The 121,896-nt window shown below is 36.2% G+C and overlaps 18 protein-coding genes and 1 long non-coding RNA gene across 27 annotated transcripts; 13 read left to right on the forward strand and 6 right to left on the reverse strand.

Annotated features, from left to right (window-relative positions):
* Positions 1 to 3,159: 3,159 nt before the first annotated feature.
* On the forward strand, positions 3,160 to 7,854 carry LOC119994978 (calcium-dependent protein kinase 7-like). Its single transcript, XM_038841317.1, has 8 exons — positions 3,160 to 4,110; positions 4,701 to 4,824; positions 4,971 to 5,114; positions 5,870 to 6,022; positions 6,153 to 6,268; positions 6,458 to 6,625; positions 6,956 to 7,192; positions 7,384 to 7,854. The coding sequence occupies exons 1-8, from the start codon at positions 3,607 to 3,609 to the stop codon at positions 7,525 to 7,527; spliced, it is 1,590 nt and encodes a 529-aa protein (XP_038697245.1). The 5' UTR covers positions 3,160 to 3,606; the 3' UTR covers positions 7,528 to 7,854.
* Positions 7,855 to 11,935: 4,081 nt separating this feature from the next.
* LOC119995374 lies at positions 11,936 to 12,560 on the forward strand. The gene is made up of 2 exons (XR_005467668.1): positions 11,936 to 12,031; positions 12,197 to 12,560. It is a non-coding gene; the product is annotated as an uncharacterized LOC119995374 (long non-coding RNA).
* Positions 12,561 to 17,911: 5,351 nt separating this feature from the next.
* On the forward strand, positions 17,912 to 24,602 carry LOC119991819 (probable galactinol--sucrose galactosyltransferase 2). Of its 3 annotated transcripts, none has more exons than XM_038838311.1 (14): positions 17,912 to 18,082; positions 19,484 to 19,691; positions 20,191 to 20,438; positions 20,780 to 20,870; positions 20,991 to 21,039; positions 21,141 to 21,232; positions 21,364 to 21,471; positions 21,833 to 21,955; positions 22,170 to 22,722; positions 22,875 to 22,942; positions 23,073 to 23,207; positions 23,316 to 23,533; positions 23,770 to 23,858; positions 23,958 to 24,602. In XM_038838311.1, exons 2-14 carry the CDS (start codon positions 19,501 to 19,503, stop codon positions 24,315 to 24,317), a joined length of 2,325 nt encoding a protein of 774 aa, XP_038694239.1. In that variant the 5' UTR covers positions 17,912 to 18,082; positions 19,484 to 19,500; the 3' UTR covers positions 24,318 to 24,602. The 3 variants fall into 3 exon arrangements, with proteins under 3 accessions (XP_038694239.1, XP_038694232.1, XP_038694246.1); XM_038838304.1 differs by lacking the exon at positions 17,912 to 18,082 and adding an exon at positions 19,067 to 19,256; XM_038838318.1 differs by lacking the exon at positions 17,912 to 18,082 and adding an exon at positions 19,275 to 19,387.
* Positions 24,603 to 26,325: 1,723 nt separating this feature from the next.
* On the forward strand, positions 26,326 to 29,245 carry LOC119991841 (polygalacturonase-like). Its single transcript, XM_038838331.1, has 8 exons — positions 26,326 to 27,137; positions 27,422 to 27,547; positions 27,660 to 27,827; positions 27,951 to 27,971; positions 28,061 to 28,268; positions 28,338 to 28,419; positions 28,515 to 28,740; positions 28,836 to 29,245. The coding sequence occupies exons 1-8, from the start codon at positions 26,802 to 26,804 to the stop codon at positions 29,052 to 29,054; spliced, it is 1,386 nt and encodes a 461-aa protein (XP_038694259.1). The 5' UTR covers positions 26,326 to 26,801; the 3' UTR covers positions 29,055 to 29,245.
* A 16,908-nt stretch (positions 29,246 to 46,153) lies between these two features.
* On the forward strand, positions 46,154 to 48,663 carry LOC119995349 (polygalacturonase-like). The gene is made up of 8 exons (XM_038841823.1): positions 46,154 to 46,552; positions 46,849 to 46,974; positions 47,078 to 47,245; positions 47,370 to 47,390; positions 47,480 to 47,687; positions 47,767 to 47,848; positions 47,944 to 48,169; positions 48,264 to 48,663. The coding sequence occupies exons 1-8, from the start codon at positions 46,220 to 46,222 to the stop codon at positions 48,480 to 48,482; spliced, it is 1,383 nt and encodes a 460-aa protein (XP_038697751.1). The 5' UTR covers positions 46,154 to 46,219; the 3' UTR covers positions 48,483 to 48,663.
* A 410-nt stretch (positions 48,664 to 49,073) lies between these two features.
* LOC119995695 lies at positions 49,074 to 49,709 on the forward strand. The gene has a single exon (XM_038842199.1). The coding sequence runs from the start codon at positions 49,211 to 49,213 to the stop codon at positions 49,520 to 49,522; it is 312 nt and encodes a 103-aa protein (XP_038698127.1). The 5' UTR covers positions 49,074 to 49,210; the 3' UTR covers positions 49,523 to 49,709.
* Positions 49,710 to 50,416: 707 nt separating this feature from the next.
* LOC119987060 (zinc finger AN1 and C2H2 domain-containing stress-associated protein 11-like) lies at positions 50,417 to 52,429 on the forward strand. The gene is made up of 2 exons (XM_038831791.1): positions 50,417 to 50,670; positions 51,386 to 52,429. Exons 1-2 carry the CDS (start codon positions 50,572 to 50,574, stop codon positions 52,145 to 52,147), a joined length of 861 nt encoding a protein of 286 aa, XP_038687719.1. The 5' UTR covers positions 50,417 to 50,571; the 3' UTR covers positions 52,148 to 52,429.
* A 1,233-nt stretch (positions 52,430 to 53,662) lies between these two features.
* On the forward strand, positions 53,663 to 55,708 carry LOC119988701. Of its 2 annotated transcripts, none has more exons than XM_038833843.1 (3): positions 53,663 to 53,745; positions 55,045 to 55,142; positions 55,245 to 55,670. In XM_038833843.1, exons 2-3 carry the CDS (start codon positions 55,052 to 55,054, stop codon positions 55,388 to 55,390), a joined length of 237 nt encoding a protein of 78 aa, XP_038689771.1. In that variant the 5' UTR covers positions 53,663 to 53,745; positions 55,045 to 55,051; the 3' UTR covers positions 55,391 to 55,670. The 2 variants fall into 2 exon arrangements, with proteins under 2 accessions (XP_038689771.1, XP_038689781.1); XM_038833853.1 differs by having other exon boundaries at positions 53,730 to 53,754; positions 55,245 to 55,708.
* A 954-nt stretch (positions 55,709 to 56,662) lies between these two features.
* Positions 56,663 to 58,114, reverse strand: LOC119995609 (NAC transcription factor 32-like). Its single transcript, XM_038842120.1, has 5 exons — positions 58,034 to 58,114; positions 57,738 to 57,816; positions 56,988 to 57,145; positions 56,853 to 56,882; positions 56,663 to 56,740 (listed from the first exon to the last, which is right to left on the reverse strand). The coding sequence occupies exons 1-5, from the start codon at positions 58,112 to 58,114 to the stop codon at positions 56,663 to 56,665; spliced, it is 426 nt and encodes a 141-aa protein (XP_038698048.1).
* A 1,596-nt stretch (positions 58,115 to 59,710) lies between these two features.
* LOC119986429 lies at positions 59,711 to 61,580 on the forward strand. The gene is made up of 3 exons (XM_038830991.1): positions 59,711 to 59,869; positions 60,042 to 60,542; positions 60,927 to 61,580. The coding sequence occupies exons 1-3, from the start codon at positions 59,782 to 59,784 to the stop codon at positions 61,445 to 61,447; spliced, it is 1,110 nt and encodes a 369-aa protein (XP_038686919.1). The 5' UTR covers positions 59,711 to 59,781; the 3' UTR covers positions 61,448 to 61,580.
* A 577-nt stretch (positions 61,581 to 62,157) lies between these two features.
* LOC119991175 (insulin-degrading enzyme-like 1, peroxisomal) lies at positions 62,158 to 75,557 on the forward strand. Of its 2 annotated transcripts, XM_038837423.1 has the most exons (27): positions 62,158 to 62,383; positions 62,502 to 62,577; positions 62,856 to 62,923; positions 63,328 to 63,419; positions 63,505 to 63,578; positions 63,670 to 63,713; positions 64,504 to 64,555; positions 64,885 to 65,007; positions 65,093 to 65,205; positions 65,360 to 65,522; positions 66,737 to 66,829; positions 67,398 to 67,483; positions 68,147 to 68,233; positions 69,052 to 69,155; positions 70,169 to 70,271; positions 70,435 to 70,530; positions 70,616 to 70,805; positions 70,888 to 70,949; positions 71,488 to 71,592; positions 72,482 to 72,683; positions 72,886 to 73,094; positions 73,327 to 73,451; positions 73,544 to 73,595; positions 73,664 to 73,750; positions 74,744 to 74,866; positions 75,076 to 75,333; positions 75,388 to 75,557. In XM_038837423.1, the coding sequence occupies exons 1-26, from the start codon at positions 62,264 to 62,266 to the stop codon at positions 75,331 to 75,333; spliced, it is 2,907 nt and encodes a 968-aa protein (XP_038693351.1). In that variant the 5' UTR covers positions 62,158 to 62,263; the 3' UTR covers positions 75,388 to 75,557. The 2 variants fall into 2 exon arrangements, with proteins under 2 accessions (XP_038693351.1, XP_038693358.1); XM_038837430.1 differs by lacking the exons at positions 62,158 to 62,383; positions 63,328 to 63,419 and having other exon boundaries at positions 62,533 to 62,577; positions 63,457 to 63,578; positions 75,076 to 75,557.
* A 2,786-nt stretch (positions 75,558 to 78,343) lies between these two features.
* On the reverse strand, positions 78,344 to 79,310 carry LOC119991189. The gene is made up of 2 exons (XM_038837441.1): positions 78,990 to 79,310; positions 78,344 to 78,844 (listed from the first exon to the last, which is right to left on the reverse strand). Exons 1-2 carry the CDS (start codon positions 79,265 to 79,267, stop codon positions 78,745 to 78,747), a joined length of 378 nt encoding a protein of 125 aa, XP_038693369.1. The 5' UTR covers positions 79,268 to 79,310; the 3' UTR covers positions 78,344 to 78,744.
* Positions 79,311 to 80,855: 1,545 nt separating this feature from the next.
* On the reverse strand, positions 80,856 to 85,199 carry LOC119993993 (probable glycosyltransferase STELLO2). Its single transcript, XM_038841196.1, has 3 exons — positions 83,176 to 85,199; positions 81,787 to 81,913; positions 80,856 to 81,648 (listed from the first exon to the last, which is right to left on the reverse strand). The coding sequence occupies exons 1-3, from the start codon at positions 84,891 to 84,893 to the stop codon at positions 81,175 to 81,177; spliced, it is 2,319 nt and encodes a 772-aa protein (XP_038697124.1). The 5' UTR covers positions 84,894 to 85,199; the 3' UTR covers positions 80,856 to 81,174.
* A 625-nt stretch (positions 85,200 to 85,824) lies between these two features.
* Positions 85,825 to 90,076, reverse strand: LOC119995108 (exosome complex component RRP43-like). Of its 4 annotated transcripts, none has more exons than XM_038841491.1 (10): positions 89,881 to 89,960; positions 89,468 to 89,649; positions 89,326 to 89,375; positions 89,150 to 89,219; positions 88,942 to 89,047; positions 87,918 to 87,984; positions 87,554 to 87,629; positions 87,042 to 87,340; positions 86,368 to 86,495; positions 85,825 to 86,277 (listed from the first exon to the last, which is right to left on the reverse strand). In XM_038841491.1, the coding sequence occupies exons 1-9, from the start codon at positions 89,898 to 89,900 to the stop codon at positions 86,412 to 86,414; spliced, it is 954 nt and encodes a 317-aa protein (XP_038697419.1). In that variant the 5' UTR covers positions 89,901 to 89,960; the 3' UTR covers positions 85,825 to 86,277; positions 86,368 to 86,411. The 4 variants fall into 4 exon arrangements, with proteins under 4 accessions (XP_038697419.1, XP_038697420.1, XP_038697423.1 ...); XM_038841492.1 differs by having other exon boundaries at positions 85,825 to 86,283; XM_038841495.1 differs by lacking the exon at positions 89,881 to 89,960 and adding an exon at positions 89,985 to 90,076 and having other exon boundaries at positions 85,825 to 86,495; positions 89,468 to 89,644.
* A 121-nt stretch (positions 90,077 to 90,197) lies between these two features.
* On the forward strand, positions 90,198 to 93,939 carry LOC119985208 (cytoplasmic tRNA 2-thiolation protein 2). Its single transcript, XM_038829432.1, has 7 exons — positions 90,198 to 90,594; positions 91,004 to 91,352; positions 91,439 to 91,525; positions 91,820 to 91,941; positions 92,173 to 92,251; positions 92,599 to 92,993; positions 93,504 to 93,939. Exons 1-7 carry the CDS (start codon positions 90,281 to 90,283, stop codon positions 93,550 to 93,552), a joined length of 1,395 nt encoding a protein of 464 aa, XP_038685360.1. The 5' UTR covers positions 90,198 to 90,280; the 3' UTR covers positions 93,553 to 93,939.
* Positions 93,940 to 94,164: 225 nt separating this feature from the next.
* On the reverse strand, positions 94,165 to 97,187 carry LOC119995700 (protein N-terminal glutamine amidohydrolase). Its single transcript, XM_038842205.1, has 6 exons — positions 97,055 to 97,187; positions 96,291 to 96,396; positions 95,616 to 95,693; positions 95,325 to 95,455; positions 95,095 to 95,219; positions 94,165 to 94,453 (listed from the first exon to the last, which is right to left on the reverse strand). Exons 1-6 carry the CDS (start codon positions 97,123 to 97,125, stop codon positions 94,296 to 94,298), a joined length of 669 nt encoding a protein of 222 aa, XP_038698133.1. The 5' UTR covers positions 97,126 to 97,187; the 3' UTR covers positions 94,165 to 94,295.
* A 95-nt stretch (positions 97,188 to 97,282) lies between these two features.
* On the forward strand, positions 97,283 to 98,214 carry LOC119995699 (tRNA-uridine aminocarboxypropyltransferase 2). The gene has a single exon (XM_038842204.1). The coding sequence runs from the start codon at positions 97,315 to 97,317 to the stop codon at positions 98,101 to 98,103; it is 789 nt and encodes a 262-aa protein (XP_038698132.1). The 5' UTR covers positions 97,283 to 97,314; the 3' UTR covers positions 98,104 to 98,214.
* Positions 98,215 to 100,460: 2,246 nt separating this feature from the next.
* On the forward strand, positions 100,461 to 113,192 carry LOC119992564 (villin-3-like). 2 transcript variants are annotated; one of them, XM_038839326.1, is made up of 24 exons: positions 100,461 to 100,781; positions 102,819 to 102,965; positions 103,134 to 103,233; positions 103,811 to 103,879; positions 103,997 to 104,233; positions 104,353 to 104,530; positions 104,782 to 104,914; positions 105,207 to 105,366; positions 105,460 to 105,610; positions 105,681 to 105,781; positions 105,890 to 106,048; positions 107,171 to 107,239; positions 107,307 to 107,375; positions 107,499 to 107,636; positions 108,621 to 108,749; positions 109,084 to 109,231; positions 109,365 to 109,375; positions 109,451 to 109,591; positions 109,668 to 109,793; positions 110,015 to 110,077; positions 111,010 to 111,111; positions 111,937 to 112,177; positions 112,354 to 112,589; positions 112,725 to 113,192. In XM_038839326.1, exons 2-24 carry the CDS (start codon positions 102,910 to 102,912, stop codon positions 112,836 to 112,838), a joined length of 2,931 nt encoding a protein of 976 aa, XP_038695254.1. In that variant the 5' UTR covers positions 100,461 to 100,781; positions 102,819 to 102,909; the 3' UTR covers positions 112,839 to 113,192. The 2 variants fall into 2 exon arrangements, with proteins under 2 accessions (XP_038695254.1, XP_038695264.1); XM_038839336.1 differs by lacking the exon at positions 100,461 to 100,781 and adding an exon at positions 101,097 to 101,880.
* Positions 113,193 to 117,479: 4,287 nt separating this feature from the next.
* Positions 117,480 to 119,018, reverse strand: LOC119988060. The gene has a single exon (XM_038832965.1). It carries the CDS (start codon positions 118,933 to 118,935, stop codon positions 117,514 to 117,516), a length of 1,422 nt encoding a protein of 473 aa, XP_038688893.1. The 5' UTR covers positions 118,936 to 119,018; the 3' UTR covers positions 117,480 to 117,513.
* Positions 119,019 to 121,896: the final 2,878 nt, after the last annotated feature.

Below are 121,896 nucleotides of genomic sequence, written 5' to 3' on the forward strand. Positions count from 1 at the left end.
AACCACGCATTGCGAATTTACCAAAAAAGCCCTTATTTTATTTTTGTTGACAATATTGTACATATATTTTATCTTCTTTTTTTCCCCAATAATGAACTTCTTCCTTGTGAGGCCCTATTTTGGGGTTAGGTTTTAATACACATGTACTCTCTAGTGACCCTTTTAGTATGAATAATATCTTGATTTAAGGGTTTCATTAGAATGGACTTGTATAGATCTTTTTAATTTATCAATGCTAAAAAATTTAAAATTCATAATGTGATATGGTATAAGATGACCTAATTTTGAAAAGGAAGATGACCAATCAACCTCCTTATGACCATTTCAATATCCATTACGAGTTGATCATTCTGAGATTATTTCACTAATTTATTTAACGTGTTAATGAAAAAATGTACATGCGAATAGCGAGTTGTAAGAAAGAAGCAACCACTTGAGTGATATTTCTAGTGGTGAATCTCTTTAGGGCCAAACCATATGGACTCGAAATGTCATGAGTTCTATTCCTACTAGGAGGCCATGCGTTATGCTTTGACCAAACTTTCTATGTCCTCAGGTGGAAAACTTTTGTGCGCACGGATCTGACCGTTTAGGTTTAGGTCTATATTAATATCTAGATGAAAATTTTATACAGTGTCATTATCGGTTAAAAAAAAGTTGTAAGCAGTACAATTTGAGGTATTTATGCGGAAAAATGAAAAATCATAAAATAGAGGGCCAAATGGTAAATGTGAAAATAAGCCTAAAATAGAGGGACATTTTTGAATGTGAGAAATTTTACAATTTTTTTTCAGGGAGAAGTATGAAAATGACCCCTGTATTTTGCTTTTTGGTTCAAAAAAGCCCCTCAACTTTGTTTTGGATCAAAAAAACCCTCGTACTTACAAGAAACTAAAATGTTAGGCCTTCTGTTAATATTCTGTTAAAATCTGCTTATTTGACATTTAAGTGATTTTTTCTTTATTTTTCAACTAATGACGTGGCGTACATGTGGACTTAACGTATTAGATGTTGACATGTGTCATTTTTAAAAAGTAATTCACGTGTTGTTGTCTATGAATCACAAGTTGTATTAAGTGCAAAAATAACTCAATTAAGCCCCTGTACTATTGGGAAAGGGACTTTAAGACCCTTTACTTCATATAAATAGCTCAATTTAGCCCTTTTTAAAGATAACAATGATAACAACTACTTTTAACATACATACAATCCATTATCTAAACTAATTCCAAATGAAGCAAATAGGTCTAATTCAACATAGAAAGATCAAATACAAAGACAAATATGTCTATTACAACATAAACAAATCCAACATAAAGATGGATATGTCTATTACAACATTAACAAACGTAAAATGTTTGATTCAACAAAACAAACACAAATAGGATCCAATACTAATTCATCCCATATTGTAACATGCAGAATCCAATCCAATGCTAATTCAATCCCCCTGATCCCTCATCTCTTGATGTGTTGGTCTTCTTTTTGTTGTTTTGACTATCACGGTCAATAACCCTTGCCATGCTTGTTCCAGGCTACAATACCAGTGATAAGAAAGAAGATTTAGAGAAGATAATGTATACACAAATATAAGGGTAATATTTTGCAACTTACATTCAGTATCGAACGAGGCAAATATCTCTTTTTTGTTCACAACTGTGCTCAATGATGTATGTTTTCACCTGAAAACTACCAATATCTCTATTGTACGAGGCAAATATTATCCATGGACAGTCAGAAGATCCCTTACATTTAGCTCTACACCTATTAGGCTCATTCTTGGTAAACCTTATATCATGCCTAGTTAGTATTGCATAACTGTTAACAGCATCTTTAAATTCATCATTACTATCGAACAACATACTCAACTCAAATATAGGTATACCTTTTTGCTTTTTGAATGAAGGAAATCTGCTTTTTCTCCTAACAACATCATCCCTCACTTCAGGATCCTCATCCGTGCTATCAATGTAGCTGTCAGGATCAAATGAATCAATGTAACACTCTGTTTCCTATTAGACTCATCACCTCCAACATCAGCATTTTCACCTCCAACAACTCCCTGATTGTCACTAGAATCTTCATCATTCCTACCTAAAGTTTCTCCCTGATTGTCACCAGCATCTTGTTCATTGTCACTATCATTCAGCAAAGCAACACCTCTCCAACCCCTCCTATACACCTTAATTTTTTCTCGTGCAGCAATCACTTCTTCATCATCTTCAGATGATGAGTCCTCTGGTAGAAACTCTTCTTCTATGTCTTCACTACCAACCTCATTATCAGAACTGGTATATAGTCCTGCAACAATTGAATTCGAAATCCCTATGAAAATCACTACCATAACATCACATTGGTTAAACCTAAATTCGAAAGTTACAAAATAACCCACCTCAATCTGGGTTAGACGATGTCGATTAGCTCAAATCTTCACCATTTTGTTCGCTTGTACAGAATCTGCACATATAATTCAAAAACAAAGTTAATGATTGAAGAAAACCCTAAAACAGTAACAAATTGAATCCATCCCCAAATTCGAAGCTCTCAACAAAATCGAAACCCTAAATCCAAATACTAGTAACAAATTGAAACCCTAAACAAATTGTAGCCCCAAATTCGTTTGTCACAAACTTATCAAATTGTAAACCCAGAATCGCTACCCAAGATCGAAGTTGAAAATCAAAGAGGTGGAACACACCCGAGATCCAGATCGCGCACCTATGTTCTTCAGAGATAGCTCCACAATCGCAACTTCGATTTTTTCGTCTCTCCGTCTTAGGTTTTCTTTGAAGCCGAGAAGATGGTATATTCATAGGTGACCCGTCATTTGCAATTGTTTTTTTTAATGCCATGTCATTAGTTGAAAAATAAAGAAAAAATCACTTAAATGCTAAATAAGCATATTTTAACAGAATCTTAACAGAAGGGTTAACGTTTTCGTTTCTTGTAAGTACGAGGGCTTTTTTGATCCAAAACAAAGTTGAGAGGCTTTTTTGAACCAAAAAACAAAGCACATGGGTCATTTTCATACTTCTCCCTTTTTTGTCATAATGATAATAAAAATGACTTTTGTTTTGCATATTTTAGGGAAAAAAAAAAAACGAAATTAGAGTTTCCTTTCTCTTTTCTTTTCCTCTCTCTTTCTCTCTCTAGGGAGGGAAGAAGATAGTGAGAGGAAAAAGAAAATCTGTAGAGAGAGGAAATGTGGGGGAGGGGGTTAGGAGGAGATGTTTGACCTTCTCATCTCTTTCTGTCTCTCTTACTGAATTTTCTTCTTATTCGATTTGAATCAAAATCCATTAAATACTTATTCAAATGTATTAAATGCCCTATTCATCTTCGTTCCTCCGATATATACCGAATTTCTTCTGCATCTGCACCCAGAAATCTTATTTCCTCCCAAATTTTCTGTTTAATCCCATCATACGGGAACCTGAATCTGGATTCCTGATTTGTTTTTCCTGCAAAATTAAGACGATTCGTTTCGTTTATTGGATTGGATATCGGAATTTGATCGGTCAGGCCACCTGGTTCATACTTTGTCAACAAATTCAGCTAAGAAACGACATCAAAGCCTCTCAGGAATCTGGAACTCTGTCCTGAGTCATGGGAAACTGCTGTGCGACGCCACAGACCGACGATTACGAGACCAAGAAGAGAGGAAAGAAGAAGAATCCGTTTTCCCTTCACCATGGAAACAATGACGCCGACGGAGGGTTCAAGCTTGTCGTGCTCAAGGAGCCTACGGGCTTTGAAATCGAGAAGAGGTACCAGCTGGGCCGAGAGCTTGGGAGGGGAGAATTTGGTGTTACGTACCTCTGTACGGACAAGGAGACCGGTGAGAAATTCGCTTGCAAAACGATATCGAAGAAGAAGCTGAGGTCGGCGGTGGATATTGAGGACGTGAGAAGAGAAGTGGAGATCATGAAGCACTTGCCTGAGCACCCGAACATAGTCTCCCTGAAGGATACTTACGAGGACGACCACGCGGTGCATTTGGTGATGGAGCTTTGTGAAGGAGGAGAGCTCTTCGATAGGATCGTCTCTAGAGGGCATTACACAGAGCGTGCGGCGGCTGCCGTTGCTAAGACGATTGTGGAGGTGGTTCAGGTGTGACTCTTTCTGGTCTGTGATTGGCTTTTGTCTATGGGTGTGACCTGAATTTATGTGGGTGTTTGTTTAAATATATAGAACTGAATCAAAGTGATTTGAGTTTGATGGCTTTTTATATGCTATATTGAATAAGACAAATTTTGTTGCTTAAATATTGGTTTATATGATTTGCGCGTATTCTACTCTTTTCAAGATATTTGCTCATTTTGTCCCTCTCACTTGTCCTCCATGCTCTGAGTAGCCTGCAAATTGTATTTTATGTTGATTCATTTGCATTTTTTTGTTCCAGTGTAGATATCGGCTTCTGTGTTACATTATTAAGGTCTGAGCTTTAGTCCTCTCTATGCCTGTTTTGCTGTTTTCTCGCAGTTGTTGAGGAATGATATTTCGCAACGGATGAAAGAACTTACTTTGAATGTAGTTTTCACTGGCAGCGCAAGAACGCTAGATTCTAAGTCTAAGCTATACATGTTTTTTATATGTTACTTATCTTATGCTTTGCAGTTTCTCAATACTACAGTCTCACGTTTTCTTTCCCTGTTTACTTTGTCTTTAACTTGCTAGTTGCATGATTTGTGCTGTTGCAGAGTTGTCACCAGCATGGAGTGATACACCGAGATCTCAAACCTGAGAACTTTTTATTTGCCAACAAGAAAGAGACTGCATTGTTGAAGGCAATTGACTTTGGGCTATCAGTGTTTTTTAGACCTGGTATTGTCTATTTACTTTTTTGTTGTTGCTGTAATTAGTTTCCTGTTTTCTCTAATTCGTACAAATCAATGAATTGAACTTTTTTTTGAATTGTTGATAAGGATCAAAAAATGAATGAATGAATTGAACTTTGATTATATTCTCAGGTGAGACATTCAATGAGATAGTTGGCAGTCCATACTACATGGCTCCTGAGGTGCTAAAAAGGAATTATGGCCCAGAAGTTGATGTCTGGAGTGCTGGTGTCATCCTGTACATCTTACTTTGTGGCGTCCCACCGTTTTGGGCAGGTTGGATTTTTTTAGGCTTATATTTTGGTTCTACTTTTTCATTATACAGAAAATGTAAGTCGAATAGGATTGTTACTCACTTTGCATTCGGTCTCGGTAGATTCGAGTGTCAAAGCCATGGATTCAAATTTAAATCATTCATATACATAAGATAAAGTATCTTAAGTGTGTATTTAAGAATTGAGGAGGAAGTGCAGGCCAAACATTAGGGTTCAGTGGCATAGTGCCCTAAAATTAAATAGTTTCCCCCGAACATGCTTTTTTATTTATTTTTTATGTCAGTCTGATAAGTAGATTGCCCTGTTGCACTTGGCGCTCTTTGAATTTAGCACTTACAAGGTTACTGGCAAGATATAAGGAGGAAGACATAACTGCAAAAGTTCATGTGAGTAGTGACTAAGAACCAATGAATAGAATTATGGTTTTCTTTCTTTTGCTTTTGTTTTTTTTTTTCTTTTCCTCAACCTCAATGCCTACCAGAATTCTGCACATTATGGTGGGTAATGTAGCATGCAAATGAATTTGTGTTTGGATTAGTAGTATCATCAAATTTAAAGTTTTCCCATGTCATTCTATTGTACAAGTATTAAGCAATTGAATTATGTTCCATCTTCGTTTTCAGCAATTGAATTATATTCTATCTTCTGTTAGTTGCTTGGAGTCCTTTCCTTTTATCACCCATATTTAATATGTACGTCTACATTTATTTTCTACCCTATTTAAACTTTTCCTTGCGAAATGTCTTCTACTTTCAGAAACTGAGCAAGGAGTTGCACAAGCAATTATTCGATCTGTTATAGACTTCAAGAGGGAACCCTGGCCTAAAGTTTCTGAGAATGCCAAAGACCTTGTGAGGAAGATGCTAGATCCTGATCCAAAGCATCGGCTTACAGCACAGCAAGTGCTAGGTAAAAGTTCAGTTCTTGTAAAATGCATACATTCTATATTCATCAAAGTAGTGTATCATTTTGCTTTCCTTCATTCAGAATTTTTTTATCATCAAAGGATAGCATTTGATAGTTCGTTCTTTGAATGCAGAACATCCTTGGTTAGTGAATGCTAAGAAGGCTCCCAATGTTTCCTTAGGTGAGGCTGTGAGAGCAAGGCTCAAGCAATTCTCTGTAATGAACAAACTCAAGAAAAGAGCCCTGAAGGTAATGTCTCACACTCCTCGGATAGAATAAAAAGGTTAAATTCTGTTGATGAGTTTTTCTTTTCCGGTCTAGGAAACTTTATGCAAGGCTGTCTGTTGTCTTGTTGAGTTGTTGTGCATGTGATACTGTCTTGTTCACAGCACCTTTTTTCATGGAGTAAATTTGGTTTTGGGAAATTCCATACTGCAGGTGATAGCTGAGCATTTGTCAGTGGAGGAAATTGCTGACGTAAAGGAGGGATTTGATGTGATGGATGTCAATAAAAGTGGCAAGATCAACATTGACGATCTTAGAGTTGGTTTGCACAAACTTGGTCACCAGATGAATCATACAGATCTTCAAACACTAATGGAAGCTGTGAGTACTGGTGCTAATTTGTGATTGAAAGAATTAGAACCCTGAACTTCTGGAACACTCTGTAAATCCCCAATTAAGCACCGCAAATCATACCTTTCATAAGCCCTCTTGACTTTTGATGAGTTACGTCTATTCTTCCCAGAAAATGTTCTGTCTTGACCGATTAGCAGTTGAAAAATGAGTTGTCGCCACCCTACTGCTAACCGTGAAGTCGAGAACAACAATAGCCTTTGCCCCTGATTTGCGAGCCCTCAAAATGAGCTGCCATGTTTGATTTGGTTTTGCAATCATAAATCTTTAGGAGATGAATTGATTTGAATTTTTTTACAGGCTGATGTAGATCGTGATGGATACCTGAACTACAGTGAATTTGCAACTATTTCTATTCACCTAAAGAGAGTGGGTGATGATGAGCACCTTCAAAAAGCCTTCGAATTCTTTGATCAAAACCAAAGTGAGTACATTGAGCATGAGGAGTTAAGGGATGCTTTAGCTGACGAATTACATTCACATTCAAATGGCGAAGAAGTCATTAATGGAATCATGCATGAGGTAGACACAGACAAGGTCAGTCATGGTTTTATTGGTAATTATGTTTGCAATTCTTTCTCTACTTTATTTCTGTCACTTGTCAGTATGCTCATTTTCATGAACATATTTTCAAGGGCATTGGAATTTGGAAGTTGATTTTGGGAGTTTGTGATATAGTTTGTTTGCATAATTGGAATTTACCCTCAAAAATTTATGTTAACTTGCAGGATGGACGGATTAGTTACGAGGAGTTTGCAGCAATGATGAAAGCGGGTACAGATTGGAGAAAAGCATCCAGGCAGTACTCTCGAGAACGGTTCAATAGTCTGAGTCTGAACTTGATGAAAGATGGATCGCTGAAATTGATCTAGGGTAGGTAACCAAACAAGTTTACTTGTGTAAAAATGAAAATCGACGAAATGTTACTGTTGGGTTTCAGAATTCTTTTCCTTTCATTACATCTGTTAAAATCTTCTTTAGTCTATACTTGGGGAGCTATGAAAAGGTAAATAGAATTTGGGCACAGGCACTTGATATCTTTGTGAATGGCAATATATCTTTGGTTGATTGACTAGAGCTGTGTTGGAGAAGAGAAGGAAAGGCTTTGTTGTTAAAGGTTGGAAGTAATTTTGTGATTGTAAATAGTGTAACATTGGCATATGCTATTTTACAAGTCATAGTGGATTTCTGCTTAAAAATTCCAGAACTTGTTTTATATTTTCTTCTAGTATTGCTCTTTGATTGTAGTCAAAATGGTGGACAACATATGATGAGACAGGAGGAAATTGACCCTCCACAACCCCCCAAAAAAAAAGATGCTTGAAGGAGTCTTGTAACTAGGGTTGATATTTGGGCCTGACTTTGTAGATATCACGAGGCCTAGTAGACTGATGAGAGCCATTCTTTGTGAAGGTTGGCCCATATCTTAAATCCAGCCCAGAAGGAGGAGGAGAAAAACTAACATAAAAAGAAATGAAAATCCGGGAAAAGGGTCAAATATGGGCCTGTTAATTGGATGGACTTCAAGGTAGGTTGTCATATCCTGAAGCCCATTAACTGATTATGCTCATCAGACCTTAATCATTTATAATAGTAATACGACGTCATTGTTTTCAATCGTATTCTTTTTTTCTTGGTGAAAAAAGGAAAATGAAAAAACATTAAGATTGGGCCCCACGAATTAGATCCACAAGACTCTATAGTTGTGAAGTGCATTTATTTGGGCCAAGTGTCCTGCTAATGTGGCGTACACATACAATTTGCAGGTACCTACCACTGTTAGTCTTTAACATCATCACCATCACTAGTTCCGGCAAAATTCTATCCGACCCGGATCACCGAATTTGTTCGACTCGGATGAAATTAAATTTGAACATAAGTTATATGTTTGAAATTTGAGTCCAAACACAAATTGTTTGTCCGATTTAAAATCAGGTACAAATCTAAATACATATATCTTATCCGATTTACTTGTCCGGACCCTAACCCTGATTAGGTTATCGTCCGATTTACTTGTCTACATTTAAACTAATCTGGGATTGTTCAATTAAGCACGTCCAAATTTCAATTCAAGAGTTAAGGTTCGGACTTGTAAATATTTCGTGAACATGTGTTGTTATCCTACCTCAAACCGATTTTTTTTCCACCCCTAACCATCACCATCAAATTGTCATGATTCATGAATGTTACGTTTTTCTAATACATTCGTTGGATGTTTAGCAAAGAACAAGGACCGGACACATGGTGCGTATTGATTGGGTATAAGGGGCTGAAGTCGGTCCCATCGACCCCAACAAAGTTTGGAGCGATCTATTGATGGGTGACCGTTGGATCTTCTCGAGATCAATCATTTTATGATCATATACACCATGCAAAATCCGTGGAAGAGAGGGCACGTGTTCATCGTCAAGTTGCACATAATATTTATGATGTATGTATTTGTCTATTTGACAGGGACAATAATGGATTTCAACATGAATGAAACTCTTATTGGTCATTCATTGTGATCAAGAGTGAACCATTGACGGACCGACCTTCCGAATCCATATTGCTTGGTCCGAGAGATTTACCACTAGAATATCATTAAGTGATTCGAAATAATTAAGACTAAGTTTGCGTATCTCTTACTCGTGAACTTTAACCAATCCAGAATTATGGCACATTGTGTTTGTGATCAATTAACCCTAGAACAAGTGGAATTGATTGCAACAAGACATGAGCACTCAAATGCAATTATTGACATAGAATTTAATTAGTTGCATCAATTCTAGATTCTGGTCGTGATTGTGATGACACCCATCAACTTGCAATATCTTCTTATACCCATTCAATCTAGCTCCTCACCCAAAATATATAAATGCCTCATATATATATATGCTCAATTAATTTATTATATGCATAGAATTGGCCTACATAAAACTTATTTATATTCTTTTTGGACCCTAGATATTTCATGCCTCATCTTGCAATCATGCATGAGAGCCTCCCTTTTGGTTTTGATTCAACACAAATCAATTTTTAAAAAATTAATAGATCTAAGTGTTGTCATTGTGTATCATGATTAATTGTTTTCATTATTTATGATGTATTATTGCGAACATTTCCTACAAGATAAGTATAAACTAGAGAGAGAATTATCAAAATATCTAACCTATTGAAAACGGTCCAACGCATATATCTTTTACAAGCATGACAAAAGAGTTTTGGTGGTCGTCGACACATCTTATGCATTATTGTCTTATGACTTCAAATAATACAATGTTGCCCATTGTATTGCAAAATTTGCTCTCAGTTGCTCTAATCCATGTATATGAATTGCGTCATATAATTAAGACATATTTGCTTCATAAGGTTATATTAACAAATTATTTGTGAAATGATTCTTAATAATATGCAGTTTTTCCTCTTGCAAAAAAAAAAAAAAAAGAACTCATGAGTTGAAACCTTTTACCATTATTACTTTGTATGAAGATTCTCAAACAAATTGATTTAACCCTTAATAGCATTAGCCCAAGTGGTGAAATCATAGCAAAATTGAATCTCTTTATTTTTATTACTTTATTACATACTTATTTATTTATTTTCAAATACTTAGAGTTGATGAGTGGCTGTGATTTGTCCAAATATCTTTCTTTAATACGTGGCAGTTCACAATGAAGCTCTAGATCCTCTGTTTTTGACCAGCCACGTGGCATATACCCAGTGATTAAGAGAAAAATAGCTTTTGTGGTCCCTACCAATTTTACGATGAGCCGAATTGATATCAAGAACCTGGCCAAGGGGCTGACTAGGATTTATCGTGATGTGGCCAAGTGGATCGTTATTTTAAATGCTTTATTAATATTATCTTAATTCAGCACTGGTTCCGCCCCTGGTAGCGTGAAATTACCGAGAAAACATTCGATAGAGGTGTTAAGTTTGTCCAAACCCAATCTAAACTTGAGATGTAAAAAAAAAAAAAAAAACAGAGAATATCAAATATTTGTGGGTTAAAAATATGAAATGACACTCAAATAGTTGTCCCAAAAATAATTTTGGAATGTTAATCAATATATATATATATATATATATATTCTATTTGAGATGTTAATTTAAAATGGGGTCTTATTAACTGAAAAAAGCATATATGCTTAAAAAAAGTACCTCAAAATTATACCTTTTGTCCCTCAATTATACACTAGGTTTCATTTTCGTCCTTAAACTATTTTTTCGGTCACTTTCGTCCCTCACCTATCCGATCGTACCCCATTTGTCCCTAAAATATCTCTGACGAAGGGAAAATATGATTTGACATTCCAGGTAGCTTAATTTGGATATTTGGACTGTTGCGTCAGCGTCCACATAGGAGAGAGATTAGTTATCTTTCATGTGTATTAAATTTCAAATACCCTAATCTCGCAAAAAAAAGAAGAGAATATCAAATATTTGAGGGTTAAAAATATGAAATGGCACTCAAATAGTTGTCCCAAAAATAATTTTGGAATGTTAATCAAAATATTACTTATATATATATTCTATTTGAGATGTTAATTTAAAATGGGGTTTTATAAACCTAAAAAAGCATATATGCTTAAAAAAAGGTACCCGTAAAATTATACATTTTGTCCTTCAACTATACATCAAGTTTCATTTTCGTCCTTAAACTACTTTTTGGGTCACTTTCTTCCCTCACGTATCTGATTGTACCCTGTTTGTCCCTAAAATATCTTTGGTGAAGGGAAAATATGATTTGGCATTCCAGGTGGCTTAATTTGGATATTTGGACTGTTGAGTCAGCGTCCACGTAAGAGAGAGATTAGTTATCTTCCATGTGTATTAAATTTCAAATACCCTAATCTCGCAAAAAAAAGAAGAGAACATCAAATATTTGAGGGTTAAAAATATGAAATGGCACTCAAATAGTTGTCCCAAAAATAATTTTGGAATGTTAATCAAAATATTACTTATATATATATATATATATTCTATTTGAGATGTTAATTTAAAATGGGGTTTTATAAACCTAAAAAGCATATATGCTTAAAAAAAGGTACCCGTAAAATTATACATTTTGTCCTTCAACTATATATCAGTCATCAAGTTTCATTTTCGTCCTTAAACTACTTTTTGGGTCACTTTCTTCCCTCACATATCTGATTGTACTCTGTTTGTCCCTAAAATATCTTTGGTGAAGGGAAAATATGATTTGGCATTCCAGGTGGCTTAATTTGGATATTTGGACTGTTGAGTCAACATCCACGTAGGAGAGAGATTAGTTATCTTCCAGTCTTCCACGTGTATTAAATTTCAAATACCCTAATCTCCCAAATCTTACATTAACAAACCCTAATCTCAGCTTTAGAAAGCCTCCACCAGCTCCATCGGGTCGATTGAAAGGTTTGGACAAGTATCTCCTTTCGTTCTTCTTCTCCTATTCTGTGCGATGTAATGAAATTATATACGATTTCCACTTTTTCGATTTCCTTTTTTATTCAATTTCTTCCATTTTTCTTCTTCGATTTCTCCAATTTGGCCCTTTTTTTCCACTTCGATGAGGTGCAGAAAGTGTGGCCTTGAGGGGCATAATGGCAGGACTTGTGTAAGACATGCTGCAGACGCCACTACTGAACCAATGAGTGCTCAACTACTACTAACATAATACCTGAGGTTGTTGGTGGAGCTTTGAGGTCTATAGGTGCTGTTGCAGGGGTTAGGTCAAATGTTAGAGGAACAACGTCAATGAACAAAGAGTGAAGATGCAGGTGTAGTAGTTGAGGGCTGTTGGATGACTTAAGTGGTTGCTTTTGTATTCTTAGTGAGTTTTTGTTGATGTATGCTTAATGATCTGGGATCGTGCTTCTGCTGAAGACTGTTTTAATGATTTGAGACTGTTATGTTTGATGTAATTCAATGATGTATTGTGTAATTTGTTGTTTTTGGTTCTTATATGAACAGAATTATCTGATTTTGCATTAGTTCGGGTACAAAATGATGTACATTATGATAGTTTAGGGGACATGTCGTTACAATTTTGCTTATTTGTTCATGTAAGATATCTCCGGCGTGTCACATAGGAGACATGTAGGATTTGACTATTGACTTTGTCACGTTACGGACAAACAGAGTACATTCTGATAGGTGAGAGACGAAAGTGATCAAAAAAATAGTTTAAGAGCAAAAGTGAAACCTGGTATATATTTGAGGGACAAAAAATATAGTTTTGCCAAAAAAGTACTAATATATACACTACTTCAAATCAGGGGCGGAGATAGAAGGGTAAAGTGGGGTCAAGTGACCCCACTCAATTTTTTAAAAAAAAATTAATATATGTAATACTGTAATTTCTTTGTTATTTGTCAAATTGTAATATGTTTGTTTTTATGACTATAACTATTTGGGTTACTTTAACTAATTTTATTTTGTCCGCTTAATATGTTATTTTGGTATGTAATTGTTTATCATTATAGAAAATAGAAAGTGTGACCCACAATGCAAAAGCAGTCAAAATCTAACCATCAGCAGTACTAGTGGAGGTGCAGAAAGCTAGAAAGTTGATGTCCAATTGTCCAAAGCAGTTGTTCTTTTCTCCTAGATAGGGACAATATTAATGACTAATTAATTAACCATGAACACCTAATAGGAGCCATTCCTTTTAAGCATCAACATCATCATTGTATGATCAATTAATTAATTAATCCTCAAAACCATTGGTTATAGTATAATCCACAGCTGCCCCATCCCTTCTTTTGAAAGCTTTTACCACTTTCATTTTTTATTTTTTGGTTTGGATTTCTTATCAGTTATCACCCTCAACGGTTGCCATTGCTAGTGCCAGGTTATTCTACGTACAGTACGCTTAAACTACTTTCAATGGTGGATCCCGCAGCTTGGAAAATTTAGTTATAACAAATAATTTTTTTTAATCTTTCATTTTTTTATACTCTCCATCTAAATTGATCAAAGACAATAATGTCTAAACCTACACTATAGAGACAGCAAAACTAGACCTAATGGCCGATTATATAGCCTTTTATTTATTTTTTATATCAAAGTACCATTTCCTTTCCTTTATGATTTTTATAAAATATTTTTTTTTATGATCGAGAATAACGTCTTTGTTATTTCGACGTTCGATATAAAATCTTAAAAGATAAGTTTATATAGTATGTACTTTTTTTAAAAAAAAAATCATCCAACTAATGGTGCCAATATTGAAGTCAACAATGGGCAATAAATTAAATGAAAGCCTACAAGTATTGTATAAAATATTGGGACTTTCAAAAAAATGTCAGTTGAGCCCCTAATCTTTTTTCAGACCAATCAAGCCCCTTGACTTAAAGCAATGTCCACTTAGCTCTCAGACCATTTTGTCGTTAAAATAGTCTGATGTGGACACCATTTTCTGAGATGTATTTATTTTGTTAAAAATTAGAAATATTTATAATTACTGACATGACAAATTATAAAATAAAATAAAAACAAAAAAACCCTAAACCTATCTCTCTTTCCTTCTCCATCCTCTTGCCGCCGTCAATCCCAAAACCTCCTCTAAAACAAGCATCTGCCCAGATCTGAAAAAATGGTCGAGATCTAGCGTGTGCAAATACTCTTATACCTTCGAGATTGAGCCTGTGGCGCGTCTTTATAAGGTGGACACTGTCTTTGAAGGACTCTCTGAGCGGATTGAATACTAAATATATGGAGTCCATTCTCTCACTTCTCTTTCTTATCTGAAATTTTGAACCTATTTTGAGTTTTTTAGTTTATCTATGATTTGGAATGGAAGAAAATGGCTCAGGTTTGAAAAATGGGAATGAAAAAATGCTAATCTGAAAGATTTTGAGTTTGCTCTCAAACCATTTGAACCTATTTAGAGTTTGCTCTCAAAGTAATGGTAATTCCCAGAAACCAAATGTTAGGATTTGCTGAGGCAGTGCGGGAAAGGTTGAGAAAGTAAGAAAAAATGGTCGCTGGAGATTGAGGTCACCGGAGATGGAGGTTGCCAGAGAGGGAAAAGGTTCGAATGATGTCAATTTTGATGAAAGTTTCTTTTTTAATTATTTAAAAATAATGACATGTCAACATTTCATTGATCAATGCCACGTGTTTGTCACGTCAAATTACACATCAGCAATTAATGGTAACGCCAGCACCATTAAGACGAAAAAGAGAGCAAATGACTAGTTTGGATCATTGTTTTAAGTTGAGGGGTTTGATTAGTTCGAAAAAAAGATTAGGGGTCCAATTGATATTTTTTTAAAGTTCAAGGGCTTCCCTGATAGTTATCCCAATATTGAAGGTATTTATCCCAACATTGAAGCATGCGTGATAATATTTGTCATTGTACACAGAAAATATCGACAATTCAGAAAATATCAACCGTCAATTCAGTGCATGGTCTTCAACCGTCAAATTTTTGTCTCCAGAGAAAATATCAATGGTTACTGTTGATGGGTGCCCGGGACCTGCTGTAATTTTATTACAACAGGTCCACCTGTAATGTATTTTATAGATAGCAAAAAATTTTATTTTTATTTTTAAAAACCATAAATATGTAGTATTTTTCATAACGAATCTAACGGTATATTTTTTGTTTGAAACAAAAATCAAATTTATCGTGATCAAAACATTGAATATTTTGAGTTTATATCCGATGGTATAGAATTGTTGTGTGTTTTTCATGTTGAATTTTATTTTTGTTTTTAACAAAAAATATATCGTTGTGTTCGTTACGATGAACACTACATATTTATGATTTTTAAAAATAAAAATAAACATTTTTAATATCAAAAAAGTATATTATAGTGGGTTGCTGTAATAAAATTACAGCAGACCCCGGGCTTCCACTGTTGATATTGACAACAGTTTTTAAGCTTATAGTTTTCACAAGACAGAGCAAAACGACTAGAAGTCAGCAACTTTTTCATGTGAAACGCGAATTTCTATCTGACCTCCAGCTGCCGAGGAGATGTCTTACAGTCAGATCCGACGTGGATGGGACCCACACGTGCTTGAGATTAAGTAAGACCGAAACGTTTACTTCACCCTCTCTAATCCCATACGCTATTACCTCTAATCCCATACGCTATTACCTCACCACCTCATCACCTACCATTGGTGGCCACGCCCAGATAAGCAAGTCGACGCGTGGCGAATACGACCTTCCTCGTAAGACCTTTCTCGTTTTGTCCAGATAAGCAAGTCGACGCGTGGCAAATACGACCACGCAAACTTATTATCGATTTCTCTTGGCGGTTCTGACGTGGAACCTCGTATGTGTTGAGCTGTGAGTGGGCCACGCCTTTGTTAAATCATGGACCTAGACCTAAATTTGGATCCTAATTTGTCGTTTACATCCATGATTGACATTTTAATTTTAATTGTTTTTTAAAATATCATTGAGAAATGTGTTTCATATTATAATCAAATTTTGGACAGACATATGTCTAACTCAGTCGTTTATCAATCGAGTCACATCTCGTTGATAGTTTTAATTTTAAGTTAAACAATGACAAAGATATACACAATAAATGCCTCTATGTAGGGGTGGATCTAGAAAATGAATTTAGGGTGAGCTTGGTTAGTTGGGATGTAGGAATTTATAAGAAGAAAGCTGAAGGTTGACGGGGGTTCTGGGGCAGCGCCTTTGAATTTTTTTTAGAACATATACTGAAAAGTGACTGTAGATAAGCAAATATCTATGTAATTATTACATTAAGTAAATATTTATATAGTCATTAAATTACACATCAAAATCTATATATTGAACAATGATCGGGAATAAAGAATCGTTTAAATTGTGCTAGATGATTTTTCATTGAGTGGAAATCTTTTATCATGTACGAATGTGTAGCAATCAATATTTGTTCTCTTGGATGAGTGTACATGTATCAATCAATAATTATTAAATTAACCATACATATATATAGTTATTAAATAAATTTAAATAAGTGAATTTAATTTAAGATTTGGGTATTTAGAAGCATATATGGTAATTTTTTCTCAAAATTTGAGCCTTAGCTGCATTCGCCCCTGCCTCTATGTTACTTATATAATTCTGTTTTTATGTATAAATAAATAAAATTAACCAAGGGGTGTCTTCTTAATTTTGATTAATTGTCCAACGTATTGTCAATTATTTCTTGTAACCTAAAGTAACATAAGAATCAATTCACATTTTTTGCTACAATATTCCAAATACACAAGTGTACATATATTCGTGGGCATATCGACGTGCGTCGAATTCCATTTCAATTTTCATACCACATTGATCTATTTATTTATAAGAGCAAGCGACTATAGGATATGTCGAACATAACTTCATCAACTAATATTGAAAAAAATTATCTATAATTATTTTTTCTAAAAGAGCTACGAATATTGTGCTTTGATAAAAAATGGGTTTCATAGTGTCGATGCAAAAGTCTAACCTAAACATTAGCGTTTGAGATCCAAACTGTGACATAAATAACGAATCTCAAAACTTACAGTATGCAAAAATCTGTCTGACATAAATGTTAACATTTGAGATCTAGATTGTGACATAAATAACGAATTTCAAAACTTGCAGGAACAAAGAAAGACGTGTTAATATCGTGTTAATCACAAAGAGGCACGTTGTAATGGAATATTGAATAATTTTGGTGGAGGAAGGAGTATCTTTTCCTATAATCAAAAGAATCATATTCCATAGCAACCCCAAGTGCTGGTTCTTATCAAAATAATTAGCATTACCTTTTGCTTGTAGGCTAAACATTGCTTGATTAGATTTGATAATAATGTTAATATATAAACGATTAAGATTCATTTCTCTCATCAACTTAATTTACTTATTAGCAACTTAAGATATTAGCCAAGAAGAATGATGTTTTACATGGTGTTAGAGTTAATTTAATTATAGATTTAGAGACCCAAGATAATTATATGATAATTAATCTATATTACATAAAATGGTCACTATTTTTTTTTTCTATAAACAAAATGGTCACTAATTTACATGCTTTTCCAAACAAGGCACTACTTTGCATGCCTGCTCAAGTGGGAGCACGACATGATTTTCTTTTGCTTACCCTCTTGTGCACGTGGACACTGTTTACCTAAAAACAAAAATATCTCCAATTATTTTAATCACGATAATAATTATAATGATTTCCGAGAACTCTCTAAACTTCTCAATTACGATATGTACACGTGGCAAGATCGTGGAATGATCTTGTCCTTCGACTTGTTCGACCTTTAACGCCCAACAGGGTATATAAACCCTTCGGGCTCTTCCTACTAGCCTCACGATCCATTGTTTCCTGCGTTAAGCGTAGTCACATCATTCCCTTCTGAACGAAGTAATTGTGTTCTCCTCTGAGTGATTTCGCTTTTCTTTGATTTTATCGAGCTCTTTCCTTCTTCATTAAGGCTTCGAAGTATATTCTCTCGGCGGCAAGGCTTGTACTGGTGAGTTTTTGGTGTGGCGGTTCTGTGCTTAAGCTTTTTTGTTGTTGCCGTTCATTTTTACGAGAGAATTGTCAAGGATTCTTGTTGCCGACGAGATACGGAGATACCGTTGCGGTTGTTAAAATTTACTAAATTGTTCAAACTTCTTATTGAGGAGTGAGGACGACATGCATGACTAATGTTCTGATTTTTCTTCAGATCAGCTTGTTTTGAGTTCCAGGAAAGATTATACCATTATTAACTTCAGATCGGAGATATCTTCTCCATTTCAAGCTTGAATTTAACCAGTTCCAGCATATTTAGCCTTTTAAACTTCAGATCGCTGTTCGGTTTTGTTTTAGTTAGTTCTGAGTTCCAACTCGCAGTATTGATCGTGTTTTCCGCAAAGTCTTAATCGTTAAATAGAAAGTTTTCTGAAAGCCTTTTCTCGTCGTGTACCTTCTTTTTGTTGCTGTCGTTGGAGTCAGTTTTACCTTTCTCTTTTCATTTTTCATTTTTGAAGAAAATCAAATTTCCTATTTCCTTTAATTTTTCGTTACGAATCTCCAGAGTCGAGACAGAAAAATTTGCTTTCGTAAGTTATAAGCCGAAAGGCGCAGCACAAGGGGTCCCCTGCACACTTTCATGTGTTGTTTTGGCAACTCTCCGAATCCGAGGCCACCATGATGAGCTGGAATACAGCAGTATTTTTCACGCGGTTTCGTAAAGGCTTGATCATGTATCGTTAGAGTTGGATACAATTACAAAGAGAAATAAAAGGCGGAAGAAACATAAATAAAAAAAGGAAGTTAGCGATGGCGACATTCTGTGTTGTCGCGAAAATTGCGAGAGAGCATCGAACCGCATTTTTGTTTTTTGTTTTTTCAAAAATGATTTTTTTTTTGCAAGTTTTATTTTCTTATTATGTTTTATTTTATTGGACCATCTGACGACGTTTTCTCGTTAACAGATTATTTATTGGGCGTCTTCATAGAAACTGAAAAAATACCTTCCGAATCATTTTTTGTGGTCTTTCCCTTCCTTTTTTTTTAAAATTCGGTTGGGTGAGAACTGAGAATGCTAAGGATTGCATCAGTACAGCAATTCAGGTGGATTATTACTCCTTGTTCGTGGAAACCACGGGGCAGTCACCCTAATGCACGCTTAAGCTTTCCGAGAAACCGAAAACCCTTAGGTTCCTAAACCAAATTCCTTTCCCCAAATTTTTTTTTCTTTTTTGGACAATTTTTGAGCATTTTATGTGATGATGAATGGAGGGCTTTTGTTCCCTGAATGTCGATTTCTTTGGTTTTATTGGATTCTGAGGTGAATTTCATTTTTTTGGCTGTTGCGCATGTTATCTGTTCGATAGTTAAATTTTCAAGGTACTGATGTTTGTTCTCCTTCTTGTTGTGGGGGCAGTAATCAGGTGCTCGACAATGACCGTCCCACCGAAAATCTCTATCAACGATGGGAAGCTGGTGGTTCACGGCAAGACCATCCTCACTGGAGTGCCAGACAATATTGTCTTGACCCCAGGGTCAGGGGCAGGGCTTGTTCCTGGTGCATTCATTGGTGCTACTGCATCTCACAGCAAAAGTTTCCACGTCTTTCCGATGGGTGTTTTAGAGTAAGCACCAACTCCTTGTTCTTATAATTTTGGTGGTTACTGAGAAGGTTTTGTTTCATAGGATCAGAAACAACTTATATTTGCCTTCCAGTCAACAATGAGCACTTATATTATCAAATATGTGACCATATTACAGCATGTTATTTTAGATGAGTCATATAGCACAATAGTACAAAAGCACGATTATTTTCATCAAACTCTCTTCCGGCTAGCCCCCACCTGTGAAACTTGACTTTGATATTTTCTCTCGTCATTGTTTAATTATTGAGGTTACCACTAGAATATACTGTTATTGTATTTAATTAATGAATTTTATGTTCTCTGTGGGGCTGTGCATCAAGTAAGCGAATAGATTCATATAGTGATCCAACTGTTTCTTGATTCAATTTTGTTATCTAGTCGAGTTTACCCACCTCCTATCCAGTTTATGTATGTACTTCAATGAGGTAGTAGATGTGCTAAAGTTTCCACAGATTCTCACTTCGGTTTTTGGTTGCAGGGATCTCCGTTTCATATGCTGCTTCCGGTTCAAATTATGGTGGATGACACAGAGAATGGGAAAATGTGGAAAAGATGTTCCTCTGGAGACTCAATTCATGCTCATTGAGAGCAAGAATGGAGGCGAAGGAGTCGACCAAGATGATTCCCAGACTATTTACACAGTTGTACTTCCTCTCCTTGAGGGCCAGTTTCGTGCTGCTCTGCAAGGCAACGAGAAGAATGGGTTAGAGATTTGCATGGAGAGTGGTGAGTAGGTTATGGTCATCCATAAAAGTGTCTGGTGTTGGTTAACACACCATCGGTTCATTTCTTTGCCATATCTTCTGTTAATTCAGTCCCATTATCTTCTGTTAATTCAGTCCCATCCCGCTGGCCATTAATGAAGGAGGCTAACCATCTGAAATTTTGGGGTGGAGCTGTTATTAATGCGAATACCATCAGGGCTGGAGAAATCAATCAATTACTTCCCCATACCAACAAATAGAACCTAAAGGATTTCATGGCATATGGGGAAGAAAAAAGTAGGAAAGGGTCGAGTTCAAAAACCGATACGACATTTGTTTTTGGTGTATGATTCGGTTTTGCAGGAGATAATGCTGTTGAAACAAATCAAGGCCTCTACCTTGTCTACATGCATGCTGGGCCCAACCCCTTTGAAGTCATCAACCAGGCAGTCAAGTAAGTCTTCAACAATTTGAGTACACCCTCTTTGCCTTCCAGCTGTTATAGTAATCTCATTTTTTATAATTCATATGTATAAAAAATCTTTGAAATATCTAACCCCTATATGCAAAACAGGGCTGTTGAAAAACATATGCAAACTTTTCTTCATCGTGAGAAGAAGAAGGTGAAGAAACATCTATTTTATCTTTGGCATTTTATTTTTTATTATTTCCTGGTTTTCCTTTTGCGCGGGTCTTATTTTTCTGTCTTATTGGGTTTGTATAGTTGCCTTCTTTCCTTGATTGGTTTGGCTGGTGCACATGGGATGCTTTCTACACAGATGTCACAGCCAAGGGTGTTGAAGACGGCCTTGCAAGGTAATTAAGAATTGCAGCTGATGGTGGTCTAGCTCTTTAAATACATGGGGATTAAATTTAAAATTTAGGAGTTGTAGCTATATTATGATAGGGATGGAATGACTGAACAGCTCTTTCTTATATAATTTCAGCTTATCGAAGGGAGGAACTCCTCCACGATTTTTGATCATAGATGATGGTTGGCAACAAATTGAAAAGAAAGAGAAGGAAGCTGAATGTGTTGTACAAGAAGGAGCACAGTAAGATTTTTCGATCTTGTTTTATTTCATTTGCACAGCCATAGACTTGCTACATATCTCATGGCTTAACCATCTCTTTGCGTTTAAATTTGGAAATTATTGGGAGAGCTCCATTCACTTAAATGTTCTAGAAGCATAAGAGCAAATATTCATTTCAGCAATTAACAATCAATCTTTGATTTATCATCATTTTATGGCTGCTTTCTTGAGCTTGTATATGCTATCTAAACTCATCGAACTGTACAATCATAAATGGATATGCAAAAAAAAAAAAAAAAACTGATACGGAGAAAACAAAGTTGCTGTAGCCTTCTTAATGAGATAGTTACTGGCTGATAGTTTCACAAATAATGCCTGGCAGGTTTGCAAGTCGGCTTACTGGGATCAAAGAGAATTCCAAATTCCAGAAGAATGGACAAAACAATGAGCAGAGCTCAGGACTGAAGCATGTTGTGGAGGATGCAAAGCAACGTCACAATGTGAAGTAAGTAATCTAGGTCTTCTGTAAATTTTTGCTTCTCTGCCACTAGTACTTTATTTTCATATAGATTGTCTCATACAACTTGAAAGCTGTCTACATTGCTCACTCGGTTGGAAAGTGGTGAAGATCATAGTAGGATTCCAAGAAAGAGGCCTTGAAATTTTGTTGTTACGAGAGATGAGTTGCTCATATAATTTCAATATCTTCTGTCATGCAGAAATGTGTATGTATGGCATGCTCTGGCTGGCTACTGGGGAGGTGTAAAACCTGCAGCTGCTGGCATGGAGCATTATGACACGGCATTGGCATACCCAGTCTCATCCCCTGGTGTGCTAGGCAACCAACCAGACATTGTAATGGATAGCCTAGCTGTTCATGGGCTTGGTTTGGTTCATCCAAGGAAAGTTTTTAACTTCTACAATGAGCTCCATTCATACTTGGCATCCTGTGGAGTAGATGGAGTAAAAGTTGATGTCCAGAACATCATTGAGACTCTTGGTGCTGGTCACGGTGGAAGAGTGTCTCTCACACGTGCTTACATGCAAGGTCTGGAAGCTTCAATTGCACGCAACTTCTCCGACAATGGCTGTATTTCTTGCATGTGTCATAACACCGATGGAATCTATAGTGCCAAGCAAACGGCTGTAGTGAGAGCCTCTGATGATTATTATCCTCGAGACCCTGCTTCCCACACCATTCACATTTCCTCTGTGGCTTATAATACTCTCTTCCTTGGAGAATTTATGCAACCTGACTGGGATATGTTCCATGTGAGTGAAAATGAACAAATTACGCCATATACTTAATTTTGTGTGCTAACCATTATATTTTAGCACGGTCCATTAATTGATCGTTTCCTGCTAGAGTTAAATTTGATTGAAGTTAAATGACTTCGCTCACATTATTTTTTCCCTATTTCCAGAGTTTGCATCCAGCTGCTGATTATCATGCTGCAGCTCGTGCTATTGGTGGGTGTCCAATCTACGTGAGGTAAATATGCTGAGGCTGGTTTCCGTTTTTTATCCTCTGATGTCATTGTTGCCAATACTAATGCTAAGGACGTGAAAATGCAGCTAAAGAGTTCTAATTGGTATGTGTGTCCTTTTGTTTTTCTATGCAGTGATAAGCCTGGCAACCACAACTTCGAACTTTTGAAGAAGATAGTCCTTCCTGATGGAACAGTTCTTCGTGCCCAATTACCTGGCAGACCCACTCGTGATTGTCTCTTTGCTGATCCTGCTAGAGATGGGACCAGGTTGATAATTTTTTGCTGTTCCCCTCCATGTTAAAGGAAACCTGTTTATGTGACATGACTTATCTGATTTTTGCTTGTTTTATCCTTCCGAATCTTTATACTTTGCAGCTTGCTGAAGCTGTGGAATGCAAACAAGTGCAGTGGTGTTGTTGGGGTTTTCAACTGTCAAGGTGCTGGTTGGTGCAAGGTCGAGAAGAAGATCCGCATTCATGATACATCTCCTGGTACTCTGACAGGTTCTGTCCGTGCCACTGATGTTGATGTCATTGCTCAACTTGCTGGTGCTGATTGGGAAGGGCAGACAATAGTCTATGCTTACAGATCGGGTAATTCTATTATTTCATGTTACAACTACATGAAAGTCGGTCAAAATGCCTGTCTACATGTGAGGGCAAGGCTTAATCAACTACTTGGTAACTTAAGTTAGAAACTATACTCTGTTACTACTCTGATAAAGGTGGATGTTTCTTATATTTAGTGGAATCATTTTTTTTCTTCTTTGTTTCAATTTTGGGAAATTTGGAATGTGCTCGACAGTTTCAATGTCTTCTTTGAATTTCAGGAGAGGTGATTCAGCTGCCAAAAGGCTCTTCGGTGCCCGTAACACTTAAGGTTCTGGAGTATGAACTCTTCCATTTTTGCCCAGTCAAGGTGAGTTGCTCTCAAGTTCATTTGTTATCCTAAAAAATTCTGTATGCCAAATATGGTTTTTTTTTTTTTTGCTAATTGATTTATTTCTTGCTTGTGTAGGACATCACTGCGAACATTTCCTTTGCACCAATAGGCCTGCTTGATATGTTCAACTCTGGTGGTGCTGTGGATCAGTTTGACATTCATATAGCTGAAAAGAAACCAGAGCTCTTTGACGGTGAAGTCTCATCTGAGATGACAATTCCACTGAGTGAGGGGCGTTCACCCACAGCGACAATTGCACTCAAGGTCCGGGGTTGTGGACGCTTTGGTGCTTACTCTTCTCAACGTCCACTGAAATGCAGTGTACGTGATGTTGAAACCGAGTTCAGCTATGACCCTGCAACTGGGTTACTGTCCCTCACTCTTCCAATGCCAGAGGAGGAGATGTACAGATGGCCTGTTGAGATCCAAGTTTAAACTGTCCAGATTGTGATATTAGATAATGCTAATCGAGAGTGGGTAGGGGGTATTGTCCCCTTGGGCGGGATGACACCAAGTGATGGTCTTTATATATTCCAAGATAGAAGTGAGGGAGTCTCACATTTGAGAGTCGGATGCTTAACCTCTGCCGCTGCGGTTTTCTGCTTTTCTCAGTAATAACTAATAACAATGCCCTCTCTGAATTTGTATTTCCTGGTTCTTATGTAAAAATTGCAGTAATAAAAATGGCCTTTTTAAAGTCCAAGATAAGTTCTTTTCTCTTGTTTCTGCTTGAACTGGTGACGCGGCGTTTAGGTGATGGTTTAGTTTTAGCAGCACTGAAGCTTCATCAATTCTATACATGGAGAACCAATACTGGATTTTATTTGAACCGAAGGGCCCGAACCCTTCTCTCTTCTATGCGTGCGGCCCAATAATTTTCCTGCCAAGTCTTTGAGCACTCGATGGCTTGATGGGCTTTGACTGTTATGGATCTTTGCTTCAATTAGTAACATGCATGGGCTATGAAGATTGGGCCTATAAGAGGCCCCATAACTCTCTTTTTTCTGAGGCCCATAACTCTTTGTTTCTTTAGCTACCAAACTTGACCAAATCCAACATAATGCAGCCATTCAAGTCTTAAACATTTATAGTATCTCTTGCTCTTTTACTGATCTGAATTCCGAGTCTGACCAGATTTTGGCCATACTGTTTTATTTTTGACCACAAAAGATAAATTGACAATCGTCATCACAAGACACAAAAGCACCACGTGTCAACTTACAGAGGGGTACCAAACTACCAAGTTGTGTACAATCAAGGAACACCCTTTCCAGGGGAGGAGGAGGAGCTCCAAAGTCTTTGGATTAAGATAATCATAGATAACACCCCATAATCATATGACATAATGAGAGGGAAGGAGAGACATAATCCAATGAGTGCACCATGTAAACTCTTTGCATTTTCATCATTAATTCTAACATTGCCAAACTAACATTTGGAGATCTAATCAAAGTCAAAGATAATTAATGTCTCCTACCCTACACAAAAAAAATACTATAATAGCCGTTAATTATTACAACATTAAGTTAAGCCACCTATGCTACTTATCTTGAACAAATTCCTGAAGAATGGTAAGAAACTAATGTTTTCCTCAAAAAGGGAAATTTAAATTAAATTATTTGCATATGGTTTGAATGGATAAATACTGATCTATTCTTTGCGTGACCTCTTAGCTATTTTCAAGGAATCAAGATCCAGAGTATTCATAACAACTATTAATTATAAAATAATCTTCTCATATCCCACGTGTGGAAATTCCAAGGACACGTGTGCTTCGAATATGTCAATATGAAATGTGGCTTATATATATATATACACACACACATATACATGGGATGGCCCTTCGTGTTTTGTTGATTACATATGCATTAGTGTGCATTAAAAAATCTTAGCGAAAGATAATTTTCATTGATGAAAATATGCTACAATTTGCTGATAAATTCTCTTTCCACTACAGAGTGAATTTCCACTGAGTAATTATGTAATCGAACTCTTAAATCACGTAAGTTCCTTGATAAATAAACGGGCGAGAGTGTAAACTACAATTCCATATGTACATATTCAGAAAACTATATATATATTTTTTATTACATATATTGATCATACCCTCATAAAGTGGAGAGAGAGGGGGAAACTATAACATTCCATGTGTTTTGAATCATGCACTTTTGTTGCATGAGTTAGGACAAAAAATAAATAATTAAATATAGGAATTCGGATAGTGTTCCAGAAAATAAATATTTTGTGGTGACTTATAAGAATTTAATACTTTTGAAAAGAAAAAAAAAACCTTTTTATTTGCTTTTCCTGCATTGCAACAAGAAGCTGTTGGTTACTGCTAATTCTGTGAATCCAACAATAATAAAAAAAAAATATTTTAATTATATATATATATATAATTTGTGATTAAAATCTCGAACGCCAAACGATGTCTTGTGTTCATGATGGGAACTGATATATCCATATTTTACATGTTCTATACCTTATCTATACTAGCTTTTGATTGAATTAAGCATGATATTAACAAACTGAAACCATATAGTATTTTGAAAGAACGTTTATTGTGCTAGATTTTTTTAAAAAGTGCATGTAGGCACATATATATTTATACGCTTACGTGTGTGTATCTGTGTATGCATGAAAGAGGGGAGTTTGTATATACACATATGCATGCGTGTATGGAGCAAAAGTCATAGATAGAGAGGAGCTAAAGAGATCATTTCGTCCGAGTCTCTGGTATCTTTCCAAAACCATACCTATAAGAGGTCATGTATTAGGACACCTAAGCTCATCAACCTCTCTATAAATAACCATTCACACACCCCCAACTTTTTCCATCTCTCAATCCACACCCAACTAACCAAACCAAACCAAACCAAACCAATCCCAAGTTTTAAATTCATTGATTCCTTTACACAAATGGCTTCACAACATCAAATGTTCCTTGTCTTTTTACTGATCTCCATGCCCTTCATTTCATGTCACAATGACTTACAAGAAGACAATATCATCCATCATCATGAATATTACATTAATGGTAATATAATTGATGATTATGATGATGAAGTCTCTGGCTTATATGGTGGTGGTTCTTCTTCTTCTTCTCAAGCTGCTTATCCTTCCTTTTTTAACTCCATTTTTGATGATCAAGTTTCAAGCTTTAAGAGGTTTGACAAACTGGGTGGTTCTCTAAGAACTAGTGTCAATGTTGATGGCTTTGGAGCTAAGGGTGACGGAAAAACTGATGATACCCAGGTATTACTTTAATAAAAAACCCTTCTCAATTATCAATATATTAGCATGCATTCATGATTTGTAATTGGATCAACCGAGATGGTTAACGCATATACTCGATTTGATGGTACCTAAGTTCGAATCCCCTGTCCCGCTTACTTAAAAAAAAGAAGAAGTGCATTAGTGTTAGTATAATCGCACCCAAATATTTTATATATACACAATTAAGTACAAAAAAAAATTCAATTAGTAGTCTTGATGTTAGGATTAACTGAATTTTTTTTTGATTATGTTGGTGAATTCAGGCATTTGTGAATGCTTGGAAAGCAGCTTGTTCATCAAAAGCAGCCATTCTTGTGGTGCCCAAGAAGACATATAGGCTTAGGCCCATCACATTCTCTGGCCCATGCCAATCTGATGTTACATTTCAGGTGAGCTCACACTACTCTTATATTTATACATGACTTTTTTTTTCTGAAAAGAATAATTATTAATAATGTATTAAATATTCTTTTTTATTTATTTATTAATGTTGCTGTTCAGATATATGGGACCATAGAAGCTTCTGATAACAGAGGAGACTATAAGGAAAACCCAAGACACTGGCTTGTCTTTGATAGTGTTGAGAATTTACTTGTTCAAGGAGGTGGAACAATCAATGGCAATGGCAAGATATGGTGGCAAAATTCCTGCAAAATCAACAAATCTCTTGTAATTATTACTCTAAATAAATCTTTTTTCTTCCACATTTCTTCTTCCTTTAATTTGTACACTTATGGAGACTGACAATGATTAATGTTCTTTTCTGCCTCTTCTTCTTGATTAATTTGCCAGCCTTGCAAGGATGCTCCGACGGTACGTTAATTTTGCATTTATTTGGATTAATTGTTTGTAATTTTCAATCATATGTATGATCTATAATCAATGTGTGTTGTTTGTTGTAGGCTTTCACATTCTACAAATGCAATAACTTGATGGTGAAGAGCCTGAAAATCCAGGATGCTCAACAAATCCATGTCTCTTTCCAAGGTTGCATCAATGTCCAAGCTTCAAATCTTGTTGTAACTGCACCTAAAGAAAGCCCCAATACTGATGGAATCCATGTCACTGAGACCCAGAACATCCAGATCACAAGCTCTGTCATAGGAACAGGTATATACATACACACATACTCATAGATATCTATGTAATTACTCTGTTTAATGTGATTGTTCTTTATAGGTGATGATTGTATATCCATTGCCAGTGGGTCCCAAAATGTGTTAGCTCAGGACATCACCTGTGGACCAGGTCATGGAATCAGGTACCCAATAATTAATTCTACAAGTGCTAATCTATATATATATATAGAGACACACACATCAGTATGTGATGGTGAATTGGTGATGAATTTGACAGCATTGGAAGCTTAGGGTCTGGGAGTTCAAAAGCGTATGTTTCAGGAGTGACAGTGATTGGAGCTACGTTTTCTGGCACCACCAATGGAGTCAGAATCAAGACATGGCAGGGAGGGTCTGGAAGTGCAAGCAACATTAAGTTCAAAAACATTTCAATGTACAATGTCACCAACCCAATCATAATTGACCAAAACTACTGTGACCAACACAAACCTTGCAAACAACAGGTACCCATAAACTATATATACATTCATAATTATCTATCAATTGAGCCCAGTTTTGACTTGGGTAATGAAAGTTTTGCTATTCATGATTGTTGCAGAAATCAGCAGTACAAATTAAGAATGTGATGTACCAGAACATTAAAGGGACTAGTGCTTCTGATGTGGCAATCAATTTTGACTGCAGCAAGAGCTTTCCATGTCAAGGGATTGTGTTGGAAGATATAAGCTTAGTAAGGCAAGGAGGGAAAGCAGCAGAAGCTGTATGCAACAATGTTAACTTGGTTGAATATGGAGTGGTGTCCCCACAATGCCCTTGAAAGTATACAAAGAACATGACTACCAGTTGCAGATACAGAACTACAGGAGATTAGACAATTCTTATTTGTTAATTGGTGTATATATATATACACATACAACGAAGAGTTGCATTTGTAAGAAAATAAGGTTGTATGATCAGTCAGTGTATAAAAAAGAACTTTCATGTGAATATATATATGTGAAGGGGTCAATTCTATCTTCCTGTTTGTGCTGTTCAGGAGGTGCAAGGACTTTGGTCTTCAAAAGGGTCACTGTTAAAAGGTGTTCATCTTTTACCTGAATATGCACACAAGTTGACTGACAAAATGCCCAATTGAAACAGAGACCTGAAATATATTCTCACATATATATATCTAAGACAAAGATACTGTCAAATGACAATGGACAATGCTTGGTCATTGGGGGAGGCCGGAGGGAGGGTCACATGTGTTCAAAGACCCACATATGATTTTTCAATAAGGACGAACTTGGGGAGAGGGAAAGGAGATCAATAGATTTTCCAAACTTGAAAATGAGTAATCTTTGGACTTCAAATATGTGTTTAAATATTAGACACATCAAAAGTCACACCAAACTTAAACTAGAAAATCCAAAGTAGAAAAAGAGAAGCAATCAAGCAAAAGAAGATGCAGAGTGCTTAAAGCAACCAAAAAAAAAAAAAAAGAGTAGTAGTCTCTCCTCAAAACTGTCTCTCTTAACCCATATTTTTGTTTCTTACCAATACCAACACCATCAGCATCATCTCATTCAAAGCTATAGGTCTCTTGTTTATGGTGAGCATGGAGAGCTGGTGGCTAAATGATGAATCCCCAAGTCAATATTATTCACACAGATCCATTGAAACCCTTGTGGTGGTGCTTGCTGTGATCACAATAGTAGGTGTTGTTGCAGGAATCATTGCTCGCTTGTGTGGAGGAAGACATTTTGGTGGCAGTGGAGAGCATGACATTGAAGGAGTTTTATATGATACATTTAAGGAAGCGTGCAACGCAATGGGTTTAATGAGCGATGATCGTGAATCGCATATGGCAATGGATGAGGCAGCGCAATGGGCTACGTCAAATGAGCTTAGAAACTTGTTTGTCACACTGCTATTGCTCTGTGAAGTGGCTGATATAAACAAATTGTTCACAACACAGCTGACTAATTTACAAGGACATTATTTACAATATCCAAAAAAGACTGGGCATTACTGACCTAGTCCTCACACCTGAAGAGATAAAAAAACCAGGTGCTGGTCGAGCTGCAGACAATTCTTCAAAGAAATGTTGCATGCCTATCTGACTATAGCCGCACCTCTATCTCTACGTTGGACATGTCCATACCATCTTAACCGATTTTCTCGTAACTTATCTTCAATAGGTGCTACTCCTACCTTAGATCTAATTATCTCATTTCTTATCCTATCTTTCTTAGTGTGACCACACATCCAACGAAACATTCACATTCCTGCTATATGCATTTTTTGGATATGTTGTCTCTTAATAGCCCAACACTCGGAACCATACATCATTGTAGGGCGAATAGTTGACCTATAGAATTTTCCCTTCAACTTTAAGGGAATTCTCCGGTCGCATAACACGCCGGATGCACTCTTCCACTTATTCCACCCGTTTTTAATCCTATTAACTATATCATCACCTATGTCACCATCTTCTTAGAAAATCGATCCAAGATATTTAAAATCCTTATTTTTTTGTTACTTCTTTCCCATCTAGTTTAATTGTTTATTCGTTCGCTTGCTTACCCTTACTAAACTTACATTTCATATATTCTATTTTAGTTCTACTTAGTTTAAATCCTTTAGACTCCAATGCTTGCCTTCATATTTCAAGTTTTGAGTTAACTCTTGATATTGTCTCATCAACTAGAAGTCTAGAACTATATCATCCGCAAACAACATATACCAAGATATCTCACCTTGGATATGCCATGTGAATTCATCCATCACTATAACGAACAGGAATGGACTTAGTGTCGACCCCCGATATAATCCTATCGTGATGGGAAACTCCCCTATAACTCCTCCAATAGTCCTAACACAAGTTACGGCTCCTTCATACATATCCTTAATCATAGTAATATAACTAGTCGGGACTCCTCTCTTCTCTAAAATCCATCACATTAATTCCCTATACATCCTATCATATGCCTTCTCCAAATCTACAAATACTAAATGGAGGTATTTTTCCTTTTGTCTATATGTTTCTACAGGCCCCCTAGTAGAGATTTTGCCACTACAGTGTTTGAAAATTATGGAGAATACGCTGTTGTCAGATTTGCAAGTGGGATAGCGTGGATGCAAAATCATGTGCAGCATTGCAAGAATATGGGTCATCATCATCTAATGCTTGTGAATAAGGCTTGGCTACAAAAACCATGCTTTTAGAGTCACCTCTGATAATGCCCCATATATTCAATGCTTTCTTTAAAATTTATGGGTCTTTCGGACAATATAAATGCTATTCATTGTACCTATGCTTGATGGACTTCGTGGTCTCATATGTGTTGAGTTAGGTATGTATGTGGTTCTCATTTGTCTATGATTGATTGTTGCCCTTGCTTTCTCTAATAAAATTCCTTTCCGAAGTTGCCAATTCTTGCTTCTTACTTTGGTCTTACAACAGGAATGCTACCCTAGGAGGCAACAAGGATCCACCAACGTACCAACTTCCAAGAGACAACAACCTGTAGGAACTCCAAAAGGAAAAGGAATATCATTATCAATCACGAAAAGTGAATAAATGACTTCAATACGTTTAATATCTTTTGCATTGTGTACATAACATTGTCCTCACATAGCCATAAAGGGCACTTTGACGGATCGAGTTTAACACAAGAGGGGGGGTGAATTGTGTCCCCAAATTCCAATTGGAATCCCTTTTTCAATTTAAACAAATTAATGACAATTAACAAAGAAACCTCCACTAATGCAATTATCAACCTCAAGAAAATTATCAACACACAAGGGCAGAAAATCAGTTTTAATGCATGGTCTTGCAATGACCAAAATAGTTTAGGAAACAATTAAACACTTAGTCAATCAACATGCAAACAATGCAATGAACAAAAATTGACACAACGATTTATAGTAGTTCGGAGACCCTTCTCCTACGTCTACTACCTAGGTTCACCAACCTAGGATTTTCAACCTCCACTAAGGATGTGGTTTTCTCAAGAGCTCCACAAAACTCACAAGGGTTTTTAGGTCACCCTTGAAACTGAAGATTTCAAGACAATCTTCAAACTTTACAACCAAGGGTTTCTAAGAACTCCCTCAAACTTCAATGTTTGTAATATGCCCTAACAAAGGGACTTTCTCAATGGGTTTTTTTAGCCAAGGTTCTCACAACTAGCACTAAGCTATTTAAGTGAAGAACTTTCAATAACAACAATCACACACTCACGGGTAGGATTTTCAAGTAGGTAAGGTGAGGTGATTTTGGGAGAAATAACACCTTGAGCTTAAGTGAAAGCACCCTCTCTTTGCAGCAGCAAAATGGTGAGAAGGCCTTGAGTAGTGGCTCAAGAAGAAGCTGAGATTTTAGTAGACAATGGATGCTTGAATGTTTGAAAGCTTTGAACAAAGTTCTCTCTTGATTGCAAATGCTTCTCCAAGTTGTATGAAAGGGAAGATCCTCTTTTAAAGGCAATTCTCTCCTATGCTTGCAGCCATTGGATCAAACTTCAAGAGTTGATCTCTACCATCCATTGCAGCTCCTAATCTTGGTCATTGATGATTTGAGCAAACAAATCTCCACCATAGAGCATATAGACGTTGCACATGCTCCTTTTTTTAAGTCAAAAATTGCAAGCAAGAAAGTTGTCTTATGCACAACCATTTGATCAATGTATGTCTTCAAATCTTGACCATTCAAACTCTCTTTAATTCTCAACCATGGATGTAGATTGTACTATGTCATCTTGTCCCTTCATTTTGAATCAAAAACTTCAAAAGTGATCCCTTAGTCAAGGATCTTGTTTGATTGCACCAACATAACTTTCTTGGTAGCACATGTCTTGAGTGAAAATGTCAAGGATCTTGTTTGATTGCACCAACATAACTTTCTTGGTAGCACATGTCTTGAGTGAAAATGTCAAGGATCTTGTTTGATTGCACCAACCTAACTTTCTTGGTAGCACATGTCTTGAGTGAAAATGTCAAGGATCTTGTTTGATTGCACCAACATAACTTTCTTGGTAGCACATGTCTTGAGTGAAAATGTCAAACAAGAATATATCACTAATGATAGAGAGGACAAGGTTTGTCTCATATGATTGAAAAGAGTTGTATCTCCATGAAGACCACAACCAATAGCCTCAATGTTTGATTCATTCAACTTGATTAAGTGCCTTAGTGGAAAGTTGGCAAATATAGGATTTTTCATAGTTTCCTAGAGCTCCAAGCTCATTCTTAGAAACTGGACTTCGACCACTCTTGAACATACTGAATTCTGAGCCATATGAGACCACAATGATGATTAACCTACAAGGAAATAGGAGGTAGAACTCCCCAATTGCATGTAAGCTCAAAGAGCTTCATATAGAGCGCATAGGTTAATTATATTAGAAAAACAACCCAGAAAATTCATATTACTGAATGATAAATCATTTTATATGTATTAGAATGTCCATGTAAAATTTCATAACAATCGGAAATCGTTTGGTCACTCAACCAAGCAATTTGATCACTAATAGTGAAACCGATAAATTTTAAGTGTAAATTCAAAGTCATTTTGCAAACTCAGTGTAAATGGCCTTTTCTCTTGAACTTTACTAAATAAAATATGTTCATAGTGATGAAACTAAGATGCACACGAAATTTCATTTAAATCGGAGTTCATTTGGTTCACCACGTTCACAAAGAACACATATGCACAAAATTAGGTAAAACCTAGTTTTGGCGGAATTTAAGCATATGACCAAATATATATGTGATGCACTTAATTTCTCATGATTATAGTCCTAGAACATATATTAAACCTTCATGTATATGTGATTCAAGTTTCAAGTCATTTGGACCTAAGTAGGTTAAGATATGATAATTGGAAAATTGATGCTCTAACTTAGTCCATGTATGTTTGTTTTCAAAACTTAATTTCCAGCACTATCTCAAAAATATATAGTCATTTAAATTCAATTCATATAAATCAAATATTGCTTTAATGTTTCATTATGATTTATAAATGATTTAATATCATCAAAATTAGACATATAGGACCATAGGTCCAACAATCTCCCCCTTTTTGATGATTACAAAACATGCATGATATAAATGTCTATTTGATTGTAATTGAATTTAATATCAATTCAAAGTGCATTAAAAAGTTTAATGATATCAATTTAAAACAATTTTGAAACTCATATACAACTTTAGTTAAGTAAGCTTAGCTCCCCCTTACTTTAACATCTATTCTCTCCCAATCATGGCATATACACTCCCCCTTAAGTTATGCCTATATATGCATTTTGGCAAATGATTTTAATGCAATTTATCATCATGTCTCTCCCCCTTTTTGTAATAAATCAAAAAGTGGAGAACTAAGGGGTTGATGCAAGTTTTGTAAAAGATTTATAAGCATTTTTGAGATTTTATCACAAAAGTGATTTAAGACCATAAACATGCTTCAAATAATATCAAAACTAGTTCTCATCAACAAATGGCAACAGACCAATTGAACTAATAGAACCTAAGTGACCCAATTTGGAGCCTATCACACTAAGTGACCCATGGCCTCCTAATGACACTAGGTTACTCCCCCTTCAATCATGCATACCAATTTATATATTTAGCTTATAAGCACATATCACCAAGAAAATATAATAAGCATTCAAGTAATATGCACTCAAGGTGCTTCACACAAACCCAATGCATTTCTTAGTTTTATGAATCTATCCTTAGCTAAAGGCTTAGTGAACAAATCGGCAATATTATGTTCCCCTTCTACATGTTCAAGCACAATGTTCTTTTTAGCAACATGATCTCTAATGAAATGATGTCTAATGTCTATATGCTTAGCTTTACCATGATATCTAGGATTCTTAGACAAATGTATGGCACTTATGTTATCACAAAGAATTGGAATGTTTGAAAATTCCATATTAAAATCAAGCATTTGTTGTTTAATCCAAAGCAATTGGCAAGTACAACTACCAATAGCCATATATTCGGCTTCGGTAGTGCTCAAAGCAACACATGTTTGCTTCTTGGAGAACCAAGATATGAGCATATTTCCTAGGTATTGACAAGTACCACTAGTACTTTTCCTATTTATTTTGCAACCCGCAAAGTCGGCATCTACAAATGAATGCAAGTCAAATGAAGATTTCTTATCATACCACAACCCTAGGGAAGGTGTGTCTTTTAAGTACCTAAGAATCTTCTTTATGGCCATGAGATGTGTTTGCTTAGGATTAGATTGAAATCTTGCACACATGCAAACACTAAACATAATATCGGGCCTAGATGCGGTCAAGTAAAGTAAACTACCAATCATTGACCTATATCTCTTTTGATCAACATCATTACCATCTAGGTCGGGTTCTAATTTGGTTCCCACTCCCATAGGTGTGGATGAACCTTTAGAAATATCCATGCCAAACCTTTTTAATATCTCATTTGTATACTTAGTTTGACTAATGTGAGTGCCAAGTGGGGTTTGTTTAATTTGTAAACCTAGAAAGTAAGTCAACTCACCCATCATACTCATTTCAAATTCATTCTTCATGCATAATGCAAAATCTTCACACATAGATTCTAATGTAGCACCAAACACAATATCATCAACATATATTTGCACAATTAGCATATCAAGACCTTTGTATTTAATAAACAAAGTATCATCAATACTACCACATTGAAAACCATTTTCAAGCAAGAACTTAGACAATCTTTCATACCAAGCTCTAGGAGCTTGTTTTAAACCATATAAAGCCTTGTCTAGTTTGTAAACATGGTTTGGAAATTTCTTACTTTCAAATCCGGGAGGTTGTTTAACATAAACTTCCTCATTTATCACACCATTTAAAAATGCACTTTTCACATCCATTTGAAAAAGTTTGATATTTTTGTAACATGCAAATGCAAGCAATAATCTAATAGCCTCTAACCTTGCAACCGGTGCAAAGGTTTCATCAAAGTCAATGCCCTCTTCTTGGCAATATCCTTGGGCCACTAATCTAGCTTTGTTCCTAGTTACATTACCATTTTCATCCATCTTATTCCTATAGACCCATTTTGTTCCTATAATGGTGTGGTCTTTAGGTTTAGGACAAAGAGTCCAAACCTTACTTCTCTCAAATTGTTCTAACTCCTCTTGCATGGCATACACCCAATCATCATCATGCAAAGCATCACGTACATTTTTAGGCTCTACTAAAGAAAGCATGGCAAAAGAGTTTAAAGGATTAGAATTGACCGTAGAGTCCCTTTTGGCTCTTAGTTGCCTTCCTTGATGCAAGTCTCCAATAATTAGTTCTTTTGGATGTGACTTCATCACCTTGTATTTGTGAACACCCGGTTGTTCCATAGCATTTTCAGCTTCTTTTGGTTCTTCATTTCCCTCGAGTTCACCTTCACTTTCTTCATTTGGTGGTGTTTCTTCATTTGAGATATTAATCTCCCTTAAGTTCTCCACCAAAGGGACATCATCTTCATCTTCTTCTAGCAATTGTACTCCATGTGTACCTTCATTTTTGTGCTTCAAAGGATGTTCCAAATCTGAAAATTTATTTTCTACACGCACATTTGGAGCAAGTGTGGTCATATCATCGAATTTAACATTTACACTTTCTTCCACAATTTTAGTTCTAGAGTTAAATACTCTATATGCTTTAGATGATGATGAATATCCTAAAAATATTCCAATGTCACTCTTTGCATCAAATTTATCCAAATTGTCTTTGGTATTTAAAATAAAACATTTAGCACCAAAAACCTTAAAGTAATCTACTTTAGGTTTCTTGCCATACAAGAGTTCATAAGGAGTTTTCTTTAATCCTTTTCTAATGCTAAGTCTATTACTCACATAACATGCATTACTAGTAGCTTCGGCCCAAAAATATTTAGGAAGATTATATTCTAGAAGCATGGTTCTTCCTAGTTCTTGTAAAGTTCTATTCTTCCTTTCTACAACCCCATTTTGTTGAGGTGTCCTAGGAGCACTAAACTCATGTTTAATACCAAAAGAAGCACACAAAGAATCAAAATTAGCATTTTCAAATTCACCTCCATGGTCACTTCTAATTTTTGAAACCTTTAAGTTATGCTCATTTTGCAATCTCCTAAGTAAGTTTTCAAAAGCATGCAATGCATCACTTTTATGCACAAGAAACAAACACCATGTAAATCTAGTATAATCATCCACAATAACAAATGCATAGTATTTTCCACCTAGACTCCTAACTCTACTAGGACCAAATAAATCCATATGTAACAATTCTAGAGGCCTAGAAGTACTAATATCAAGTTTAGGCTTAAAAGACTCTTTAGTTTGTTTACCCCTAACACAAACATCACAAACATGTTCAACATTGAAATTTAACTTAGGCAATCCTCTAATAAGTTCATTGGCACACAACTTTTTCAATGTAGACATTCCGATATGACCTAATCTTCTATGCCAATGCAAAGCATCATCATTCTTAGCAAGCAAGCAAGATATTTTAGAATTTTTCATAGCATCAAAATGCATTACATACATATCACCACTTCTACTTCCTAATTTCACAACATTACCATAAACATCAAACACATAACATTTATCATTTTTGAAAAGAATATCAAAGCCTTTATCGGCTAAATGACTAACACTCAATAAATTAAAAGATAAATTTTCAACCAATCTTACTTCACTAAGGGAGAAAGAAGAGTTACCTATGGATCCCAAGCCTAGGATCTTACCTTTGACCTTGTCTCCAAAGGTCACAAATCCTCCATTCTTCTTTGCTTCAAAGGATGTGAATAATGAAGCATCTCCCGTCATGTGTCTAGAACAACCACTATCCAAATACCATTTGCATGATTCGGATTTGGATTTTAAGCACACCTAGATAAACACATGTTTAATATACCTTAGGTATCCAAACTTTGGATCCTTTGGGGTTAGTAGCAATAAAGGCATATGCATCAATTTTGAAAGTTCTCATCACATATGCTTTCTTTTCAAAGTCATTCAACCCTTTAGGCACCCAAACCTTCTTCACATAAACTTTCCTCTTCCTAGGTGTAGTTCCCTTAGGAGCATTAGCCTTACCCTTGGGGTAGGTTCCATTTTTGTTCACGTTGACCGTGACCTCCTTAGCCTCTAGGGTGTCCTTAAGTTTCATAGGATCATATCCTAATCCACTCTTGTCAAGATAATGTCTTTGAGATGCAAGAAGTTCATCCAATTTAGAAGAACTCATAGAAAATTTTGAAAATTGTTTTTCAAGCATATTGTATTTCTCATTGGCCATATCAAGCTCTTTTTGTAGAGAAGAAGAGTTAGGCATAATAATGCACTCATGATCATCCCATGTATCCAACTCACCTTCTAGCTCATGAATCCTAGCATGCAAAGCATCTAAGTCATGTGAATTGCTAGATGATGCAATGTTACTAGAATTAACACATGTTTTCAATTGTTTTTTTAAATCCTCATTTTCTTGAACTAATGCATCAAGTGAAAAATATACATCATCATATTTAGATTTCAAATCACAACACTCATTTAGATGCATTTTTTCTACTTTAGAAAGTCTACTAACTTCTTTCTTAGTATGCTTGTGTTTATGCATTAATTTCTCATAAGCAATATAAAGTTCATCATAAACACAAGAGAGCTCATCATAAGAAGGTTTAGAAGATGTTACCATCTCATCCGAATTTGATGAGGACACTTCCTCTTCCTCATTTGCCATGAGACACAAGTTGGCTTGGAGTTCCTCTTCACTATCACTTGAAGATGATGATGAAGAATCATCCCAAGTGGCCTTGAATGCCTTCTTCTCCTTCTTCCCTTTGTCCTTCTTCTTCTCTTTCTCTCTATATTCCTTATGCTTCTTCTTTTGAAGCTTAGGGCAATCGGCCATAAAGTGACCTACTTTGCCACACTTAAAGCAAGTACTCTTTTCTTTCTCTATCTCCTCTCTCTTTTCTTTAAAAGCCTTTCTATTCTTGAATCCTCCACGTTTGTTCATCTTCAAGAACTTCTTGAAATGCTTAGCTAATAGGGCTGCCCCTATTTCACTATCATCATCACTAGAATCCGAACTAGTGTCACTATTGATCCTAAGAGCTAAGCCATTTTTCTTAGGTGGTGCATCTTCCTCATCTAATCTTGACATCTCCAACTCATGTGTCATTAGACTTCCTATTAATTCCTCTATCTTAAGCTTCCTAAGATCTTTAGCCTCTTTAATGGCTACTACCTTATCTTTCCAAATCCTAGGTAAACTCCTAAGGATCTTTTGGACCTTATCAACTTCCTCATATGGTTTGTTCAAAGCTTCTAATTCATTACATATGCAAGTAAGTCTAGAAAACATCTCCCTAATGCTCTCACCCTTCTTCATTCTAAAGGTCTCAAACTCGGTGACTAGCATGTTTATCTTAGAGTCCTTCACTTGACTTGTTCCTTCATGCTTCAACTCTAACATATCCCAAATCTCCTTTGCACTCTTACATTGAGCTATGTAATCAAATTCACTCCTAATAAGTGCAATGTGCAAAGTGTTGATTGCCTTATTATTTAGGCTAAGTAATCTCTTATCTTCCTTAGTAAACTCACTCTTTTCCTTATCTACCATCTCATCACCCAAAAGTTTCCTAGGAACATAAGGACCATTCTCTACAACTTCCCACAAATCATAATCAATGGAATTTATAAAAATTTTCATCCTATTTTTCCAAAAACCGTATTGCAAGCCATTGAAAAATGGTGGTCTATTCATGGATAGGCCTTCGGCCTCACCATAAGAATTAATATTTGCCATAAATATGCCAAATAGGATATAACTCCTAGTTTTAGCTAACCTGCTCCGATACCAATTGACGGATCGAGTTTAACACAAGAGGGGGGGTGAATTGTGTCCCCAAATTCCAATTGGAATCCCTTTTTCAATTTAAACAAATTAATGACAATTAACAAAGAAACCTCCACTAATGCAATTATCAACCTCAAGAAAATTATCAACACACAAGGGCAGAAAATCAGTTTTAATGCATGGTCTTGCAATGACCAAAATAGTTTAGGAAACAATTAAACACTTAGTCAATCAACATGCAAACAATGCAATGAACAAAAATTGACACAACGATTTATAGTAGTTCGGAGACCCTTCTCCTACGTCTACTACCTAGGTTCACCAACCTAGGATTTTCAACCTCCACTAAGGATGTGGTTTTCTCAAGAGCTCCACAAAACTCACAAGGGTTTTTAGGTCACCCTTGAAACTGAAGATTTCAAGACAATCTTCAAACTTTACAACCAAGGGTTTCTAAGAACTCCCTCAAACTTCAATGTTTGTAATATGCCCTAACAAAGGGACTTTCTCAATGGGTTTTTTTAGCCAAGGTTCTCACAACTAGCACTAAGCTATTTAAGTGAAGAACTTTCAATAACAACAATCACACACTCACGGGTAGGATTTTCAAGTAGGTAAGGTGAGGTGATTTTGGGAGAAATAACACCTTGAGCTTAAGTGAAAGCACCCTCTCTTTGCAGCAGCAAAATGGTGAGAAGGCCTTGAGTAGTGGCTCAAGAAGAAGCTGAGATTTTAGTAGACAATGGATGCTTGAATGTTTGAAAGCTTTGAACAAAGTTCTCTCTTGATTGCAAATGCTTCTCCAAGTTGTATGAAAGGGAAGATCCTCTTTTAAAGGCAATTCTCTCCTATGCTTGCAGCCATTGGATCAAACTTCAAGAGTTGATCTCTACCATCCATTGCAGCTCCTAATCTTGGTCATTGATGATTTGAGCAAACAAATCTCCACCATAGAGCATATAGACGTTGCACATGCTCCTTTTTTTAAGTCAAAAATTGCAAGCAAGAAAGTTGTCTTATGCACAACCATTTGATCAATGTATGTCTTCAAATCTTGACCATTCAAACTCTCTTTAATTCTCAACCATGGATGTAGATTGTACTATGTCATCTTGTCCCTTCATTTTGAATCAAAAACTTCAAAAGTGATCCCTTAGTCAAGGATCTTGTTTGATTGCACCAACATAACTTTCTTGGTAGCACATGTCTTGAGTGAAAATGTCAAGGATCTTGTTTGATTGCACCAACATAACTTTCTTGGTAGCACATGTCTTGAGTGAAAATGTCAAGGATCTTGTTTGATTGCACCAACCTAACTTTCTTGGTAGCACATGTCTTGAGTGAAAATGTCAAGGATCTTGTTTGATTGCACCAACATAACTTTCTTGGTAGCACATGTCTTGAGTGAAAATGTCAAACAAGAATATATCACTAATGATAGAGAGGACAAGGTTTGTCTCATATGATTGAAAAGAGTTGTATCTCCATGAAGACCACAACCAATAGCCTCAATGTTTGATTCATTCAACTTGATTAAGTGCCTTAGTGGAAAGTTGGCAAATATAGGATTTTTCATAGTTTCCTAGAGCTCCAAGCTCATTCTTAGAAACTGGACTTCGACCACTCTTGAACATACTGAATTCTGAGCCATATGAGACCACAATGATGATTAACCTACAAGGAAATAGGAGGTAGAACTCCCCAATTGCATGTAAGCTCAAAGAGCTTCATATAGAGCGCATAGGTTAATTATATTAGAAAAACAACCCAGAAAATTCATATTACTGAATGATAAATCATTTTATATGTATTAGAATGTCCATGTAAAATTTCATAACAATCGGAAATCGTTTGGTCACTCAACCAAGCAATTTGATCACTAATAGTGAAACCGATAAATTTTAAGTGTAAATTCAAAGTCATTTTGCAAACTCAGTGTAAATGGCCTTTTCTCTTGAACTTTACTAAATAAAATATGTTCATAGTGATGAAACTAAGATGCACACGAAATTTCATTTAAATCGGAGTTCATTTGGTTCACCACGTTCACAAAGAACACATATGCACAAAATTAGGTAAAACCTAGTTTTGGCGGAATTTAAGCATATGACCAAATATATATGTGATGCACTTAATTTCTCATGATTATAGTCCTAGAACATATATTAAACCTTCATGTATATGTGATTCAAGTTTCAAGTCATTTGGACCTAAGTAGGTTAAGATATGATAATTGGAAAATTGATGCTCTAACTTAGTCCATGTATGTTTGTTTTCAAAACTTAATTTCCAGCACTATCTCAAAAATATATAGTCATTTAAATTCAATTCATATAAATCAAATATTGCTTTAATGTTTCATTATGATTTATAAATGATTTAATATCATCAAAATTAGACATATAGGACCATAGGTCCAACACACTTTTCCATCGTCTCGCTATAAACTTGAAAAAAGATTGGTACGTAGTTTATGTATGAATTAGTTAACTTTTATCATTTCAAGACGTGGTCTGATGAAACACACAGTCGCAGTCATGTAAACATATCGCCCCGCGGCAACGCGCGGGCATGTCATTAGTATTGTTTTATTTTTGACCACAAAAGATAAATTGAGAATCATCATGAAAAGACACAGAATAACCACGTGTGAACTTACAGAGGGGTACCAAGTTGTGTACAATCAAGAAACACCCTTCCAGTGGAGGAGGAGGAGGAGGAGCTCCAAAGTCTTTGGATTAAGATAATCATAGATAACACCCCATAATGATATGACATAAGAGGGAAGGAGAGACATAATCCAATGAGTGCACCATGTAAACTCTTTGCATTTTCATCGTTAATTCTAACATTGCCAAACTAACATTTGGAAATCTAATCAAAGTCGAAGAGAATTAATGTCTCCTACCCTACAAAAAAAAAAAAAAACACTATAATAGCTGTTATTACAACATTAAGTTAAGCTGCCTATGCTACTTATTTTGAACAAATTCCTGAAGAATGGTAAGAAACTAATGTTTTCCACAAAGGGGGAAATTTAAATTAAATTGTGTGCATATTTGTTTGAATGGATAAATACTGATCTTTACGTTACCACTTAGCCATTCAAGGAATCAAGATCCAGAGTATCCATAACAACTAAATTATAAAATAATATTCTGATATCCCACGTGTGGAAATTCCGAGGGCACGTATGCATGCTTGGAATATGTGAATATGAAATGCGGCTTTATATATATATATATATACAAAAATTCTTGGGAAAATTAAAGATAAGTTTCTCATTGGAAAGTTTTGTTGTAATAAGGACACTTTTAAAAGTCTTATTTTATAAAGTCCATATAGTTTGAACTAATATTCCAAGAAGGACAAAATCAAAATATATGATTTTATTGTCTAAAATACCCTTATCTTCATCCTCAAACATGACACATGCCTCCTGCACATGATTCATCTTGGACTTTTGCTGGAAGCTTTGTCTTCGTTGTCGGAAGCTTCTTCTCCACCTCTCGTGGCTTATTCAAGTGTCCTATGACATTTTTTAGTGATTTTTCAACTGGATTTTTGTTGTGTTCGAACTAAATCTACTCATACTCACCACGAGACTTGTAGATCTTGTTGTTTTCCTTCTATCTGTCATCACATCATTATTTTCGACAGTTTCTATGGTAATTTTCGTGGTTTTTTGGTTATGATGTGAGATCTATAGACTACAGGTGATATGTTATCCGTTTCGATTAATTTGATATATGTTATAATATTATCTGTTTTGTTAAAATGTTAGCTGTCCTTAATGAAATGTTATTTGTTTAAAGTTCCAAAATGACCAAAACCAATAACGTATCAGAACATATCCAAAACATATATAATATCTGCATATTCATATTCGATTTTAGAAGAATATTGACAAATATAAAACATATATAATATTGACAGATACAAAACATATATAATATCATATACGAAACATATATAATATCTGCAAATTCAGATCCGATTTCAAATGCAAAAAAAAAAGTTCGAAAAAGCAATAAAACCTCAAATGTGATGCGCCTTGGTCTGTGGAGTTAATTGGAGTTGTTGATGGTCATCGACATTGGCCATATTGGTCAGATCTAACTATTTTTCAAACGATGACCGTAATTTCACGAAGCTTTTTCTGTGACTCAAGTGATTTTTTACTGTTGGTGATGATTGGGCTTTGATCGGGCTGACCTAGAGCTTCATTTCAATAGTTCGTTTGTCAAAAATGATGGTCGGATGACCAACTTCCAATATGGTGACGCAAGGAAGAAGAAAGAGGAAGAAAAAGAAAGGAGGAGGAAGAAGAAGAAGAAGAAGGAGGAGGAGGGAGGGTATTTTGATAAGTTGTTAAGCTTTGTCCTTTTTTTTTATTGTCCTTATTGGAATATAACTTTTAAGTTTTGTCCTTATGGATAAAAACCCCAAAATTCTTCTATATGCACGCACTTAAAATACGCACAATTTTTTAAGGGTGTGGATGAATGAAATGATAAGTGGAATTAACTGTTTTAGGTCCTACATGTTTCAAATCAATGATGAAAAGATAAATGTGTATTTTAAATGTGTAATTTAGGTGTGCATAGGAATATATATATATATGCATGTGAAGGCCCTTAATGTTTTGTTAATTATATGCATTAGTGTGCATTAAAGAATCTTAGTGAAAGATAATTTTCATTGATGAAAATATGTTACAATTTGCAGATAAATTCCCTCTCCACTAGAGAGTGAATTTCCACTTAGTAATCATGTATCCAAACTCTTAAACCACGTAAGTTACTTGATAAACAAACTAGAGTGTAAGCTACAATGACATATGTACAGATTTAGAAAACTATATATATATGGTATCGTCCAATAATGTTTGGCGATGTCCGTTTTAGTGTTTGTGTTTTTCTTAATTTATTCTAGTTTTTTTAATCCTCTAGATTGTATTGCATCTTTATGGTGGGTTCGAATGCCTACGGACCTCAGGTCTATGACCTTTACAAAAAGACTATATATATATATTGTTTAATTACATATTTTTAGCATACCTTCATAAAGTGGAGAGAGAGGGGAAACTATAACACTCCATGTGTCTGAATCATGCACTTTTGTTACATGAGTTAGGACAAAAAAGAAATAATTAAATATAAGAATTCGGAGTTAGGACAAAAAAGAAATAATTAAATATAAGAATTCGGATAGTGTTTTCAAGATAAAACAAATATTTTGTGGTGACTTATAAGTAATACTTTTGAAAAAAAACACCTTTTTATTTGCTTTTTCTGCAATGCAACAAGAAGCTGTTGGTTACTGCTAATTCTGTGTATCCAACAATAATTAAAAAAAATCTATTTTAATTATATCTAAAAAATTTGTGATTAAAATCTCGTACGCCAAACGATGTCTTATGTTCATGATGGGAGCTGATAGATCCATATAGTTTACATGTTTTATGCCTTATCTATACTAGCTTTTGATTGAATTAAGCATGATATTAAATATATATTATTAAAACTTTGGGGCCCACATTTTATTTTATGTAAAAAGTAAAAGATATAATGATGACTGTGGGACCATAATAAACAAATGAAAGAAAAAATATATTGAGCGTTAGCATCAAAAAAAACTTCAATGTGAAGCTTTTTTTATGCTAGTGGATGACAACGGATCCGTTAAGCACATTGTGTTGTTTGATAGAGCATCAGTCAATAGCGTTCCGCTCAGCGGAAACGTTGTGAAAAATGCTCTATCAAACAGGCAGATAGTTTTTTGAAAGAATGTTTATTGTGCTAGATTTTTAAAAAAAGTGCATGTAGGCACATTTATATTTATACGCTTACGTTTATGTATCTGTGTATGCAATGAAAGAGGGGAGTTTGTATATACACATATGCATGCGTGTATGGAGCAAAAGTCAGAGAGGAGCTAAAAGAGATGATTTCGTCTGAGTCTCTGGTATCTTTCCAAAACCATACCTATAACAGGTCATGTATTAGGACACCTAAGCTCATCAACCTCTCTATAAATAACCATTCACACACCCCCAACTATTTCTATCTCTTAATCCACACCCAACTAACCAAACCAAACCAAACCCAAGTTTTAATTCATTGATTCCTTTACACAAATGGCTTCACAACATCCAATATTATTCCTTGTCTTTTTACTGATTTCCATGCCCTTCATTTCATGTCACAATGTTTTACAAGAAGACAATATCATCCATCATCATGAATATTACATTAATGGTAATATAATTGATGATTTTGATGACGAAGTCTCTGGCTTATATGGTGGTGGTTCTTCTTCTCAAGCTGCTTATCCTTCCTATTTTAGCTCCATTTTTGATGATCAAGTTTCAAGCTTTAAGAGGTTTGACAAACTGGGTTGTCCTCTAAGAGCTTGTGTCGATGTTGATGGCTTTGGAGCTAAGGGTGATGGAAAAACTGATGATACCCAGGTACTACTTTTATTAAAAAAAAAAAAAACCTTCTTAATTATCAATATATTAGCATGCATGATTTCTGATTGAATCCGCCGAGGTGTTTAAGAGATATACTCGATGTAGTGGTACCTAAGTTCGAATCTCTTGTCCCGTTTATTTACCCAAAAAAAGAGATGCATTAGCGTTAGTATGATCGCATCCAAATATTATATATATATATATACACAATTAATTACAAAAAAAATTCAATTAGTATTCTTGATGTTAGGATTAACTGAATTTTTTTTGATTATATATGTTGGTGAATTCAGGCATTTGTGAAGGCGTGGAAAGCAGTTTGTTCATCAAAAGCAGCTATTCTTGTGGTGCCCGAGAAGACATATAGGCTTAGGCCCATCACATTCTCTGGCCCATGCCAATCTGATGTTATACTTCAGGTGAGCTCACACTAAAAGATATATACATGATTTTTTTTTCAAAAGAATAATTTATTAATAATGTATTAAATATTCCTTTTTTTTTATTAATGTTACTGTTCAGGTATATGGGACCATAGAAGCTTCTGATAACAGAGGAGACTATACGGAAGACCCAAGACACTGGCTTGTGTTTGATAGTGTTGAGAATTTACTTGTTCAAGGTGGTGGAACAATCAATGGCAATGGCAATATATGGTGGCAAAATTCCTGCAAAATCAACAAATCTCTTGTAATTATTACTCTAAATAAAGCTTTTTTCTTCCACATTTCTTCTTCCTTTAATTTGTACACTTACAGAGACTGACAATGATTAATGTTCTCTTCTGCCTCTTCTTCTTGATTAATTTTGACAGCCTTGCAAGGATGCTCCGACGGTACGTTAATTTAGCATTTATTTGGATTAATTGTTTGTAATTTTCAATCATATGTATGATCTATAATCAATGTGTGTTGTTTGTTGTAGGCTCTCACATTCCACAAATGCAAGAACTTGATGGTGAGGAGCCTGAAAATCCAGGATGCTCAACAAATCCATGTCTCTTTCCAAGGTAGCATCAATGTCCAAGCTTCAAATCTTTTTGTAACTGCACCTAAAGAAAGCCCCAATACTGATGGAATCCATGTCACTGAGACCCAGAACATCCAGATCACAAGCTCTGTCATAGGAACAGGTATATACATACACACATACTCACATATATGTATATATATCTATGTAATTACTCTGTTTAATGTGATTGTTCTTTATAGGTGATGATTGTATATCCATTGCTAATGGGTCCCAAAATGTGTTAGCTCAGGACATCACCTGTGGACCAGGTCATGGAATCAGGTACCCAATAATTAATTCTACAAGTGCTAATCTATATATATATATATAGACACACACATCAGTATGTGATGGTGAATTGGTGATGAATTTGACAGCATTGGAAGCTTAGGGTCTGGGAGTTCAGAAGCGTATGTTTCAGGCGTAACAGTGATTGGAGCTAAGTTTTCTGGCACCACCAATGGAGTCAGGATCAAGACATGGCAGGGAGGCTCTGGAAGTGCAAGCAACATCGAGTTTAAAAACATTTCAATGTACAATGTCACCAACCCAATCATAATTGACCAAAACTACTGTGCCCAACACAAACCTTGCAAACAACAGGTACCCACAACTATATATACATTCATAATTATTTATCAATTGAGCCCACTTTTGATTTGGGTAATGAAAGGCTTGCTATTCATGGTTGTTGCAGAAATCAGCAGTACAAATTGAGAATGTGATGTACCAGAACATTAAAGGGACTAGTGCTTCTGATGTGGCAATCAATTTTGACTGCAGCGAGAGCTTTCCATGTCAAGGGATTGTGTTGGAAGATATAAGCTTAGTAAGGCAAGGAGGGAAAGCAGCAGAAGCTGTATGCAACAATGTTAACTTGGCTGAATTTGGAGTGGTGTCCCCACAATGCCCTTGAAAGTATACAAAGAACATGACTACCAGTTGCAGATACATAACTACAGAAGAGATTAGACAATTATTATTTGTTAATTGGTGTATATATATACACACATACAACGAAGGGTTGCATTTGTAAGAAAACAAGGTTGTATGATCAGGCAATATATAAAAAAGATTTGAATAAAACTTTCATGTGAATATATATATGTGAAGGGGTCAATTCTATCTTCCTGTTTGTGCTGTTCAGGAGGTGCAAGGACTTTGGCCTTCAAAAGGGTCACTGTTAAAAGGTGTTCATCTTTTACCTGGATATGCACCCAAGTTGACTGACAAATTGCCCCACTGACAATGGACAATGCTTGGTCATTGGGGGAGGCCGGAGGGAGGGTCACATGTGTTCAAAGACCCGCATATGATTTTTCAATAAGGACAAACTTGGGGAGAGGGAAAGGAAATCAATAGATTTTCCAAACTTGAAAATGAGTAATCTTTGGACTTCAAATATGTGTTTAAATATTAGACACCTCAAAAGTCACACCAAACTTAAACTAGAAAATCCAAAGTAGAAAAAGAGAGAAGCAATCAAACAAAAGAAGATGCAGAGTGCTTAAAGCTACCCAAAAAAAAAAGAGTAGTAGTCTCTCCTCAAAACTCTGTCTCTCTTAACCCATATTTTTGTTTCTTACCAATACCAATACCAATACCATCATCATCATCTCATTCAAAACTATAGGTCTCTTGTTTATGGTGAGCATGGAGAGGAGGAGGCTAAATGATGAGTCCCCAAGTCAGTATTATTCACACAGATCCATTGAAACCCTTGTGGTGGTGCTTGCTGTGATCACAATAGTAGGTGTTGTTGCAGGAATCATTGCTCGCTTGTGTGGAGGAAGGCATTTTGGTGGCAGTGGAGAGCATGACATTGAAGGTTGGATTGAGAGGAAGTGCAGGAGCTGTATTGATAGTGGAGTCCCAGCTGCACCACCTCCTCCTCCTCCTCCCCCTGAAGAAACAAAACCAGCAGCAGCAGCAGCTACAGAGGAGGCAAAGAAGTGAAAGAACAACAGAATTAAAAAGATCTCTTATTGTATTAGCAATTCTGCATAAGATTATACTGTTTAGTTTTAGCTTGCATATTGTACAATATTAATTCTTTGGGTTATGTTGTACTACTTCTTTGCTTCTTGAGATTTATATGGGTTTGTAGACATTTTCTTGGTTACCAATCAAAACCTAGACCCTTCTCCTTCTTCTTCTTCTGCTTCTTCAGAGCTCGATTATTCATTTTGGGTTTTGATAAATCAATCTTTGAGTTTAAATCAAATATTTTACAGCTTTAATTTATGCATTTAAAATGTGATTAAAAAAAAAATCATCTCCTCTGGAGTGGCTAGAGGCAGTGACAGAACATCATCATTGTTGTTCAAAAAGCATTGTTTTAGAGCCGTTAAGGGGGGTAAAGGCAAGAACGAAGCTTTTATGGAATCCAACAATCGCCTTTTCAAAAGGCTTTGGGTTCTTCAGTTCTTGGTTCTTACTTTCGCTGCATTTTTGTTTTCTTAAGGTTTTAGAAAACTAGGGAGTTAAAACGGATGTTGTGAAGGAAAGAAAAGCTTGTGACCGTTGGTGCTTTCCTCAGTAAAAAATGGGACCCATCGGCAGCATTGGTGGTGGGTCCTAACTCCTACGTTTTTTATGAAACTTTTATATGTGCTTGCCTCACACGTGTTACTTGTCAACTATTAGGCGGGCCCACAAGAAGGCTGGGCCGAACCTGTACCTGGAAACATAAGAGCTAGCCCAAGTTCAATTCTCAATCAAACGCGGCCCACAATCAGCCAAACAAACGTGCAATTAATGGCAAAACCCGACATACGTCACATACCAAACGAAAGTGCGTGGATACGAGATGGCCCGACCCATAGAATTAACAATCGGGATCCTTCTTCGTTATTTCAAAAATCAAGACAAACTAGAGAACGAGAGAAGACTTCCACTTCCCATTCATTCACCGACGACTTCGGATTCCGCGGTTTCTCTCTCGTTCTCCGCCCTTTTTTCGGGATTTGAGTTTTTTTTCGGAGGATTCGGGATTCAAATTCCAGATGGGAACACCCCAATTCCCAGATCTCGGAAAGCATTGCACTGTCGAGGATTGCAAGCAAATCGATTTCTTGCCTTTTACCTGCGACCGCTGCCGCCAGGTATTGATTGATTAAAATCTTAAGAACTTTATTTTTGTTAGAATTTTCTTTTTCTTTCTGTTTGATTGCCGGGAAAGACCGGGAATTTTAGTTTTTATATAAAAAAAATTTATTGTTGACGGTAAGATGCCTTTTCTGGTCATCGCAACGATTGCGAGTTTATATGGTTTTGGGAGACACGTCCAAAGATCGTTTCTTTGGGGGCATTGAACACAAATTCTAAATGATGATGATTCCAGCTGTTCCTGCAACTTTTTAAAGCATTGATATCGTCAATAATCATCACTATCATCAAATCCTTGATCCAAAATTTCTGCGTCTGGTATATGAGGACAGGATGAAAAGTAGGTGATCTTTTTCTCTCCTTTTAATTAATTGTTGATTGAAAAGGATCCCTTGAACATTGGAATATAGCTGATACAGTTTACTGAGTTTTTACATAGAGAGTTTTGTTGCTTACTACCTTTTTGCCCGTTAAGTTGAGATTGAAAATTCTGAATTTTTGTTGAATTTGGCATGTGGGTTTTTATTGAAGCTCGTTATTTTAGTAAGAAGTGAAATTTCTGATTTGCAAAGCTATTAACGTTCACATTTGCTTTGGTTTTCTAATTTTCATTGATTTTGATATTCTTCATCATGAATCCTGCTGCTTATTATTTTCATTTTTAGTGGGACTTTTAGGCTGTGCTAATCTTATGTTATAAATCCTTCACAGGTGTTCTGTTTGGAGCACCGTAGCTACGTTAAACACAATTGTCCAGCAGCTGATAGAAAAAACGTAACTGTTGTCATCTGCCCACTTTGTGCAAAAGGGGTTCGCCTGAATCCTGATGAGGATCCAAACATCACTTGGGAGACTCATGTCAATTCTGAGTGTGACCCTTCGAATTATGAGAAAGTCACGAAGAAGAAGAAATGTCCTGTCCCCGGCTGCAAGGAGGTGCTAACATTCTCAAACACACTCAAGTGCAAGGACTGCAATGTAGATCACTGTTTGAAGCACAGGTTTGGAACTGACCACAATTGTTCTGGACCACGGAAACCTGATTCGGGGTTTCCGTTCATTGGTCTTTTGAATAGGATAAGAAGCGATGTTTCGGAACCTAAGAAAGCTCCTCCTACATCTTCATCAAAGTGGGCTGCGAGTTTTCTTAATGCAGCTTCCAATGTTCGAGCATCTGCTGAAGCAGGAATGACGAAGTTGGGGCAGATGGCAAGAGATGGGTTGGGGTCAAGTAGCAGCAACGGGAGAGGAGAAACTGCTCAAACGGAGGAGTGTCCTCAGTGTGGTGCAAAGTTTTCTTCGGTAACGACGCTGGTAGAGCATGTGGAGAAGGTCCATGAAAAGAAAGGGAATCAAGGTCATGTAAACAAGGTTACAATAGACGCATGCCCAAAGTGTAGTAAAGGATTTTGTGATCCAGTGGCCCTAGTTGAGCACGTTGAGAGGGATCATGGTGGTACTTCGAAAGCTTAGAAAGATTTGATCACCAAACAAAGTACTCTCCCTTACAAACTTGTACTTTTAAGTCACATTTTTTCGTCGATCGAGGCTCAATGAGAGTAAATAACTTCTGAGCACGTCATTCAAATTGTAGTGGCTCAATCTGTAAGCTATCAGTTCGCCTTAGCTGCTGAGAGCCAAATTGATCTTTTGTATTTTCACTATTGTTCAACTTGTTGATTCTATAATTAAACACATTTTGGTGTGAAAGATGTTGAAGATCAAGAAGGTTCCCACCAACAATTTGGAGTTGAAGCTTGTTCTATCTCTCTTCTCTATTGTGGTGCCTTACATACAAAAATGTTGTTTCTTTATCTGGAGTAGGTGGCTTCAACGACTCTTTAACATTACTGAGACTTTTATGCCAAAGCCGAGTCAATGTTTTGATAGTAATTGTTTCTTAGAGGATGAATCCTTTGGTTTAATTATTTTTTCCGATTGCCAGATATTTTTTAGGTCAAATGATGGTCGATTCAGCTGGCAAGTGAAATTCACCATGCCATAGAAACCATAAATGACAGTTCGGACTCAGACCCTTTTCATCCGGTCTTTCCAACAATAAAAGTGGTGCAGGTTGCCAATCCTAGCCAAAAATCCTGTGGTGGGGTTCCAATGCCATGTACAGCCGAGTATCAGCATAAACTCAACTTCTTCTGATTACCGGCATCAAATCCTTATGATAATTTCCTAAAAGCTGCTGGATGCTGATCCAATAGAAACATTTTATAAGAGAAGCAATCATCATTATTGCATATAGGTTGTTGATTCTGAATCTTAAGGCCTCTGCAGATTCCGGAATTCGCCTTAATGTATTACATGTATATTTTAGCATCTGCAGGAAGCCAATCTGGAATAGAGAAAAAAAAATTTGAGTTCTACCATTGTATATAGTACTATTCTCAGTGAGCCCAGAACTGACGAGAGGAGAGAACATATTGATTTGGGTATGCTGATTGCTGCATAATATTTGTACCCAATTATTTCATTTTTTTAGGATAATTTTTCACTATTTTGAGGTGGGACTGCACCAAAGGAAGCGTATCCTCATCCCGCTTCTTCGCTTGTCGATTGGAGTTCTGGCATTTCTGCAAGAGGTCTCCATCTCTGATGATAAAACAAAGAATGTATTTTGTTGTTGTTTCCATCCATTTTGATGAGTTTGTATGTATATGTGAGCTCCAGTTTCTTCTACTTCATGGGGTATAACTGTTGTTTCTGGATTGCTTTTGAAGTTCTTGGTATGTATTAGATTGGGAAAGTGAAAGAAGTATGTAACTGGTTTGTATTTTCTTGAATAAAATGCAACAAAAGTGCACAAGTTCTGATATAATGAAGAGGATTTTGATGTGTTAAGACTGAAGATCTAACAGCGGTAAACTAGTAATTTTTTTACATAGATGGGGTAAACTAGTAATTAGCAAGCAAGAGTCAAGAGACACACAAAAACGCACCGTTTCATGAAATTCGTTTATATAACGAGAGGCTGCCAAAAGTTCTAAAGAGTAAGTTCGAGAGCAAGACGTGGTGCCCTAATCAGCTGGAGAGATTCACAACTTGTTACCGACTCACCGGTGAGTCTTGTATGTTCTTGCTTTTGTAATTGTTTCAGATCTGTTTTTATCTTTTCTGGGTTTTATTGGATTGCGTCAATAAATCAACGTATAGCCGAAACTGATTGAAATTGAATTAACGAAGATTCGATGGAAAGACATTTGCTTGTTGTGCCTTTGGATTGAGACATGGGGTTATGAAATTGATCAGTTAGTTGATCACAAACATCTGTGTTTTTCGATTGGGGTGTTCATCGATTTGGCAATCCGAAGGGCCTTCACGTGATTGTGTTTTGTCCTGTATAATTTCTTTTTATCTGTTAGAAGTCACTCATTTTAATGATTATTTTGAATCAAATGCCACAGAATTTTCCAAGTTATGAATCCTTAATGGGGGGTCTTGATTTTTGGGAGAATATGTTGTTTTCCTTGGTCTCAAAACATACATAAAATGTTGAAACTGGTGTGCCTGCAACTTTCTAGAAGCATCAGACACCATGTTTGTCTGATATGTGAGCGTATGGAGACTCTTGACAGTCTTGGTGGAGCAGGAATGCAACATTTGCAGCTGTTATTTTCATTGTTCTCTTTTGTCAATTCGTGTTATTAATCTGTGGGGTGTAGGTTAGATAGTTACATCCTAACTGGGACTTGGAAGTTTGATTCTCATTTTTCGATTATATATTCAGATGACTGATGCTACTCTTTTGAGGGTTCCTGTACTTGTCAGTTTTCTTACCCCCTCTGCCCCCTAAAGTAAAACAATTCCCAATTAAATTTTTTGGTTTGCTCCCATTATAAACCAATACGGAGCATTCTAATTGAAATGAATAATGCCGCATCTTTCTCTACTGAAGTTTATATGGGAAAGAACTAGGCTGACATCTAGCTGTTAGCAAAATTGAAGATTCAACCTCCCATGCCAATATGTATGTGGTCTGTCATTCTTCAGTCTTCTCCCTTCCTTCCTTTTGCTGTTCGGATTGAGTGGGCTGTTTTGCAAATTTTTAGGTGAATGCATGTCGCGGCCTGCAGGGTTTTCAGATACTTACTTTGATATTCTTGCTTCCTTTGATATACTTTCTTTCCTTTTGGTAATCTCCTGTATCAATCCTGTGTATCAAGCAAATTTATTTCATCCCTGTGAAGTATAGGTTGGTTACATTTACTCCTTCTTGCAACATACATCACAGAGAAACTTTTTTTGTGATTTGACACCAATAGCTTCCAAAAGGAAAAAAGAAGTTTTGCGAATGAGTAAGTTGACTAAGTTGCAATAGTAGGGTTTAATGTGTAATTGGGTTATTTGTCAAATTTCAGTTTCGGCATGGCAGCAAAGATCACAGCGGCTTTGGCTGGATCATTTGTAATTGCATATGTATGTGACCGAATTATTTCTGACGACAAGATATTTGGAGGCAAGTTCTAAACTTACAGTTTGTGTTCTCGACACTTTACTGCAATCTGCTGTGAATTTAACATTGATTGCTGCTTTATTTTATTTATCCTTTTGTATCCAGGTACTACTCCAAAAACTGTTTCTAAGGAATGGTGGGAAGAAACTGAGAAGAAATTCCAGGCATGGCCTCGTACTGCTGGACCACCAGTGGTCATGAATCCCATCAGTCGACAGAATTTTATTGTCAAGACACGCCCAGAAGATTGAAGAGCAGTTTGATCCTGTTTGCCGTTGGTTTCGTTTGTTTTGTTCTTCCCGATAAATTGATAATATGTTTAATGCCAAATAATGTGTAGTGACTGAGGCTTTGATGCTTGAAGATACGGCCACTATTAGTTCAGATGAATGTACATCTGTGCTCGTCTTATTTGTGTACTGCTTTCTTGCCATGCATTTTCTGTTTGATTGTTCTCTTGAGGAAGTTCAGTCATGATATTTATTGTAATACCTTTTTCCTTTTGGATTGGCTTTTGACTAGCAATTTCTAGTTTAATTGATATTTACCACCTTTTTAAGGTGCAGGGAGTTTGGAGTTTGTTACTATGTGAGAGTCTTGCGTGTCATTCGTTGTTTAAATGTGCCAGGGGAAAATGTTGAGGGCCTCTTATCATTCGATGTTTAAGTTTGTGAGGGGCACATAAAATGTGCTGTCTTGACGTTCTTGGGGATAAGCTTCTAATTTTGATATGTATGATGTATGCGCTATTGACGTCTATGATGATAGCAATGAATGGAGAAAGTGAATGCACATGGTGGATGTGGATTATTATTAATGTTCTCATAAATTCATTCATGTAGTCGATTCTAAACTTTTGAGATAAAGATTTTGATGATGATGATGATGCGTTATTGATGTTAGGTATTTACATCAGTTGTTAGATTTTTTTTACGCTAGCGTAACTGTTAGAGATTATGTTAGCATAATGGCTCCACCAAACAGAGTCAAGTATGTGATTTGTTAGAGATTATGTTAGCATAATGGCTCCACCAAACAGAGTCAAGTATGTGATTTGGCTTCCGTAATCCTTAACCCTCAATTGATTTTTTTTTTTTTTTCAACCCTCAATTGATTGAAAGGGCTCCTTGACCCTCTTTAGTAGACAACCATCATGACTCTTGTATCATGGTTTGGGGGCATCAACCATAAAGGATTCAAATATTTTTTTCCCCCTCTTCATATAGGTTTCAAATATACTTGAATTATTGTAGTTCCAAGTACACAAATTAGAATAAGTGGGGAATCTAATTTCAATGAGGGGCTAGTAGGTTAAAGGGAGTGTGACAAACTAATATTTCATATCGGATTTGACATAACTCAATCAAGTGATATAAATAAGTAAAGGTCTTGCACCTCTCACACAAAGACGTGATTTCTAGGCCTAAGAATCAATAGCGATTACCATGAAGAATAAATCTCTATGAGTCCAAAACGTACAATATCTTAATGTGTTTGGTTGTACTTAACTAAAGCAATTCCATCTAATTAATATCATCAACATCCTTGTCTTTCTTGGATTTTCTTGTCTTGTAGACTTTGCACAGCACCCATTCGTCCAACTAAACCACAATTACAAACAAAACAAAAACATTATTTGCATATATACTAATAATTAAATGCGAAATAATGAAATATTAACAATTAAAGAGACTGGAATTTCATTCTACTTACCTTCATGGGATCATCATCTGTGCTATTTCTCTACACTTGTTCATTAAGTGTATATTCACACATTTTCCAGTCTGTTCTTGTACCAGCTTTACTTTTCCCTTCATAATAATCCAACGATCTCCTAAACCCTATCACTGAATCTTTGCCGGGGTTTTTAATCTCGGCATTGACACCGGTAGGTTTCCAACTTCCATTCTCTCCGACGGCTCGGTCCGGCCGGCTTCCATTCAGGTATTTCCTATTTCTTGGGGAGAAAAAGTACCAACATGCCTCCCTCTCCCTCGCGAATGTATCTGATTATCATCAATCAATTAATCACATTCAAATTTTCATATCATTTGTCACAAAACTCACCATATTTACGTACATACAAAAGAAGCAACACAGTTATTGTTTATATATATATATATATGAGGATATATTTGGCATGATCTATACATCAGAAGGAAAATTTATTTATCATGTAATAACTAATAAAGATAATTATATAGAATTTAATCAAAGCCACTACTAGCTGTATAGACTAAATTTAAGAAGTGCAATATTATAGAAAACATCTCTATAAGAAAGGAATGGAATACATATTAAATATTCATAAATTATTACTTGCACTAAATCAATAACATAATTATAGGATTTAACCTATCAAGACAACAATTTATCAATAAAATTTTCTCTAATTTATCAAAAAAAAAATTGCGGTAGGTGCTGTTTTTCATGTTTGGGGACTTGGAAAATCATCTGGGTTCAATATTTTGTTTTGTCTTCTAATTCTTCATCAATAAAATTTTATCTGGTTCATCAAAACGAAAATATCAACAACAAAAATTATAATTCCAAAAAAAAAAAACTAGGAAGAAAAAGAAGAAGGAATTGGATAATTACCAGCGAGTACTTGAGGGTGGTATTCACAGAGCTTAACATCACAAATTATAGGAAAGAAATATTGGTCGTAAACCTTTCTCTTCAAATAATACAGAATCAATTCAGTATCCGTAGGGCAAAACCGATAAGCTGGAGAAAACTGCCTCTATGATGCCATTTTTTCATATCTCCCTCTGGGTCGTTAATATGAAGGAAGAAGTCATTGGTATAAGAATTACCTTCCGTAACAAAATTATTATAGTCATAACAAATTTATTCCGTGTAATTCATATTACTCAGAACAAGCTGGTTATTACTGTAGCTGTCGCTATACCATCACCACCATTAACATGGTTGTTGTTCACAATTTCCCCAAGTTCCCAATTGATGTCCTCCATAATAATAATTTGTTAAATTATTGAAGCTGAGAGAAAGAAAGAGGATTAAGGCAATGTAGGTGTTATGTATGAGTAGGAGAGAGATTTACTAATTCTAATATGTTTGTAATTCCTTAAAGTAAGGAAGTTTACATTAAAATAATAAGAAAATAAGATACGTTGGGTATCAAAAATAATTAATTAATGACTGATTTTGTTATAAAAAAAGGGCAATAAATTGTGAATTTATTTTTTAAAGCGGATGCACTAGCGAAAGGGTTTGGCGCACGTAAGTGTAAAGTGCATCAAACTAACAGCCTGTGCGTAATTTTGTTTTGTGGACCATTTGTTTTTAATTTTTTTAAAAATAATAAATGTAAACAGTGATTTTAATCGTTAGATCTTAAATTTATTATAAAAATTACAGGAAATTAAAAAAAAATGTTATTTGTAATTCATCCGACCGTTCATCTTATTTAGTATCTTTTTCTTGATAAATTTAATTAATTTTCAACAAAAAAATACATGATCACATCCACTTTTGCAGTTTGCTTGAGTGGAATTTAAGACAGGCTGGTTCAAGTGCGAAAAAAAAGCAAGTTTACATTTGTGTATGTTGGTTTTTATCTTACTAGAATTATCTTAGCTTAAAAAAATTTTAAAAAAAATTAAAGAATATTGTGGGTCTAGTCCCTGGGTGATCCTTACAGTCACAGAGATTCTATTGTATTTCTTCGGTAAGACTTAAGAGGATATTGTGACTTTATTAATGAATGTTGTGTTGAATTATAGTTGAGTAATAGTCTATTAATTTGTAGCCATTTGTTGCTATTTCTCTTTGTTTTGTGGTGAACTTTTGATTTTGATATCAACTAGTAATTGCGTTTATAGCAATGCTTTTGGAGTTGTATGTATGTATGTTGTAAATGCTTCTGTTTGTTCATGGAGCACATAAAGTGTTCGACAAAATGCCTCACTCAATCCTCTGCATGATTTACTATACATGTAGATATTTAGATGTCAAAAACATGATTTTGAGTAATGACATGCATGGTTTTTACTTGAAAGTTGAATTTAGGCAAGGTTTTTGGCATTTCTTTTCACCGGTCATTTTACAGATCCACGGAATGGGGCACTGGCACATGCCTTAACAATTAAAGTCAAAGCCTGTACGAAACTTGTACATCTTTGGTTCTTGGATTTTGATCAAATCTTCCCAGGTCCACACACCCACCCACCCTGACCCATATATATTTATATTTATATATATATATGTAAAGCAAAAGGCATGTGATACAGTGATAGCATGTGATTAATGACATGGGTTTTGCTTGAAACTTGAATTTTGAGATGCCAAGATTAGACAGCAAATCACGGCAGCTTATGGGAGAGTCCTGTGGGGTCACAACACCTACAATTATGGCGAAATGTGGAAATTCGAGAGAAAATATAAACCATCATGTAGACAAACAGACACATCTCGAGCGCCTTAGGTGGTGTTGATGCCCACTTTAACATGGGTCCGTCCTTATCTTCTCTCTTTTACCAACTTTTGTGTCTAAAAGACCAAAATTCTAAACACAATATTGATTTCTCGGCATCTGCTCTGGAACCCACCAGAGGTTTTTCTCCCACTTTCCTATATTTATAGTCCTTCTAGTTGCTTCTTTCAGTACAGCTATCCACAAATGGCTCTGATTCTCTCTCTTTGCTTCTTATTCTTTATCTCCCTCTGCAATGCCTCACCTTATGCTCCTCCTCCAAAGTTTCTTGAAAGTAAGTAACCTCCACTTCTTGGCTTTTTTATGTCTCTGATGCATTTTACTGTATTAGTTTTGTATATGATTAAATGTTGACTACTGATTTTTGTAGAGTTATCTGGACAAAACCCAACTCAACATACTTTGTGTGTATCATAGTATGTATATAATGTTGGTTCATTTTTCAGGACTTTTTGATAATGGTGACTTTGAGATACCACCCAAGCCATCAGATCTCAAGAAAAGAGTGATCGTAGGAAAATACTCGCTACCCAAGTGGGAAATCAATGGTTTGGTGGAGTATGTCTCAGGTGGGCCACAACCAGGTGGGTTCTATTTTGCTATTCCTCGTGGGGTCCACGCAGCCAGGCTAGGTAATGAGGCCTCCATCTCTCAAACCCTGACTGGTCTCAAACCGGGCTCCATCTATTCCATAACATTTGGTGCTACGAGGACTTGTGCTCAAGATGAGGTGATCAGGATCTTAGTCTCTGGTCAGTCCTTTGATGTCCCAGTCCAGACTCTCTTCAGCAGTGATGGTGGTGATACCTATGCTGTAGCTTTTAAGGCAGCTTCTAGTGTTGTGCAGGTCACATTCCACAATCCTGGTGTTCAAGAGGACCCCACTTGTGGACCCCTTGTTGATGCTGTTGCAATCAAGGAGATGCTGCCTCTCAAGTATACTCCTGGTATGGTGTTACATTATTCTCCTCATTTTGAATTTAGGATTACCCTCCCTCACTGCCCTACCTGAGTCTTGGAGGCCTTGGGACGCACTCTAATAAAGAGGTTCCCTTGAAAAGAAAAATTAAATATCGTATGTAACTCAAATGGATTTGAGCTATTATAACATTGGTATGGGGCCTTGGGAATTTAGGGGCCTAGGCAGTGGCCTATGTCCCTCACCCCAATGATGCCCCTAACTACCCTAGAACAGCTGGCAAGCTGCCCTATTCCCCTATTTAGATTCTTTGAAAAAAATAAAAAGATGGTAAATCTTGTTGGGTAGTTGTTTCAGTTAGAAATTAACAAAAATAGAGTTATAATTAATTTTATTTATTTATTTAATGCAGGGAACTTAGTGAAGAATGGTGACTATGAAATTGGTCCTCACACATTCAAGAACTTCTCAACTGGAGTCCTCCTCCCTCCAAAGCTACAAGACCTAATTTCACCACTCCCTGGCTGGATAATAGAGTCACTCAAACCTGTAAAGTACATTGACAAGAAGCACTTCCATGTCCCCTCCAAATTCTATGCCATTGAACTTGTTGCAGGGAGAGAAAGTGCCATTGCCCAAATCATTAGAACAGTTGCTAACAACTCCTACATTCTCACATTTACCATTGGCGATGCAAAGAACGGTTGCCATGGATCGATGATGGTTGAAGCATTCGCCGGTAAGGAAACCCTAAAAGTGCCCTATACTTCACAGGGGAAGGGTGGATCTAAGATTGCAAGTCTCAAGTTCCAGGCTGTTTCTTATAGGACAAGAATAACATTTTACAGTCCTTACTACCATACCAAGTTGCATGATTATGGCCACATGTGTGGCCCTGTTTTGGATAATGTTAGGGTTTCCCCTGTTTCATGATGATTATAGTGGTATGCTACAAGGTTTGATGATTGATTAGATTGAGTTAATTTAAAGAGGGTTTTTGGTTTTCAATGGTCAATGAAGAAAAGTTCGTAATAATATAATGGTGGCTACCTAATTGTTTGATGGATATTTTTCTTTACGGTATATGATATTGTTTTACATCATTGTCATAATGGTATTAGCTTATTTAATGATCTAAATTTCAAGATATGTGGAGGGTCATCATCATCTGGAGTTGGCTCCCTTATGAGATTTTTCAACATACTAATAATGATTAACATATGTTGGGCAAACTCATGAAAAAAATTCATATGTAAACTCATGTTATCGGAAAATATTGATCCCTAGTGAAACTGTGGGAAAATATTTTTTTCATATGTGAACTCATGTTATCGGAAAATATTGATCCCGAGTAGGACTCGAAAAAAAAAATCAAAAATGAATTGAAGGAGGGGTTGAATGATTATTCCAATAAATACATTAAAAAGTTAAAACACAACCAAACTTAAAAGATCAAAAATATTTCCTCTGTTTTTGTCTTTTTGACATGTAATGTAAGGCCTAGAGCCTACTTGGTACTTACCATCTCCTGTAAAAATAAAATTAAATCTCTAAATCAATTTATGAACGGATTACACCTTAAGAAGATGCACTCTACCACACAGAAACCGTGCGCTATAGATTATTTGTACACCTCAAGTATGAGTCTTGGTCATCTCGCCTAAACCAGAGAGCACAAGTCTTCCTTTCATCTAAATTTCGCTTCATTGACAATCGGACTGAGCAACCAGTTTCACTGATCGACAAATAATGGCGGCGGGGGTGGAGGCGGAGATAGTGAAGGCCCGGACGGACAACAGGGAGTACCGGAGTATTGTTCTCGGGAATTCTCTCGAGGTCCTCCTCATCAGCGATCCGGAAACCGATAAGGTACGGTTTCAACTGCATCGCCTTCTCTCAGTTATTCAATAATTGGTTAGTTTACCATCAAAATTGATCTCCTCTGTTGTTTTATTTGTGGTTTTTGTTTTTGTTTGTTTGTTTACAGTGTGCAGCTTCCATGAGTGTGAGTGTTGGATCATTCAGCGATCCTGTTGGCCTCGAGGGGCTCGCACATTTCCTTGGTAACGATCTATTTAGTTACTTATGTCCATGTTTCGAATATGCTTCATTTTGGATGAGAAAATGTGAAGCTATCTCTACCTTGAAAATTGATTCAAACTTGTCTGAGTGTTATTCTAATTTGTTAATTTGTTTTATCGTTGTGGTATGGTTTTTTTTGCCCTGAAATATGATTGGTGTTAGCTGTAAGAATTTATGGTTTGCTGTAATGGACGAATTGAATGAGTTTCTTTTCAAGGATATGAATTTATTCTTTAGTTTCTTCTCCTCTCCAATGCAGAGCATATGCTGTTTTATGCAAGTGAGAAATATCCATTAGAGGATAGCTACTCAAAGTACATTACAGAGGTAACTACCTTACAACTTGTGGAGATTTCTTAATTTATCATCTGAATTCATGAAATATATCCATGATTGTGCTATGAGGAACTTAAGATCACATATTAAGTGGCAAAGCTGATTCAAATAATCTAGCGATCGAGTGATGACTTCTCAAGGCACACAATTAATATCACCCAATTTTATTATAATAAAATGAGATACTAAATTACATGCCAATAATAGTAAAGAGTAGATTTCTGTGAACCTTTGTGCATGCTTGACAGACGGTACATGTTTGGACATGAATATATGTGTTGAACATGGAAGAAGTTCTGAAACATATAATAATTATCAGCTTTTGTTTTAGAACACAGTTGAGATTATTTGCTAATTAAATTATGTTTTTATGCGATTTTCTTCCTGATACTTAGCATGGAGGGAGCACCAATGCTTTTACAACTTCAGAGAACACCAATTACTTCTTTGATGTCAACACTGATTGTTTTGATGAGGCTTTGGACAGGTAGGTGCTGAATTTCTTTTTTGTTAACCATTGATAGTTTTAGAAAAGGGAAGTGAGCCAGGTTGTTGCCTACGATGGTGTTCAGATTTGCGCAGTTCTTTATTAAACCTTTGATGTCGGCTGATGCCACCACGAGGGAAATCAAAGCTGTTGATTCTGGTTAGCCATTAATTTCTGTAGCTAATTTAATACTTGTCTGTTTTTACTGAATTATTATTAATGATAAGTTCTTTCTGTTTCCCCTTCACAGAGAATCAGAAGAACTTGTTGTCTGATGCTTGGCGTATGCATCAGGTTTTGTTTGCTGCACTTGCAAACTTATCTCCTACCATATAATCATTGCATAAATGGTCTTTAACTTCTACAGATTCCTTAAGAATGGAATTTAGGGTGAATATTTGATGATAAGATTTTCGATGATTGGTTAACATTATGAGTATACTGTATACATATTGTGATTATCTTGAGGCTGGTAGAGCAGAATGAAAGTGGAAATAGATGGTTACTATCAAGGCATTTTAGAACGCTTTTTAGAATTCTCAATTATTTTCGTCACTGAGATTTTTGTTTTCAAAGCCAGTGACATCTTAGCTTGACAGATTATGAGTTGGCATGAATTTACTGTAGTATAATATCTGGGATGCGTTTCAGATTCTCAAGTTATTTCGGCCATCCGTAATTTTGAGGAATGCTTTCTATGTTGCAATATATGTTGTGATTTATGACCTACAAGGTCAGTACATTACCCATCGTGTCCTTTCTTAGCGAAAAACATTGGGAACTATAGAAAGGTATTTAAGCTATTATTTTGTCATCAGTGAATCAGATTTCGGGTCGTTTTAGGGAATGATTGATTTTGCTGTATATGACTAAAAATTCATACCGAATAAATGGTGCTTAAATTAACAATTTCAAATGATTTGATTTAAGTTGATAAATCATATTGGTATGTACTTTATGTTAATATTGCACCATTTTCATGTTGATTAACTATGAACCATATAGCTTATCCTCTAATATGTTTGATACTGGTGCTTCTATGAGTGATGTGCTTCTAACTGTTTTTTCCATGTAATGTGTACAGCTTCAGAAACATTTAAGCGATGAAGGGCATCCATATCATAAGTTTAGTACAGGTCAGCATCTTTTATCCATGCTAGCTTAATAGTTGCGCGCAAGACGATGCGAAAAAATAATAATAGAGTATCAATACACTCTACGATACACGATTGAACAGCTTTGGCTAGCTATAGTACGTGCTTGCATTTTGGATATTTGCTCGTTCTTATATTGTAATAGCCATTTGAGAGGCACTACGATCTTTATTACTTGTTCATATCGATACTTCTTTCTTAGTTGTGTCTTATCCATGTGTTTGAGAGAAAATATTGATTTTTTTTTAAAAAAATAGATGGATAGTTGTGTCTCTGTTTCTAAATTGTGCTTAATGTTGTCCAAAATATAGGGAATTGGGATACTTTGGAAGCTAAACCAAAATCCAAAAATCTGGATACAAGACACGAGCTTATTAACTTTTATGAAGAGCATTATTCTGCCAACCTCATGCATTTGGTGGTATATGCAAAAGGTTAGGAAGTAAGCTTGCAGTTCATAGTTATCACTTTGTTTCTTTTAGTTGTAATGATATTGTTTCCTTGATGTCGTATTTTCAGAAAGCCTTGATAAAATCCAAAAGCTTGTGGAGGAGAGGTTCCAGGAAATCCGAAACACTGACCGAAGTTGTTTCTACTTTCCTGGTCAGCCCTGCACATCAGAACATTTGCAGGTAGCATATACGGTTGCATTTCTTATTCTGGGTTGCCGTTTTTGCTCTGCAGATGTCTTGTTTTGGAAGTTTGATTTTGCATTGGAATATTTTGGGGAAAGGCTTTAAACATTCTAGACTTATTTCTTTTGTTCCATTTTGCATTTTACCTCAGATACTTGTGAAAGCAGTCCCTATAAAACAAGGACATAAGCTGAGAATTGTATGGCCAGTAACTCCAGGCATTATTCATTACAAGGAAGGACCATGCAGGTATCTTGGTCATCTTATTGGCCATGAAGGAGAGGGATCTTTGTTTTATGTCTTAAAAGCATTGGGTAGGTTTTCTGCATACTTAACATATTTAAGGCTAATAGTTTTCCGACAGATATCATTTGCATTCTTAAGAGTAGAACTCATAGCTGGCATATATTTCATTACTACCCCTTGAGTTGCATCATTCTACAGGTCAATAACTTCATGTGTTGTTTAATTAACATATACATTTGACACATCTTTTTGACAATTGTGCATCTTATTAGCCCATACATGCCAAGTTTGGCTTAGTGGTAAAGTTGCTTTACCACAACATCCTTTATTCCTTTTCATAAAGCCGGGATTAGGGCTGTATGCCAACCAAGACTTGTTCGAGCTAGTCGAGCTTGATAAGTCTTGGTTCGCGTTCGAGAATTCATGAGCTCTAGCTGAGGTTGAATCTAATTTAAGTTCATTTCTTTCGAGACAAATGATGTTCAGCTCGGTAGGCTTGCGAGTTGGCTCAAATATATATAATGATATTTACAAAATTATTGATATATTATATGTAATATGAAATTATGTGTATTAGTAATAAATTATGTAAAATAGTTCGAACTTGATACGTTATGGCGAGTTTACAAATCGAGCTCGAGCTTTTGAACCCATGATCGAACTGAGCTCAAGCCCACTTATGAGCTCGAGTCGAACTCTAGCCTACTGCTTTGTACTGCGAGCCAAGCTTGAACAAGCTAGTGTTTGGCTCGATTACAGCCCTAGCCAGGGTTATGGTGCATACATCAGGCCCCACCTCCATAGTGAGAGCCTTGTGCACTGGCTGTCGTTTCCTTTATGTACTTGTTATTTTGAACGATAGCTTTTCTTAATCCCTAAATGAACGATAGCAATAATCGTTTGCCTACTGATTTTGGAGGGTGGAGTTTAGAGTTTTGTCTTTCATTTGGATGCGGATGCAGATGCTGTGCTATGAGAATTCTCTTTTCTTGCACTCTCTTCATGCTTGTGTGTGTATGATAAATTATACATGTAAGTAAGTAACTATGTACATATTTATCTGCCTCATTCTTCCGTTTTCGTTTAAGGGAGCAGTAAATCCAAAAACTTTGGCTGTCTGGCTGAGTTGCTTGGCTGGGACAAGGCTCAATAAATGAAGCATATTTTATATTTGAGGATGTGTGATACATCTTTTTGAATCTATTGTAAGGTGAAGTCTTTTCAGTATATTTGAAATGTGAAGCATCTGATTTCCCTTTACTGTGGATTAAAAAAATTGCAGGATGGGCTACTTCATTGTCTGCGGGTGAAGGAGACTGGACAAAAGAGTATTCTTTTTTCAAAGTAGCAATTGATCTCACTGATGCTGGCCATGGTCAGTACATTGTTTTCTGCTCTGCTTTATGTTTGTAAAACTAACTAGAGCATTAAATTATATGTGTGAGCTACGGCAGAGGAAAGACTAGATAATAATAAAGACAACTGGTTCAAGGTGGAGGAAGTTTCAATCAAGGGTTTTGGGAAGCATTTTAGGTTGATTTGATTACGGTTTAGAGTAGGGATGCACGTGTTCTGGAAGGGAAAAGTGTTATAAAATCATGTAGGAGATCCTCTAAGAAAGAAAAAAAAAGGCTGAAAATGATGTGCGTATGTATAATGACCAGACAAAATAAGATTTTGTCCATGGGATAATTAATTGATCCTCGGAAGAAAATTTTTGCTAGACAACTAATGTAGCCAACCAAAAACATTTGGGATCAAAGCTTGCTTTTAATGTTGTTACTTTATATATGTCTGATATACTTGTAACCCATGGGTCATGGACTTAATGTCGTGTTGATGGTGCAACCTTTTGTTTATATTTCATTTGGGAAGAATCCTATGCCTGATGACTAGAATTGATGTATTCTCTAAAACAATTTTTTTTTTTCATTGACTTGCAGAGCATATGCAAGATATTGTGGGCCTGCTATTCAAATACATTCACCTTTTACAGCAGTCTGGTGTTTGCAAATGGATATTTGACGAGGTATGCAATGACATCAAATATGGTTTTGCTTAGAACATGTATACAGGTTATTGCTTATAGACTGCTGCTCCTCACCCATACACCCTCTATTTTCGAACGAGGATGTAAATTGAGATGTTTAGTTGAAGTTCTGGAATGGCAATAGTCTCTTGACAACCGCTCTTTAAGTTAATAGTTCAGAATTTAAATGCTTATCTTTTAGGAAATTTAATGTCAGTGTCACTGCTTTAGAGTGTACACATTGTTGAAAAAAAGAGAGCAGACGGAGATGGATAATGGTGGTGAGGTTACTTAGCAGGAAAATGAGAGACAAGAGACCTCTAAAATATTTAGTAGAACTTGCATTTACATAGAGATGTCCATCAGTTAACTTATTGCAGCACAAGTATGATGATTTGTTTGGTATGCAGTATGCTATAAAAAGATTGATGCAATCAAAGTCGAGTGGTTGATAGGAATGGCTATCTTGGTAGGAACAACGGCTTTACGCTCACTTAAAAACTCCTCACGCCATGTTAACTTATTGCAGTGCAATCATAATAGATTTATGGTTATTTCTTTTTTCATCTCCAATTATAGTTAGTTTTATAAATTCCAACATGCAGCAAGTTTCTCTTTCACTTTTCTTCATTGATTCTGAAACATCTTCATATGCTAATGAAGCTTTCAGCTGTTTGTGAGACCGGATTCCATTATCAAGACAAAATCCAGCCGATTGATTATGTGGTTAAAGTTTCATCAAATATGCAGGTATAGTAAAGTTTTATATTTACTTTTGTAAAAGAGGATTTCATCAATTAAGAGAGGCACCTAGGAGGTGCCCCTCAGATTCGAACAACTCCACTCAAAGAAATCAATCAATTATATCCACTAGAGTGGTAACATTATTTGTATTCTTTCTTTGATAAAGTTTTTATATGAAATTACGCTTTAGCTTGTTGAAGATGTCTATATCAAAATGAAACAGTTATGAGACAGTGAGATGCTTTGAAAAGAAACTGTCAGAGTTGCAGGAACATGATCTCATTGGGTTACGTTTAGAACTGCTAGGGAAAATTGTTTTGATGTTGGTTAAGAAGTTGAGATTGAAGAGATAAATTATGGAAGAAGGAGAAGAATTTCAATAGAAATGGAGACAACTTTAGCAATGACTAATGAAAGGCTTTAATTTCAAAATTCATTGAGTTTTAAAGCAATCTTGGACTAAAATATTTATGAAACACAAACAACTTAAAAAACCACTAATTATCTGTTTCTTTTTTTTGTTGAAAAAGATTGCTTGAGACTCTGTTTGGTAAAGACTATATATTCTATTTGGGAGGGGGGTTAGGGGGATTGTGTAAAGTTTAGTGTCTTTTATTATCTAAGAAAAAAAGGAAAAAAAATTGTGGGAAGCAAATGAAGACAGCTCCCAGACATTTTCTGCTGAAATATATACTTTTCTAATTTTTATTACAATTACTCTATGAATGTTCAATGTATTTCAGATATTGCTTATTAGCAATTCTTAAAGAAATGGAAAATAAGAAAATTATAACTAAAGTATGTATGATGTTTGTTTCTTTCAGTGGTATCCCCCAGAAGATTGGCTAGTCAGGTCATCCTTGCCTTCTAAGTACAGTCCAGACATAATTCAAACGGTGCTGGATCAGCTTATTCCAGACAGTGTCAGGTCAGCTTATAAATGCTAAGGAATATTAAAGTTGTGGTTAAAATTAGATGTTTGCATGTTCTATTACTCATGTCCTTCAGTTTGATAGTCATCTATCAAGTGCAATGATATATCATCTGGTCCTTAATTTATTATTCCATGTAGCCCCTGGAATTTGAAGTGTATAATCAGTGGATTTCTGAATTTAAACTAGAAGAAATACCAATATCATTAATCTAGTAGAAACCTATGTGGCTATCTACAGCTGATAGTGAACTTCAGCATGAATTTTTAGTAAATAATAGTTTTAGTATCATAACACTGCAAAAGCCAAAGAAAAAGTTTTATGTATCCTAGTACTTTTTAAGCATGCTATAATACCTTCCTTTACCTAAATACCTTCCAGACAGTGTCAGGTCAGCTTATAAATGCTCAGGAATATTAAAGTTGTGGTTAAAATTAGATGTTTGCATGTTCTATTACTCATGTCCTTCAGTTTGATAGTCATCTATCAAGTGCAATGATATATCATCTGGTCCTTAATTTATTATTTCATGTAGCCCCTGGAATTTGAAGTGTATAATCAGTGGATTTCTGAATTTAAACTAGAAGAAATACCAATATCATTAATCTAGTAGAAACCTATGTGGCTATGTACAGCTGATAGTGAACTTCAGTATGAATTTTAGTAAATAATAGTTTTAGTATCATAACACTGCAAAAGCCAAAGAAAAAGTTTTATGTATCCTAATACTTTTTAAGCATGCTATAATACCTTCCTTTATCTAAAATGAGCTATCCAACTATTGTTCTTCAGTCCTTCTATCTCATGCGAAGATATGCTAATGTGGTAAAGTCATGGGAATCAGTTGTGAATGCTCTTTATTTTCTTTTGATGTGTCCATCAATGCTAGGAACTCGATCACTCTGCTCGTAATTCGAATTGTACTATGTGTTGATCCTCCATTTCCCATTGAGTTATATTGATATGATTAAGTCATTGGACTTCCTCTGATAAGTTATCTTCTGTGCAGAATCTTCTGGGAGTCGCAGAAATTTAAAGGTCATACTGACATGGTTGAACCGTGGTATCAAACAGCATTTACTGTTGAAAAGCTAACTGGATCCATAATTCAGGTTTGTTGTTGGATGCTATTTTCAGATTTTTGGATGTCTTGATCATTTTCCGGAATTTGATGATTAGAAGCTCTGATTTCTGCAGATATATTGTAATTATTGTTCTTTTTGTACATTTTGACAAAATGTGATGGTTATAAGATATTGCTTTCCTCGATTGCAGGAATGGATGCTATCTGCTCCTAATGAAAAGCTGCATCTACCAGCACCTAATGTGTTCATCCCCACTGACTTGTCGCTCAAGGATGTGCAAGAGAAAGTAGGCTGAAACGTCATTACCTAGTTTCAGTTGATAATCTTCTTCAGTAAATTTTTTGTTCTCATATGATTTTCCTTCGATACAGGTCAAACACCCTGTTCTGTTACGAAAGTCTTCTTATTCTTGGCTATGGTACAAGCCAGATACTATGTTCTTTACTCCCAAGGCTTATGTAAAGATAGATTTCAACTGTCCCCATGCTAGCAGCTCTCCTGAAACAGTAGTTCTTACTGATATTTTTACGCGGTTGTTGATGGATTACTTAAATGACTATGGTAAAATTTTGGAGAAAACTGGGTTTGAATGAATGGTTGATTCAATTGCTCACAAATAATTATCTTATTTTCCTTGCTACAGCTTATTATGCTCAGGTTGCTGGTCTGTACTATGGAATCCACAACACAGATAGTGGTTTCCAGGTATATCATTGCAGTCCAACTTTTTTAGAATATGTTTTTCTAGATTTGTAGTTGCACATGGTGGAAAATTGTTGACAATGCCTGCCTAAGCTATTTATTGAAGAGAATAGACTTTTCCAACAACAGACTATTGCAAGAAATACAAAAAATCAATATTACCAAATATTTATACACTTTATTACCTGATTAGTTGTGGAATGCTTTATGGTGCTGGATGGAAATGTGAGTTCTATTGTTTTTAAACCTAATTGAGAGAATTATAATACAAAGCCTTTTTTTTTTGTATGCTACAATATTCAGATTATGATTATTTCTTAAATAAAAAAGGAAGTTGAAAGGTGGATGAACGGAGGTGGACCAAAACTTAAAAAAATTTGAAGATGTCTCTATTCACTTTTATCCTGTTTCATTTCGATATTTAACGACCTACGGAATTGCTTTCAACATTCATTAATGTGTTCTTGTCAGCTTTCCTACCTTCTTATTTGCCTTCAACATATGTTAACATGCTTTTTTCCCCACTCCCTATCCATCACAGGTGACTGTGATTGGCTATAATCACAAATTGAGGATCTTGCTGGAAACTGTTGTTGAGAAAATCGCCAACTTCAAAGTAAATCCCGATAGGTTTTCGGTGATCAAGGTAGTGGTTTATGCTTCTTATTCCTTTTTTTTTTATTTTATAAAGAATTAAGGATCTACTCTTGGTTTGTTATTCTTACTCTATGCTGTGATTTTATTTTGCTGTAATGCTTCAGTAGCTATGCAAGCTTTGTCACTTAGGCCTCAAGTTTCACTACTTTGAGGTCTATGAATAAAGATCCATCAATATACCATAAGGGCCTGATGATTTTGCCATAGCTGCTTCTCTCATCTTCTGCATAACAGCTACAGGTTTCTCAGTAGAGTTTCCCTGCGCATAAGCATCCAGCTGACACTTTAACGTGAACTCATATGCGGGAATTCCTTCTCTTTCCATTTCTTGATTTAATGCATTAATAATATCTGATTCTCTGTTTCAGAGTAAAGATTGATCAATATACCATAAGGGTCTGATGATTTTGCCATAGCCGCTTCTCTCATGTTCTGCATAACAGCTTCAGCTTTCTCAGTAAACTTTTCCTGTGCATAAGCATACAGCCAACACGTCAACGTGAACTCATCTGCAGGAATTCCCTCCCTTTCCATTTCTTGAATTAATGCATCAATGTTATCAGCTTCTATCTAGAGAATGGCTAAACATGCTAAATAAAACCAATCATGCTAAAACTTTCACATCATATCAAACGTTAATTGATGGATGTGACATATATAAAATCATTGTTATTTTTTATCATTTATTACTGGAGGATCTTCTTGACGTGATACTTTCATCTGTGTTCCTTCCTCGTTTATTTTTCCTTTCTCTGGACAAGTTTTTTGTTCTGGATTTGTTCTGTAATTGAATCCATCAAGAAAGTGGAGAGATATTTCTGTTAAAAATTTTTGTATAAATTTTTTTGACAGTTTTAATTGGCACTGTTTCTTATCAGGAAATGGTCACAAAGGATTACCAAAATTTCAAGTTCCAACAACCTTATCAGCAGGCAATGTACTACTGCTCGTTAATACTGGAGGACAACACATGGCCTTGGATGGAACAACTTGAAGTTCTTCCTTACCTTGAAGCTGAAGATCTTGCTAAGTTCGCTCCCATGATGCTCTCGAGAGCCTTCTTGGAGTGTTACATAGCAGGTCTTTTTATTTTCCAGCCTTGTGATTTAGTGTTTCTAAGATTGCAACCATTCTCTTGGTTTTGGTTTTGATGTCACCATAATCGTTTTCATCAACACATTTATCCCAAACAATGTTGGGGCCAACTACATGAATCCATATGTGAAATTGGTGGAAATCCGTGACATGGTTTTGTTGTCATTTCATTATTATTTTCTATCAGGTAATATTGAATCTGGTGAAGCAGAATCTATGATCCAGCATATTGAAGATGTTTTCTACAAAGGTCCAAACCCCATTTGCCGATCTTTATTCCCATCACAGCATTTAGCTCATCGAGTTGTTAAGCTTGAGAAGGGGATGAGTTACTTTTACCCTGCCCAAGGCTCTAATCCAACTGACGAAAACTCGGCTCTGGTCCACTATATTCAGGTCAATGCTTTTTGCGAGCAGAAGAGAAAGATACTACCTTAGTGTTTTAGTTTTCTGTGACAGAATGTATTATGTATGCTGGTTTATCCACTTATTTTTGGATGATAGAAATTGCACATAATTGTATAACATATGTCGAGCATAACTTGGAATTCTTGGTTTTCTTTAATGTATAATGTTTCAAGGTTTTATCCCTAGTATATTGCTTGACCCTTGTTATTGAATCTTTTAGGTTCATCGAGATGATTTTCTGCTGAATGTGAAACTTCAGCTTTTTGCTCTAGTTGCAAAGCAACCAGCTTTTCACCAGCTTAGATCGGTTGAGCAACTTGGATATATTACGGCACTTGTTCAAAGGTATATATATGTTGGTTCTCCCTAGATTTTTGCACCCAGCTTGGAGTGTGCTTATGTAGTTTTAACTTGGATGAAATTTGTTTTCTATTTAGGAATCATTCTGGTATTCGTGGAGCACTTTTTGTTATTCAATCCACAGTGAAGGTGAGTCATTATGCTCGTTATCTTGCCTCAACTTTGATTCTTTACACTCATCTTGTCACTCTGGACAGGATCCTGGACAAATTGATTTGAGGGTCGAGGCATTCCTCAAAATGTTTGAAAGTAAACTTTATGAGATGACCAATGATGAATTCAAGGTGAGACATCTTAGATAAGTAATATTCTTCTTTTTAACCATGCACAGTTTGTTAAGAGCTGCGTGGTGTTGAAAGAGTCAATTTGAATGATTCTGTCAGATTGAATGATTCTGTCAGATGACAGAACAATATTTGTGTTAAGATATGTTACTTTGCCATTCAACCCAATAAGTTAACTTGTTGGGGTGGGACCTTTCACATCATTTATAGATATAAGATGACAGAATAATATTTGTGTTTAGATATGTTACTTTACCATTTAACCTAATCAGTTAACTTGTTGGCCTGGGCAATCCAACGGCCTAACACATGCACAACAAACAATGTCCAACACTACGGCTACTCTCACACAAGGCCTTCTCTTGGGGCAACAACAAACACACACTAAGGCGCATACTTCGGGCAACAACAAATGGGGGTTTAAACTAGAAACTAAGGTTTGAACCCAATTCCTCCTGCTCCGTTACCATGTTAAGATTAACTACTTTGCCTTTCAACCCAATAAATTAATGTTAAGATTTGTTACTTTGCCATTCAACCCAAAGTTAACTTGTTGGGTTTGAGCATTTCGCATCATTTATGCATATTTTAGCAATCTGGAACAATTAAAATAAGAAAATTGACACTAATCACAATATTTTGAAGGATAATATTGAAGTGTTGCTAATTGGTTCTGCGAACCCAATCATGTAAATCCTGTGAATTCTTATGTACCTTAAATGATTTTGGATGGTGTTGGCTATTTGGTGGATTCAAGTCATAAGACGGTTAGTTATGGAGTATTGAATAATAATACCTTACATGTTCCTTCCTTATTAGTCTATGTTTCATAATTTACTTTTTTTTATTGCACGAACTTGTGGGTCTTTTGTTAGTTGTAGCTGGGTGTTTTCTCTACTATTCTTGTAAACAACCCATGTGTTCATCATAAGTCTTGAGGATTGAGATCTGCTCCTAAACCATAAACTAACACCTATATTGGTTCTGCTGCAGAGCAACGTGAATGCATTGATTGATATGAAACTTGAGAAGCACAAGAACTTAAAGGAAGAATCTAGATTTTACTGGCAAGAAATCACTGACGGGACCCTCAAGTTTGATAGGAGAGAATATGAGGTATGAACATTTCTCTAATTTATTTTGTATATGCAAAATTATTCTCCTTTTGGTATAGCATAATACTCCATTTATGCACTCTCAGAATTCTGATGTAGAGAGTGAAATATTTCTGCAAAATTTGACCCAATCTTACCATTTAATCTATACTAAAGCTCTATAGCATCAGGGAAAAAAAAAATTGATTTCTTGGGGATCTATTATAACAGGTGGCAGTGTTGAGGCAGCTTGCGCAACAAGAATTAATAGATTTTTTTGATGAGAATGTTAAAGTCGGTGCTCCTCGGAAGAAGACATTAAGTGTACGTGTCTATGGGACCCAGCATTTGACGGAGTATGCGTCAGATAAGAGTGCAGCAACCGATCAACAACCCAACCCAGTCCGCATAGAAGATATTTTCAGTTTCAGAAGATCCCAGTCTTTGTATGGTTCATTCAAAGGAGGGTTTGGTCAAATGAAATTATAGGAATCGGAAACTTTGAACCTCAACTTCGATTGATGAAGAAAATGCATTTTATAGTTTATGATTTCTTTCCCTTTTGACTTCATAATGTCACCAAATAAGTTTCTATACTGTAACATATATTGGATCCAAGAACTATTATGCATATGTGCAACTCCTACTGTTTCTGCATTTGTTTTGCCAACATCTATGGAAAGGCTTCTTACTGGATTCATATTATTTAGAAATGTTTTCTTTCGTATTCAACAAAATTCAATGTGATTCTTGATGGAGGCTTTTAGTTACTGACAGAAGCATCTTCTGTAACGTGACACATCTGTAAAACAAATCATGTAAAGTCTATATAAATCTTCTGTTGAGTCCCTAAATGGACTTGTGTTATTGGGTTCGCACTTCGCAGGGCAGAAGGAGTTTGGTCAAATTAGAGAAAGATCCTTGCGCTGGAAGGGTTATAGTTATTACTGTCCTCTCAAATGTCCACCCTACTTTTTTGGACAAACAACTGGAGTTGATTCATATAAAAAATACACAGCTGGAGCGGGAGTTGGAGTCTCAATGTCTCATCAATGCACTCCCCATGATCACCGGCCTTATTATGCAATTTAATACACAGCTGGTCGAGTTGATTAGATCATTAATCCAAATAAATTAATTAAAAAAACCATCGCCCTTCCTCTTATGTTCCACGCATATACTGTAGTTTCGTGAAAAACAATATAACAAGTAAATTTAACCAGTACAATCTCCCAAAACAAAAGAATGAATGCAAATCTATAGTGTTGGTACTGTGGAAAGTTATGCACTTACAGCGAAAAAATAAGCAAAAGTAAAAGAATAAATAAAAGAATTGGGCAGTATCATTATTTCAACAAATAACGTAAATCTCCAATATTACCATGTTCCATCACATTAATAATTTTGGGAAAAAATGGAAAAGAAAATCCCTCCAATAAATTTTTTGTAAAAAATAGACCTTTGTAATCAGGAAGAAATAAGAATCAATAGGATTCTTGTATCAAAAATTCCCTGTTACGCATCTCATTTAGACGACAGAGTAAAGAATAAGCTCAGCAGTGTCAATCCCCTTGGTACTGCAAGGTCCAAAACTGGTGGGCATCCGGGTCGGATCTTCAACAGCCCCAGGTGCCTTGTGGTGGAGGAGTTGGTGGTCGTCGGAGTTAGAGGGCGGATGGTAGTACAAGCGAGCGGTGTGTGGACAATGAGAATGGAATCTGGCAGCGATTCTCACTCCTGCATCCAACAACTCCAAGTACTTGCCCATATCGAAACCTCGATTATGCTTGCGGAGATCGAGATCGAAATAGAATCAAGAGAGAAGAGAGAATACAGCTTCAAAGGCCGCGTTGGGTCTCTCAGTCTCTCAGACAAGTATGAGAATTAGGGTAAGTGGAATTTCAATGGCTGAAGAGAAGGGTCAAGGCTGCTGCTTTTTATAGCATCTTTCCTGTTTTCTTGGCTACCTTTCGGTGAAAGTTCCTTTTTTCATTCGAGCCCATTTAGTTTCTCATAATTGTAATTTCCCCCGACTACAATTATATTCAATTGTTTGCTGACCATTTGTGATTTGAGGTCCAATAACATTATTTTTTAATATTGAAAAAATCATATAAATATAAGTGAACCGATTCTCATGATTTGATTGTTGTCGGGCATTAATCAATTAACGACTCCGTCAAGTTGTTCACCAGTATAATATTACTTGGTCAAGTGACTGTGTATTTGAAAATAATTTTCAATAGAAGAAAAGTAACACATGGATATCTTATACCATAATAAGATGAAATTCATTTCACCTAACAATTCTAATTTGACTCAGTAAAATTTGAATATTGTATTTCATATTAATTTTTAGTAGCACATGGACATTATTTTTAGTAACACTAAAATAATGTTACGTTAAGATTAGTTTTAATTTTTAGTGTTACGTTAAGATTAGTTTGCTATTTTACCCATGATAGGGGTTAGCTCGAATTTCCTAGACATAATGGGGAAAATATTAAAACATGCTAAAATAGAGAAAATTGGAAAATGCCAAAAGAAATGCCTGTTACGCCTGCCAAAAAAAAGGAAAAGAAATGGTCTTTTTTATTCCTAATCTGCGGTTTCAATTCGCAAGGGTCCAAAAGAAGACCACGTCAAAGCTTTTGGCTTCGCGTTAAACATTCGCCGCGTGACTTTGACGGCTCTGTCTACGATACCTAGAAATATATAATAAAAGAGGGTTTCTGGTACTCCCTAATTTAGTGAGGTTGGTGGTTGGTCAACCGCACCCACTTGCCTTGTAATTTGTAAGAGGCCAGACTTAGAAGGGAAAAAAATCCGCTAATAACGGCATGTTTTAAGCTCCTTTCCATTGAAGCAACTAGGCGTTTGAAGGATTGACCCTCTACTTGGGGAAAAAAAAAAGAATGGTTTCTATGGACCTTCTACACCAGTTGGACACCACCCAGTAGTGTAAATTCTTTTGGTGAGACATTTTAGGTGTTGCACCATAAAATAAATTTCTTTTACAATTTATGGATTATATTATTAGTATTATTTTGGGAGAATACGAATCCACCATAACTCCTCTACAAATGCCAAATAACTAGGAGCAAACAACCACTAGAGCAATCCTTACTCAACTTTCTTAGGGATGGTCGAATTTAGTTAGAAATTAATTATTCCTAGAAAACTTAACTCTCTACTCTTAAATCCTACCACTTGTCCAGATATGTGAGTGGGGATCCGAGTTTCTTACAATTACATACGCCAAAGATCCATGGTTGCTCGCAATGAAAACCGTCAAATAGGAACATATAGATATTCTATAGGCAATCTCACAAAATCATGATTGAAACCAAGGTCAAATACACTATATACCAAACATTTTTGTAATTCCTACTCAAACATGCATGCGAAGCAGTAAATAACGTTTCATCCAAAAAATAAAAAAGGAATAAAGGAATGTAAATTCGATCCTAAATCAAATATCCTAATTACATACTCTATCAGTATCATTACATCGGCTACTGTACGTATCCCATATATGTATTATATATCTGGTATATACTACTGTACTACAACTCTCAAGAGCAGCTCTTGAAGATGAAACCTGAAATTTATCCTCTCAAGTTATGTCTAATTATATCTGAAATTAGTAGAACCCATCAGCAAGAGCAACAAATATGGGTAACTAGTACTTACTAGCTAATAAGGCCATATAGCTATCAATATGTCTATTTAGCCACTATCAGATTAATCAACAGTTGTTTCTTTCTCTCGCTTTTAGGGTTGTGGGCATGACTGAGACTCTAAATAATCCCTAAATTTTCAAGCTATCTGCATGAAATTATCAAACAAGTACTAGAACTTAATTAACTAAATATTTAAGAATAATTGTAAATCCAGAACTTACGAGTAGAATTGTGTGAGAATCATAGTTACCGTGTAGAGGAAGGGGTCGGAACGCCCTCCTGTTCCTGATCTTTTGACTTCTTCCCTCTTCAACAACCTGCAGAGTATCAAGTAAATCGTATCCATTTGATACATCAACAGCACCCAATTTTGTACTTGAACGGATGGTCGAGATGAAATAAAGCAATGAAAGCGAAATACGGACACGTGGCGCAATTTGAGAGAGAGAGAGAGAGTTGTACATTCTGAGTGCTTTGCTTGTATCAGGGCTATCACCAAGTGCTTGACGAATCTTCACTTCGGATGAGCCACCGCGAGAGAGCAACTTCAAAATGTCTTCGGCGCGGCTCCGCAATAGACCGGTGCTGGAAACAGAGCCGGCGCGCCTCTTCTTCAAATCCTCCTGAACCTTCATCATGGGCGCATTCCTCTTTTCTCCTCTGGCCACGCAACGGCGGCTCCGGGCGCTGGAGCTAGTTGACAAGCACGAAGCCTCCGTGGATAATGACTCTGAGGACATTATTGTTGAGGGCTTTGCGATGGCGAGTTTTTGGTCATCGGAGCTCCAGAAGACCTTCGAGCGACTCTTTCGTGCTACCTGTCATAGCTCGTAAAGTATAAAACTCATAAAAGGTAACAAAAATTTTCTAACTAAAGAGAATTTGTAAGAGATCCACAAAATCAAAAGATTGCTTCAATGAAACAGACTCAGGGATTCAAAATGCAGGGTTGAAGGACAAACAAGGAAGTCGAAAAATAAATTAAGACCGAGCTTGTTAACATGTACTAATCGATCATACTAAACTCAAAAATGTCATAAAATTTCAATTGCAGCGATGGTATCTGCTCAGCAGAACTCCAAGAAATATCGATCACAATAGGCTTCCAATTCAAGCAAAAAGAAATTATTCGAAATTCAAAATTTAAATTTGTGGCAAACAAACTACAGTGATGCAGAGATTCACACAGGTCAAGATAAAATCGGATCACCGAGAAATTTCACAATGAAATGTAAGAAAATTGATCAGACTACTTCAAGCAAAAACTTCCAAATTCTACAGACATTAAACGATCTGAAAAGTACTACAGAGCCACGAAGAGGAAGAAAATGCAGAGTCGGTTCAGGCAAGCAAATTAAGAGGAAGATCCAGTGAAAAACAAGTTATCCATTCACGTTAAAACAACCATAATAATTCATAATCGTCTTCTCTTTTAACCAAAAACAATCAAATCAGCCAAACAGAAAACAGAGCAAGACAAACAAGATCACCTGAAGGTTCATTCCATGGCAGCGAGCCACAACAGAAATAGCTTTCAGCTTCTGCGCTTGAATCTCACGAGATGATCCATCGCTTGTAAGAGAAGAAGCGCACGATTTCGAATTCTTCGACACTGAACTCAAGTTCAAGCTGTCGCTGCTCTCTTCACTACCGCAGCTACTCTTGCGCTTGACTTCACTACTACTGCTCTCTCTTAATGCACTTCCATGGCAATCAAACCTAAAACACAAAATCAGAAAACACTTACAATAAGAGAACCGAACTGAAAAATCGAGTTCGGAATTCCGCTTACTCTGAAGGACGCGGAGTGAGAGAGACGCAAGGAGGCTTCGTGTGAAGAAGCAGAAGAGCGGAAGCCACGGAGAGTTCAACAGGAGATGGAAATGGTGACGATGCCATGTTTGCTTTGAGTGATTTGAATTTGTCTCTGTTGTTTGGAATTGGCGGGCTGATGTAATTCACAAATTTTGGCTCTCACTGCAGAAAGCAACACCCGTCGCTCCTTCTCTCTCTGTAACGGTTTCTATTGTTGTCGTTCTGAATGCGAGTGTTTAGTTCTGTACTTCTGTTACGAGAAGCCAGTCTACCGTGACAGGTAAGTTTTTGCTATAAGTCCACGTGGCAGCTCCTAATTCGTCAGATGACACTACAACTTGACTTTCAAGTTTCAATTACAAAAACACCATTTATGCAGCAATTTAACCTGTTCTTTAATTAGTAGTTTCTTTTCTGTTTTATAATGCAGGGATGTTCTCTTATAGAATTAAACAATGGAAATAAGTTCAAAAACAGCAGCAGCAGCGGCAGTTAATATATGGCCCAAAACAATTCAGGAGCAAAGAGATTATACTGACAGTGGAAAACCATTATCAACAAACACAGTTCTTACATTGGAAATAATTTCCCAATAGTAAATGAATGATACAAGATGAATCTACAAAAACGAGCAGGTAACTAAGAATACAACAAAAGAAAAAAAAGAGGAAAAAAAAAGACAAAAAGAAAAGCCTCCCCCCTAAAGAAAATTAGGGAAAACAAAAAAAATTCAGTATACAATTACAAAAGAGTAGATGGTTCTTTCTTCCTGTAATCCTGTCTATTGTGGTTCTTCTGTATGAAAAGATTTGTCCTTGTGTTCTTTACACAATTAAAACAACTCCATTAAGAGGGGGTCACCTTGTGCCATAATTCTGATCAACTTTATGAAATCTTGTTCACTTGACACATTCCACGGGTGAACAGCAGGCGCTTCGGCAGAGTAGAAGGTTGTTGTCGAGTTAGAAGGTGGAGGTTGCCCCTCATATACCATTGTACTAAGCAATGTGTCGAAATTCTGAGGTGAGTCCATTGATAGGAAGAACATCGGTATTGCAACCTTGTGATGGATTTCTATATCACCAACTAGACTTACAAGATCAACAAAGTCGGCTACAAAGTGTCGTGGAACATAGAATATCTCAGAACTGCATATCGTGAGGCTCTGATCGTCTTTCATAGCTTCCTTATAGTTGACTTGGAAGTGAACTGGTAATGTACCAACAACCTTTTTTACCATTTCTGCTTGTTTCGAGTGCCAGTCTGGATTTCCATTGATTGACACAGTCGTCCAGGCCTTGCTTACCTAATTTCCATCAACAGAGGTTATGAACCCTTAGACATATTTATAGCAGATATACAAGTAACATAAAGTGAAAACCATTTAAACTCCGAGAAGGACACAGCATAAAGCAAAATGAAGAACAAGGAAAACATTATGTACCTTATCAGTAATCCATAGTTTAGACTTGTCTGCTTGCAATAAATTCCAGTAATTAAGAACGGTGTCATCCTGTAGGAATAAAAATCCTTCTGCACTACTATATCGCTCGAATATCTTGGGAAAGTGCCTAAAAGGAACATAGAAAAAGGGATGAGTTTATAGAGTAAATACAGTCAACCAAGAGATATCATCCACAGCAGAGAGGGAATCATTTACTATTTAACTATTGCTTCAATGATTACCAGCAAGAACTCTATGCCGAGGAGTAGAGGAATTTGACAAAATAACAGCCAACATTAGCATCTAAGATAAATCTGGCTTAGAGGTATCAACATGATTCCATACAATTCCATACAGTTCAGCTCACTCTCTTTTCCTCTAATAATTAGTAAGGAGAGGACAAAACAAAAGAGGGAGTATATAAAAAAAAAAAAAACAAGCATTTTGGAAGAACTAAGAAGATCCATCAGGGAAAATGAGAACGTAGAATGGTAAAAATTAAAAAGATCTAAGGTAAAGCTTGGATAATATACTTATGCCTCGAAATGTCCTTCAGAATTAACAAAAAAAATTCACAGATGAGGTCACAACAGGTCTACAATCCGAAAGTACTTTCAGAAAATATTCAAGAAATTTAAAACAGAAATGATGATGGTTTATTCAGAAATCAGATTGGCTGGCATGATAAGGTCAATGAAAGCATGCGGATGAAAAGTGCAACAATTGCATGTACTGGAACAACAATCCAGTATTTTTACCCTGCATGTTCTTATGACAATGCCTCAAAAGCTTCTTGCATCAACCAAAGCATGAATTAGGATCTATAAAGTGCTCTAACAGAAAACAAAACAGCAACCTTCCATCCCACCCCTTATGCGTGCCTTAATCCCTGACTTCCCTATCTGATCTGTTTTGTTTGGACCTAACATTTATATATATTAAATTTGCTACTAGCTACAGAATAATAACAAACGCCCTCTGTGAGATTGTTGGATAGCAGCAAGATGTGTCTAAAATTTGCACATTGGTTCTGTGAGATCCCAACAAATAGCCACCCACACACACATAACGAGGGTAAAAAAAGTGTAGACTGTAGAATCAAAAAACAAATTTAAGGCTCGAAAAGCAGATAAGCAATTTACTGAGTTTATTAGTTCATGTATATTCTAAGGCTGCAAATAACAGATATACCAAGCATCAAACTTATCTGAAATTCCGAAAAATTATAAACAACATTGTTTTTGGGAAGTTTCTAATTCCACAACTCTCTCCTCCTCAACTACCAAGAAGAAACACGTTAAACAATTTAACTAGATGCATTGACACAGCAATTGAACGATAAAAAAAATACTAAGCAAAAGGAAAGAAGCCATCATGCCAATGACTTACTTGTATATTTGGTCCAATTTCCCTTCTTCAACAGCAAGATCTGAATTTTTCTGCTCTGACAAAATAATCACAGTTTTAAATAGTCGCCCATACAGCAATCTCCATTCAGGGGCAGTACGTTCCACCGGGCCACTGCAAAACATAATGAGCACAACATTTCCGAAATTTTTCCTCCACCTAATCAAATTCCCAATTTCATAACTAACAGTCCCCGCTTCCTCGACCCCAAGATGCACGGAAGGGAGCTTCTGAGGGATAAACTCCTTCCAATCTCCATGACCAATGCTAGGTCGTTGCCTATCCAATTCCAGAGACATTAACCTTGGCTGTTGGTAACCCACAGCAAGCAAGTCCTGAAGCCATGCGGCAGTAAACTTCGTATCCTTCTCACTCCAAAACCCTTGCTCTGTCATAGCATAACTTAATTCCAATATCTTTTCATACAACCGGTGTTTATTTGACCTCCACGAATTCAAGAACTTGATCAATCGACCAACATTAACATGAAGATCTTTCTCCTCCGAAAATGGATATGCCTCTACTCTGTCATACCTATGAACTGTAGGTGGATAGACCACAACATAACCACCAATCTCCCACAAAAGCCTTTGTCCCCAATAACCCCTCAAAACATCAGAAGCCATTGAACTAATTGAAACTGGAAGCATCAAAGCCCAAAATGCAGATGAATGGTAAATAGTGTTAAATGAATTCAATGGCACCATCATACCTTGCGGCAATGCCACTTTTGGTGCGCGTTCATCAAACCTAATGTCAAATGACTCCAAACCTGATTTCCTGGTAAAATAAAATACCGAATCAACATCAGGTAACCCATTCGAAATCCCTTGTTGTATATATTGCTTCCCACCAAAAACCTCAGTGTAAAACTCCTCATGCCCAAGTTCACCCACATTCTCCAGTGGCAAACCTCTGGGCCAAACTGACCTTTGACCGAAATGAATATAAGGGTTCACTACAGTTCTATTGGGATTTTCATGGCTATACTGCAATATAGTCTCTTGCCTAGCATCCTCCCCAATAAGTTCCACATCAAAATGTTTCCCTAAATCTCCATCAATAACTTCCCCACGATCATCAGCATCGAAGATCTTCTTCGCGCCATGTTGGATTGCAAACAAGTACCCGACACTCTTTCTAACATAAGAATCATAAGGTAAGTAATCCACTACTCTAAACCCCAAACTCGCTTGCTGCTCTAGGGACAGATAGATCGTACCTTTCAAGCTCCAATCCTTAGGCGTCTTCGAGTTCCCAATTGCCAGTACCTGCCATCCCTTGATCTTCATCAGCTTCCGAAGCGAATCTGACGGGTAATCCGAAACGGAGACGACAATCCACTTCTCGGAGCGGAAGCTGGCGTAAGGAGAAGACCTGTCAGTGATAGAAGGCACGGAGTTCCAATTCACGCGAGGAAGTTGAAGGGTATCGAGAGATTCCTGGGCTTTGGACTGGAGACATAGTAATGCGGCTGTATCGCCACTATTTCGGAGGAAGAATAGACCGGCGACGGTGGTGATCAAGAAGAAGATCGTAACGATTTTGTAGAGATTCTCGCGTACCCATGTGGAGAAGTCGAGGGATTTGGCCTCAGAGAAGCGGTGGACATTCGCTGCTGTAATTGGGATTTGGTTTCTGATCTGGGTTTTCGTGGATTTTGGAGTTGAATCTGCACGGCCTTGGACCAACATTGACATGTTTTCAGCTTGACCCCCTCAGTCGTCAAGCTCCAATCTTGGGCATATCTCTCTCACCCTTTCCAATTCAGTCACACTCCAAATCAGTCCCAGATAACTGAAGCTTCACCAGTAACCTTCACTCTAACTCTCTCTCGCTCCAAGGCTCCGGACTCTCGATTCTTCCGCGTCAAAGCATTTCCTTGATGTATATTTGTTGGTTTGTTGGGTTCTGTGTTAAGAGAAGATGTTGGTTGCCGACAGGGTTGGGGATGAAATGTAACTGCTGTCTATGTACTAGTTTGGTGGTGGGGTGGGGTGGTCGTTCTCTACACTTCTGCTTTGAGTTATGTTTACTTCATCCCCTCTTTTTTATTCAAATTTATTTTTATTTTTTTAGAAGAACACATTTGAGATTTCTTGTTATATAATTTTTTTTCCCTTTTTAATCTACAAGGGATAATTGTGTTTTTCTTTTTAAATACCGATCAGAAATTCATTTATCATGGAATCAAATATCGAACACACATTTTGTCAAATCCAATCAATTGTCAATCAAATAAACTTTCATTGGTAAAGGGATAATTGCGTTATGTTATGGTCTAAAACATACATGCGAAATTAGTCTCAAATTATTTTAGAAAACTTGAGTTTCACATATTAAATAATAAAAAATGGAGCTTAATTTCAGCCCAGCAGACCCCAGTTTTATATGGGCCTGTATAATTGGGTCAGACAGCCTTATCGCCCCAGGATCATTGTCTGACGCATCACCATTAAAAGGGAAGTACCAACTACCAGTTTGCACATTTGGCTTGCAGTGGTTTCATCAATGCCACTTTGAAGCATTTCAAAAATCTTCCTAAATTATGCAAGTAAGCAGACAAAAACAAAGCTTCCACATTCTTTTTGCCTATATTTTGCGAAGTGAGAACAAAAACAAAAATCAGGCTCTGTAGAAGACAAGGAACTAGAATAAATAATAAGAGTAAAACAACGACCAAACTTTTGAGTGCATGAAATTGGACCAAACGCTTCAATGTTTGATCCACACCAGAGAGAAGGAAAATGTCCACTAATTGCCTATAGAATGCAATGCAGTCTAATGGCAAAACTTTTATGCGAATTACGCGTGTTTGAAGGTGGTCCTATGCCCTTCTACTGTGACAACCAAGCTGCCACACAAATCGCAAACAATCCTGTCTTCTTAGCTGGCGCGTTGCGTTTGATTCCTTCCCGCCCTTCCTTTCATGGAGGAAGGGCTTTCTAGCTAGTTCAGTTCTTCATATTGGAAAAGAATCTTTACCTTCTTCATCGCCCTAGCTTCGGAATCTTCTCAATCCTTATCTGCTTTACCAGCTTCTGGTTTTAGACTCCGGAATTTCATTTCTCTCTCGGCCAAAGACTTTAGCTTAAAAGTATCGTGTTTCCAGAATTAATATAATCAAAGGGATAAGGTGGAACTGGAATGTACACAGACAAATTTAATACGCACCAAACAAACCGCTAGTTGATAGTCGAACACCTCTATATAAAAACTCAGTCAACCTCCATGCCAGAAATGGCCTCATCTAAAATATTCTCAAGTTCCTTTATTCTCTGCCTTGTTAATGCAACACAATCCTGCAAAGAAACAATTCATTTCAGTTCCAGCTCACAAATTCATTAGAATTTAAAGATGTATCTATATGCAACATCAAGGTATGATCCTGAGTGTCCTAGAGGTGTTCTAGACCACAATAATGGATTAGAATAAATTCTACGAGAAAAATAACTAGGATCCTGTGATTCATCAAAATCACTCATCTTTTGCTTAGTAGTTGTGAGCCTATGAATCAAAGGTTAAAAGCAAAAAAATAGCAGAATAACAAAATGCATAATCATCTCTTATTATTTCATCCGCTCTTGGATGTTTGGTAAGTTGGTCAACCTTTCCCCTTTCCATCATATCTGGAAAAAAATGTTACTGGTTCAAAGAAAAAAAACAGCTCTTACAACAATGGTTGCTGATGTATCTATTACAGTGCTTCAAAATAAGCATGGCTTGTAATATATCATCAATCAGAAATATATCTGACCAAGACTTCCATGGTGTACTACATAACCCATTGGTATTTCTAACTACCCTCCCATTGAGACTATGGGCACTATTTGAGAGCACAAACTGACCTGGATAACAGATGTACGGGCCAGAACTGGACCACCAGGCTTGTATAGGGCCACAAGCTGATTTGATGAGTCCAAAACTACAGTTACAGCAGTTTCCATAATCGACTCTTCCTCGGCAGTGGGGTCTGCCAAAATGCAATTCTTGTGAAGTACACACATCAGTGAGAATGGAATGCTACTTAGTGTGAGCTTCCTCTTCTCGTTGTTGACCGGCTCCTTATCCAAATTTCCTCCATCTTGTTCCTCGGACAGCACAACTATTTTTCCATCATCATTTAGTGAAACTACTGGAATTTGCACTGCAAGGCACAAAAGTTCAGCAACTAAATCAGTTATAAGCCATCAATACACCCAAATAAACAAAGCCTAAGGTGCAATATGACTGGGAGTGACTTTTAAAGTTCAAGTTCAGTTCACTCCCCAACACAGCGACTGCGATAACAATGAGAACACTGTGGAGGATAATCACTAAATTTTGAGAACACTGGCAACTTCAGAAACAATAATCTTACAATGAGAGAAAGAGGCAACAGCTGACAGCAATGCAGCATCAAAAAGAGCACCGTCAGCGTCCAAACAGTATATGTCCTGCAATGGACGTTATGTAAGTTTCTTCGTCATCAATGAGACATCATTATTCACAATTTTGCCTCGTCATTTGCTCCAAAGAATGATGGGTCAGAGAATATTCTGTTGGAAGTAGCCTATATTGGGAGACAACACTTTATGAGGGAAGAAAGAGCATTCAACTTCAGTTTTTTTATTTCCTTTGCTTGTTCACAGAGAAAGCAATACAAAATATAAGTTTAATACCGCCTCTAATAATTACGGTTTAGAATAAAAAGTAGACACACTTTGAAAACCATTATCACCTACCAGGTATGCCATCCAGGCAGCTTTTCCACTAAGTAAGGATAATTCCTTTAAATTGATCATGCCAGAACTGCAGCAACCAAATTAACTAGTTATTACAAGAACATACAACAAAAAAGGAATCGAATTGGAAAGGTGCACAACGAAACAGAAGAAATTATGCCATCAAAAAGTGCAAGTGCCAACCCTAAAATGAAAGTGCAAGAACAAGTATTCAGATTTCAGTGTGCCGAGGCATTTGTAGAGAAAAGGAAAGACCTGATGGCTTGAGTTTGGAATATATATATGGCCCAAGATAGCTAATACAATTCAAGTAAACTTAAAGTCTTAAATAATTTTTGGTCTAAAAACTCCAACTGAAAAATTAAGAGAACAGAGAATGCCAATTAACAAGTATACAGCGAACAAAAGATTTAAGCAACTTCTCAGGATTCATACTTCCCAATGAGGAAGAGAAAGAAATGTCACCTCTGACTCTACCTACGGTCATTAACATAAGCACGAAATAATCATATATAAGAGGTCACCCACTCACCCGAATGCCAGATCAGGTATTCTGCCATACTAAAGGTAAAAAGAGAGGTTATTCTAACCAAAAACTTTTCTAATTCTACATTATGTGCTCTATAATTATATGGCCATATGCTAAAATTTTTACTTCTTTTAGCTTTTCCCAACCAGTTAGAATGACAACATAGTATCCCTGTGAAGCAGAAAACTTCAACCCATATATGATTATGATATGGAGATCTCATACACATAAAATAAAAAAATCAATCGCCGAACAGGTAAAGGACATGCAACTGAACTATTTCCAAATTAATTGTAGAACACATAAATTACTTATACACGATTTAAGGTAAAAGTACATTTTCTTTACGAATGTAGCATTGGGATAGAAATATGAATCAGCATCTAACACCATCCAATTAGAACATTATATCAACAAAAGCAGAAACCCAAACCGATTGTTTTTAAAGAGAGAGAATTTTTTTCAGTGATAATTAAATAAAGAAAAGTGGCATACCTCAATATAGCATCAGACAACTGCTTTGACACTACTTGTGCCGCATCAGCTGGTCTACCAGGTCTTACAAGCCGAGAACAAATTGGAGGCATGTGGAATTCAACAGCTGGAAAGCAAAGAATCATCCCGTGTTAACTCCTATAAAAGAAATTAGAGAAAATTATAATATAAAGGTGGGTAAAGGATAATATGATATATAGATTGATACCTACGCAGCCCTCATCAGGAAATTCAACAGAAGGGGTCATGACTTCCATTTTAATAGCAGCTAACATTGTCTGTCCAGATTTACAATATCATAGATATAAAACCATACATATAATTCATACAATTCAAAAACCTCCACAATGCCACACACAAAAACATGGATGAAGAACAACTAGCTGTTGAACCAATCTTTGCTAATGCAGACCCATCAGCAGATGCAACAGCCCCTAAAACAAAGAGAGGTGGTTGGTTCTCATTATGTTGGAAAATGAACCAAGCTAAACTAGTATTTTCAATCAAGAGTAAAGCCTCAACGAACCTAGGGCTAGCGTTGTATCTCTAGCTCTAGAAAGTAGCCTGGCATCAGGCCGTATGGATTCCGCGAGATGGCGCTCATAGAAGCGAATAGGGAAGAGTCGCCTGAATGCGTCCACCTCCATCTCTGATGCTAAGTCCCCAGTGTCATTTGGCAGCCCCATTGTCTCCAATTTATCTTCTTTTCTAGACAAACACCAAATTATCCGGTGTGAAAAGCAGATATATAAGACAAAATCAACACATTCAATCAAAAAGCATTACCCAGAAAACATAGTTACCGAATGCAGATGATCTTAATCTCAAAAGCCACTTCACAGAGCATTTTATTCAGATAACAGTAATTCTTAACAGGCAAAACGCACACAACTGTTCCCATAAAATAACTAAAGAAAAGGGAAAAAAAAATTCACATACACATATGATAACTCATGCATGGTAGAGACGGTCTAAGATTATTTGCATTTTGCTGACAGACTGTGTAGACGGAGAAGGAGAAGGAGAGGCGACAACAGCAATACCTGGCTGTAAGAAGCTCGAGAGAGCAGGGATCGAGAGAGGCGGAGCTTCTAAAGAGTAAAGAAGTAGGAGTGTGAGAGAAAGTATTAGTGGGCCTATTTTTGGGCTTTGGTACACTTCTAGCCTAGTCGTCTTATTAATAGGCCCAAGTTCGGTGGACTTGTAAAAGCCTTCAAATTATATAAAACGTTATAAAGTATAAACCTGTTGGATTCGAACCGGGTAGCAAGTAGGCCAGACCTACATCCCGCGGCGCCCTCAACACGGCCAGGAACTTCCGGTTTCGGGAGAATTAAGCATGGCGTGCAGCTCCGGAGCTTGCCAGTCCAATAACTGTTACAAACAAGAAGAAGAAGAAGAATCGGAACAAAATTCGATAGCTTCAATACTCGACGCCAAACGAGGCACTGAGAGTAACGATCCACAACAAAGTCTCTGCATCAAGTGCAAGGCTAATAGCCCCATTTCCTGTACTGGTGAAGATGTGCGCTTCTGTGCCGATTGCTTCCGCAGTAATCTCTACGGGAAGTTTAGGCTTGCCGTCTCGTCTCACGCCATGATCACCCCCTCTGATAAGGTCCTCGTCGCATTCTCCGGCGGCCCCGCCTCCAGGTATTTTTCCCTCTCTATCTGTTGAGGATTTCGTGTCATGAATTAAGCGAATGATTAGTTATGGTGATAGCTTGTGTGAATCCTGGTCTTGTGATATTTAATGTGAATAAATGGATTTTTGCATTACTCCATATTTTAGCAAGATGGAGAGACTTTTGCCTGTGTATTTGGCATCCTATGATGGTTTTCTGTTGTCCTCCTTGGGAGGACCAAATTCTATGATGACCCTAGCACTCTGGTATAATGTAAGCAAGCCTTCGAGTCAGATTTTTAGATGGCGGCTTTGCATATGTTGACGAGTGAATTGAAAGTTTTTGCAAAATTTCCCTAATTAAACTGCTTGTGATATAAGCTTACCGCCTTACAGTGTTTGAACTCACTGTTTCTTAGCAAAATAATTTTGTTTCAGGGTGGCTTTACAGTTTGTACATGAGATGCAAAATAGAGCTCAAAAGAATTTTGATGCAAGTAGAGACAGATCGTTACCAGTATTTGGTGTTGGAGTGGCAGTTATTGATGAAAGTGCCATCTATCCTATTCCTGCACATGAATTTGATGAAGCAATAACAGAGATTAAATTAGTTGTTTCAAATTTAGCCCCTCCAACAAAAGAGTTGCACATTGTTCCTATAGAAAATGTCTATGCATCAGACTCTGTTGATAAAAGAAATAGATTGAAAGAATTGCTAGATTCTGTGACTGATGTGACCGGAAAAGAAGATCTTCTGCTACATCTAAAGATGTTATCCTTGCAAAAGGTATGGTTTCAATTTTATGTTCTGCTGCAACCGAACATTAAGGAAAGTGGAAACAATTCATGCCAGATGTTTTGTTCATTTTGCAGATTGCATCTGAAAATGGGTATAGCAGGCTTATATTAGGATCATGCACCTCAAGAATTGCTTGCCATGTCATTTCAGCTGCAGTGAAGGTTTGTATTTGGTTGGTCTTTAGTAAACTCTTTTGATTGCAATAATATGTGATGTTAATGCAGATAGAAACCATATGATCATTTATCACATTAAGACTCCCTCTATCCCTTGAAATCCGTATAATTCTTGATAGTTTGACTTGTCATTTTAACTTCTGCTATATGAAGTGCTTGCTTATCATCCTATGTGTATTCAAAAATCAAAACCATTTATTTGTTGGCTAGCTTTTTGAAGTTTCCGATCTATGATGCAAGGCATCTAATGAACTGCTTTACAATATTTGCTTTTAACAGGGCCAGGGTTATTCTTTGTCAGCTAATATACAGTATGTTGATGCAAGGTGGGATACTCCAATAGTGCTTCCACTTCGTGACTGTCTTTCGCAGGAGCTGAACTTGTTATGTCGTGTTGATGGGTTTGTGATTCAAGCCTTTTTCATTGACATGTTTGAATTTATCTATGTGCCTTGCTTCTGGGTCTATGTTGTAAATCTATTGTTGACTTTAGTTTACTTAACCACTTTATCTTAGTTCTTTTGCTCAAATACTTGTGTGCAAATCAAATCATGTGTACGAATTATGATAGATTCAATGAATAGTGTTTTGTATTATTAAGTTATGAATCTGACATTATCTTGGCGGGGCAGTCTAAAAACTGTGGAATTGCTTAATGGTCCTTCTTCTGGCATCAATCACTTGGTATCATCATTCGTGGCACTACTACAGGTAGAAATTAGTCCTTCCATTGATTTTTTCTTTAGTATAACAGTTTTGCAAGAGCTGAATATTTTCTGGCTGATGTATTAGGGATTGGCCAAGTGAACATGTTTTACCTAGCACTTCGTCTAAACAGCTTTTTGCATTTTATCTAGATTATGAGGGTTCCAATATGCTTAATATATTTGTGAAATTATCTATGCATAGCCGCATAGGTTCCATTGATATTTGTTAAGGTTCAGAAATAGAGTGTGATCCTTTTTTCCCTAAAGGATCACCAGTTTTTTTTTTCCTTGAAGGTCTTCCCAATACACACATTTTGGTAGCCAGCTCATAATAAAACTTCTGTATCTCAGGAAGAGAACCCATCTCGAGAGTGCACGATAGTAAGGACTGCTGGGAAGCTTACTCCATTTCATTTCAATAGAATTCCTGAAATTAGTGACTGTAATGTTCCTTTGGCCACTAGAAGGCGTCAAAAGAGATTCAGCCTCCAGCCTAAGGAATCCATTTCCTCCGAATCATTCTGTCCTATCTGCATTAGCCCTCTTAACAAATCTGAAATGCAGACTTTAAGTGGTTTTGGGAGTTTCCAGAGCTCTGATACTTTCAGCCCTTCCTGCTGCCCAAGTTGCCGATTTCAGATACTTCCCAAGGATCCCCATTCAATGGAGCATTTTATTTCTCTTTTACCTCAGCCATTGGCTGCCCAATCAAAGCATGACATTGGTGGCAATCTCAATTTATTGAGGTAATAATATAATATGTGTGGGTATCTTTATATGTGAACTCCAATTTTTCTGTTTTTTTTTTTTAATTTTGTTGGAGGGAGTAGGCGGGATGGTGTTGTGCTGTGCATGGCATGCGTTGTGTCTGGTTTGAAAATTTTTCCACTCACTTTCTTAGTTTTGATTTCTGAAAACTGCTTTAGATGGTTTCACTTTCTCTCTTTTGAGTTTTCTGCGTATGAAAAATGAAAATAATTTTTTTGATGTATTTTCAGTTGCCCAAGATTAACCTGTTTGCTATCTTTTGGACTGTGAGTCTGTGATATTCTTGAGAACGAGATGTTACTTGCAAAAGTGAAACATTTAAACTCATTTGACAAAAGCACCATATATTAGTTGTGAAGCTGAAGTTTTAGGGAGGATGCCATCCTGTTGAGCTTCTACAACTTATCAGTCTTTTTGTCTGTGTTACTCATGAATCATCTCATGCTTTTGTTTTAAGTCCATTGACAAAAAAACATTTTTGTCTGCAGAGAGCAAATACAAGATTTCCTGCTTTCAGACAGCGACAGTGAAACTTGATGCTACTCCCCGCTTTCAGGATCCTCTCCTGTCTTTTTTGTTCGCTCTCTTTACTAGGCATTGGAAGCTATCATGTTCACTCCGATGAAGAATTTGAGTGAGGGAATAGCAGCTTTTTCATAAGGTTAGCAACACGGTTGTCGTGTTAGCATCGAGTTAGTTCTACGGCTTATCTACTGTTTCAGCTTTTGAAGAATTTATTGTGCTTTATTTGTTATTTTTACAAAGTAACATTTAGGCTTTGGTTACTAGGAACTTATTAATTTGAAGTGTATCTTGCTCTATAATGAGATGCTGTAATGCGTTCATGTCATCCTCGATGAGAAGAAAAAATAAGGCTTTACATGGTCATGATATTTATATACTGCAGTGTATGTTTTCTGACCATATATGTGTGTATATATCTGAATAAGTGGACTTCTTATGAAGCTTACTTAGATGGCCACTATGTATGATCATTAGTTTGGAAACTTTTTATGCTTGTAAATCGTGAACAATGGTTATGAGGGTGGAAGTCACACAAGATTGCACATTGTGGGAGTGTTGGAAAATTTTCATCTGCTTTGTATAATCCAATGATGCATTCGACAAAGCGCATTTAGACCATGAAAATACAGACAAACCAAACCAAACCATAGATTAGACAAGTGGTTCCTGTATCCCAGAGACCATCATCGGTAAGTGAATGATAACCCACAAAAAACAGGTGTGAATGATAGCCCAAAGGCTATTAACTATACATATCAAGAAATTTGGGAAAAGAATTCCTCCAGCTGATTTCCAGCAATCACAACACCAAGTTTCTGCGTAAAAACTGCATCAATGGAATCGGTTCCAACGTTTTGCAATCCATCCGAAGTTTTCATGTCAATATACTCATTTAGGTTGTGCGTTGTTCCATCTGCACAAATTGATAAGCGTAACAAGATATTAATATATAAATTAGGCTTTCCAAAGCCAAGTTTGAGATGCTGTAATGCGTTCTAAAAAACTACATTAGATAACTGTGGCTTTTTTCGTTGCCAAGATAGAGAAGTGTTCCAGAAAACTATATTAGTACAAAAGAGTTCAAAGAACAAAAATATCATATCCGGAAATCAATATGCAACAGTTTGAGTGTGTGCACGCACATAGATGCATGAGAGAGAGAGAGAGAGAGAGAGAGAATTCATCGCGGAGACAAATAACAAACAGCTAACGAAAACTTGAGAACCAACTTCTTGTTATTGGACTAGATTAGTTATCCAATTTAGTATCATACTGGTTTTCTTTATAACGAGTACAATTAGAATTAAAAAACAAGTGTGCGTTATCCGTTCTGACTTCAGCATTACTCGTCACCACTAAATTCATTCAACACAACTCTCGTCATAAATTAAGCAAGCACAAGTTTATTATGGCTTTGGTATCTGACGGTCATGCTTGGGAAAAAAAATGGGGCATCGCTTCTATTTGAAACAACTTACTATTGATAGAAAACTAATATCATAAACTATTTAAAAAGAAAGAAGTGGATTTTTGTTTATAGATATTGGCACTTACCTTCAGCAACAATGGGTTCATATCCAGGAGGTTGTTTACTCCAGTTCCCGTTAGAATCTTTCATATGTCTCCTATCAGATGCAAAGCAACGAAGGAACACTGGAGCATGCACAATCCTGAAAAACCTGATACCAAGAGAGTGTACAAGATAAACAACAAAATTATATGTTCGGATATTGGATCAGGTTAACTACTCTGACTATAAATAGGTCAATGTACTGACTATTTACCTCTCATACTCAGAAAACAGCTGAAATGATGGCCGGATAGCTTCAGAGACATAGGAGGTTAATGGAGAAGGAAAAGGAAGGCTTGAATCCAAATCCCACACTAAATGAGGAGTCTCGTGACCTTTTTTCCTCTGTATATATCAATGCAAATTCAAAATGATACATGCAGACAAATGTTGATGCCAGCAACAATGACAAAATTTATTGATCTATGCTACAGCTTCTCATAAGGCAAATCCAATTCAGTATCCCAACTGAATGGTTTTATAATGATGTGAATTTAGCCCTCACCTGAACACATATGACATGATAATCCCACAGGACTATCCCATCAGCTCTCTGACTAGCCTTCTGATGCCACAGTGGGATCTGAAATTTTTTTGACAAAAGATTACATTAAAAATCATTAACAGGTAATATAAAATGGTTGGGAGTAGTTTTAAATTCCATAAAGCAAGCATAATACTTCTGTGAAAGAAGTTTAAAAACACAATAATAAGCCCCACCCAAAAAATGGAGAAGGGTCAGCAATCATCATGAAACGTTTCCAACTCTGGAGATTGAGCTGAGCCTATCCCTTTTTTCAGGAGCAAGTAATGACTAATGACACACACTTTGGAAGAGAAAAACACAGTAAAAGTGTAAAACAACTTCAGTAGAGAAAAACAAATTAAAAACTTTTGAATTTCACAGCAGAAGACAAATCTTTTTGCTTCATTGTAGCATCAACCAGAGACTCTCCTTCATTTTCTTCCTCATAGAAAATTTTACAGATTGCCGAAGCACAAGATTATTCGTTAAAAAGATAGGAGCACCCTGAATATCCATTTCACAAGACAACCTAACCACCACAAACCGTTGCTGATCATGACAGATCTTCCATCCAAGCTCAAATAAGAGAAGTTGTTGCAAAAGCCACCATCAGATGTAAGGTAATGTTCATAGAGGAATCCAGAACATACACACCTGTTTCTTTTCATTGGAAATGAATACGACAAAAAGATCAGATCCCTGGGCATCTGCTATACCATTAGAGCATAATTTTTTGCAAAGCAAGTATACATTCTCCTCACTACAATAAGCACAACAAAAATATCAGCCTCATTGAAGTGCATAAGCAGTTAAGGAGATATTGTATGAGTACTGGCCAAGATAAAAAATGCATGCATAATTCACATTTTGTTTGACCACATCATACAAACTCTCTGTTAAAAGTAAGAGAAGAATCCAACTTAGTGACAACGTGGAGTGAAGAAAAAGGTGCAAAACAATCTTACATGTCATTCTGACATGCATAAACAAATCAGCCACATTTCATGTATGATATATCAGTCCATATAACTAAAGAACATAAGCGGTAAATGGGGAAGCTAAGGATCCTCCAGCCAGAAGATACCAGGACACTACAATATATGCATGTCCCTACTCTTAACTAGATTTGTTTCCCAGTTCACTGTAAGGATCATCAGAAGTGCCCAGAAACAGGGTTATGCCTTTAGAAACAGTACAACCCACAAAATTCCCCTGCCAATTTAGCTATAGCCCTTAAAACTTGCTTTCAACAACAAGTATTTGGCAAATTAGAAACACATGTATACACAGGATACCCATTTAAGTTGCTGAGAGATCCATTGATAGTGATACATATTAGATAATCCTGCTGGCCATGGCGATTGCATCTAAAACACCCAACAAACTAAAACAACAAAGAATAGTAAGAAGCAACATACCAGTAAAAAGGGGTGCGATCGTGTAAGGAAGTCTTCAAATTTTCTGATTTCAAGTGCGCAGCAGTCGTCATTCTCTGCACTGTCTTTTCATCTAAATGCGAGCATATATGGTGGCATAGTGAAAGGAAGAAAATTAACGGAAGAAAACGGCGTCGTCGCGACTCATAAGCTTGCGCTTGCTTTCCAATTAACCGTTAGATCATACTGAACCGAACCGTTTTTAAGGGTACAGACTCGGACCAAAGCTAGCAAACCGGAAAATGGAGGAGAACACAGTAACAACCACTGCTGATTTCTCCGCTACCACTGCCACCGATACGTCTCCGCCGCCACAGCGCCGCTCCATTTGTGGTAACTGTAGCCGGCCCCTTCCAGTCTGCCTCTGTCACGCCCTGCCGGCCTCCCCGATCCCCACTGCCACCCAAATCATCATCGTGCAGCACCCTCACGAGTCCCACCACAAACTCAACACTATCCCTCTCCTCACCAGATCCCTCCTCCACGCTACCGCTTTCATCAGCCGCAAGCTCCGCCCAAATCTCCACCCTCTCCTCGATTCCTTACGTAACAATATAAACGACAACGATCACTCCCCTCGCGCCATCTACCTCTTCCCGCCTTCTTCTTCCTCACCGGCCGTCAGTCTATCAGAACTCAAAAACATGTTAAATGAAGGCGACGGTGGTCGTGGTTTGGTTCTGATCGTGTTCGACGCGACATGGAAGCACGCGAGGGAGATGGTGAAAGCGAGCGAAGGATATTTGGGGCAATTCGCATTAAGGGTGTGTTTGGATGGTGGTCTGAATGAAGAGGCGGAGGGGGGCAGCATATACGAATCGGAGTTGGTGTTGAGGAAGGAACCGTGCGGTGGGTGCGTGACGACGGCGGAGGCCGTGGCTAGGTTTTTGCGGGTGGTCGAGCCCAATGGGCCTGAGATTGAGAGCAAAATAATTGGATCTCTGAGGGAAATGGTGAGGTTACAGGCCCGGTTTTTGAAGCCCATGAAGCCCAGGCCCAGGTTATTGAGGCAGAGTAACCAGAAGGATTAATACACATGAAGCAAGACATCTCGAGTCCCAAGTTTCATATTTCTTTTACATTTTTTGTTAGTCCGTATTATTACTATTTATTAATGAAACTTTCTCAATTAATTTCCCCCATATCTTAATTTTTTTCATTTTTCTCCCTTTAAATTTATTTTTTTACATCACATGCCACATTGTTAACTTTTCTTTTTTTAAAAAAAAATCAGAAGAAGAGGGAAATCAAATTAAATTGCGACAAGGACGGCATGGACGGTGGAGAAAGCGACCATGACCATGACTTTACATGGTTGGCACCCCACTTTTTGTTCAAGGATATTGTTTGAGGGGCAACCAACACAATATTCTAAGTTTCTAACCTTCATATCTATCTTATATTAGAGAATCATGAGTAATTCATATTACACTCATGTGTGCTGCATCTTATGAATATCTCAAGATCGAACATTCTCATCCCCTTCTCTTACAATAAAAAAAAATACATATTTTATGTTTGGTATACCATCTCATCTATGATTATATAGGAATACTTTTTTATTGGTTTTAAAATTATATATTTATATTATTATATAATTATTTGGAAATAGTCGAGTTGGCTGGACATCGATCTTTCCAAATTCATCTCCTCACCGTTAATAGCCTAAGAATTGTTAATGACAATCACAAATTTTCTACAAGTTTGTTAATTTCTACAAATTACATATATTTTTTCTTGTATTCTTTTTGGTTGATAGCAGTTAAATGTTATTTGAAACCATTGATATGAGTGAAAACTTTTAGATTCAAACTCTTATTAAGTTCCTTTTAAACTCTGTTTGAGGTTAGATTTTGCGCGCATTCTTGTTTATTAAATTACTTATTCACTTTACGGTAGAAAACACCATACAAAAATGACATTTCACGTGTAAGGGTGAAGGAACTGTTGCAAATATCAGCAACAATATAGTTATTAATTAATTATTTAAAGTGACAGCAATTCTGATGGTCATAGTTGCCTACCATTACTCTCCATGGTCCATGACGTACACGGTACACTAAAACAATGGTGTCTATGTATGAGTTTGGCAGTGTTCAGTTGCAATACACCTCACAGCACCACAGTGTCAAGTTTTTTGTGACACGTTAAACAACTTTTGCGTTCCAACTCACCTCACAACACCATAGCTTTTTACCTCACAACACTCTCAAACGCTTATAATATATGTTGAATTGTTCTATGTAATCAAATCAGGTCAATTATTTTATTTTAGATTAATATACAATGTAAACCTTAAGTGATTTTATATTAATATTATTAGTCATCTAATATAATCATAATTTAGATACGCCAAACGCACCTCACAGCACCGCATCACAGTTTTATAAGCGATGCTCCAAACAGTTTTTTGCGTTTCAACTCACCTCATAGCATCACAGTTTTATAACTCACAGTACCACATCGCACCTCACAGCATTCCCAAACAAGTCCTACAAAGATAGGAGGGCTACGGAGCCCTCTTAAGCCCAGTTGATGAAAAATGAAAATATTATTGCATTTCAGACTTGTTTTGAAAACTGAACAATGTTATTCATAAAAAAAAAAAAAAAGAAGAAAGAAGTTTGTTTGGTGACACTTGACAGGTCAGTCACAAACTTTTGTACAAACTGGATTGGCCCACTGGAAGAGAATATACAAAGATATATCCCAAACTTTCTAATTTTTATTTTTTTTTTCTTTACAGCAATTATGACAAAAATTTAATTGTGAGAAATGCTTCTCAGTTACAATTAAAGAGGAGTTTATGTTTTGGAACTACTTTTTAAATTGGATGAAAATCATTTTACAGCATATATAATTTTGAAAGGCAATATTTTGACTAAGCCATACATTATTGATCATATGGATGGTCTAAAATAATATTCTTCAATATCAAAATTAAGCCAAAAATATATTTCCTATCTAGTCAAATATTCAAAAACATCGGTGTTGTCCAATATTTGTTATTTTTTAGTGTAATATGATGTTGTCGAAGATCTGTACATTCCCTAGATTGTTTTCGTGGCCTTTTTTTTTGTTAAAAATATCATTGAAAAATATGTTTTTTATTGAAATCGAACATTGGGTACACATATGTTTAACCCAATCGATTGTCAATCGAACCATCTCTCGTTGGTGTTTAGTTCATGACGTTTGATTCAACGTTTGTTATCATAAAATAAAATGCTAGGAAATGTTAGGGTTTTAACCTTTTAATTTTTTTTAAAGGACCAGAAAAACCAAAAAAAAAAAAAAGAACACCCATGGATTTTGGAGGCTAGGCCAACATGATGGCCGGAGCCATCGTTACCGGATATTCTCGGTCTTAAAATGACGACTTTGACTATTGGTCAGGCCATTGCCATTGCCATTTTCACACAATCTCTCTCTACCCCTCTATCCCTGCAACATCATCATCATCATAATTTATAATCTCTCTGGAATGCAAATCTCAAAAATCCCATCTCGAAAAGTTGAAAAAAAGCTGGAGAAACCCATGCCCACACTCACACATAGGGAGCAATAATTCACTCTTTTTTTTTTTTGTTCCTTTCTTTTTTTCTTTGGCCAGCGGCTCAGCACTGTTACCTGGTCCTCTCCATATCAATTTATCTATTCTCTTTCTTTCTCTAAACGGCTTCTAGTTCTGCTTTAAGGGAGATCTTTGGTACGTGTAGTTCTCGATTTCTTACCTTTCCTTGTTCATTTTGATAAAGTTGCTAAATTTGATTTCTTTTTGCAGAGTTCGATTAGATCTCCGTTTACTGCTTGTTAAATCATGTTTTCAGTGGTCTGGGTCTGCATATTTTTTCTTGAACTTTGATGGGGTTGCTTGTTTTTTCGCAATTGTTGTTTTGATCTAAGTGCTTGGTATTAGCCTGATTTTCTTTGTGTTTTCTTGAATCAATGATCTTGGCTAAAATTGTTTTGATTTGCAAGTGTCTCAAAGTGGAGATCTTGGCTTGGAGCTTGAGTTTTGGAAGTTATGGTCCTGGAAAGTTTCATGGTCTTTTTGTGATCACATGTTGATTGATTTTGACCATCACTGCCTAGATCAAGTGATCGATGAATTCATCATATGTGGTGGTAGGATTGTACCAATTGCAGGCTTCTTATCAGTACTTATTGGATAGTGAATGGTTCTACAATGGTGGATGGTTTGCAGAGAGTGCTTTTGACGCTTCAGTGTAATGGATGTCATGATTTCTGATAAGCTGCTGAATCAGGAAATTCCTATATGGAGTGATTAGTTGTGAAACTCTGCTACTAGGGAACACAGCCTGCTGTTGCCTTTTATTTCCATGGGATATTTGGTAAGGTTAGGTCATACCATATATGGGCCATTTTTAGGTCTTGCTTAAGAATGTGGCAGCAACAGAAGTTCGGCTAATCAAAAAATTATTATTGTTGAACATAATGCCCCCCTACAGGGCTTCTGCCCATTCAATTGATGCTGTTCTGAGTTTCCAAAGCAGGAATTATGATGAATTTAATAAGAGTACTTCATTTAGTTCGACGAGTTGGTTGGTCCACTTTAGGCATTTCTTTGTTATGAAGGCGTATTACTCCATGAACAATATGTAGAGACAACATTGGACTAGTAATTATTTTAGAAAGTCTTTCAAAGTAGGCGGTGGATCAAGCTTGTGGAGTTGAGGGCGGTTTAGCTTTTTATTATGGAAGATGTTAAGATTCTAAGTATTTATGGCCATTTCGAAGGACGAGTTCACATGCTTGCCCAGAATACATTTAAGCTTGATGATAAGGTATGGAGGATCTTTATAACCTTGTCTGCAAGATTATTTTCTTACCGGCCTTCAGCCTTTAAATCAAAACTGTGCAATATTTCCATTTTGCTTCAATACGGTTCATTAATGTTATTACAAAGTCATTGGAAGCTTTTGATCCTAATCTACATGCAGTATACTACTGTGAGTTGATACCCAGCAAGGAAATCAAGCAACACCAAATGAATAGGACATTTGTGGAGAATATAGAAGAATTAAAAAAATGATAAGGATTCTTATTTTCGTTAAAATGGTTGTAAGATTGGATTCAACGCAATGAGATAAAACATAAAATGAAAAGAGAGATCATGAATGTTGGTGGACTCTGATATATACCGTTTTGTTGGAAACCTGAAAACTCAGATGAAGTTACTTGGAAACCATATCACACTAGTACCAAATGTTGCAGAAATTAGAGTCAACTCTGGTATTATACAGACTTCATGAGAGGATAGAAACTATCAAATGCATATAGCTGCTGGAGTGCCGGTGGGGCCACGAAGGATAGATGTAAACAGCCATACCCCTTTGTGCTTTGTGGAGAAGCTATTTCAGTGATTTCAACATGTGATACTTAAAGTTTTGATGAAGGACTTTATCACGATGAAGGAATGGATAACATGCTCGTTATTGTGCGTCTATTGCGTTGGCTGAGTGTCTCTATGTGAATGATCAACTGTTAATTTGGCCAGATAGAGATGTAGGGTACATGATATGCTTAGTGTGCATTGCAGACTCTAGGACCAGTATAAGTTGATCCAAATTTCAATACATTTTTTTTAGTTATATGAAAATAATGAAATATTTTGGTGCAGTTAACTTTATAAAATACACTGACATCTGGTACTAACATTTAGACCTTGAGGAGGTTCTGTTCTTTTTGCGTTTTCTTAATTTTGTGTTGGATCCCTCTACAGCTTCTGGACAGCACGTCGTGGGAATTTTGAAGGCCATTCAAATTCAATTTTCTGTGCCAAAAGAAAGAGGTAATAAGAAGGATTTCCAGCAATGTCTAGCACTGCAAAAGCTTTCGACCCTGCATTCCAAGGAGTGGGTCAGAGACTGTATCCTTATTCAAAAAGTGCAATGTTCTCCCTTTTATTGATATTTATATGTTTTCTGTTCCTTTCTCTTTATTTCTGGGTTTGAGAGATGACTCTCTTGGTAAAAACTTTGAATGCTGAATATGCTACCACTTTCCACTTTGAGAATGTTAGACTTAATGATTTTAGAGGGACTGAAATTTGGCGAATTGAGAATTTTCAGCCAGTTCCACTCTCAAAATCTGAATATGGAAAATTCTACATGGGAGATTCTTACGTTGTATTGCAGGTACGTTGGTCTTCTTGCTATGCCATTGCCAGGCTCCTTTGTTCGTCCTGCCTCTGCTTGTGAAACTATTCTTTCTTTCTTAATTGTGATTATCAAAAAACTTGAAACTATCGTAGTTATTATCTTTATCCTGATTCCTGACATTGCAGTTTTGAAGTATTTGGAATTCTGTCTACTTTCCAATGTCGTGCTTCTCATTATAGTTTTTCATAGTATTATAATTTACTGTATAGTAACATTTCGAATCCTGATTTCAAAGTTTTTTCTGTTCACAAATTTGCTACAATTTCTATTCGTCATGAGATTTTGGTGGGGCTATGCACAAGTTAGAACTCATAATATGGTACATAATTAGTATCACTCCTAATAATCTGCAACTATAATTCTTCATTAATTGATTTAGGATTCATGATGTTCATCCAGATATTTGGGATTAAAGCTTGCTTTAGTTTATTATTCCATATCTGCCTTTTTTTTAATTTTGTCTATCTTGATTTGTTTCTCCCCTCTTCACCTTGCATATTGTTGTATGTTAGTTAATCTATCAAAAATGCTTATCTATCACTTATTTCTGCAGACAACACCTGGAAAGGGAGGTGCTTATTTGTATGACATACACTTCTGGATTGGAAAAGACACAAGCCAGGTCTGCTTCCATTGCATATTTTTCTCTCATCAATAACTTGGATTTTTTGTCTTCATGTTATTGCATAAAGCTACTTGAGTTAATATGATTCCATCATTTGTGATCACATGCTACTAGGATGAAGCCGGAACAGCAGCTATCAAAACTGTTGAACTTGATGCGGTACTTGGAGGGCGCGCTGTGCAGCACAGGGAAATTCAAGGACATGAATCTGACAAATTTTTGTCTTACTTTAAACCTTGTATTATACCATTGGAAGGCGGTGTTGCATCTGGATTTAAAAAGCCTGAGGAAGAACAGTTTGAAACGCGGCTGTATGTCTGTCGAGGAAAACGAGTTGTCAGATTGAAGCAGGTACCAGATTTGCTTGACAAGAAATTGCCGCTTCTTCCATGAAATTCCTTTGGTTGTGTTTTTGTTGTGGACATATAAAGAATCATGTACAAGTAATGATTCTTTGTTTTCTTTTGCAGGTTCCTTTTGCTCGTTCTTCACTTAATCATGATGATGTGTTTATCCTGGACTCTGAAACGAAAATCTACCAGTTTAATGGTGCAAATTCCAATATTCAGGAAAGGGCCAAGGCTTTGGAAGTGATTCAGTTTTTGAAAGAAAAGTATCACGAGGGAACATGTGATGTTGCAATCATTGGTAAGCTTGCACAACATCAAAATTATGTTGATGATATTGTTACTCGTTTTGGTGCTTTGCTACAGGCATGGATTACCCCACAGAAGTTTGTGTGTTATTAGTCTACATATATTTTTTTGTTTCCCCTGGTTTAGTACTTCATAACAGGGATAGGTTATCCATTCAGGATTTATTATTATTAGTTAATTAATCATATAATAAAACTGCATTTTCAATTCTTATATTTTGCATTATGGTTTTCCCCATGCCAGATGATGGGAAGTTAGATACTGAGTCGGACTCTGGTGAGTTCTGGGTCCTTTTTGGTGGTTTTGCTCCAATTGGAAAGAAAGTGACCAGTGAAGATGATACTGTCCTAGAGACCACTCCTCCTAAACTTTATAGGTATCTTTGTATACTGCATTTTCTTTCATGAAAGTAAGTATTCATATATATATATTTAATATATTTACCTTTATGCTTGTGTGGAAATTCATTTCTTTCGATTGCACGTTTACCATCTTTCACATGCTTTCACTATCCAAAACTTTCTACTAAAATATTTAGTTTTTTGACCTATTTGTAGAGATTTACTGTCACTTCTTTATCAACCATGTGCTGATCAATGATTTTCAGATGTTGCATGATGTGTTTTTATTGACATAAGGGGCTAATTTTTAGTAATTATTTTCTGTAGTATTACTGATGGTGAGCCAAAGATTGTAGATGGTGAATTGTCCAAAGGCATGTTGGAAAACAATAAATGCTATCTGCTGGACTGTGGAGCTGAGATATTTGTTTGGGTCGGCCGGGTGACACAAGTAGAGGAAAGAAAAGCTGCCAGTCAGGCTGCTGAGGTAGAAAATAGTGTTTTTTTTTTAAAAAAAATAAATTCTTCTCTTAACAAGAGCATGAAATCTCATCTGAATTACCTTTTTCTTGCACCCAAGGAATTTGTTGCGAGCCAAAGTAGGCCAAAATCAACACGTGTAACCCGGCTTATTCAAGGTTATGAAACACGTTCTTTCAAGTCAAAGTTCGATTCTTGGCCAGCAGGGTCTGCAACTCCTGGTGGCGAGGAGGGACGAGGAAAAGTAGCAGGTACTTTCAACTTCAACAATTTGGCCAAGCCTACCTGGATGACTAAAGTTGTTTTTTAATGTAATTCTAGCTTTACTGAAGCAACAAGGTGTTGGTATCAAGGGAATGGCAAAAAGTGCGCCTGTAAACGAGGAAGTCCCTCCTTTGCTTGAAGCGGGTGGAAAGATGGAGGTATGACTAATGTTGCATTATCACAGTTGCTTCTAGGGTCCTCTTTTTTTTTCCCTGTTCATTAAATGAGCATCTTGCTGAATTTTGAGTGTTGTCTGCTTTCTCCAGGTTTGGTGCGTCAATGGTAGTGCCAAGACTCCATTGCCCAAGGAGGATATCGGAAAGTTCTATAGTGGGGATTGCTACATCATACTTTATACCTACCATTCAGGTGATAGGAAAGAAGATTATTTCCTCTGCTGTTGGTTTGGAAAGGACAGCATCGAGGTACTACATTTTGCTTAATTTGGGTTGAAAGGATAAAGATCTTTCATCTATTGATAATTGTGCTTAGGAAAAATGCTATGATAAACGACTAGTTATCTATGTAGAAACAGACATATTAATCAAATACGTTAATCTTCAGCCTCTGCGTATGGCCCGAATACAAGGATCATTCAAATGGGTTTGTGAGACAAGTCAATTCTTTTCCCATTGAAGTTTAGAAGTTGTGTAAATATCTGAAAGGGTATTTTTCATTAATGACATTTACTAAATATGTGGCCCAGTGGTGGAGTTGTAGGGTTACAACCCATAGGTCACAAGTTTAATTCCTGGAAACAGCCTCTCCAAATATTATGTGGGGGTAAAGTCTGCTTACATCCTGCGTATCTCCTATCCCGCCAATTGTGAGAGCCTTGCGCACGGGAGTTGTTTGTGTGTGTGTTGTGTGACTTTTGCTGGACATTTTGGAAACTAATATGATTTTATGAAATTGATTTTTGACTTATCTTTATACTTCTTCCCAACTCCCTGGGGTTGTCTTAACTAAATGTTATCACATTGATACCCCCTTTTATTTGACCTAATATCTGAGCTTCATGTAGCATATAATCTCTCTTTTTTGGAAGCAAGAGACGAGTTCACGAGTCTACCATTTGGCCTTTTTAAAAAAATATTGTTTCTTTTGAGTAATTTTATATCTTTCTGTAATCATTCATTCATTCATTTTTTTTTTCTCTTTTTCAATATGCCTTAAGTTTCTTTTTTATTAAGCAAGGATTTCTTCTGATTTTGCTATGTTAGATCATTGTGTCATTATGTCCATCCTGTGAGCACTATTTTTGTGTATTTTCTTCTACCATGGCAATGATTAGCAACGGTGAGCACAAGCATTTTCCTTAGAAGTTCTAGATCTCTCTGAATGCGTTTGAGAAGTTTCTAAATCGTGGTGCTATAATAATTCTGCTTTTTACTTGAAATATTCATGTGCATGTCTTGAAACTTCAGTTGCTTGTGCAGATGGTATTTTGCATGAATTAAAGATGTCTGCGTGTTTTCCTTTATTTTGCTCGTCTTTGATGGCTTTTGGTTCATAGAAGCTTATGATTTTATACCAATCCAACTCAGGAGGACCAGAAGATGGCTGCTCAGCTGGCTAATACGATGTCCAACTCATTAAAGGGGAGACCTGTTCAGGTGCCATACTATCCATTGCCAAGGGAACCTGATTTTAAGAATCGCATATAATACCTTCTTCGTGCAGGGGTACATATTTGAAGGCAAGGAACCACCACAATATGTTGCACTCTTTCAGCCTATGGTGGTCCTCAAGGTACTTATGTCTATGCTTCTGTAAACTGTCAGCAATAGCCTTAAGTTTCGATTTGATTATGGTAATCAAACATTTAGGGCTTTTGGGATTATAATTCATGTTTCATTTGTTTAATTTCTCTAGGGTGGTTTGAGCACTGGTTACAAAAAATATATCGAAGAACAAGGTTTGACAGATGAAACATACACAATGGACTGTATTGCATTCTTTCAGATATCAGGGACTTCTAGTCATACCAATAAAGTAGTGCAAGTTGATGCGGTATGTGTTAAGTTTCTTCCTTCATCACGATGATGGATGATCTGTTAACATGTTAAAGCATCTGTTCTGTAATCTTTGCACACTTGTATGCTTTATGGAAATTGGTGCCTTCTTCAACGTTTCTGTGTTTGTAATAGGAGCTATTAACTATTCCTCTAGCTCATAATCACCTGGTCAATGTTTTTATAAGACATCATTGTTACCATAATGTGGATATGTGGATCTGACGGTTCAACTTTTGTTTCTCTTACATTTGATCGTTGATGCTTCAGACTAGTTATGATATTTTCAACTACTAAAATTTTCTTCATTTATTCTGAACTGTTTGATTTGCATTAAGTGGAAAATAATATCAACTTTTTGTCAACTAATCTTGGAATTCCTTCAAAGGATGTGAGTCTTGGTTTATCTTCTTTCTCACACTTATAGGTGGTGGGATGATTGAGGATTGAAAAAGAGCAAAGATAGATCGATTGTCGGATGGTTGTTCAGGAGCTGGTAACATTTCCCATGATCAGTATCAAGACTGACAGTGATGATTCTTGCAGTCTAGTGTTGCTTCTTTGGTCGTGCACAATATTTGAGCTTGTTAGGTTTGAGTTAGGAATTTGATATCTAAAAGGACTTATTTTATATATGTTGAAGGACACAGTAAGTACTAAGAACAGTGAACCTATAATTTAGATGCGGAAGAAAGACAAGAAGAGATAAGGTTAAAGTACCATAGATTTTAGTCCAGAAATGTTCTAATAAATTGAAGTCCTTAACTTTTATTGTCCTACGAAAGCGAATTACAAATTAGGAATAATGAGGTCTCTCTTCTTGATAGATCAAGCTAAAAGGTAGTTCGAGGCTCAATAACTTTCACTTTTCTATGACCGCCCTATATTATATTCATGCATGCTTCATGCCTATCTACTACATGATTCTTTGAACTCTTTATCGCTCTTTCAGTCGTATATATGCACTAATAATCTTGTTTAGGTGGCCTCGTCGCTGAATTCTATGGAGTGTTTCCTACTGCAATCTGGTTCTTCAATTTTCACTTGGCATGGAAATCAAAGTACGTACGAGCAGCAGCAATTAGCTGCGAAAATTGCTGACTTCTTGAAGGTAAGCTCCTTACTGAGAACTGTGTTCCTGCTAGTTTTATTTTTTTTAAGGGGCAAACATATAACATGTATTGTTGATCCTGATGTCATGTAAATTCTTTCTAATTTATTAAAAATTAAGATGCCAGAGGCCAGAGCTTCCATCAATAACTTGTTATTTTTCACTTTGACAAGTGATTCTTTAATTTATATTTTAACTTGGGGTTGTAAATATAGCATATGAATGCTTAAAGTTCTTCTATTAAGCTGAATCTTGGAATCTCAAGTAAATGCATCTTCTATTACCTCGATTTTGCCATTAATATATCTAAATATCATTTGTATCTCTAATGCAGCCTGGAGTCACTTTGAAACATGCGAAAGAAGGTACAGAGAGCTCAGCTTTCTGGTTTGCCCTTGGAGGAAAACAAAGTTACACCAGCAAAAAGGTTTCTCAGGAGATCGTCAGAGATCCGCACTTGTTTATATACTCAATAAATAAAGGTGAATTGCTAATTCTTAAGTGCGGTCAAGCTTTGTCACATCAATTAACATCTGCCTGAGTTAATATCATTAATAAGAATAACATTCTAATTATTCTTTTTGTGATCGCTTTTGTTGCCACGTGGATCCCCAGGAAAATTTGAGGTGAGCTTAGATTTAAAGTGCAATTTTACCTTACTCATATTCATTTATATAGAGGCCTTAATACTCTTTCGGCAGGTTGAGGAAGTTTACAACTTTTCTCAAGATGATCTGTTGACCGAGGATATATTGATACTGGACTCACATGCTGAAGTATTTGTTTGGGTTGGTCAGTCTGTGGACTCCAAAGAAAAGCAAAATGCTTTTGAAATTGGCAAAGTAATACTTTAATGCTTTTTCTTTGTTCTATTACCAATTGAATATACACTTGATTTATCATGATACTTTTTTGCAGAAATACATAGAGATGGCTGAATCTATGGAGGGGTTATCTCCTAATGTACCACTTTATAAAGTTACAGAAGGAAATGAACCTTCGTTCTTCACAACATATTTTTCGTGGGATCCCACAAAAGCCATGGTATCCGCTGCAACAGTGATGTGTTATTCTCTACTAAATTTGTGTTATTCTTTTGTCATAGTAATTTACGAAATGATAAAAGTTTGAGAGCAGTAAGTTCAGGAAGTATTGACGTGCACTAAATGTTTGCAGACGTTTCCTGTTTCCTTAACAGTCAAGTTAAGTTAATTTCATTTCAATTTTCCATTTGCTTTATTGATAATGTTTTATATTGATCTCAGGTTCATGGAAACTCATTCCAGAAGAAGGCAGCACTACTATTTGGGGTAGGCCATGCCGTGGAGGTAAATGCTTGATTTTATTTGTTGCACAAGAAAATTGGCTACTTTCTCTCCTTTAACATGGGCCTGTGGATAAAATTTACATGAGAAATAAGTGTGCAATGTGTTAGGAACTGAGGATTTAACTGGTGCTGATAATTTTTTACACGAGCCTGTGGATCCCTCCTCTAACATGGGCCTGTGGATAAAATTTACATGAGAAATAAGTGTGTAATATGTTAGGAACTGAGGATTTAACTGGTGCCGATAATTCTTTACTTTGGAAGAACTTTTGGTACCCTACCTATGAAGTTGTATTCTGTAAATTTCCTTCTAATCATTTTGGCTCCATTTCTTATAGTTGTACTACATATTTATGCACTTAAACAATTTCAAAGCTACTTTGCATGATACTTTCTTTCATTTCTTTAAAATGGCACAATGTTATGGATGTGGACCATTTTACTCTGCTAAGATGTAACGTCATGAAAAAGATTTTATTTTTGTTTCAATGGCACTTCAAAATTGCATGCATGAAATTTCTCTGGTTTCTTCGGATGGATTATCATGGTGTGTAGATATAGAGAGTTCAGTGCTGAACTTGCCCATGAATGTTTCACTTAGCAGTTCTATGTTTCACTTTCCTGTTATTATGATAGATTATTGTGTTTTCCCCTTTGTGGTGTTTGGACTGGTATTTTTGTACTTCGCTGCTAAACATTCTTTCTTTCTTTTTTCAATCTTTGGCATTATTTTTGTTCTTAAAAATTTCTTTGTCCATTCACTTTCTTTGTTGTGTAGACTACCTTCTTTTTCTGTGCTCTTTACTTGCACAACAATGTTCATATTCCTGTTGTTTCAATATGCTCAGTGCCTCTGGTGATTTTTTGTAAGGGCCTTATGGGTACTTGTGCTTTATATGTTCATTTTGTGATATTCCAAGTCACTTGTGACAGGATAAATCCAGTGGAAATCAAGGCGGGACAACTCAACGGGCTTCAGCTTTAGCTGCTTTAAATTCTGCTTTCAACTCAACCTCTGGGAAACCTGGCCAACTGGTAACTAGAATTTTGATATTAAAAGCTGTTTACTGGATCTTCTTCTGTTACTTTGTTTATCCCTTTGCCATCTGTTCATTCTTACTGTCCAAGGAAGTGCAGGCATGCTGAACCTAAACTGTGTTCTTGTGATGAAACAATGCTTAAGAGGTGTTTGTGAACCAGAATCTGATTAGGATACTTGAGCTTCCCTGTGCTAAACAAAACAAATTTAGCCTTGCAAAGATCTTGAGCTTGTGTTTAACAAGGACCATTGAGCTGTGCAAAGTTCTTAACCTTTTGGGACAAATCATCCGCAATTCTGAAAATTTAAAGGAGGCATTTAGTGAATTTCCAGTTCTACTTGATAAGAGTGAGGTGTTGAGATCTGTATGTCTTACTTAAAGAACTTTTAAAAGGATTTTGATTGGTGTTAATATTAAATTGGAAGGAGATGCACAGCATGCTATTATGTTTTTATTACGTAGATCATCATTGTTTTGGAGCTTGCGACATATTTAGCTATGTTTAATCATTCAACTAGTGTAAACAAATGATGTAGTAATTTAATATAGTATGAAAATTTTGCAAACTTAGACTTCAAATGAGAGTAAGAACTTCATCTTATTCTAAACGAATTGGTGTTACAACTTTATGCCATATTATTTTGCTGCTGATCATGTCTCTTCGTTGTGATATGGATACACCTGGTATAATATATGCATATGCATGAAGAAGTTGATATTGTTGACGATGATGGTGATGAAACTGTTGCGTGGGATATTTGTTTTCTTAATCAAAACTTTTACGAATGAGGAGGATGCCCAATTTCCTATTTTATGGCAGAGCCAGGATAGATCCAATGGGTCAAACCAAGGACCAACACAGAGAGCTTCAGCTTTAGCTTCCTTGTCCTCTGCTTTTAATTCATCCTCTGGAACCAAAACTCCCCCGAAGCCATCTGGGACAGGTGGATCACAAAGAGCTGCTGCTGTGGCTGCGTTGTCATCAGTTCTTACTGCTGAAAAGCCAAAGAAATCACCAGATGCCTCTCCAACCCGATCTAGTAGCAGCCCTTCCTCTGAAGGTAGCATTCCCATCAGATCCAAATTTTGCTTAAATCTTTTTTTGCAGGAGGTTGCTCGTGAAGAAAATTTGTTACTTTTATATTTTTGAATTTTACTTTATGATCATAAAAGAGAGATGATTTATCATGGGTGCTCCATGATGATAATTTGAGCTTATATTGAGTTCATGTGGCAGATGTAAAGAGTGAAAAAGCCTATTTTGAAGCTGGGGGTTCTGAAGAAGTTGCAGAAGTTAAGGAAACGGGGGAAGCTGCACCTACATCAGAAAGCAATGAGGAAGATTCAGAACCGAAGCGGGAGACAGATCAGGATGAGAATGCTAGTCAAAGTTGTCGAAGCACATTCAGCTATGACCAACTGAAGGTTCACTCAGAAAATCCTGTTACTGGGATTGATTTCAAACGAAGAGAGGTTGGTGCCATGTGAACTATCGTCTGTTGTTTTCTGTTTTTGGAACCGTTATTGGCAGTTATTATATTCTAATATTTACAAGAGTTACTGTTGTAGTGTTGTACATTACATTTTATATTCCATGTGAATTCTCAGGCGTATCTGTCAGAAGAGGAGTTCCAAACCATATTTGGGATGTCAAAAGAAGACTTCTGTAAACTCCCTAGATGGAAGCAAGACATGCAGAAGAAGAAATTCGATCTATTTTAGAGTTCATATGCATGGAAATGACTGCTTCTCATTTTGGCAGTCTAACTGTGATTCATTCGATTGTTGCTTCTCTGTTGAAAATCTGTTGTTTCATTGATGCGTCGTGCCCGTGGCTTTGCCCTGTCAAGCATCTTCCATTAGCCCTTTGAGAGATGCAGCTGTTAGTGTTAATATTGATTGTGATGCTGCTTGAGTGTTCCTTTTTTCATGGACGGTTGGGGGTCAAATTCTTTTATTTGGTTGGCATGTATTTGATTTTGTGGCTATTTTGACTTAAGAAAAAGAGTGTATATGTATTGCACTTGCACTGAATATCTTTATTGAAGAATGGAATTTTGTTGTTTGTTATATATATTGTGTCTCTTTTCTGTTATGGCGCTTGGTGGTTGTGTTTTGGTTACTATCATATCTGATGGCAGTAAATCAATATACATGAGCTACCCGCTACAGTAAAGAGTCTCAACTTCTTGTCGGTATCATACCTTTCCGTCTCTCATCACTTCTCTCATTATAAATTCCTTCCAATCGTCACCACCCAAATGTCAAACTTAACCGTCTATCTAATCTTTGTAGGATTGTTGAAGGTCTTGTTCGACAAATATTGATTTTGTAGATCTTCAGACCTACGTAAGTAATCCTTAATTTCCTGCCATTAAGTAACACAGGCATGCATGACTGCACTTAAGACAAGAAGATTCATGATTCCATTAAAAAATACTACTTTAACAAGAGATGTAATATGGGATTATATATATGTGTCTTGGAGTATTCTTGTTCTTCATTTGTTTAGATAGAACAAAAATAAAATGTTAAATTCTTGGAGCCTTACATCAACTATACACTTATCCAATTATTTTATAAACTATTAATTGCCTGTTTAGATGTGCACTATTAATATTCTCTTATCCTGAATGGTTTTGCTTTTTCTTTAAAAAAAAAATCCTTTTTGGTCCAACAAAAAAGGTTTGCTGGGCATGCTTGTATGGTCCACAGTTTCAAACTCTTTATATTATTGTCAACTGTCTGGATATATACAACCCTACTACAAATATAATTTAATTAAATTATGTTCCCCTCTATTAATTCTTGAATTGTTTAGACTGTAAAAGTTTTGTGGGTCCGCATGCAAATTTCTCTGACTTGTTAATTTTTTTTAAACAGGATTCGAATCCCTGATCACCAAGGTGATATACACTATTTTTATCACTCCAACTAATGATTCCGGTATTCAAATTTATTAACTATTAATTACAAATTAAGGTAAAAATTACAAATTAATTAGAGTTTTTTTTTTCTAATATATAGTTAGCACCCTAAATAAATATATTCTCTGTTTTATAGTTATAATTAAGTTCAATTAGCGTCAGAATTCCTATCAAAAAAAGTTTTTTTTCTTAAGGATGGTGGATCCAATATTCATTTATAATCCTCATAAAAAAAAAGTAGTAATTAGTTCCTCAAAATTTAAAATTTCCATGTTACCCCATGCTAGTGCCATGATTAGGTCTCAAACATACATGATCCATACATAATTCCAAGCCTCTTTTTTGCTAAATATGAGTATTAATACTAGGTCTTACCAGAGGTACTCCCTCATCATGCTAGAGAGACATCCTAAGAATATATGCTCCTTTGAAAACTAACTTTGAATCATATTCTTTGAAAAGTAGTAAAAAAAATATAATGCTTCTTATACACCCAATTATTATTAATTTGTTAGATCTGAAAAATATAATGTATCTAATTAATGTGTAGGGGTATTTTGAATGTGAACCACAGAGGTGATAACCTAGTTGGTGAATCCTTAAATTTGACTCTAGAGGTCTTAAATTTGATTATTAGTGGGAGTAATACCCTTCTAATCATGCGGTGAGTTTTGAACGGCTCAAATTTAGGCCTATATTGAATGTTTAAAGGGAAAAATTTTATGGTTTCATTCTCAGTTAAAATAAATAGCATGTGATAAAGATATTGGTGTGCTCATATAAAAGAAATTGACTAATTATATATGTATGTAATTATCCTATTAAACTGAAGAGATTTTGCTGAATTTATTAGACAAATAAAGATCATGTTTCCCAAAGGACAAATCTTTCATTGTCAATAATTTATTTTCCTCTTCCAAGTGGATGATAGCAATTGATTCAAAATTACATCAACAAATTAGACATATAGAATGCGATTGACAATAATTTTAAGTGTAATTGCAATCCAAAGCAAATCATCATATATATATATATATACTCAAAAGATAGGATTACGAAATACATTGCTTTTGCACTTTAAGATATACTCCTCTCAATTTCTTTTTCTTTTTTTTTTTAAATTTAAATTCTATTGTATTTTTTTTACCATTTCGAGTATTTTTAACCTCCATAAATGGATTGTAAAGTAACAAAATACAGTTAATTAATCATTATTACATGTGATTAATTATAATCACTAAGTAACTTTACTAAGGCTTGGATGATTACGACTAAAGAACTTTACTAATAATCAATAAAAATCAATCAATGATATTTTTGATCATGAAAATAAAATGTAGCCTTTTGTAGGATCCTATATTAGCTAGGGATATATGAGAATTGAATGAATTTAGCAACCAATGTATTTGTTCCATCCTTTTTCTCCTAATCATTTTCAAAGAGTATTGGGGCCAAAATAATAATAATTCATTTTTTCTTCTTCTTTTTTATTTGGTTTAATTTTCATTGATAATGAACATAAATTAAAGGTAAAAATTGTCAATTATTTGTGAGTTGATAAGCAATCAAACAAATTATTTTTTAAATATATATATATTTTTTGTTTCCTAGTACCAAAGAGTCTTTGAGATCCTATCTTGAATGGAATCTGCCATTTTTCACCAACCAATGTGGGGTCGCCACTACAAAATATGCTTCTCTAGCTTTAGATTCTCTTATCTTGTATAAATATATATAGATATAAATATATATAGATATACTTTCAAACCCTCAAATCTTTATCTTATTTTTAAAAAAGAAAAATAAAATTAATAGTTGTCGTCCTACTCATAAGAATTATGTGATTACACATGGCACTATCATGGTTGTCGGTGGCTATGGCATTTATGGTGGATGCACTAATGATACATTGATACGTACATAGCTAGGCATCCAAGGATAACTTTTTTTTAATTAAAATATATCTACACTTTTTTTTTAAAACCTTTTTAACAATTAATATTATGCCAAAAATAGAGAGTAAATACCCTCCTAAAAAAAGGAAATCCTATTTTTTTTTCATTTTCACTACAAAAGAAGTTGAGCATTTACAAAAAAATGTTAAAGATCCCAACAGTTTTAATCACAACAATTTTAATCACAGACGTCCAATATGTTTATCAATACGAGATTCACATAATTTTTTAAATTTGAGAAACATATAGGACATTTGTGATTAAAATTACGGTATTTTCTACTGTAAAGATCATCGTCCGTAGAATGTGCGAGTAATTACATATAGAAATTTATTACTAACATATCCTTTTTCCCACTCAATGTTGTGATGATGAAGTTTCAAAATGTAATTGTGAGCATTTCCTTTTATAATAAGACAAATGGGTGGCCTACAATTTTATGGTGACACCTAAAGCCATAACCCAAGCCCTAACATTCATTCTAGCCAACTCGATCAATGTGCACTAGAAAGACAATTCTCAATTACTCATGAATAAAAAAAATTTTAGTACATTAATTAATATTATTTATTCACTTTGTGGTATGAGCTAGTTTAGGTCATTTGACCTGGGTGTATAGAAAAAAGGAGAGTCAATGAGGTCTGCCTTTAATTAATTTTTATTTAATATTTCAGACTTTTGAAATGGAGAAAAAGAGATCAGCATAGGGAGCGTCAATATGCACACACTTCTTTTCATTAGAAAATCTTTTTCATTTACTATTTTTGTTTCTGCCCAATGTGAACTTATTTATTACGAGTGTGTGTTTTTCTTTTTGGTTGAGCTGGCAAACAGTATAAAGCAAAGGATAGAAAAAAACACGTTCTAGAGTTTGCACTTTGCACATGGGGTTTCAATTTTTCTTAAAATCAATCAAAGTAAAAGCTTGCTTTTATTTGCCTCACATTCTCTCCATGACTTAATTCATTTTTCAAGATTACACAAATATTAATGAACATATATAAATAGTATGATTAAAATTTGAGGAATTAATTGATTTTTTTTTGCTACCAAATGACGATCCCGATGATGTATGATTCTGAGTATTGAATTGAATTGTCAAGAGACAATATATCAAATAAAAAAAACAAAAACGCAAATAGTTCGTTGGATGCGTGGTCACAAAAAAAAGATATGATATTGTTAAATTACAAATCAAAACCCTAGATATTGGCGTGCTTAATAGGTTTAATTTAAAAAATATTGAAATCATTATATTCATTTATTATGTGCTATAAAAGTTGATGTAAATGATTTAGCATAGCCCTTATTAAAATTATTTTTTCTTATCAAATAAACATTCCCACACAATGTTTTATGCATGTAAAAACAAAATAATTATCTACTAAATCAGCCGTTATTAAAATTATTATTTTCTTTTAAAACATGCATTCCTACATAAAATATTTTATGTATATAAAAACAAAAACAATTATGTAATAGAGAAAGAAAACAAAACTGTATGCATTTCTTTTACTAGCAATCCCTATACACAGAAGCATCCACCTCACATGAGCAAATTAATTTCCTAATAATATAATTAATATCATTATATGCATTACCACTTTGGATTATGGGATAATCCGACAACGCCCGTCCACTTAACCCAGTGAGTGAACTCGCTTCAGGGATTGACTCGGTCGGTTTGATCAAGCTAACGACGTCCTTCAAGATAAAATCATTGCTGATGAGTTGACTCAGAACCCCCGACTCGGACACTGGGTTCTTCTTCTTGCGTTGCATGGCAGCTCGAACGATTTCTGTCAACATCGCATTCGATAATCTGCGGATTCCCCGAGTTCCACCCATCAGAATCGCCGGATTAACATGAGAATGGGACTGAGTTTTGTCCGAGTTTCTGTGCTTACTTTCTTGCTTCGTTGTTATATAGACTGATTCGGGGCTCCGGTTCCTAACTCGGACAAATGGGTCACCGAGAATCACCGACCTTTTCACGTCTACTAGCATTACATGCTTGAAATTACGCCGGACTCGACCGAGTAGCATTGGGTAGCAAGCCCATCTCCTCAAGCTCATAGGAACGTGGTCTAGAAACCCGGATAGCGAGTTTTCCGGGTCCAGCTCACCGGGCTCGAAACCTACTACCGACCCGTAACTCAACCCGGTGAATTCGTCTTCCTCCTCTCCTACTTCACTGTAATTGCTTCGAATTCTCTTCCCCCACAGAGGCTCTCCAATTTCCTTCTTCTCATTCATCACAAATTGGGCCAAATCAAAACTCGAATTCCGACTCGCCCCTTTTAATTCCTTGTAATTTCGAACGAGTTTGAAGAACAAGTCGTTCTCTTCTCGAATAGCATTCCCAAATGTGGAAGACCCATGAAAAATCAACACAACGTCAGCTCTGGCAGTGAGACCGGACCGGTGAAGGGTTTTCAAGAATAGCCTGAAATGGTCTTCTTTAACATCCTCAACTAGATGAGCAACAACAAGCTCGTTCATGGCTCTAGTTCCTCTCCTAAACAGAGTACCCATTCCGTGAAACGCGAATGACGGAAATTGATTAGTTTTGTTGGTTATTGGGATTTTCAGTGACAGGAATCTACGGGAGGAAATGATGGTGGCGGATGTGGTGGGTTCGAAGGTGGAGAGAGTGAAGAGGAGGAGAGTGAGGAAGACAAAGAGAGCGCAAATTGAGATTGTGGATTGGGCTTTGATTATGATTGGATTTGATGAGTTGCTCCTTCTAATAAACCTTACCGGAGAAGAAGAAGAAGGGGAGGATACGAAATTGGACTTGTCAGTGGCGGTGGTAGTGGGACTAGCGGCTGAGGTGGAGGTGGAGGGGGAGGTGGTTTCTTCAGGAAAGAATACTAGGAAGAAGCCCATACCCCAGTTTTCGGTGCTACGGGATTTGGATTTTGCTGTGAAACCCATTACTTCCACACACTCTCTGCCTTTCTGTGTTTCACAGGCGACGAAACAGAGAAGCTGTTACCAAGAAAATGACACTAGGAAGGGGCGAAGGGCACTATTCCTTCTTTACTCTTTCTGTTGCGGTATTGTCTTTTAATGACAAAACTACCCCTACCCTAAATACAAAGACACGTCGCGAGATGTTTATAATTTCATATTAGCAATTTAGCACGTCTACTTAAAATTGGGATTTTTAAAATTAAAACAATTTAGTCTCTCCAACCACTCACAAGTCATAACTCCAACAAATATCATCCCAATAGTGGATGTGTCACTCTCTGATTCAATCATAAGGTTTTATGAGCTCCTACACTTACATTAATCGAGAGACAATATCTACTACTTGAATAACTAGGATCACAATAACCATTTTGTAACTCCAATTTCAACATTGTTGTTATATTTTTTGTTGTTATTTCTACTATGTCTTGATTTCTGCGTCTGCCTGCGACCTGTTCCAAGCCCGGATGACGGAGGAGGGTTGTAGTTGATCGCGTAAAATTTTGTTAAACATGAGTTTAAATGAGAATATCGTTGAGGTGTTATATACATAGCGAATTTTCGTTGATGTTATGATAAAATCATATAACTGATCATAAATCTTTAGGATAAAGAATTTGATGATGTCAGTGATTTGTACTGTGTCTTGATGTACATTAAATACAAAACGAGACTTCTGTCATTCAATTACTATTGTTTTACCCTCTGTGATTTATCTAAATACCATATTAGACTTTCTCAAGTTAGTTTTTTGTCAATAATATCCCTACTGCCACTCAGTAGTCTATTGACTCTCTTTACTATTTAGGTCTTATTCTCGAAAGGGGTGGTTTTCTGGTTTGTAATTGAATGCAAGGCTGTCTCAAATGGACAGCAGCTTCGTTTCATTCACTTAAATGGAGTAAAAACGTAGGATGTGACCAAATTAGGGAAGAAAATATTACAGATTAATTTTCTCATCGCATTAATAGACACACCATTTCAATGGATATTCAAACTCACTTACATGTGTATTATATATGCAAGCTAAGAAATCTTGTAGCTTGTATAAGTGATTTTGTTTTTGCAAACAATATTTCTTATTTTACATGCATGTACCATGTAATTTAAAGACAAAAATGTTTATTTTTTTTAAAAAAAAACAAAGAAAAAAATTGGTAGTGCCGACACTTCTCGTGGGGTGTCAATGGTGATTAAGTTTGTGCAGTTGAAAATGCAGTTTGAGGACACCAGGTGTGGTGTGTGGTGCCCCAAATCCATTTAATGAATTTGATTCCCTTCATGCTACCACACACTTTAAATCTATTTACACAAAATCTTGTGCTACTCTGTCCTTTTCAAACCAATGAAAATCAATTGTTGATATTTTAACCATTAATTTGAATGTTCAGAATTTCATGTCTATTATGTGAAATATGTGGAGTACACGAATTTATCGTAAAATAATTAGAATACTAATAAAGTTCTACAGTTGTACGGGGAGTTTTATAATTTTCGTCAAGAAAAAGATAAAAAAAAAATCAAATTAAATGGTCTGTGCGAGGTAGGTTAGACGGCGACCGACAGAATTTGAGGAGGCGAGATCACCGATGATATATTAGCGAAGTAAATGATGGGACCCAGTAATCTACAGTGTTCAACGGTGGATCTTACGTGATAGGAAGGTTCCTCCAGACAAATAACACGTGCTGTTAAAGTACTGTACGTTGGCCACTGTAGATAGTTTCTTGCCTTTGGAGTGACATCTCTTCCCCCGTACGTATGACATGTTTTAACTTTTAATTGTTTTTTCATTCTCCTTTTAGTTTTCATTATTAGATCCATATATTATAAATATATGACAAAATAAAAACCTTTTCATTTTATGGGGAATTATTCCAGAAGCGGTTATTTCTTCACCAATTAATTTTTTAAATCCAGTAGGCTTGTTGGAGAATAACTTTAATAGGGAGGTTACTGAAGGTTCTAATTACCGTCTGCATGAAGGGCAAGTATTTTTGATCGTCAAAGTACAGTTTTGCCCAAGACAATAAGCACAGATTTTTCAACAATCAAAGGGTGTCCAACGAAGCTTGTACATCTATGTTGATTCATGTACTAATTATGCTTGATGCTACTTTTCTGAAGAACCGATATAGAGTTTAAGTCTTGATGCAGATGCTTACGAAGATCCTGTAACATTTGTCTTGTTTGTTTGTTTGTTTATCTTCTCTGATGAGATGCTAATTATTCCTCAATTTCGGGTTCACATGATCACATCCTTGCATAATTAAAAATTTTAATTTAATTTTATTAACCAAAAAAAAGGCCTCTATAGTGGGTTATTGTGACTCCTAAAAAGTGGCAAAAATAAAACACAGAAGAAGAATAGTTTGGTCAATGTCAACTCTCCACTTCCTATTGTTCTTCATAGAAAGACTAGCCATTGTGTTTTGAGGGTCTTTACTCTTTACCAAACAATGATGATGGAAATGACCTACCGCCCTTAATTAGTTCAATGAAATTACTTGAAAAGATTTTTACCTAATCACATCATCACTTAGAATGATTAAAGAAAAAGTTTATAGTAAGACATGGTAACTATATTCGCCTCTTTTCAATGGGATTAGATGAAAATATTTACCTTATATAATTATGCAAAAGTAAGAAAATTGTTTCAAATAATGTGTGGTATCCTTTTTATTTTGTCAAATTTGCCCCTTATTAGAAACTAATGTAACTGCGGATTTGGGGGCTCCATAATTCGTTTAAAATTATACAGTCTACAATTTGAATTCAATGGTTTGGGAGGTATATCATATCACATGACATTTTATTTTTTGTTTTTCCATTTTAAAAATCTGTCCGACTTTTTCTCCATCATTAGATTGAAATTATAAAATTTAAGAAATTGCGGAGCCCCAAATCCTCTAACCGCATGTT

This window comes from Tripterygium wilfordii, chromosome 3 (genome assembly GCF_013401445.1).
Source record: "Tripterygium wilfordii isolate XIE 37 chromosome 3, ASM1340144v1, whole genome shotgun sequence".
Lineage (NCBI taxonomy): Eukaryota > Viridiplantae > Streptophyta > Magnoliopsida > Celastrales > Celastraceae > Tripterygium > Tripterygium wilfordii.

Bases quoted from the DNA above. Each gene is read 5' to 3' on its own strand.
- LOC119994978 (XM_038841317.1), top strand. From the start codon at position 3,607: ATGGGAAACTGCTGTGCGACGCCACAGACCGACGATTACGAGACCAAG. The intron at 4,825-4,970 runs GTATTGTCTATT...TTATATTCTCAG, and splicing joins ATCAGTGTTTTTTAGACCTG to GTGAGACATTCAATGAGATA. The intron at 5,115-5,869 runs GTTGGATTTTTT...TTCTACTTTCAG, and splicing joins CGTCCCACCGTTTTGGGCAG to AAACTGAGCAAGGAGTTGCA.
- LOC119991819 (XM_038838304.1), top strand. From the start codon at position 19,139: ATGCTAAGGATTGCATCAGTACAGCAATTCAGGTGGATTATTACTCCT. The intron at 21,472-21,832 runs GTAAGATTTTTC...AATGCCTGGCAG, and splicing joins GTTGTACAAGAAGGAGCACA to GTTTGCAAGTCGGCTTACTG. The intron at 22,943-23,072 runs GTAAATATGCTG...TTTTCTATGCAG, and splicing joins GGGTGTCCAATCTACGTGAG to TGATAAGCCTGGCAACCACA.
- LOC119991841 (XM_038838331.1), top strand. From the start codon at position 26,802: ATGGCTTCACAACATCAAATGTTCCTTGTCTTTTTACTGATCTCCATG. The intron at 27,138-27,421 runs GTATTACTTTAA...TGGTGAATTCAG, and splicing joins GAAAAACTGATGATACCCAG to GCATTTGTGAATGCTTGGAA. The intron at 27,972-28,060 runs GTACGTTAATTT...TGTTTGTTGTAG, and splicing joins CTTGCAAGGATGCTCCGACG to GCTTTCACATTCTACAAATG.
- LOC119995349 (XM_038841823.1), top strand. From the start codon at position 46,220: ATGGCTTCACAACATCCAATATTATTCCTTGTCTTTTTACTGATTTCC. The intron at 47,246-47,369 runs GTAATTATTACT...TAATTTTGACAG, and splicing joins GCAAAATCAACAAATCTCTT to CCTTGCAAGGATGCTCCGAC. The intron at 47,849-47,943 runs GTACCCAATAAT...TGAATTTGACAG, and splicing joins GGACCAGGTCATGGAATCAG to CATTGGAAGCTTAGGGTCTG.
- LOC119995695 (XM_038842199.1), top strand. From the start codon at position 49,211: ATGGTGAGCATGGAGAGGAGGAGGCTAAATGATGAGTCCCCAAGTCAG.
- LOC119987060 (XM_038831791.1), top strand. From the start codon at position 50,572: ATGGGAACACCCCAATTCCCAGATCTCGGAAAGCATTGCACTGTCGAG. The intron at 50,671-51,385 runs GTATTGATTGAT...AATCCTTCACAG, and splicing joins CCTGCGACCGCTGCCGCCAG to GTGTTCTGTTTGGAGCACCG.
- LOC119988701 (XM_038833843.1), top strand. From the start codon at position 55,052: ATGGCAGCAAAGATCACAGCGGCTTTGGCTGGATCATTTGTAATTGCA. The intron at 55,143-55,244 runs GCAAGTTCTAAA...TTTTGTATCCAG, and splicing joins TGACGACAAGATATTTGGAG to GTACTACTCCAAAAACTGTT.
- LOC119995609 (XM_038842120.1), bottom strand. From the start codon at position 58,114: ATGGAGGACATCAATTGGGAACTTGGGGAAATTGTGAACAACAACCAT. The intron at 56,883-56,987 runs GTGATAGGGTTT...GAACAAGTGTAG, and splicing joins AAAACCCCGGCAAAGATTCA to AGAAATAGCACAGATGATGA. The intron at 56,741-56,852 runs GTAAGTAGAATG...ATTGTGGTTTAG, and splicing joins CAGATGATGATCCCATGAAG to TTGGACGAATGGGTGCTGTG.
- LOC119986429 (XM_038830991.1), top strand. From the start codon at position 59,782: ATGGCTCTGATTCTCTCTCTTTGCTTCTTATTCTTTATCTCCCTCTGC. The intron at 59,870-60,041 runs GTAAGTAACCTC...TTCATTTTTCAG, and splicing joins TCCTCCAAAGTTTCTTGAAA to GACTTTTTGATAATGGTGAC. The intron at 60,543-60,926 runs GTATGGTGTTAC...TATTTAATGCAG, and splicing joins GCCTCTCAAGTATACTCCTG to GGAACTTAGTGAAGAATGGT.
- LOC119991175 (XM_038837423.1), top strand. From the start codon at position 62,264: ATGGCGGCGGGGGTGGAGGCGGAGATAGTGAAGGCCCGGACGGACAAC. The intron at 63,714-64,503 runs GTTTTGTTTGCT...TAATGTGTACAG, and splicing joins ATGCTTGGCGTATGCATCAG to CTTCAGAAACATTTAAGCGA. The intron at 65,523-66,736 runs GTAGGTTTTCTG...AAAAAATTGCAG, and splicing joins TTATGTCTTAAAAGCATTGG to GATGGGCTACTTCATTGTCT.
- LOC119991189 (XM_038837441.1), bottom strand. From the start codon at position 79,267: ATGTCCTCAGAGTCATTATCCACGGAGGCTTCGTGCTTGTCAACTAGC. The intron at 78,845-78,989 runs GTACAACTCTCT...GATACTCTGCAG, and splicing joins ACAAGCAAAGCACTCAGAAT to GTTGTTGAAGAGGGAAGAAG.
- LOC119993993 (XM_038841196.1), bottom strand. From the start codon at position 84,893: ATGTCAATGTTGGTCCAAGGCCGTGCAGATTCAACTCCAAAATCCACG. The intron at 81,914-83,175 runs GTAAGTCATTGG...TGTTCCTTTTAG, and splicing joins AAATTGGACCAAATATACAA to GCACTTTCCCAAGATATTCG. The intron at 81,649-81,786 runs GTACATAATGTT...GATGGAAATTAG, and splicing joins AACTATGGATTACTGATAAG to GTAAGCAAGGCCTGGACGAC.
- LOC119995108 (XM_038841491.1), bottom strand. From the start codon at position 89,900: ATGCATGAGTTATCATATGT. The intron at 89,048-89,149 runs GTATCAATCTAT...TTTGCTTTCCAG, and splicing joins TCCTGATGAGGGCTGCGTAG to CTGTTGAATTCCACATGCCT. The intron at 86,496-87,041 runs GTCAGTTTGTGC...GTTTCTTTGCAG, and splicing joins CCCGTACATCTGTTATCCAG to GATTGTGTTGCATTAACAAG.
- LOC119985208 (XM_038829432.1), top strand. From the start codon at position 90,281: ATGGCGTGCAGCTCCGGAGCTTGCCAGTCCAATAACTGTTACAAACAA. The intron at 91,353-91,438 runs GTATGGTTTCAA...TTCATTTTGCAG, and splicing joins AGATGTTATCCTTGCAAAAG to ATTGCATCTGAAAATGGGTA. The intron at 91,942-92,172 runs GTTTGTGATTCA...TTGGCGGGGCAG, and splicing joins TTGTTATGTCGTGTTGATGG to TCTAAAAACTGTGGAATTGC.
- LOC119995700 (XM_038842205.1), bottom strand. From the start codon at position 97,125: ATGACGACTGCTGCGCACTTGAAATCAGAAAATTTGAAGACTTCCTTA. The intron at 96,397-97,054 runs GTATGTTGCTTC...TGCTTATTGTAG, and splicing joins GATCGCACCCCTTTTTACTG to TGAGGAGAATGTATACTTGC. The intron at 95,220-95,324 runs GTAAATAGTCAG...TCTTGGTATCAG, and splicing joins CTGTTTTCTGAGTATGAGAG to GTTTTTCAGGATTGTGCATG.
- LOC119995699 (XM_038842204.1), top strand. From the start codon at position 97,315: ATGGAGGAGAACACAGTAACAACCACTGCTGATTTCTCCGCTACCACT.
- LOC119992564 (XM_038839326.1), top strand. From the start codon at position 102,910: ATGTCTAGCACTGCAAAAGCTTTCGACCCTGCATTCCAAGGAGTGGGT. The intron at 111,112-111,936 runs GTAACTAGAATT...ATTTTATGGCAG, and splicing joins CTGGGAAACCTGGCCAACTG to AGCCAGGATAGATCCAATGG. The intron at 112,178-112,353 runs GTAGCATTCCCA...TTCATGTGGCAG, and splicing joins TAGCAGCCCTTCCTCTGAAG to ATGTAAAGAGTGAAAAAGCC.
- LOC119988060 (XM_038832965.1), bottom strand. From the start codon at position 118,935: ATGGGTTTCACAGCAAAATCCAAATCCCGTAGCACCGAAAACTGGGGT.